Genomic DNA, 144,179 nt, shown 5'->3' on the forward strand with positions numbered 1-144,179 from the left:
CTTTTTTGTAAATGGCAAAATAGGAGTCAAAGTGGTTTGGGAAATAATATAGGCAGGATCACCAATATTTAAACCTTTTATTACAGACTTTTGATTTAACTGTCTTGAAGATCCCAGTGATGGAAATCCATGGTTTTCCTGGACAGTCTTTTTCCAGTGCTTTGTGGTCCTTACAGTACACAGGCACTCTAATGCCTTTATTTTTGCCTCCATATTAGGGTGTAAAAACTAAATTGTTTGGTAGGAGCCATTGTGCAGTCTCAGATACTTATTTGGGTTCTAGGCCTTCAGAGAAAACATGCTTATTGAAGATTTCTTATAACTTAGCAGTCTCAGCCTTTGAAGAACTCATCTGTAGTGAGCCTAAATGATTTTCTCATAGCCCATGGCTGTGACCTGTGTATGCACACAGTGTTGTAATATAGTATGGGATATACTGCCACTGGGGACCAGAGTGATGAGTGTAGCCTGGTGGAGGAGGAAGGAGAGATCCAATGTATGAAGAGACCAGGAATGAACAGGGTCTCAGCAAACTGATAGGGGACTTAGGGACTGGGAAATCAGAAAAGGGAGAAGAGACAGGCATTGGAGAAATGGGATTCTTAACAGGTGATGGAAATAGTGTCTGCAAAGGTGATGGGGAACAGGAAACAGGTAAACTCTTGAGAAGGAGAGTTGAAAAGGTAGGAAGTAAGAGCTAACATCCTAACAAGTGCTATATAAAAACATGAATAAATTAGTAACTTTAGCTCAGGATTTGAATAATGTCTGGTAAATACCATGTGTGCCACTCTAGATGAAAACAAAGACAAAATACTGAATACTCTCATTAGGAGAACACTGTGCTTTTCATTCAGTTAATGAGGAAGAGGAGCTATAGGAATAACAGTACATAGTCACGTGTTTAAATTCTGTATCATACCACATACTTTTCTGACTTTAGCCTTCCCTAGCTTTTGATATCTGACTTTACAACATGAACATTACTTCTTTATTTGCATGTTATAAATATGGTCCCCTACTTTGTTTAATACTAATCAAATAAATAGAAATAATTACCATATGGTAATGTTTTGGTCCCATCAATTTCACATCTTTAATAACATTTTGAAAATAAGTTAGTCTATTAAAATTGCAATAATGCACATACATGAATTATAAAATGCTACAGAAAGGATATAGAAAGATGTTTGAATTGATATTGTTGCTGAACGATGAATGTGGTCTTATATGAGTTTCTTGTACTTCACCACTTATCTACTGTATCTGTCTTCACTCAGCTTCACTTTTACATTGCTATTGTGCTGTGTCTGTAACTTCTCATCTGACTTGCAGTCTTCAGCTTTCTGCTTGCCTCTTTCTTCCTTTCATTTTATGGGCAGACCTGAAGAGCATATGCTCTAGATAGTGTTTCTGTTCTGTGTTTTACAGTACCCAGTGTAAATAGGAACGCAAAGTTGTAAGATGGCAATAATGTTCGGGTATCACTTTGATTGACAGGCAGACCAGATCTTGCCCATTGGGCCATTTTCACACAAGAACAGTGAATTTGACAAACTAAATTATGAAACTCCTTTATATCCATTTTGTTTCATGGTAAAAACAGTCATACATACGTTCCTTGTTATCTGAAAAAGATTTTGCTCAGTTTATTTGGAAGAAGTTCCTATGGTAGGCTTTATTTTACTGTGAAGTTTATAAGGTGCTTTGAATCAGGACAGTATGGCATTATACTACTTCAGTATGATTTTGTTGCTGCTTATTTAGTGACTTACAAACTTTAGGTTATTGACATTTTTACTGAAGCAGTAACTTCTTTCTTTAATAGGAAATGGACCTTCGGGAATTTGTCTTTCTTATCTGCTCTCTGGATACAGGCCATATTTATCTCCTGAAGCTATACACCCAAACCCTGTTCTACATACAAAATTAGAAGAAGCTCGACATCTTTCCATTGTTGATCAAGTAAGCTTTGTTTGCCATCTTGTCTAGCTCTTTTCCTACTGCAAGCTGGATTATGAAACAGTAGGCTTTCTTTAATGATCCTGTTTAAATGCTTTTGCAACTTACATAAGTAGTGCCACAGACAAGAAAAGGCTTAATATTCTCACCCCACAAAGAATTAGACCCCAGTAAAGCTCAGTAACTGTGTGGCCTCAAACAACTAGTTTTATCTCTTGGGCTCTCTTTTTTCTATCTGTAAAATAAAGAAGTATATACCTTCTTCAGTGGCTTGTTACAAATTATATGTAGGGCACTTCAGATGAAGAGCAATGCATTTTAAGAACTGCTTATCCAAAAAAATTCTGCAGATTGCATTGTGAAGAACCAGCCTACTTACCTAATCTTATTTCTAAGGCATTAATAAATTATTTTGTTATTCTGTTAATTTAAATAGAATCAGCTCGTGACCATTAGATCCAATCCTGGGGCATGTGGTGGTTTTTGTGGTTCTTGAGGGCTCTTTGTGGTGGTTTTGGTTTTACAATCTGCTCTTTGTTGTGTTCTTACTACTTGCCTAAAGTGTCTAAAGCACCACTTGGTCAGTGAGTAGCTGATGCAGGAATTCCAGCTTTCATGTCTTAGGATGTTTGTGTGCTATCATCAAAGAACACATGCTGCTAACATACTTCAAGTACACATACTTCAAGTTAAAATCTTACTAAATAGTACAATTCTCATTAAGGCTTCATTTTTAGTAACATTAGGGACATACATCCTCTGTAAACACAACCCATTTTTCTTTCCTGAAGAGTATGCATCCTTCAGTGTTTGCATTGCACTCACAATTGCTCTTGTGCTGTATCTGTTATCCTCGTATACATACAATTTTTCTGATTTAATTAGTTAAATTTTCTCCATTATTTTTCTCCACATTTGGCCATTTGTTTGCCATGTTATCATTGATTTCTACTCTACTCACTATACTCCCAATGGATTACTTACAATGCTATCACTAACTGTATTGCCTGGGTGACTAATTTATTTGAAATACAAACATGCATATGTGTTTGTAGTGGGGAGGTAGGGGTGGTTTGGCTTTGGGTTTTGTTTTGGGGTTTGGGTTTTTTTGTTTGTTTTTGTTTTAGTGCTGTGCTGTTTGCATGTCATGCTTATCTTAGGTCTCAAGGTTTATTTTTTTGGCAGGAGAGTAAGTTGCCCAAGCTTTTGGCTACAGATGTTTGTTTCATGTATTTCATCCTGGCCTGACCTGCTGATATTTTCCCAATTTAGGAAGCTAAACTGTCCTGTCTTTGTTAGCAAAAATTGGCCTTACAGCCAATTCTTTCTTCAAATCTTTATTCTCTCTTCAAATATTTTTAGAACACGGCTGATTAATAGCTGCTGAAATGTGAACATTTTACAAAGTTCTAGAAATTGTTCTCAACATTAACTGCTTTGTAAAATAAGCCTAGTTTTAATTAATTTTAAAAAATAATACTACAATACCTCCATTATTTCAAAATATAATAAAGTTGGTGTCAGAAATACCTAAGAGCTGTCAAAGGGGCTTTTTCTACTTGATCTTTAAAACTTAATGTTTTTAGATTCCAAGTTTGCTTTATCAAAATGGGGCTTCTAGAAATACTAGCAATTCTTTGTTAAAAGCAGTCCCCTAGCTATAAATGTAAATGTTACTAAGTTGCTCTGATCTCTGAATATTTGTCCCTATATTTCTTTTTCTACAATGAATTTGAAATACTGACCTGCCTCGGTATTACTGTGTTATTAACATGTAATTTTTAAATGAGTGAAATGTATTATTCAGAGCTATAGAAGAACTGAATCATGGCAGTTATTTCTGAAAAGTGTTTTGACTGAATCTCTACATGAAACTTACCTCTACTTAAAATGCAGCTTGAATTAATTGTGGTTTCTGTTGAAATTCAACTTCATGGTATGTCAGAATACCATGATGAACAGTAAAAGTTGCATGAACATACCACTTTTTTCATACTTTAGGATCTGGAGTACCTGTCAGAAGGCCTCGAAGGACGCTCTTCAAACCCAGTTGCAGTGCTTTTTGATACGTTGCTTCATCCTGATGCTGACTTTGGGTATGACTACCCGCCAGTTTTGCACTGGAAGCTAGAACAACATAATTATATTCCCCATATAGTGCTTGGTAAAGGACCACCTGGTGGGGCTTGGCATGTGAGTAAAAATTTCATACCACTTCTAGGGTAACTTGATAATTTTGTGGTTTGGGGGTTTTTCTTACTGCCTGAGGCTGTTTTAGATAGTAATGGCAATTGCAGTTTCAATTGCTCAATTACCAAAGCCCAGATATGTTGTGGAGATGAGAAAGGAAAGAAAAAGTTGTCCTTCATCTGGGGATTTGTGAGCATGACTGTTGTCTTATGTGGTTTTTTATTGGTTTTAATTTAATGAATTATAATGAAGAGTATTTTCTATGACTTTTTTCTCTTGTCTGCCTTGTTTCCAGGTGCTTTTATACAAAATCTTAAATCTTAATGTGTTCATGTGCTGTTGGTTTCACTTTTTTTTCTTCTTGTTTTGTATTTTAAATAACTTTCAGTTATTATTTATTTAGTTCCCCTTTCACTTGTTTGCTCTTCACCTCTGCTTTATTAGATCATGTAGTTGCTCATTAAAATAGTATCTAACTGTAACACGAAAATAGTTCATCAACACTTCATGTAATGTCCTGGTATTACGTTATGTTCTGGTATTTTATTGCTCTAAATAAGTACAAGGACAACTTCACTGTGTTTTACATAAATGTATCCGTTTGAAATTTATCTGGTCATGCATCTTGGGTTTTTCTCCATAGTCCATGGAAGGCTCTATGCTAACAATCAGTTTTGGAGACTGGATGGAATTGCCTGGCCTCACCTTTAAGGATTGGGCAGCTAGCAAACGCAGGTAAAGATATTGCATAATGTATTTGGGAAACCTAGTTGCTGTAAGAATCCAGATAACATTAGTTTATGAACTGGAAAACATTCAAACATCATTGTTAACAGGAGGGCTTCTTTTTTTGTTTATGAAATTGCCTGATGGCACTGGAAATTATTCTGCTGTGTGTACTCTGATGGAAAAAAATGAACAGTGGTTGGCCAGAGTAATTGCTTTGAGTGCACTGAAAGCATACATACTAGCAGTGGTGTGTTTTAGCAATGTTTCACAAAGAAGCACTGTTACTGTAAGCAGTTTCAATCAGAGTTGAAGGAAGATTGAGGGAGGAATTTAAAATCTACGCAAGTATTGGAAGTTCCTCTTTCAACATGGATGCAGCTTAAATTGCTGTGCATACTAGATTTCTTGTAATTCAGGAAGTTGTATATTTCAGTATTTGCTTTTCAGGCAAAGCTGCAGCATCTGAAATGTTGCTACCTATGAACTTTAATTTTAAGAGCATAATTCAGTATTTCCCAATGTTATTTTCTAGTATTAAGTTTCTTGGAAAAAATTCAGAGACAAAAAATTACTGTCTTGTACAAGCTCACTGTTTTTATTTCAGTTATACAATTAGTTCACAAAGGTCTGTGTCAGCAGATGAACCTAGGAACACTCTACATAAGCTTTTTCTAAAATTTTAATTTTCCTGACTTTCTTCTAGCAAAATCAAAGGAAGTTGTTCTTGTACCACGTATGGCAAAAGAAGTAGAATTACTTGGGCATATGTCTTTAAGGGCAGACTTATTTCAGGACAACACTTGTAGTGAAGAAACCGTACCTTTGTTCTTTAATCGCTTTCTTAGATAACCACAGTAATCTTGCCTCCTTATTAACTGGAATCCCATAAGCTGCTTATTATCTGAAGCTAACTTGTTTATATTACAGTTTTCAACAATACTAAAACCAGAAATGCTGACCTGTTATACTCCAATTAAACATACTTAAAATTATTGCTGATAATGAAAACTTCTAGTCATGTAAAACAGTTTCCTAAGTTTCATTCTAACAGGTGTCACACTGTCGCATTATCCTCTTCAATAAATATCTCATCAGGCTTTTCATAGTAACCTGAACATTTAAAGGTACATATGGTATTTCTTGTTAATCTATAAGAATGAGTAGCCCGATTTCTTGTAAATATGCTTTTAAGCGTAATTCAGTGGCAATCCTGATGTTCACTACTGTTTCTTTTGCCTTCTTCCTAGAGCTTACTTCTAAAGAAGCAGCAAAATTCATGCACCTGTTCAAAATAATTACATTTTCAGCTTATTTTTTATAAATGAGAATGCAATAAACATGGCAAAAGCATAAATGTAATACCAGGATTGCAATGCAAAAATGTTTTTTATTGGACACTTGGACATCATCATCCTGTTTATGTAGTTGCATTACAGTTCTGTCATACTTGCTTTGTTCATTCCTGTGATATGGAACTACTTAATTTGGTACTTACTGAACTTATCTTTACCCAAGGGAGAGGTCTTTTGCAAGGTATAATGAAGAATACTTGATTCAAGTAATGTATCGAACCTAGAGTTTCAAAATTAGCACTTAACAATTACTACGATACTTAATTACTTACATCCTAAGTAAGTGTATTCTCACTGAGTACAAGGTTAGCCAGTATTGTATTGCTGACAGTTGTGATGCTAAACTGGCTCTGTAAAACACTTCCATACAGACCTACCGTGATACTGTAGAGTTTTGTTACGCTTAGCTTGTTAATCACCATAGCACTTTACATTGTAAAGATTTGTAACTATTAAAAAAAAGTTGGCTTGTCTGGTATATCAGGAATCAAGAGAACAAATAAAACAAATTGAATGTGTTTAAAGATATGGAACTCGGTGTCAGTTACACTGAGCAGATTGAATCCTCTTAAATTTGACTGTCATGTGGTATGTCATGTATGATATTCAAATTACCGATAAGGTCTAAATATTAACTGGAACCATTCAATTTTGTTTCAGAAATATAAAGAGTGATCGAGTAATACCAGAGGAAATAGCTTGTTATTATAAACACTATGTTAAAGTCATGGGCCTCCAAAAGAATTTCAGAGACAACGTTTACATAACATCAGTATCCAGGCTTTACCGAGGAAAGGATGATGAAGACAGAAATCAACTAAATGAAAATATTTCAACACGGCATTTGGAAATGGAAGATGGACAGAAATCACTGATTAAGAGAAACTGGGAAGTGAGGGGTTATCAGCGAGCAACAGATGGTTCTCATGTGCCCTTCTGCCTCTTTGCTGAGAATGTGGCTCTTGCCACAGGAACCTTTGATTCTCCTGGCCGACTACAAGTTGAAGGAGAAGACTTTCCTTTTGTGCTTCATTCCATGTCTGACTTCGGAGCTGCTATCAGCAAAGGAAAGTTACGTGGGAAGACAGACCCTGTGTTAATTGTGGGTGCTGGACTTACAGCAGCCGATGCAGTACTGTGTGCCTACAACAACAACATCCCAGTAATCCATGTGTTTCGTAGAAGAGTTACTGATACAAGTCTAATTTTCAAACAGTTACCTAAAAAGCTTTACCCTGAATACCATAAGGTCTATCATATGATGTGTACTCAGTCCCATACTGTGGACTCTAATCTACATTCTGCTTACACTAGTTTCCCTGAACACAATGTACTTTCCTTCAAGCCTGAAATGAAATGTGTTCTTCAGAGTGCCTCTGGACTGAAGAAAATTTTGAAGTTTTCTGTAGCCTTAGTTCTGATAGGTTCTCACCCAAATCTTTTCTTTCTAAAGGACCAAGGGCATGGCATAGGGCATCACTCTAATCAGCCCATCACATGCAAGGGGAATCCTATAGAGATTGATCCATACACTTACGAATGCACTAAAGAAGCTAACCTCTTTGCTTTAGGTCCTCTGGTGGGAGACAACTTTGTAAGGTTTTTAAAAGGAGGTGCACTGGGCATTGCACGATGCTTGGCAATAAGACAAAAGAAGAAACATGAATTGATTGAAAGTGGGGATGGAGGAGGTGATGGCGTACCATAAATGAGATATTAGAAACTTTCACATACAGAATTACAGACGTAGTCTAACAGAATACTCACTGACAGCGAAAGTTGATAGCAGTCACATTTCTGTTGTATACAAGTAACCTGCGCTTGTATTGCTTGGTAAAGGTTGCTGATACTACAATACTTCACCTTTTCAAAATACAAAAAATTGATCTGCTATTACAGCTGATGTCTACTCAACTGGAATTACTTCCAGATAAACAGAAAATGAGACTAACTTACATTGACCTGCCTGTCATCTCTTGCTCAGCTAAAGGAGCAGACTTCTCTGGGAAAAGCAATGCCTACCAGAGTGGCTTTATATTTTAGTGTCAAATGTGACAAAATATTCTTACCATGAAATTAAAAATAACTTCTAAAAGCAGAAATCACTTTACTTAGTATGAAATGATTCTTGGTCCCAAAGCAAATTTGGAGCCTTCTGCTTGAAACAAGGATTTTATTTATTTGCCATAGTAATACAAATACTTGGAATGAGCACTTAATAAAATGGTTTTCACTATAAGAACGATTTCTGTAAGGAAGGAATATTCCTCAACATTTATAAATTATCCTATTTGATAATTGGAATAAAAGAATAAGCATTCACATTTAATCTTTAACGCATGTTTTGACACAATCCATTAATGTTTTTTCACACTCTGCCTAGAGTCGGGTGAGTGCAGAAAGACTAACATGAGATGTTCCCCTACAGTGATATGTACATTTCTGAGAATACTCATTAACGTAAACAATAAAGTACTGATGTAAGTGCTCTTATTACAGTGTCAATATAATGAATATCTAGTATACTACTGAAAAATTAAGTACATGAGAAAACGTAAGGTTTTTTTGCTTCCTAGCTCAGGAAGACTGAGTGGGATCACTTGACTGATGAAGGTGGGTGATAGATATTCTCATCTCCCATTTGACCAAGTATTGGGTTATTTCTCTTTTTTTGCTAGAGCAGCACGTAACACTAAAACTATTTTAGCCTGCATTTTTGAAACTTGAAAAAGGGTTATATCTCACAGCCAGCTAAAAAATAAACAAGCCAAACCCAAAACAAACATGCGTAGTTTTATAAATCTTAAAGCTTGTTACGAAAGACAAAGACTTAACTTGTACCTACCTCTGAATTGAAGTTTCACCTTTCTGCTCCATAATGTAAGAAAGACCTAGATTTCATTTGCTGTGTTTTAGAGTAGTTTACCTAAACACGCTCATGGGTTATTAACCATAGTGAGGTAAGCAACAGCTAGTTAGAAAACTTAAGTTATCTTCCAGAACTCTCAATAGACAAAAGTGCTTGGGTTTAACTGATTTATTACCAAACATTTTAATTCAGGTCCAATGTGATGGAATCGATGTTATTTAATTTTTTCTTTGGGGCTTTTTTGTGTTGAAGAACGTCATGTTAGTTTAAGGTACTGTATTTGCATTTGCATGATTAAGATCTCCGTATTAGAACTTAAATAGATTTTAAAAAGGAAATTAGGCTTAGACTTTGTGAAACTGCTAGTGCTTGCTGGTTTCCCACCTGTCTAACTTTCCTAAGTTGTAGATACCTATATGCAATAAATGCCTGTTTTCTGTGCCTACTGAATTATGGGGTTCTGTGGCTACTGCAGGCCTTTATGGATCTGAGTAAGTTACTCAGACTTTGGACATAAAAGTTGAAAAGGTAAAGTGTGCAAGGATTAAAATGACTGTATTTTCAATGGAATTCCAAAGTAATTTATGAAATGATGCTACTACTAATAATAAATTTTTGTTTAGAGCCAACTTAATAGCATAAACAAATGAAGCAACATTTATATTAACTTCTGCATTGCCTACATGGTTGGATTTAACCATGCATTGTCAATACTAGTTAAGATACTTTTTTATACTGATATTTGAGCTGGTTTTAATTATGCTAAATTCTAGTCTTATTTTCTTCATAATTGATTTGAGATTCTATAATTTGCCACCTTTGGCAGAAACTGTGTATATATAAATCTATCCTAAACCTGTGATACCTAATAATTTTAATTATTAGAGAATTAGAGAATCAGTGTTATAAGTGCTAAATACTTGATTATAGAATTTTATTGCAGTTAATATATTGGAAATATATCTGTGCTGTGATTAAGTCACTTCAGTTTTGTGTCAATATAAATGTCCGAATACAACATACCGTGGCATGTTACTGATTTTTCATTTGTTATGTGAAACGTTTAAAATGCCAACAAAACAAAGGAAGCAATTTACTTAAACAGTTATTTTGCAAAAAAGGGGAAAAAGCTTCAAACAGCCTAATCTCTAGCCTCAGCTGCTGCAGCTACTTACAAGCTGTGTGTGTTGTAGTTGACAAATTTGTAGCAGAGATTTTTGTCCTGTTACTACACAGGTATCTTTACTGCAGTATTACAGCACCTTGAGGTTCAACTGTTTTTGTTTTGGGTTTTTTTTGTGTTTTGATTTTGTTTTTAATCAATCTTGCCAGTATTTTTGAGATTAAAAAATCACATGTGAGACCCCTTAGTTGGGTAGAGAAATTTTCCTAGTGGTCATGTTTATTAAGCCAGTATAAAACCACTTTTTTTCAACCAAGTCTTTAATAAAAAATCATCCTGTTTCTTCTAGGAATTGCTAGGTTTAAAGTTGTAGCTGGACTTCCTCACTTTTGAGTTTCTGGGTTTGAGAGAAATTTCTGTTTCTCTCTTCTTTGGTATTTTGAGAGAATAAGAGATGTAAAAATTCAAGCTTTGCCTTAGGGATAGTTTTACCTAAAGCATTGTATCATACTTACTGCATTTATTGTGGATTAGATGTTGGCACTGAATAGTTGTCTTTTAGGGAAATACTTTGTTTCTCAGATTTAAAAAAACCCCAAACATTTGAACTGCCTGTATGTTATAATAGTTCCCAGAAGGGAGACTGTTTGCTTCTTTCAGTGAGAAAGATAAGGTTTTAAACATTACAGATTTAAAAAGGATGCTTACTACTTAAGCTTTATTACTAAAATACAGACAGGAAGAATGTAATTTTTAGCTAAAGGAATTTAATTTGGATTTACAGAATTTGTAAAGGTATGTTAATGCATACTGTGTATTTTCTCATAGGCTAGTGGGAAAATGTCTCTTATATTTGGGTTTCATTCTTAATGCTGAATGTGTCTCCTAGCTAAATTATTGTGAAGATTATTTTAAGTAGTATCTAGCATTGAACTGGGACTAAGAATTGTCTTAGTAGCTTTCCCTAACAATCTGACTCCTATGTGATTATTTAACAATAGGTGCTTGTTAATGAAGGTACCTGATGGGGCAGTAGGAAGCAGCACAGCGTTTCTTTTGGTTTCCAGTAGATGATTGATTTCTGCTTAAAACATTTTCCACAAAAGAGTAAGGCTAAGTTTTACCCTAGTGAGTAAACACAGAAATCCTTTCTGCAGGTAATCCAGAGAGAGTGGTGACAATAACATCGGATCTCCTCCCCCCCCCCCCCCCCCCCCCCCCGCCATTGCATTGCCTTGGGCTAGCAGCCTGGGCTTGCCAGTCAATCCATAGGAAGAGTATAGCTACACATTGAGTAAGGGACACTGAAGTGCGTCCCACAGCTGTAGGTCCCTAGTCTGCAGCATGTAGGGAATTGTTGGGGTATACTGTATTTTCCTTTTGAGTGTAGGCACCTTTTTTTTTAATGATTAATTTCATAGAGTGATGGTTACATAATGAAAAATACTAATTTTGTAGAAGGAGGTGGCTGTAGTTTCTTTCTCTCAGAGCTCAAGAACTGTGAAAAGAAGGCGAGAGCCAGAAAGCCCGAGTGCTTATTCAAAGCTGGAGGAAACAATAAATTAAGACTCAAACTTTGAGGCAGGCCTGACCTGCATATCCAGTTGAAAGGAAGAAAAGGCCATTTTTAGGCCAACTACACGAGAGAGAAAGAAAGGGTGTAAAATTTGCAAACTTCTCATGAGTCCTCACTAATAACAAGCAATGACCAGTGAGGAACGATGGAAGGAAAGCAGCAAAGAATCTGAGCAATATGAACTGCAAACCTATGGGTGCTGAAGTGAATCCATGCAATGCTGATAGGCTGGTGGTCTCCCATCCTCCTGTGTCAGATCTGCACACTGCAACTTTAGAGCTCTGTCCTGGAGCTGTTAGTCTAACAAGTTGCCATATATTTTTAATTGGTTATTAACTGAAGTTACACTGAAGTGCAACACATATCTATGAACTAGAAGCAACTAGGGCTGGATCAGTAAGGTGGTGGCCAAAAGATGAGACTTGGTTCCTCTGGTACCATGTTTTCTACTTCTGAGAAAGCAAGCAGCTATTTTCATGTAATAGTGGAATCTATGCTTAACAGTGCTATCTCCCAAACATTTCTAAACAGCAAGAGGTAGCAGACATATGCCTTAAAGGCAGCGGATTATTCAATTTCATTATCATCCATATAGTAATGACTTAATTTTGAAAAAGTTATGGAACAAAAAAATGCTAAAAGGTTTATACTGTTACATTTTAATTTAGATAATATTTTGGAACCTTACAATAACAATATTCTGTCATCATTCTGGATTATTTTCTAAGGTGAGAGCAGGACGGGAGCACAGTAACTCAATTGCATGTAAAAGCTTTTTGGACATTTACTTTCCCCTTTTCCCCTTGCCCAACCTGAAAGAAAAGTCATGCTTTGTTTGAAATAATCATAATACCTGATTCTATTTAGCAGAAACAATGGAAACTAAAACATTCTTTCATAGAGAAAGGAAAGCTTGTGACATAAAGGACACAAATCTGAAGCAAGGATATTGCATTATAAACAGCTCTTTTTCTGAAAAAGACCATATTTGGGGGAATATGGTACACTTAAGGTGTTTCAGTTTAGCTAATTTTTGAAGCTTGAATTACACAAGGAATTGTGAGGTCAAGGATGAATTTGGTGTAAGGAACAAGGATTATAGGGAAAGAAAGCATTTATAGTATAATTTATTAATTATAGTGAAGCTAAGCACTAGTTTAAAGATGGCTTTGCAGAGACTAGAACATTTCAGCTCAAGCAAATGCTGAACTTGAGATCACATTACACCTGTCTGCATGCTAGGTGATTTTCTAACAACAAAAATTTTCTACTTACAGGGTATATTAAGCCAACTCTTAAAACTGAGTACTCATCAAAACCAGGAAAAAAGCTATACTTCATATTTGTAGCTCTCCTATCCTTTTGAAATGACTTCTTCTGGAGACTAAGTTAATCTAATTTGCACTTTCCTCCTCCATCTCTTCATCCTGAGATCACTGACAGTGTGTGTCAGCCTACACTGGATGTTTCAGTAAACTAAAATTCAGGTTCCTGTTCCTGGACACCCTCTGTAGACTTACATACCAGCATAAAGAAAATGAACAACTAGGTTTGTTATGTGTATTCACAAAATATTATGGAATCCTAGCATTTTTAGGTTCTTTTTTAACTAGGTTTATGAAGAAAAAATAGTTGTCCACCAATACAAAGCTAGAGACAAGGCCATCAAAGAGATTTGATACAGTACCAGGCAACACTCTGAGGAGAAAGAAATGGTTCATTTTTCAACCGTTTGGATTCGAGGACCAGCTTCTATGTGAACACAGTTATTGCTGTTCAAGAACTGATCCTGCTACCTTATATCTACCTGGCACAATTTGTAAAGTCAGTACTGTGATCTTGCTCATTTCTCTGTTAGGCCTAGTATGCTCATTGCGGAATTCCAGTTCTAAATGAGATAAAGGCTTATAGTCATCTACCTAGATGTTTGTTCGTGCATGATCCAACCAGACTTGGAGATATATGTAAATGTCATTTCTGTGTCATGCCTCAGCTTTCTGCTTTTGCTGGAGTATGCCTGGGTCATACCCTTTTTTTAGATGAGCAATGTAAACATGTACAGAACATCTGCAGTTAGCTGAAATTTATTCTCCTTTGGAGCTGCAAGCAACTTGTGAGCAAAGCCTCAGCTTTGATGAGATGATAAACTACCTGAGGTTTGCATGCTAAGCTTGTTTTATCTTCATGTGTGAAAACTGATGACGGGCTGAAGGTTAAAGGAGTAATATTAAAACAGTTTCAAGTAGTAGCCAATTATTCTGGTTTGGAGAAGTGGGGAACTCTTCAAGCCAATGGAAAAAAACTGGGGAGGAAGAGGCATTCAGAGAGCTGTAGTGTTCAGAAAGAGGGAAAAGGTTTTGGTTTGCATGGATCTGGTGCTGTAGCCAGTGCTTGAGAGAGATTCTGATAGTCAAAGCTGGGGCAGAAGACTAAAGCAAGTGGCAGGGAAAGTCGCTAGTTAGGGAGATCTGTCTACAATTTTTATAAATATGTCACTGGAATGTGGTGATAGTGGTTACCAAAACACTGTAAGAGGAAGAGTGAGGAATAATGGTAAGGAAGACGGTTCAGGTTTTGCCACGCTTGGCTTAAGTTTTAAGGAGGTACCAGAACACAATTAGAATTTGGAATCAAACACCAGCTGTGGCCAAATGTGACTGAAGCTAGATTCAAGAAATGGAACACAGCAAGAGAAGGGCTAGTTTTATGGGAAGGGAGAAAAGACAGGGTAAGAATAAGAACTGAGAAATCACCTGTACAAAATGGACTGGCAATAGGAGAGCTGGGAGGGGGTTAGAGGTAGGTCTATAGCAGAGACTTCAGCTACTGTCTCAGTTACAAACTGAAGTTTGCTGGTAAACGTGTGGAATAGAGCGTCTCAGACGCATTAGGACTGGAGGTAATGAAGGGGGCTTAGCACTCTGCAGGAAGTCGATGGGGAGGTCAGTGGGCAGAGGAAACTGAAGCTGACTGCAAACACACTTTCAGCATAAAGGAACTGGTGCAATGACACAGGAGAGGCCAGCCCTACTGCACCAGCTCCCCCATTCTAGGAGAAGACAGAGAGTGAGGGTAGGAGAAAAACAGGTAGACTCACAGATGTGAATGGACAGAAATAGAAAACAAACTTCAACAGTGGGAACATTTTGGTAGTCTTGCCAAAAAAGGCAGTGGCTTCCCCAGCTGATGAAGGAAAGATGGGAAGTCAGCCAAAACTGGTATAAGTTAAACTGAAAATTAAGCATGTTGTTCCTGCAGGGATACAGCACCCATCTGCTAGTTTATTGGTGCATGGATTAATTCAATCTGCTTTAAACTATGTTCGGCTAAACTGCTGAATGCAAGACTGTATTTTAAAAGCCTTGCTAATAAAAAGTATATTTATTTTATGTATTGTGTGCATCTTCTTCCTGTAAGCACTGTGAACAAATACATGCTATAAAAAAAAAAACAATCCAAACAAACCCTTAGACAAACTTTGTGTTACACAGAAAAATGCAAGAAACAAGATCTGAAGTTTCTATTTAGATGTATTTTTAGGTGAAGAGCATAATTTTGTCAAAAAGGTAGGTATGCTTGCAGATTGTGGTTTGAGGCAGATGAAAGAAACCTTAGATGTCACATCTGAGTTACTGAACTTTTTTTAACCTTCTGATGAATATCAATAGCACACAAGTTCTCTCAGAAAACTGGTGAACTGTATGTTGAAACCACAGGGCACAAACCCCACAGAATGAAAATGGAGCATGCAGCAGAAGTTCTGCAGAACGCAAACTTACTGCCCTTGATTGTGCTCACAGCTTTTGCTTTACCTATAAAACTGCCTTTATCACAACCCACGGAGTTTTCCTATTTCTACCCTTGATTCTCTAACCCCATCCTGCTCAGCAGGGGGGAGCACAGGAGCAGCTGTGTGGGGCTTAGCTGCCTACTGGGGTTAGCCCACAACAGTATGTTTTACAAAATAGACATCAGATCATTAATGTAATAGTTCCAGGGGTAAGGCAATACTGATAGAGTTTACTGGATATTCAGGCTCCCAAGACTTGGATCATGTAATCATGTCCTTTGTTAGTGAAGTTTCTGAGGTAGATGATAAAAGGCCCAAACCAGTAAGCCAATAAGCATGCTTCCTCTAATGTCTGGAGCTGAAAATCATGACAAAAGTATGCTAAAATGGAAGGAAAGCTTCAGTATTATGAATGGGATTTATTACAGGAACTTGGAGTTAGAATTCAAGCCATGGGTAAGGGGTAGAGGTTTAGATGTCTAAGCTTCTTTCTTAATGCAAGCATAACTTCATGTTGAAACAGCAAAAGGCTCAGGTTCACTAATCTACAGGCTTCTCATCAACCAGACAGCAGATGCAACTGAATTAGAAACAAAACTATCATCTATTGGACACCCTCAATTTGGACCCAAAACAGGAACACACTGGGTGTATCTAGCCAAGTGCTGATCCTGACTTTTTTTTTTCCTTGGCACCACTGTGGAAATCCCCACAATGCCCTTCCCTCTCAAGAGCAGAGCTACCTGTGAAAGACTGCAAAGAAATCCGATGATGATGTTGGAAGTGTTGATACAGAGAAGACATCTCAAGATCTATAAATCTATCTCCAAGTGTTTGTGGGTGCTCTCCCAGTCACAGGGTGGGTGAGTCCTTAAGTCCTAGGTCACTAAGTAACTAAAAGTATCAAAGCTGCTAAATTCAACTGTCTGGGGAACTGGATTTGAAGAGCCCCCCAAGTCATATAATGTGAATAGAAGAGTGGTCTCAGATGTGCCACCTGGGTTACTTGAACCCTAGCAGACTGCAGTCTGAGCAGCGAAGGACTCAGCATTTACTTTCTCGTAGAAGGCCCCTGTACATTGTATCTTTTGAGAATTTCTAAGGTGAAATGACAAGTTCTATTTTTTACAACTGTAAACACAACCTTTCTGAAGGATCTTGTCCATTGATATTCTGCTATCCAAGCTATTTGCTTGAATTTAGTAACAGCAATCGAAAAGGTCATCCTCAGCAGCCTACAAGAAAGAGCTACCCTGTTGGACCACTGGGTCTTCAACAGGAAAACCTGGAGATTCTCATTGTGACAGTAGAAAAACTCACCTGAGGGTGCAACAAACAGGAGTCAGTACATCTCCTCCAGCAAGTATGTAAAACTGTTCTTCAGTGGTTGAAAAGTATTTGGTAGACAAGATTTGATGTGCCCTGATGCAAGTTAACAATACCAAAACACTCTCACAGCTATTGCTGAACTCGGAGGTATTAGTCTTGCACTTTGTGTATCACTCTGGACATCCCTGACCAAGGGATCAAGAGGATGACACAGATCTCACAATGCTGTTCTTCAAATCTGATACACAAGAGTGGCTTGAAACAGGTCAGTTCATCTTCCTTGCATGTTCTGAGCTCTTGCCAGAGGAAGTAGTTTTATTAAGGAGTACTTAAATTCAATTACATCAACCACATTACTTCCTCACACACCATCCTGCCTCTTGAAACAGCATGCAACGGAGCTACTGTCCATCTTCCTCTGTATGTGATGGCTTCGTACAGCTGAGCAGAAAGTCTGGAAGGCTTTTTTCACTGTAGTTCCATGGGAATCCCTCAAATCCAAATTCTCAGATCACTAACATGAGCTCTCCTAACCCCAAAATGGGTAGCTATTTCATAGCTTTCACTGTTGATACAGATGATGGAATTATTTTGAAGAGCAGATTTTTACATAGTGATTACAAGAGAGAAAGAAGTGGGTCAAATAATTTAAAATCCCAAATTGGAGTGCAGTAACTGTTTAAGACTTTCTCTGGCTTGGAAATAGCTTTTAACAAATGGACATTCAAACTTACTTAAAGCTGCAAATGAAAATATGTTTAGGCAAGAGAAAAAAAGCTGGGTTCCCCCTGCCCCACCATCCTTGAATCCCGGAAACTATCAAACTCAGTCTTCTCCCCCTCTAACTTGAATCTCGTTGCAAATAAAAATAGAGTACAAGACATCATTATATCAGAATTTACACTTCTGAGGAATGTACAAGGATAATTTCTCATTTAATACTATAGGAAAGTACACAGACTCTCATAATCTGATGGTTCTCATCGTGCAGCTTTTGGGCTTTCTGTATACATCTTTTGTTCTTAAACAGCAAAATACAGCTCTCTTCTGTTTGCAAAGGAAAGGAAACATGCAGAAAAAGAAACTGCACTTGATTCTCTCTCCCTTCCCAAGAAACCAAAATTAAAATGCTTGTTGCTCCTGCAAAATTTTTTGGTATCTTTTTCTGAGTTTGTGAGAGTGTTTCTGGTCTAACTGTTGGCTGTTGAAACAAATTTTGAAGACATAATAGGGCAAAAATCACTGCATTTTAGAATGTAAACATTCGTTTCAAATCTGCCATCACACAAAATTGGTGGCTGACTAAAAATAATTTGATGTCACCAACTTCAAAAACAGCAAGAAGCTTGACCATGTTGATATTAAATACTTCTTGTTTACTCAGATACAAATTTAAAGTTTGCTCTAACTTGTTTATGAAGTCTTCAAAAACCTCCACGTCAAGACAAAATTAACAATATACAAAAATCTAATTAACAAAGCCTTTCTGAAAAGAAAAAAGCCTGATGCTAGCTTCCTTTTTTTCCCAAAATAGTACTGATAAGCAAAGACTAGAAATAAACAGCCTAAAATTAAATCCTAAGTATCTATGGTATTTTACCGATCATTACTCTGAAGCAAACTATGTTAAAGTCTTGAAAATGTGCAATCTGTAAGCACCAAGCAGTGAAAGAAACTTTTCTTTAATAAAAGCAAGACTTAAAAACAAGTCTTACAGTAATAGGCAGCTCAAATGTTCATATGTAGGTATATATTACACACTGTAACCAACAAACCTAAGGAACAGAAAGCAGTTTTTGCTAGAGAATCACTGTAAATTCAGGTCACATTTTATCTTCTCCTTTTCACGTTAGGATCATACCTGCAACAAAAAAGAAAATTTGTCACAAATAATGAAAACTTTATGATATTCAAAGTTAATGTTATGTAAATAGCTTTATTATATATTCATAACAAGAGATTGGTCAGTGTTCAGTCCTTTCCGACTGCACTTCTATAATTAACTACAGTTGCTACAATTTGACCGAAGCCAGAACCTGTGCATGAACTAGGGATAACCCTTACTAAAATTTTCACTGACTTCCTAGCTACTTAAAATCTTTAAATCTGATGCATGAACAAGTTTTTCCAAGCCTTTAATGTTGCATCATTAAGGTCCTTACTAAAAAACCACCACAACAAAAGGGGAGGGAGGGGAAAGGGGTACTGTGTATTCACAGCAATGACAATATTTGGCCACAACTCATTCAGACAAAACCCTTCTGCTGCTTCCCATTCCCACATAAAGCAGTTCCTTGCCTTACATTCCCCTTTATACAGCTTCTGATTGATTTTTAGTAATTTAGATGTACTTTCTGGATATACTAAATAGTTACCTGATCTACTGCAATATGCTTATATTTTGTCTCTGCTTGACACTGCTATCCCTTGGCCTTCTCTTTCTTTCCATTTGTGTTTCATCTCCCAAAATCCTGTGTCACTTCTTTGAAATTCTGATGTGTTTTGTATTCATGTATGAATAACTTATGGACACAACTGAATGATCAGGCAGTTTTACTCCCACTAATTCTGCTCTCGTTCATCAAGATTTTTTTGCTTAGACAGGAAAATGTGACAACCTGTGAGCCAAGTTACATCATCTCATAACTAGAAAGGTATTAGAAGTCACTGTTGTTGCTATACAAGTCAGATTTCTGGCAAAAATGAAATGCGTAACCTTTGAAAGAAATGCTCTATTATTAACTGTTAATTAACAGAGCAAGCTGTTAATGCAGTAAGACTTTCTGAATGCTCTTACGCATGCTGATATGTGGTATCATGTTTCTTTGATAGTGATTTGGACAAAACCATCCTTCTTTACCATACACATTTTTCTACCAAAATGCACAATTTTTAGTGTTTGTCAAACACATGGCAGGTGAGAAGTCAAACATTGGTTGCTTGTTCCTTCACATAAAAATTAAGAAAATAATGAAATCTTTGCTAAACAAAATGAGATCCTTATATAAAATCTCAAAGCATTTCTTTGAATTCATTGCTATAGCATTGTAACGCATTAGTTCTAACATTTAAGTATGTCCTGGACACCAAATCCTATTTGGGGGGTGGGGGGAGGAGGAAGACAGGGGGGAAAGACAGCAAATAGGAGAAGGGAATGATACATGATGGAAACCTGCTATCAGGACACCAACAGCTTCAACACTGTCTGTGACTTTCTGTGGAGATGCTGACACTGACAGTCATAAACACCTTTTTCAGTAGTCTCCCCCACCTCACCTCCAGCCATTTTCCATGTTAAATGAAGCCTGGATGACGTTTTCCAGACAGAAAGAAATCAAACAACATTATCAGAGAAAGGAAACCGTACAGTGCCTGTGGCCTGAAATGGAAGAAGGACTACAGAGATTCCACAACTGTGAGTGAATGCACAAAGAAACAAAAGACCTTGCTGGGAACAGGGAGTGAAGGATACAAAGGGCTATTACTGAACATAATCCATTTATCTGCAGTCTTAGCAGATAGTATGATATGCCTTCCCTTCCCCCTCTATCTCAGTATGTACTCAGCTGTAGTTGAGGGCACAGCTTTTCCTTCTAGCTCACCTTTACCTTGGGAGTAGTGCATGATTCTTTCTAAGGGCATCTTCAAATGCAGTTTCTCTTAAGATTAGCATTATGCCAAGTAGTTTTACTCAGGATTAAGGACAAAATTAAAAGTAGGTTACAAACTGCTGAACATTAAATTGTGTGTTTTAATATTTTTGACTGTGGAAATTTCTTTAAGTACAACTATCCTAAATAAATTGGAGTTGAGGTAAGAACTTTTCTAAGCATGAATGCATGTGAATTATCTAAGTTTCCACTGCTGTGTTTTGAAAGGCTGAAAATTAATCAAGATATTTTGAACCAGTTAATATTCCAGCACAGCAATCAAGCTGCAACATGTTTTTATACATGTCTTCATAACTGACATATATTTAAAGGCTGTATTGCAGGTGTAAAAACTGGATGAGACTTGGCTAAGAACTTTTTTTAATTAGAAAGTGGTTATTGTTAAATTAGGATTGCAGCTGAAAGTAACTGGACAGGATATTAATTGAATAGGACGATTCTCTCTTTAAAAGAGAGATTAGGGAAAGTGGTAGACAACTGAAATTGTTGAAGTTATTGAAAGAAAACTGCTGAAACGGGCTGTGTTTTAGTGGCAAATGTAACGAGTTATGGCAAAAAGCAATGGCAAACAGCCAAGGTGAACCTGGACCTACCAAAGAAATCTCTCAAACTCCTGTGACATAAGCACTGATTAAGACAGAATTAATGACTTCACTACACTGTCAAGAGCATAGAATGATCAGTGTGAAAATGCCTCCTCTCCTCAGTTTGAAAACTGGAAAGACAGTTAAGGCAATGAGGAAGTTTCTAACAAGTAAAAAAAAAAAAAAAAAAGGTAGGAGCTCTTTCACTGTGAATGGGTTTGAAAGCAGCTTAAGGTCTCAAAGATAAGGGACACTTGAAGGGCCATACTGAAGGATTTACTTAGGTTTGTGGTTTGTTTGTTTGGTTGTTTTTTTTTTTTAATTTTTGTTTTAAATTCTGGGCATCACTACTTCAAAGATCAAAAAAAAAGAAAGAAGTCCTGCCAATCACTTTTTCACAGAACTAGTATTCTGTTGCTTTAGCTCCCTCAAGCGACTCGGCACAGGGACAGAGAAGTGCCATGGCCAGAATGAAAAAGTGGCAAACCCCATCACTTCTTCTTCGCAGTTCAGATGACTGACTTAATTGTAAGATCAAAAAATGTCATTAGGCTCTAGCAAACACTAATGTTGAAAAGCCTGACCCCAGAATCTCTTCTGGAGCTTGTGAACAATCAAGCTTGTGCATATGAGCCAGGAAATAGCAAAACTTTTGTTTGAGAATGTTCTTATTAAAAAATTGTAGCAAGTCTGAATGAAATTGAAAGTTTAAGGCATAAAAAATTTGAGACAAGTTGAGTCATTTTGGGTATATTCCATACATGGGAATACATGGAATTTTGAAAAGAATCGTCAAAGTAGTCTTTTCCAAAAATTAGAATTTGTCCAAAAAAAAAAAGATGTGATGCAAAAAAATACACATTTTCTAAGTACAAACATAAAACTTACCTAAAGAGATCATCAGCAAGCGATTCTTCTCTTGCATGTCGGTTCTGTTCCTGAGAAAGTAAGTTTATTCAATATTTGACGTTAAGGATGAAGCTAATGAACAATACAGAAGAACAATATATTCCTGCACTAACACAGCTTTTCATGAAGAAATAAGTTTTCTTTAAGTACTCCATTCAGTGCTTATTCACATTAGATAATATATTTCACTACTCAAGTTTGGCTACTGCTACCAACTAATGGAATGGATTAGTTTGTGCAAGATATCAATTTTGGTCAGAAATATGCTTTTTTGGTTTTTAAGCATCATTATAGGAATAGGGAGATTTTTATCTGATTATTGGTGTGTAAAGGGAATTTTAATTAGCGTTATCTATACCCAGGAATTAAAAAACAAAGAATATAATAAAAAAAGTGTTCAAGTAATGGGGTCTTGATCAGGCTGTGGAAACACAGTATGACCCATCAGCAAGTATTTTTAAAGAAACTATTGGCAAATGAAAGTGCTAGAGAACTGCTGTGATAAAATATAATATTGTTTAAAACTTTTACATACAAAGGTGAAGATTTTTACAAAACAAAAAAAATATTTAATTTATTCTTACTGTATCTCTTCAGTATACTCCAACAGAATTTTACTCAGGTATTTTCTGTTCTGTTCAAGAGTAGAATATCAATTGTACTGTGTAACAATTTGAACACAGCTTACCATATCGAAGTTCTCCTAGCTCCCTGTCACATTTTTAGAAGTCACAAGTTTCCATAATGGTTATTTTGCTTATTAAAAAAAATAAAATAATTCTCTTCTAGGTTATCGATTTTGTTTTAAATCAATATTTCTGATTATATAAATGTTGCATGTAAAATGAATTCAATTACTCAGCAAAAAGATAAGCCTTACCACTGACCTCTGACTTTAAGTAACTTTTCTAATGTGTACGTTCCTATGAGCATATGTGGACAGCTAATTGGCTGAGCTTTTATTTTAAAAATAAAATTCTGAAGTATTTCAGTAATGACCACAGGTTGGTATGACCACTTACGTAAGTCAAGCTTTTGTTTGATCATCTTTAAGAAACAACTCCTTACCTCCATTTCTTGCCTTAACCAGTCTTCTAGCTCTGAATTCTTTTTAGCATGGTGAGCAACCAAATCTGATCCTCCAATAATGTATGGAAGTTGTCCTGCCCCTGGATAAGCTACCTGTCAGACAATAAATTCTTACAATTACAATACAAGGTAAGCACACTGCAAGTAACAGGTCTGTTTTAACAAATTCAGAAAGTCTATTCAGATAGCACAGAAGAAAGTCAGTCGGTCTTCCTTTGAATAACATTTGTCAAAGATCATATTTAATACACTGAAGTGAAAAAAAAAAATTAAAGAATGCTATTAAAGCCCTCCTTTTACCAAAACAAAACAAAAAAAATCTGACAAGTTACACATGCTAAATAAATCTAACAGTACATTAAAAGGAGTTTGAAAACATTATGAACTGATTTTTACTGATAATTCTTTTATCATCAGAATGCATAAGCATCTATCACAAAATGGTGGAAAAGATACTATCAGAAATTTAAAATGTTATCTGAGAGTATACTCCCAGAAAGCTGGAAGTCGCATTATGTGATTCACGCTCTCTACATAATATTTTACTGAAATGCATTTCTAGTAATCTTATACCATATATATATATTTTATTTTTAATATGAAGTGGCATTTTTACATTGAACACAGAATCTTCTTGAAATTATCTTCAGGACCCAAGCAAGCAATAACCTTATTTTTATAAGATACTAGATTTAATTCTATTTAGAAATCTAAGATTTAGTAGATAAAATGCAAAATTCTGAATCAGCATATGCTTTATACGTAGGTCTTTGGAGAAGTCAAATTGCTAGCTTTTGGAGGTACAACCGGAAGTTATGGTAGGCATCACTTAACAACTTATTCCAAGTAACAGCTTGGAATAGAGAGTACAAGTATATTTAAATAATCTAACACAAGGTAAGCCTTTGTCAGCCTAGTACTTCTTCAGTCAATTTAGCAAAATATTTGTTAACAGTATAATATGGTATTTAAATTGTTTCTTTCTGTAGTTACTATCAGTTTAAAAAAGAAAATCTTTCATAACATTTTCACAATCTTAAGGCAATACTTTTTAGTATTTTTAAATAGTGCCATCTTGTGAGCATTTCAAATACACACTAACCTTTTTGAACATTTTGAAATTTTTCTTTCCCCCATAGCTGGTATTTCCAGTAAGCTGACTATTCTGTCTCGGATGGCTGACAACCAACGATCTAAACTCAGTCAACAGAAGTCTGCTAGGAAGATTGCTGGAGTCATCTTGCAGTTCGTTGTGGTTCTTATGTGGGAAGAAAAAGGAAGGAGTACTTCAAGTGTATAAACAGACATACAGCGTATTTAACAGTATAAACTTCAGCGAAAAAAATTATGAACACAGTTGAAGCTAAAGTTAGGATTACAAAAGGGCAAGGGGAAGCAGCAGCAGTGCTAGAAGCCAAGAAGATGGATGTACTTCTCAGCCTCCTATTATAGTACCAATAGAGCTGGGAGCTCAGTAAATTTGTTTCTCTCATATTTACATCTGTTGAAAAGATAGGATCATTAAGAACTGCAGTATTAATAATGAAGTCAGTGTACCTCATTTCACTAGGATTTTACTTCAAGATAAAACTTCAAGTAAGAATTATTATTTTTTTTAAATTTAGCTAATATCTAAGAATTACTTCTTCTCTTCTCCACCTCGCCTCTTACCTGGACTAATTTAATCAAGTATGCTTACTCTAATGGAAACTCCAACTAACTCGACGGAAGACAAAGCTAAATGTCTTCAGCTCAGTTCTAGCCTACAAATTTACCATTTAGGCCAACTTTAGGGCTGTAAGCTGGATCTGATCAATGAAGCAACTTTTTCTTGTACATGAGAATGTTCATATGCCATCAAGTCTGCATGCACACTTTGCTGCTTGGGGCTAGATCTATGTGGATTAAAAATGAAGTCTGGGTGCAGGACAAGTTCACAAGTAACATTAAACTATCTTCATGAACAGCTCCAGCCCAGATGCAGTACAGTTGTTTTATAGCAAAGTATAAACTGAAAGTCCCTTAATCGGAGCTGACCCTGCACTTTGGTATGCTTCCCTCTTCTTGGACTGTTTTCTGTACCTATGTGAAAAGGTTTTACAAAAGCTTTTATCCTGCCCCCCTTCTTGACTGGCTACACTCTCCTTTGTCTCTTCAGAATCTTTCCATTTCAGTTTCATTTAGCTTTGTCTCCTTTTCCTCTGCCTCCCCTCCTTCCTTCATTCATCTCACCTATAACAAAGTTAGGACACTATTTATTTACTGTTAATCAGTGTATGTTAATCTATTTTCTCAATGGTCCATCTCTTCCATTCTAGTTGTGATCTCCTTAGAGCAGAGAAGGAGATGACGTTCTTGTCTGGTCTTTAAGCAGTAACCTAACAAAAACACCAGTACAAGTATTAACTGGATTGAAGGGTTAATACAATTACAATAGGTTTCTGTAGTTTCAGTCATCTTAAGTATTCATCGAAATGCCATTACAAAAGCATGCAGATGAACTACAGTTCACTCCATCTTTCCACAATCAGTAATTTGGACTGTACTATTCAAATTTACAGGGGATTATTTTAAGGGGTACAATCTTCAGAACCTGCTTTACTCTGAAAAAGGATCCAGGAATACTGTGTTCTTAAAAAGCAAAATTTTGATGCATTTTCTTAATGCTTCTCAAAGTTTGCTGTTCAAACTTATAATTAACTGGCTTCTTACCAAGACTGGTGACTCCTGCCTGATCTCACTTTTCATTTCTCAAGTTAGAACAGATCCAAGTACCTCTTTTTTCTATTTGACTGAAGATTATTTAAAATGTAACACAGAAATTAAATTCAATGCAAATTTAATTATCTAAAATGTTTTCTGCTCTTTACAATTGGAATAAGCATTTTCAAATCAATTTAAATATTTAGACAGAAAAGAAACTGCACTGTACTTTTAAGTTTTTATGAGTTTATGTACACTGTAACAATTGTTGGGGTTTTTTTCCTATTTAAAAAAAAAATCACTATTATTTTCTCATACCATTAGCAAGTTTTGTCCATGTGTACAATCTTGGAAGTCCTGCCAAGTTCTGGAAAGTAACCATAAAAGCTTTCGAATATAAAAAGTATCATTTTCAATTTCATATGTTAAGTGCACATGTGTGCAGAAAGGACATTTCATTACTAGGATAGGAAAGTATTCTGCAGGTTGCTTTCCTCCTATAGTTTAAAACCAGATTTGCCTTTCAGAAATTATTTTCAGTGGTTGAAAAATATCATATCAGCTTTATGCACCCTGTAGTTTTTGAGTCAATTACATTCTCTGTCTTGCCAGATACACGAGATGCATCTACACTTAAAGAAAACAGGTAACATAAATATGCCTGTGAAGCTCCATCATGAAATCTCCTTCCTATTCCACTGGAATTACAATTTACATGAATAAAATAGGTCACTTAATTAAACTATTAGAAGACTGTTTGTCAGCAAAAATCTTTAAGTGGCCATCTGATAAAGTAACAGTTTAGTTACGCATAAGAATTTGTTTTCCTTCATGATCCTGACAAGAAGTTAGACTAGAAAAACTTGCCAGGCCATAATAAAATTCAAGACTATTCCAAGGAGCCATTTTAGTCTCTCAGTACAGTCAGACCTGGTAGAAAGCACCTCCTCTAGAGCAAGAAACAAAGATTCTCTATAATTGTAAGACTTGCTTGTCTTTTAAAATTTGCTTGTCAGTAACACAAAAAAAAAAAAAGCATTATAACAAAGTTCAAAATTCACACTTTGCCAGAAGCAAGTTCCAGTAAAGTATCATGAGAAGACTGTTAAGCTGGTCTGAGCTAAGGATGCACTGACAATTACGAATTCTCATCTGGTAAAAGGTAACCTGCAAATTCCAGTTACTCAATCATACATTCAAACTTTATTATTACAGCATTTAAACACTTCCTACATTGTAGAACAACTGACTGGACAGTAAGCTTTAATATACATGTATTTTTTAAATAGACCATAATTAAACCTGTGTCTTCCCTCTTATTCCCCTCTGCTTTGTTCATAGTTACTTTGCTAGAGATCTCAACATTGTTTTCCTCTACAAACCTGCTTTTGTTTTTTTTTCAACAAAGTGCTACTGTTAGCTCAAAATGCATTGTTTTCTTCATTTCTCTTAGAAAATTGCCTTATTCTCAAAAACAAAACCAGAGAAATAATCAAGAAAACTAATCACAAGCTGTTGTTTTGGGGTTTTGTTGGTTTTAGTTTGGGTTCTGTTTTTTTTAAGAAGACATTAGTGACTTGAATTGCCTCATACAGGAATTTTAATAATCTTTCACATGACATCTAGAGATTCTTACTTTAAAGATGTTGAACACTACTGTGGTATTCAACAGAAGAGGGCAACTAAACATTTCTTCAGAAAATTCATTACATAAAGATAATATAATTGAGTATTATTTTAGTATAAATATCAACATTATAATTAACACAACAATATACAATATGACAAGTTTTTCTTGGGCCAGGGATATATTCTGCTGTTCCACCTACAGTACTTCAAGCAAAAAGAGAGGAAAACTTTCAGAATACAAGCAGCTTTCAATTCAATGAAAAAACATTTATATAGGTTAACACTGCAATGTTCAGATGTAACAGACACATCATGTCAATTTTAGTTCAGAGTGATTTGAGAGGTTTAAGCAAACAAACTTTAAGAAGCCAGTTTCTGCACGCAGGCAGCCTCATCCTTAAAGGACCCATCTGCAACCTTCTAACACAGCTCTAAATTTCAAGATTAGGCACATGAGAAGAATATAACTTACCAATATTTTATCCTCCTCTCTCTGCTTTACATTTGCTTCTTGAATCCTGCTTTCTTTGGCTTCCAAACATCTTTTTTTTTGTGTATTTCCTTGAGCGTCCTGGTCATGATCTGCCATTTGTTCTTCCCAGTCTAGGTCTCTGCTTCCAAACACAATTTCTAGTGTCGCTGTATCTTCAGGTAAATCATTCAACTCCTTTCTCTTCTTTGGTACATGCTTTTCACTAGAAGTAGCTTTAGTGTCTGTTTTATCACTTGCTAGTATGCCACTTTCCCTCATAAGCTTTATACCTGTGTCTGCTAATGCAAAATTTGGGTTTGTGTCCAGGATGTTATTTTCCTTTTGATGCTGTTGTGCTTCACTCTTCCACACTGATGAAGCTGTGGTTTCAATGCACTTGGAAACAGGCGATGACCTCTCCTCCAGTTTTGCTAGTTTGGGTAGAGATGTTTCTTCTTCTTCAGTTCTTTCCCTTAGCCAGAAAGTAATTACAAAAGAAAGAAATTACAGAAACATATCTGAATATGACTAGCTGCATCCACAACATAATAGCTTCGTGGGGTTTTTGTGACTGCATTATGAAATTTGAATATAAGTACCCTTGAGGAAAAGCTTGCCATTCTAGGAAGCTGACCTAAAACTACCTTTTTAAGTATGTTTTGAATTACATGTACATCCCTTAAGTTAAAATTATTTTCCAGAAACAGCATCAACATAACAATAAGGCAAGTAATGTCAAGAACATTTCAACATACCTTTTTCTAGCTACCTGGAAGTAATTTGTAATTGAGTTAGACTGGTGACGTGAAGCACACTCACTAGGTTTACCAGCTTCTGAAATTTCAGATGGCGAGACAGGATGACTTTTTTGACTAAACCCAGATGTTCTGTTCACTCTAGATATTGATGTTCCTGCATTTATGGTGCCACTTGTGCTAAGGTTTTTCTTCACAGCAGTTATATCTTGGAAAGCTATTTTCCCTCGTCCATCCATCTGGGGAGTATCCTCTATCTCCATACTACATTAGAGAGGAAAAAATATGAAGTGAACACACAAGAAGTTACCACAGAGATACACTGTAGAATATCACTTTTTAAAAAAGCTGTACTTGTACTTTGAACATACTTATAAACAATGTACGTGTGCTAAAAACAAATTGTAAAATCTGCTATGATAAATAATATTTTTATAATTATGAAATGGCTTGAAAATCTGTAATAGTTAAGACAGTCTAATCAGATATACAGTATCTACATTTGTATTTGAGTCACACAAGTCCTATGTGATGTTTTCAGTTATCTACCACTCAAAAGCAGAAATAGCACTGCAGACAAGTGGCAACAATTTAGTAAGTGCCATATCTAACTAACACTGTATATCTTTGTTCACAGCAATGATACAGTTCCTCTGCCACAAAAGATTGCTTTACTTGCAAGTATTAGCTTAGAAACTATTTCCATGAATACTTTACCATGTCTGCTCTTCTATTTCTGTATCAGCTACATGTACTGTGCTGTGATCTGCAGCAGTCAGCATTATGGTTTCATCCACAGCCAGACTCTGAGAAATGGCTCGCCCTGCAGCAGCTGATGCAGGAGTACTTCTAGTTAGAGCTGCAAGATTAACACAAGAGAAGAATTAAAAGGTTATTATCAAATCTGTGTTTCTTTGTATGTGTTATCACACATCGGTAACTGATCAGGTGAGATTTTTGTAAAATTGTCTTAAAGCAATTTTAATCAAAAAATTAAGCAGATTTATTAATTTAAAAAACCTGAAACAGTTCTAAAGGACCATATTCTGGGATTCAGTTTTAGTTAAACATTCCACTTAATTAAGTCATGGAATTTTACTTAAACAAAAATGAAGCATAATGGGAAATCATATATTAATATGGACATAATGTAATCAATAAATCATGCAACACCTATTTTATGCAAAACCGTCAACAGCACAAAATTCCTTACATTTACTGCTTTATTATGAGCTCTAACATGTGCTTATTCTATTTGGGATTATGTCTACTAATACAGAACCAATATTTGCTATCAAAAAACCTTAGAATAAATGTCTTCTACAGCCAATTTCTCATAATCCCCATAGTCAGGGGATTGCCTTAAAACATCATTTGCTGCTATTTACTCACATTATTTTTCTGTAAAACAGAAAGAAGAGCATATACAACATCTTTTATATTGTCTGCCTTTTCACTTGTCCTTGTCTTCATACACTTATGCCTCCTCCAAGTCAAAGGATACTAACATTTACTATTTTAACATACATCTCATCGTGCTTCTAGGTACTTTTTTTTTTAAATTACTACTCATCTCTCAGACCTTTACTTTCTTCCTGCATCTCATTCTGATTGAGACTATGATGACAGTATTATCCTTTCAGATAACCCATTCTTTATACATTCATTTATTAATTTTCTTCTACCACTGTAACCTGTAGAGGAATAACCCATAGACACACCTAGGGTCTCCTACTCGAGCAACGATGTATTATATACATTGCTATTTGTTGTTCTGAGACAAGATCAGAGGAAGAAGTCTTGTTTACAATCCCTTTGATTTTCAACACACAGAGAAGTTTTTATAACTCCCAAACAATAGCATTTGTTCCTTCTTAGCAAATAAACTGTAAGCATAGCTACCTTTAAAAGCCTGATAACACAGTCCATTTACCCAATTGAATAATTCAGACTGGAAACAAGAATCAGCATGTCTGATTTGTTCAGATGTCTGCAGGGTCAATATCTTTAAATTTAATCTGAGAATTAATTTATTTTGTATTGTTTTCTAAACTAACTGGATAGATAACAGATCATACACAAGTTATTCATACAAGAATACCAGTCAACCAAAATATTTTTCAGAGCTCTGCCAGTACTGCATGTGTATCTTTCTCTCTTCAGAATACATTTTTGAGTAAGTAATGTTCCTGTAAAGACAAATCTATGGGGTTTTTGTTTGATTTTTTAAGAATTTGTAGGATTTTCTACCCAATACAGCACTTTGTAGAACTGAATAGAACCTAGAATTATACACATAACTCTGACAATTTCATAGAAACAAAATATAGACTAACAATTTTGGAAGAAGCATGAAAAGAGAATTAGACAAACGAAACCTCTTTCTGTCTCTCAAATTTTTATTACTCCTGTATTAGCAAATACAAGTCAAGTTTCAAGTCGAGATTTGGAATGTCCACCCCCAAACTATTACTTTAGCAAATGTGGCAATCACGTCTCATTGTTTTTACTTCTTACGTCAAGATTATGTTTGGTTTTGAACTAAGTGGGCTGTGGTTGAATTTTCCTAAAGCAAATTCCTTTTTGTGAAACAAACAAACAAAATGCTAGTCTTTACAAATTAATTCTGTCCTTATTCTCTCAATTTCTAACATTCATCTTTTACCTCCCTATTACCCTAGTCTTTTCATAAAACTTAGAATAGCATGGAATTCAAACTACCACATCCATACTAATTCAGTGGCCACTAAAATGTGAAGCTTGTTTTCAAGTACCTTTCCTTTAAAGATCAATGTACTATGTGTCTGCTTTTTATGCTAATTTTAGATCTGCTACTTTTTTATTTACATCTAAGAGTCATATAATTTTCATTGCAGTTTATTGCAAGACCATTAAAAACCCATTATCTCTGCAGACTTGTATATGTTTTTCATACAGTGTCATTCTGTTTAGTGGTCTTGAAAAACAAAACAAAAGAACTTGAACATTAGCAGTTGATGCCCCTGTACAAAAAGAAATACTGCCTCTTTAATGCTGTTAACTTATTACTACCCTTGTTCCAATTACCTTTATTACTTGTCTGATTTTGAGGGTTGCAGTATTTTTCTGTAGACATGAAGATAACTGCCAATCCAATTTCTGCCTCAGGAATAGCCCTGAGATCCTTGCTGTTAATATACAAATAAAATAAAGACAAAAAAATAAAAAATGTTTCTCAATACAGATTCAAATATGAATAGGCAAATAGGCACAGATATGACAAAGTACAAAATGTTCCATTCCTCCTTTCAAGAAACATCAGTCTACACTACAATTTTTCACAATACAGTAAGTCAACATAATTATCCATCATTATATCCACGTCTTATACATATGAACTTCCACACTTCCTGCTACTGTAGTGTCGTGGTTTAACCCCAGCCAGCAACTAAGCACCACGCAGCCGCTCACTCACTCCCCCCCCACCCAGTGGGATGGGGGAGAAAATCGGGAAAAGAAGTAAAACTCCTGGGTTGAGATAAGAACAGTTTAATAGAACAGAAAAGAAGAAACTAATAATGATAATGATAACACTAATAAAATGACAGCAGTAGTAATAAAAGGATTGAAATGTACAAATGATGCGCAGGGCAATTGCTCACCACCCGCCGACCGACACCCAGCCAGTCCTTGAGCGGCAAAAAAAAAACCTCCTTCCCCCCCTTCCCAGTTCCTAAACTAGATGGGACGTCACATGGTATGGAATACACCGTTGGCCAATTTGGGTCAGGTGCCCTGGCTGGGCATGAGAAGCTGAAAAATCCTTGACTATAGTCTAAACACTACTGAGCAACTGAAAACATCGGTGTTATCAGCATTCTTCACACACTGAACTCAAAACATAGCACTGCACCAGCTACTAGGAAGACAGTTAAGTCTATCCCAGCTGAAACCAGGACATGTAGCTGTTGCCCTAAAAGCTGATTTGTTACCCTGTGTGCAATATACCAATCTCACACAGGAGAGATATTACTTTTTATTCAGGTCTAGGTGCTCGGTGGACTTTCCACAAATCAAGCACACCAGATTTATCAGGTGTGTCTTTTATACAGTAACAATTGCATATAATTTATTAAACTACTCCTACCTAGTACATATTCAAACTATCTAATGCATATGCACAGGCTTAAATAACCACAACACATCAAATGCCTTCTCCGCATGCGTGGGCATCTCGGGTGGTCTTCGGTGGTCATCTGGGGAGGTATTCCCTCCTCACTTTGACCGCTAAGTAGCTCTGTGCCAGGTCAATGGTTCGTTTTCCTGCCAAGAGGAACGTATCATCAATCAGGAAGAATAGAAAGGGTCAGAATGACCTTGGCTACTTCTCTAGGTGTTATTAAAATTGTTTGAAGTTGAAAATTATTAACTAACTTAAAACAGGATTTTCAAATCTGCAACAGGATTTTCTATATTTGACATCATAGCCACTGCCTAGTCCCAGTAATCTGGCCAATGCATCTCTCCCTACCCGATTTCTGGGCATTTAACCAACTGTGCTCTACCTCTGATTCAAAAATGTGTGTGAATGGAAAAGTGGCTTGAAAGATTTGAGCACTTCTTACAAGTCTGTTAGGCACACACACATCCCTCTCCTCTACTACAGCCATGAGAAGAACTTGAATACAGTTTTCTCTATTTAGGAGAACTAGGTTTATATATCAGGTTAAAGACTAGGATTTTGCTTTCTTTCACTGTTTTAATCAAATGGCATCACGAAAATCCTAACATCTATAAAATACACAGTCTGCCCTCTCAAACAAAACCTACCACCACAGCAAAAACTGATTTTCATTAAACAGAAGCTGCTCTTCAGAAACATTGTATGCAAATAATCAGACAGCAATGAACCACATGACCTCAAGGTGCCATCTCATCTGTTTTCCGTGAAATAAGTACATATATTTATTGAAAAATCATAGATGATCTATTTTCCATTCTTAGAATATATTAATTTTTAACTTATTTTAAACAGTGGAAGAAAAATCACTTGCTGTCTGTAATTTCAGAGCAGCTTCATTATAATAAATTTTTGTAGAATTGGATCCTCCAAAAAAGAAAAAGAAAAAAAAAAAAAGAAAAATAAAAAGAAAAATGTCATGCTTTAAGCCCAGCCAGCAACAAAGCACCACAAAGCCACCTGCTCACTCCTCACTGCCCCCGGTGGGATGAGGAGAAAATATGAAGAAAAGCTTGCGGGTCTAGACAAGGACAGGGAGGGATCACTTGCCACTTATTGTCATGGCCAAAAAACAGACTCAACTTGGGAAAAAACCAAAATCAATTTAATTTACTACTAATTAAATCAAAACAAGGATAATGAGAAGTAAAACCAAATCTTAAAACACCTTCCTCCCACCCCTCCCTTCTTCCCAGGCTTAACTTTACTCCCAAATTCTCTCCCTCCTCCCCTCTGGTGGCGCAGGGGGACAGGGAATGGGGGTTGGGGTCAGTTCATCAGACGCTGTCTCTGCCGCTCCTTCTTCCTCAGGAGGAGGACTCACACTCTTGCCCGGCTCCAGCGTGGGGTCCCTCCCATGGGAGACAGTCCTTCACGAACTTCTCTGGCATGGGTCATTTCTGTGGGCCACAGCCCTTCGGGCACAGGCTGCTCCAGTGTGGGCTTTCCGATGGAGTCCCGGCCATCTTTGGGGGCATCCCCCTGCTCCGGCGTGGGCTCCTCTCTTCCTGGGGCTGCAGGTGGGCCTCTGCTCCCCCGCTCCCCTCCACGGGCTGGGGGACACAGCCTGCCGTCTCACCAGGGCTGCAGGGGCATCCCCTCCTCCCCCGCTCCTCCTCCCCTCCTTCCTCACCGACCTCGGTGTCTGCAGAGGGGTTCCTCTCACACTCCAATCCCCTACTCACTGCCGGTTCCTCTTCTGAAATCTGTTCTCCCAGAGGCGCTACCACCGTCGCTGATGGGCTCGGCCTTGGCCAGAGGTGGGTCCAACTTGGAGCTGGGGAAGCTTCTAGCAGCTTCTCACAGGAGCCAGCCCTGCGGCCCCTTCCCCACTACCAAAACCCCACCAAACCCGAAACAAACAATAAAACAAAAACCTCATCAAATCGTCACAGAACTGCCAAGTCCTTTCTTTCCTGCTTCAAGAAATTCTAGTTACTATGCTAAATACTTAAAACAATGAAGAAAATGCACTCTTTATAAGCATCCCACTGCTTAAATATGTACGCAAACACCGTGACTAAATCTCTGCAGAAATTCTGAAATTAGCCTGCCACTGTACAAGAGAACAATGCTGTACCTTTGCAAGACGGTCAGAATGGAATCAGTCCAGTTTCTCATGGAGTCAGATCCTGCGATCTGAGAGTTCGTCAACCCCACGTCAACAACACAGACTTCGGGAGAAACTAGTAAAGATGTTTCCTTTCTTCCTTCTGTCATCAACTTTGCTTCCCCTCCTCCAAGAGTAACTGCTGGACCCAGTTTCTTATGCTAAAAAGAGAATGCAAATAAAAAAAAAAAATCTTAAAATACAGTCAGTTGAGAAGTATCAGCATAATGAACTATCAGCATAATGCTTATCACTGATGCACTAATGCAGATGCGATGTGTTCTGTTTCTCCCCCTCTATTTCACCTTGCTTAGGCCATAGTACTGTAAGACAATAAATACACAGAAATACTTCTTTCCTGATGAACCCAGAATGAGTGTGTATTCACAGAGAACAGAATCTGTGCTTAGCTACCCCTGCAACATTTTTGCAATGTAAAGCTTGATTACCTGCTTGGCAGTTAGAAATACAAAAGTCTTTCCACTGAATATTTTTTTCCTTTCATGATGCCCAGATAAATCCAGTTTTTCAGTGCCAATGGAAGGCTCATCAACTGGAGGATAAAAGCTGCAAGAACAGAAAATTAAAGTTAAAAAAATTCAGATTTACCTACCAGTACTGACTCATAGTCCTTTCCATTTCAGAGTAAAGCTCTGAAGTTAAAATACTGCATTGCTTTTAAAACTATTTATATAAATAGTTTTTCGAGGTTGTTAAGAAGAAAGAGAGCCTCTAATTTCTTGACATCTAAGGTAAGACCAACACTTTCTACTTCAGTAACTAAGAGGACAACACTATTAGGAATGCATTCAACCTATCCACTTTAAGCATCTGCTGTACACATATCCACATTCTCCACTAACAATACTGAGAAATGAGACTGCAATCTCATTCTGCACTTACTCTAGCAAATAGTAAACCCCCCCACAAAACTACTCATCTTCCTTCCTCTAGCCTTCAGGTGGGGACAGCCAACCCTCCTTCTCTTCTATTGAATCAAGAAATTGTGTACCACCACACTAGATGAGAACTCACTAATATGACAGAAAATAAGTACACTTTTCTTGCTGGTGGGATAGAGAACTGAACTGAACTGATTCTCCCTGCAGATGCTCAATTGTTTTGTCCAATACAAGAAAAGTGACCAGTTCAGCTGCGGAACAGATGAGGCAGAAGTGAAATTCTACCCTGAAGCTCTCATTTTTGTCACAGCCTGTGATCTCAGCTCCAGTTAATGATGGCATGCCCACATCATAAAAAGCCTCTAGAGTTAAGACAAGTATCTAACTGATAATTTCAGGATAGTAATTACAAGATCTTTGAGCCACATATTCACTACTACAGCAGTTCTGACAGAACAAGGTGAAGGCACATGCTAGAGAGAAGAGAAACTATAGGTCAATTTTAACCATACTATACTACATCTGTACCCAAACAGCAGTTTACATAGGTACGCTGGCTGATCATAGAACTACTTATCTTTATTCTGACTGGTGATTATACGTTTTTCTCATACTACTATGCAGGAAAAAAAAAAAGTGCTGAAACACACTCCCAAAGTCTGGTTTAATAGCACAATAAATTACATATATCCATGTATATCTACATATACATGGATATGTTTTAATTTTTTTTTCTAATTTATGCAAAGATGAGCTGATTCTAAGCAAGAAACATACTCCATGAAATGCTGAAATATTTAGGTTTCTGAAAAAAGCACTATCTGTAAACATATAAACATTCTTCAGACACTGTGACTATTCACATACTTATAGCTGAACACAAGAATAAGCATGTGAATTTTCTACTGCATCCAAATATGTAATTCAATTATGATAGGCTAAAATGTACTATATAATTACAGATAATTTTAAATAATCTTTGTTCTCTTGTGTTCTTCGGGATCAATTCCTGAAGCTTTATGTACACAATGGAAATTAACCAGCCTAAAACTAAACCATGTTTGGAAAAATGAGTATTTGATAAGTTTCAGCAACCTATACAAGTCTGTTTACAAAAATACTGTTGCATTGAATTTGAAATAGATATGATAAAGTCTACTAAGTTGTAAGAAATAGGGTAACTCAGATATTAGTTATCAGGCCAGAAGACTTCTGATACTGAATCCCATAGTGACAGTTATTAACCTAATACAGGGGACAAAGTCATCTTTAAAGACCAAGGGATAAGTAAAAAGGAAGAAACAGAAGTTTCTTTTACTTTGGAACTGGACTATAGTTTCTCTAGAAATACATTTCAAACCTCTGTTTTTTAATTTCAGCAGGAAACTTCAACTGATCATCTCCTCCTCAAAGAAACCTTTGATTTTCCTTTGAAACTCTTATCCAATGCTGATCTAAGCTTAAAAGGCAAGTCTTTTTCAGTCTTAGGATTCTGAAGTGCTCCTTGTACACTCTCCCCATAAGATCTGCAGTAACACCATTATCCAGAAAAGACCCTCTACAGTCTTGAATCTTTCAATAAATAGATTTTGATTCTTGATGAGTTTCTGTTAAAGGCCCAGTTACTTTCCTGCTTTTTTAAAGCCCTGCACTATTTACACTGGACTGCTGTAATAAAACATGTTATTTCGTACTTCATGCTGCATTTATGCAGCAATTAGTGAAATTTTCAGTTATTGTTCTTCCTTGCATAGGTTATCAGAGAGTACCAGAGGTAATATACTTCACCATAAAAAGCCTCAACTGCAGGTTTGCAATTCTGTGAAGTCTTAGTATAAACACAAAGAAGTTTTAATTTTTTTTTTAATTTTAAGCTTTTATTTCCCTAAGATTTTGGGGGGCTCAGATCTACAGTAGTAATCAAGATTTAATTAAGTGTCACCCTGTATTACCACATCCATATACGTTCCTTATTTCATATCCAAACTAGTATTGCCCCAGGTTGTTTAGTGTCTTGCGGATGTACCAGCCCAGGTCAGCTCTAGCTACAGTGCACAATGTAGAGATTCCCTGTGAAAGTTAAAAGTATTTTGGGAAATGGAATGCAAACAGCTGCTAAGCAAATTTTCAATATCTTCCCACAAGCTACAGCTTAAAAATATCACCTATTTAAAATACTGTAACTATTTTAAATATAGATCTGTGTATTACACCAGCTGTCTCAGTTTGATGCAGAACTCTCTCTTTGAAAACTACATAATGGATGTATTACTACTGTCACTAACATTTAGTCAGCTCAATTCCTCTGAGGGTCTTAACAGATAGCAAAAATATTTAAGAAAGGGAAACATATCCATCTGGTTCTATTCTAGGGAGCACTTAACAGCTCAATTATACTGTCACTTCTATATTAAAGGACAGGACAACATGCACCCCAGTTTCAAGAGCCCAAGCCACTGTTTGCTTGTTACTGTAACAGACAGTAACAGCAGACTTACAGCTAGATAACATTAGACCAAGCAAATTTCAAATTGCACAACCAATTGCTAGCTTTTGACGGTTTCTACTACTTGTACTTAAAAAATAAAAATAATCCAGAAAACCTTACATCCAATATTTCAGAGAGGACTCTAAATAGTTTATTTAGTTCCCTCACATTCTTATAAAACAATGTAGAAGTAGAAGGAAAAGTTACAGTTCATGAAGATTCCCCCTTTCTTCTAGAAATGAAGACCAGATGAGCTTTAAACCACTCATAGATGACTGATTTGACATATTACATAAACCCCAACAAATGTAAAATCCAGTATCTAGAAACTAAAGAATATTTGCTACCAATTGCTCCAGATTGGCACCTGTATTGTTCTAACAAGATACTGTCACATTCTGTGAAATATATTTTACCACGTAGCAAGCACAGTTTACTGCGAATCCTCTGCAGCTTTGCTTCCATTACCATGTGTGCACCACTGAGATTTGCTTAGCTGTCCTTTCCCCCCCACCTCCATTCTTCAAACTATGCTACCAATAGTTAACAGCAGACCCATTAAAGAAAATAAATCAAATTGCTATGCCCTAACACGTATGTATGTATGTATGTATATCCATACATATGTAAAACCAACAGTGACTTCTATTCTTCTTCACCACTGCTTTCCCCCAACTCTTATGTCTGGTGTCCAGCACCCACCTAGTTAAAACAATACATCCAGAAATATCATAATGTCTTGAATGCATTTAAAGTAATTGCACAAATTTTTCTCCCTGTTAACTGACATTAAAAGTTCAACATGTTATTTTTCAAATGCCAAGTACTCTTACAATTTTCATTCATTACGTATTTCATTTCACAGTATCTTCCAAAGCATGCAAAGAATAGAAGTGATAAAAAAGAAGTACCCATGCAGTTTACCTTTCAAAAATACATGATGGAAATTTCTCACCTACATAAATCATGTGTTCATACAAAAAAAAACCAACAACCAACCCAAAAACCAAAACCACAAAAAACCAAAACCCAAACAAAACACAATCTCCCTTTTCAAGGTAGAAATAGTAGCAATACAAGCTCAGATGAAATTCTCACATGCAATAATGGGATTATTTTACTCTTTTCTACACAGAGAAAATAACCAAAAGGGCCATTCTGCAGTATGTGTTTATTCCAAACTAAGAATTCCCTTTTCAAGTTAATTTAACCATGAAAACAGTGAGCATTTTATTATCATATAGTGACGACCAATGCATATTAGTCTCACTTCATCTCCTAACAGATAATTAAAACCCCCTGCTATTTCAGGGAATTCAATGGTCAGGCTAACTCTGTTTTGACCAAAGTTTACAGTAAACTCAATAACAAACTGCGTACTGGGAAAACATGTCTACATAATGAAATAAGCTTGGTATAATTTCTTTTATAAAAATATAATTTTCTTTATTTAAACATATTAAGAACCAAAACAGTGTAAATGTTGCTTCAAACATATCAACAAAACAAGTTCCTATTTAGAGCCAATAACATCTCTAAGCATATAGACAATTCAAAGGACTCATTTTATAACTCTAGGGATGAGAGCAAGAAAATTGCCTGAATATTAAAACGTGTGTCATATTAAGCATTCTTCCACAAATAAGGTTACGTAAATCACATATTCTGTCAAGTATGATCAGATAAGGGTGTAGTTATTTGATAATCTAACTGCCATAAATTTAATTGTGACATTGAAAACGTTACTCACCTTTCATGATTTGGCAACTCTTGCCTGGACTGAATAGCTTTGATTAATTCTACAAAAAACTCTGGTTTTATAATTGGTCGACCACAAATCAAAGCACATATAGTCTGAAAAGACAGAAAATATGTATTTACTGTATGGAAGAAGTTCAGCTAGAATATGGTTCAACTGACATAAGCTTTTTAAGATCTTACAGGTGGAAAACGTCACACAAACAAATAGAACAATACTGAATTTTGCTACTGAAAACCAGGATAGTTTTGCTTTTAATTGCTGTCTTGACCAAAGTTATGAAAATGTACAAGGCAACTGCTGAAAATCAGTAACAGTCTTCAAAACTGGCTTTTTCATTTTCTTTCCCTCCAACTTCCCATCAAATACACCTCTTTCTAAACTTGGAAGAGTTGACTTCATAGCTTTGTACAGGAAAATCTTGAGCAGGTCTAGAATTTAATTCGCATTTGTGGGAAAACTGCAAAGCAATGCCATCAATATGCAAAAGCTCAACATACCTTAACAGTAACTTTTACTGATACCATTACAAGATGAGTACACTCTTTTGTCCATTCATTGACTACAAGACCTCCAAGCTGCTGGATGGCTTGATTTAAAGCAGTTTTCTGAGCAACATCTAAACATGAGGAACAGACAACCAAAGGTTCATACTCTACTCTGAAAAGAATAAGTAGAAGAGAACTGCTTTAGTTATTTCAGCCAATCATTATGATGAACAGAGCTGACTAACTATCATGTTTGTATCTCAGGGAAATTGGGGCGGGGGGGGGGGGGGGGGGGGGAGATGACGAAAAAAACCCAAAACCAAACCACCCCATAACTCTTATCTAGATCAAAGACTGTGCTTTAAAATTTCCTGAAGAAATTAAATACTGATTTTTACTCAGAAACATTGACAACATTTTGACCTGATGTCTGAAATATTTCTAACAACTTTTGGGTCTTTCACAGACATCACATAGAATTAGTGCTTCAAGAATACTGTAAGGTGAGGGAATATCAGAAGAAATTGAACATGTGCTTCCAAAGGCAAAAGTATGCTCAACAGAAAAGTCCACAAAAAGAGATTAGTATTTAAAAAAATATAAGTGTTGTAGAAGCAAGTTCAAGTAACTTTTTTTCCTAACATTGCCATTACCCTTGACCATAAGCCTATTTATATTTGTAGGTCTTCTATATGGAATTACAGCATGTAAAATTCCATGATTTGATTTGGTTTAGTCTACAAAGCAGGAAGAAATTTAAATAATCTTTCTGGTACAACAGTCAAAATGTATCTGGTCTCACAGCATGATTTCTTTACCACATTTCAGGTATGTTGATACAAAATACCAAAAATTATTACAATAAGCGGAGGAGAATGCCCTTTTTTTTTAATCATATAATACCAGCAGCAGTGACAAAACAGTCAAATTTTAAGGAACAAAGCCAACTTCTGGTTGCTTTAATATTGATTTTAATGGTCATTAGTATTTGTTCTATCTACCTGCCACTTTACTTGAAGCAGTGCTTCACATATTCAAACAGATAGCACTGACTACCATGTTAAATTTCAAAAATTAGCAAATTGGGTTCACTAAAGACAATGCAGGCATACGTCACAGCAACAAGCATTCAATAGCTAGTGCTGCACAAGGCATCCTCCAGCTATCTCAGTTCTTTTCTCATTGCATTATCAACAGCTAACAAGGGCTCAGACAAGCTCTCTCCGTACCCTAAACTTTCCTCCCTTCTTTAGAGCCATTTATGTTTTAGGATTTTGTTCTTTGCCTAAGATAGCCTGAAAACACTCACTGTACATGATACATCTTCCAAAATGCCAATGCTTTACTATGAACAATTTTAATTTCTTAAGTGTCAAAATAAATTACATTATAAAAATATGTAATGGAAAACTATTGCAGAAGCAGGTATGGAACACAGGCAAAATATTACTCATCTCCTTTGCTTTCTAAAAACTCATCATTGCTGTATCGCTTGTCAAGTTGTATGATGTGCAAAACCACTCTTTTCAAAACCTGCAATTTTCTACCTGATATTTTATAAACAAAGCACTTACCTAAACTTGCTCTCAAAGACTCCAAAGTTGATTCTGTCACCAGACTGCAAAGACACTGAAGAGCCATTGAGTTTCGACCCATTGACAAAGGTACCATACTTAGATGTATCTGTTACTGTTAATGTAGGGACTGAGAGAGATTGGCTCTGAAAATAAACATAAAAAAGCCATTATAGTTTATCATAATGAGATAGTTTTATCAGAAATGGGTTACTACCATTATGGATCAAAGCAGTAGATAAGTAAGAAAAAGCCCACAAAATACCATAGTAAATAAAGACCTTGGACAATGAGGCTGGCTATGTGCAATTATCCATCTTCTGGTTTTCACTGTGAAGGAATGAGAGTAAACATACATATTTTTAGCTTCAGAACTTTTGTGCTGCTTACACTCACTCTTTTTGGAGGCTGTGTAGGCAATCATTCACTGGCCCAAAGCCTCTGCTAGTGTGATTTACCAAGGCTCTGAGAGTTATTATTGCTGCTTTCACCTACTATTCAGCCCTTGCATACGTGCCCAAGTCACTTTCCCTCACTTCCTTCCACAGGCACTGCTAATCTTCCACAAGCTGCAGGGCATAGTGACAGCAGTTATGTCTTGAGAAGGGATTAGATACTGTCATACTTCCCAAATGGATCACCAGCCAATAAGAACACTGTCAGCCTGTTTTTATGAAACTTTTGCTACATAGTTATACATTATTTGCAGGATTAAAAGGACAAATAAATTTTATGTATTTAATTTCAAATTCCATATATGGTTACATTAATGAAATTCCTGCTGACTGGCTTCAAAATGTCCATAAACATTGCTACACGTAAGTGATCATAGAATGGTTTGGGTTGCAAGGGCCCTTAAAGATCATCTAGTTCCAATCCCCCTGCCATGGGCAGGGACACCTTCCACGAGACCAGGTTGCTCAAAGCCCCATCCAACCTGGCCTTGAACACTTCCAGGGATGGGCCAGCCACAACCTCTCTGGGCAATCTGTTCCAGTGCCTCACCACCCTCACAGTGAAGAACTGCTTCCTAACTTCTAATCTAAATCTACGCTCTTTCAGTTTAAAGCCATTACCCCTTGTCCTATCACTACACTCCCTTGTAAAAAGTCCCTCTCTGGCTTTCTTGTAGGCCCCCTTTAGGTACTGAAAGGCTGCTGTAAGGTCTCCCCAGAGCCTTCTCCATGCTGAACAACCCCAGCTCTCTCAGCCTGTCTTCATAGGAGAGATGCTCCAGCCCCCTGATCATCTTCGTGGCCCTCCTCTGGACCCGCACCTACAGGTCCATGTCCTTCTTACGTTGGGGGCCCCACAGCTGAATACAGTACTCCAGGCGAGGTCTCATGAGAGCAGAGCAGAGGGGCAGAATCACCTCCCTCTTGCTGCAGCCCAGGACATGGTCAGCTTTCTGGGCCGCAGGCGCACATTTTGCCAGCTCATGTCCAGCTTTTCATCCACCAGTACCCCCAAATTCCTTCTCCGCAGGGCTGCTCTCAATCAACTCATCACCCAGCCTGTATTTGTGCTTGGGATTGCCCTGACCCATGTGCAGGACCTTGCACTTGGCCTTGATGAACTTCATGATGTTTCCACGGGCCCACCTCCCAAGGTCCCTCTGGATGGCATCCCTTCCCTCCAGCATGCCGACTGCACCACACAGCTTGGTGTCGTTGGCAAACTTGCTGAGGATGCACTCAATCCCACTGCCCATGTTGCTGACAAAGATGTTAAACAGCGCCAGTCCCAACACCAACCCCTGAGGAACGCCGCTCATCACTGCTCTCCACTTGGACATTGAGCCATTGACCACAAGTCTTTGAGTGCGACCATCCAGCCAATTCCTTATCCACCAAGTGGTCCATCTGTCAAGCCCATGTCTCTCCAATTTAGAGACAAGGATGTCATGCAGTACACCATCATATGCTTTGCACAAGTCCAGATAGATGATGTCCGTTGCTCTTCCCTTATCCACCAACGCTGTAACTGTGCCATAGAAGGCCACCAAATTTGTCAGGCATGACTTGCCCTTATTGAAGCCATGTTGGCTGTCACCAATCACCTCCTTATTTTCCATGTGCCTCACCATAGTTTCCAGGAGGATCCACTCCATGATCTTGCCAGAAACAGAGGTGAGACTGACTGGCCTGTAGTTCCCCAGGTCTTCTTTTTTTCCCTTTTTAAAAATGGGGGTTATGTTTCCCTTTTCCAGTCAGTGGGAACTTCCCTGGACTGCCACGACTTCTCAAACATGACGGATAGTGGCTTAGCCACTTCACCCACCAGTTCCCTTAGGACCCACAGATGCATCTCATCAGGTCCCATGGACCTGTGCACCTTCAGGTTCCTCTCAGACCTCATCTTCTCCTACAGCGTGCAGTTCTTCATTCTCCCATTCCCTGCCTTTGCCTTCTGTGTCTCAGGTGGTGTGGCTGGAGCACTTGTTGGTGAAGACTGAGGCAAAAGATGTGGTCAAGTACCTCAGCCTTCTCCATGTCCTGGGTAACCAGGCCTCCCATTTCCTTCCAGAGAGGGCCCACATGATAGTAAATTGCTGCTTGCTAATTCTCCTTGGGACATTTTTATTTTCAGTCCCCTAAGCAAATACAGAATGAACGATGTGAAGTGAAACACAAACTAAGCCTGCAGTAAGATAACAAGCACTTTGCAGAAACAAGACCTAAAACTTGTCTATGTAATGAAATTTAACTGCATAATTTTCCTGCTATGATTATTTTAATACAAATTCCTAGCAAATCTTCACTCTGGGATAAAAGTGAGCTTAGACCAGTAGAATTATGCCACTAAATTTCTCAACACAGGCAAGCAACCCTGAGAAAGGAAAAAAAAAAAAAAGTCAGGATTAAGAAAAGACAGGTGATCAGTGGTTCTACTCCAAGCAAAAAACACCAGTGGGAGCAAAATGAGAGTATGTATGGTCATGGCAGACTGAATTATCCACATAGCATATTGATAATGCAGTAAAATGCTGGCTACTTACAGGGGTTGTTTCAGGACGATTTACTGTCAGAACTGCATGACTTCGACTGATGGACTGATCATCTTGAATTAAAATTGCACAGTTTTTGCGTCCAACAACATATTCTGTACCACTTAAAAGCCGATATGGCTCTCCTGAAAACAAAGAAGAGACAGAAAAATATCAGTTTACAAAAACCTCCAAAATACCCAAAGCACTTAGGAAACATTAAGAAGTTTGTAGTATATCTGAAACTCAGCTTTGTCACACATCATTTATTAGGCTGACTAGAATCATGCATTTAGTTTATAGACAAAATCTCTTTCTTACCCTCTCCCTCGCTTTGTCCATTATAAAAGGATACATTTTATGATAAACAAAGCAGTTACAAAAGTGTCAGCACACTTTTTTCAATGACAATATATTTTTACTAATACTCTGCTACTTCACTTATCTCTTGTGTTACTTGTTGAAGACTGTTACACAGAGAAGGGAAGGAAAAAAAAAAAAAAAAAAAAAAGACCATGATGTAAGATAGCTTTTCCAAAACACAAGTTTTAAGGGTACATAATTTTTTGAGGGTACATAATTTATTTACATAATTTATTAAGAGGTTCAGGGGAAAATGTCCTCCTAATGAATGTAAGGAGATGTGCAATGTAAATCAAACTGATAATAAGTTCAGTCTCTGACCTATGCTTTAGCTCATTCTTGGTATCTGTCATCTAGACCACATGTTGGCTTTTCAGTGAATGGCTTGACTACAACCAAAAGGTGTCTGTTACCTACTGGTCAACAGAACCAGAAATGTTTATTGATGAAAATGAATTAATAACTACAGATCAAATTCTAGTTATCAACCCTGGGCAAATAACTTTCCAAATATGAACTGCACAGAAACAATCATCCTGAATACAACAACAATACCTGTGTTTTGGCTCTTGCTCAAGAGTTTTCCAGGCAGTAAGAGATAACTCACTTCATTTCAATAGGATTAGGTACCATTAGGAGACAAACCAAACATCCAAAATTCACTCCCAATGAATTAGGAAATAAAGAGCAGATGCAGTTGTGATAGGACTGCTTGTTACACAGAAGAGAAAACATTTAAGTCAAGAAGAAATTTGTATGTTATATGACACCTATTATGAGAGTTATCAATGTATCAAAGCTCCTATGGATAAGGAAACTGGTGAAGAAAGGTACAGCGGTAACTCAGTTTCAAAACTCTGCATCCAAGAAACAACGTGATGCCTTAAGTTCAACACTTGGTCCCTGAAACACCAACACAGCATTTAGACATCTTTTCTGAAAGGAGAGACTCCCGAGGTTGACTTCTGCCTCGGGTATTTTAAGGCAGCACTCCGTGACCTGCCTCGCTGGCTGCAGCAGCACCCGAAGACATCCCACGTGGGCTGGCAAAGCGAAAAGCCCTATTGAACTTAACAGGGGCTGCGGTCTGCAGTGCTCAAGGGAGGAAACGGAGGCTCAGCCGCGGACGATGCCCAGAGCGACGAGGACTTGTGTCACCCACCGCTGGCCCACACCGGACCAACGCAGCTTTGCCCGAGAAGCGCGGACAAGCAAGCCCGACTGACGACCCCAGTGGAAGCCGAAACGCCGGCTCCCGCCGCCGGTACACCTCGGCAACCGAAGGGAACGGCCGGGCCGGCAGGTTCCGGCCTCCCGGGCCGCCGCGGGACGCGAGCCCAAGGTCGGGCGCCGGCCCCGGCCCCCCCCCCCGGGGACCTGCGGCGCAGACGCGGGCTGAGGCGGGGAAGGGCGGGCGGGCCGCGGTGCCCGGGCGCTCCCTCACCTCTTCCTGCGGCGGGCACCAGCTTCCACATCCTGCAGAGCGGCGAGGGGCGCCTGGGCGGGGGGGCGGAGGGAGGGAGGGGCCGGCTCTGCCCGGGCGAGCCGGGGCAAGGCCGGGAAGGGAAGGCAAGGGAAGAGAAGAGAGGAAAAAAAAACCCGCTCGCTGCTGCTGCTGCGGCCGCCGGGACCGCCACGTCCCTGCGAGACCCGTACCACGGCTGCGGCGGCGCGGTGGGAGGGGCGGGGAAGAGAAGGGACGGGACGGGAAGGGAAGGGAAGGGAAAGCCGAGCGCCGGCTACCGGGGGCGGGAGCAGGAGCCGGAGCCAGGGCAGCCGAGAGCTGGCACGCATGCGCAGCTGGAGGGGCGGCGTCCGCAGGCCCGGCTGTGTGTGTGTGTGTCTGTGTGTGTGTGTCTGTGTGTGTGTGTGTCTGTGTGTCTGTGTCTGTGTGTCTGTCTGTCTGTGTGTCTGTGTCTGTGTGTCTGTCTGTGTCTGTGTGTCTCGTCTCTCCCCAGCCCCATTTGGGGCTTCCCCCATTCCCCAGTTGGCGGCCCAGGGCGCCGTTTCAGTCCCCGGGAGCTGCCGGTTCCCCCCTGCCCCGTGACAGCTTAGGCCGGAACTGACAGCCCCGGGCTGAGCTGAGGGCCCCGGGGCAGGGTGCAGGCGGCGGCCCCAGGCGAGGCTGGGCAAGGCCGGCAAGGCCTGAGGAGCACCCCCAGCCCGGCAGTTGTGTCCCTCTGTCCTACCCTTAATAGTGCGCTAATATCCCTAACAAAATGCATTGTGTGCGGAACAGGAAATACTACACAGATTCATCTCTTAACAGACAGCAACTTTGGGATGAAAAGAAGAAATAAACTTACTAGAATTAGTAAAAGAAAAAATGCCTGGGAGTTTAAAGGCCGGTTACCAAAGCCTTGCTACTCTGTTACACTGAACTTTCTGGAAAGGAACAGCAGAGGACAGGTATGGAGAAGCCATACCTGCGTGACTCCAGTCGCACGCATTAGAGGTACGGCTCAAAATACCCATTTCTCCTTGTGCTATGCAGCTCACAAGGAGCGGGGTGTCAAATTCCTGATGTCCATAATCATATCGGCCAGCAGTTGGAGAGCATATCTCTTCCTATTGGGTAATCGGCTTGCTTCTCAGGTAATGAATATCGATAATTGTTTGCCCTTTATCTTTGCAAAACAGCAAAAGCTTTTGGAGGTATGTCCACAGGTAGTCAAGAAGTTGTAGCATCAGAAAACCCGTAGAGTTGAAATGGAGTGGGGGAACTCGGGATAACTTTTTTCTAACAGGAAAAGATTAATTTAAAACATAGAGAAATGTGAATATGAGCTGTCAATCAGAAATGTTGTTTCCGTAGAATCATAATCTGTTTAATCTCCATGTGTTAAGACTTTAAGCATCCTTTGTCCTTAAATGTTCACTTCGATACTTTTTTATAGTTTCCCTCCTACGCTTCTCCTAAGATAAATGATCCCAGTCTCCTTAATCTCTTTTCTTGCTAGTTTTCTTCATCTTCTTTCCTTGTTTTTTTAGGCCCTCATAATTTTGCAATTTCAGTCAGTTTTTAGCTAGGGTGACCAGAAATATAGAGCGTATCCCAAATGAGACTATTTCTCAGTTTTATATAACTGTAGTTAAATATTCTCTGTATTGTTGTCATTATTCTATGTCTTATTTATGCTGTTGGCTTGACTTTCGTGATCACAACCTCATATGACAAATCATCATTGTAAGAAACTGTATGTGTCCTGTAAACCCCATTTTTAATGTTTATACTTTCAATTTCCCTGCATTTATCCATTTTTATTTTATTTTCTGGTATCATGCTTTTCCATTCATTTACCTTCTAGACTTGAGTTCTTGCTGTCTCTCTGATCCTGATTGACTCAACTGTCCTCTAATATTTGTTGATTTTCTACTTGTTCCTTTTTTCAGTTCATAAATAAATGATTCAGCACAGTCTGAAACTCAGAGACTATCAGGGCAGAAAGAGGCATTTCAGATCCTCATATGGACTGCAGGCTTAACTTGCATATAACTGGTGATACAGTACCAGAGTTGACTAACCCCTGCAAAACAGTATCTAAACAGAATATTGAGGTGATCTATCATTAAACTTTTGCCCTTAGCAGAAATGCACATCTGCGATGTGTCCACGTTGATATTTTATCCCTGACCCAGGATTATTATTTTTTTTTTAGTAGCCTTTTGTGTCAAAAGTCTCTTGGACTACTTTTAAACTTTATCATCAGATGCTATGCATTTTTTTCAACAAGGTAGTTTGAGTAGCAAAACCGGCATTGGCATGCAGGTTTTCAATGAGGACTCAGGTTTCTGCTGAGCTCTATGTTATGCCACTTGGCCAAACCCTTGAAAGTCTAAATTAAGCCTGCCAGCTCTTATATATATTCATTACCTCTCAGGCGTTTCTGTAAGAGATTATTGAGACATAGGTATCTTTGCAGAAGACTAGTGCTAGTCAGACACTTTCAGATCATGCTTTTCTAGGTGTTACAGTGTTTAATTACTTTTTCTTCTACAGATGTTAGATTTACAGTCTTATAATTTCTCATGTTACCCTAGAAGATTTTTTAAAAACCACCTATTTTCTGCACTTTACACCTCCTGAGATTGCATCTTAAACCAGAGATTGCATGCTTTAATGTTTCAGTTAATCTATTCTTAAACTCTTGCTAAACTTGTAAATAAGTATCACCCAAAATGAAGCAGGATTTTATAAAGTGGAGTAGTAGCCTATTAAGTCGATTTAGTTTCCTTGCAAAATGCAGGTAGTCTGCCTTCAATTATATTTTTAGATCATGAGACATGAAAGTGTTACTGCAGTTTTTAAAATTTGTCTGCTTCCTAGTCTCAGAAACCACTTCTTATTACCAAAAAGTAACAGGTCTGGTATAGAAATTGCACCTCATCAATGAAAGTTGCTGAAAAACATTTTCTGAAATTTAGTTTGGTTGTATCTTCTTGTTCACTTTTACCATGACAATATGATGATTCTTTCAGAGGCAGCTGTTCGGCACATTTGTATCTTCCAGTGCATAAAAGGTTTGCTTTTGTGGTTTGTTTCCTCTCACCTATTAGCTTCATTCCAGTGAAGCTTTCTAAATTCTGTAGCATTGGTCAATTTTGAAACATTTCTTGATCTATATTCACTCCCTTTCTTCAACTTAGATTTTTTTGTTCAGTGATTACATATCTCTTGAGACTCAGTGCGTTTGGAATTAACTGATTTTAATGTTACTATCTAAACCTTACAGTGACTCTTTAACACCTACCAGATGTTTGACATACAACTTTAATGGTATTGTGGCAACTACTGCTTAGTGGTGTGGCACTATTGCTTCAGTGGCTGCCAGGCAGTATGCAGGACTAATAATGATATTACGTACTGTAGAACTTACTGTACCAACAGAACATCAATATTTAGAACTTACCATACCAACAGAACATCAATATTTTTTTTTCTCTGAATGTTGAACATTGAGCTGTTTGACCATTTTTATACAGGGTGCTGATGACTAAGCTGTAGGATTTTAATTCTGATGCTTCTGAACTCCCATAGCAGTGTGTATTCAGTTTGCCCTGAATTCTTAATTCAAAAGTTGATAGTGACAAGTTTTTTGTCTTTCATGCCAAGTTTTGTAACTGTGTAGATTCATTGTCGTGGTCTCTTCTCCTCAAAACCTGCAGCTTTATCGAATCCGTAGGTTCTTACAGCTACCATGCTAGTCCCCCACCTCCTTTCCCTGCCATTCCCTATGGCCAGATATGACTCTGCAGGCTTCTCTGCCTTATTACCCAGGCTGTGCAAAAGGGCGGGTATCAGTCAGTCATTACCTTTCCGATCGGCCAGTCTTTGTGCTCAGCACAGGTAAATCAAATTTCTTGTTATCTCAACATAATCCCCTGTAGATTAACATGGTTTAATGTTCACAGGCTGCTCAGGCCTTTTCTGAACTCCATTGACAGTGCTGAATTTGAAATGAGGAATCTTGGTCTTTCTAGTAAACCTCACAGCAGTCAACAAGATGAAAGGTGTTGGTGTGTGCGGTGGACCCAGCATGGAGCCCCTCAGCTGCTGCCCTCAGGGAGTGACCTGTGGATGTGCTCAGCACAATCTCACCCAAATCAGGCCGTGTGTTACCCACCCCATTTGAAATCCCAATGAGCAGACTGTTGTGCCATTGCTTTTCACGCATTTCTTAAACAACCCCTTTCCCCAAAAAACATGTGCCAAGAACTGGCAAAACTGCTGGAGAGAAGCCATGCTAAAGGCAAAAAAAAAAAGTTATTTAGTGTCCTTCAAATAGCATTGAGTAAATAAATAATTTGCAAAAAAACCCCACCCCACCCCAGTGAAGCATATAAACCGAACGGAGCGCAATGTGTCCCTCGCCGCTGGGCCGCGAGGCCGCGGGGCGGTGGTAGTGGCCGGGCGAGGAGCCCCTGGGGCAGCCGGCGGGGCCACAACTTCGCGCTGCTGCCACCCCTTCGCCACCGGCAGCGGCCCCCTGCCCGCCTGGGGCCGGCGGGCAGGCCCGGCGGCCGGACCGCCTCCCGCCGGGGGCGGGCGCCGGCCCCGGCCCCGGAGCAGGCGCACAGCCGGCGGCAGGGAACCATGGCGGCCGTGGCGCGGGGGGGGCGGTGCGGCGTCCGTGGCGGTGTCGCGGTCTGCTTCTCTGGCAGCGGGCGGGTAAGGCGCTCCTGCTCTGGTGGGGCCGAGGGTAGTCGGCCGGCGCTTACGGGTGTGCTCCGCGGCCCGCTCCCCCGGGGCTGTCCGGGCGCGCTTGTCCCCTCAGAGGGCACGGCGGCCACCTGCGAGCGGTGCTGCCCGGCGGGCCGACGCCGCCCGGCCGCCTCACGGGCTACCGCCCCCCCCGCCCCGCGATCGAAGCGGTGTCGAGGGGCGGCCCGGGCTTGAGTGGGGCTCCGGCTGCTGCGGTTTGGGGAAACGGCCAAAACATCTGCCGAGGGTGGGGACGGCCCCCGGTTCTCCTCGGTTCCCGGCGCAACCCGCGCTGTCCCTGTCCGCCACGGAGCCCTGGCAGAGGTGCGGCCTGTGCTCCCCGGGACAGAGCCCCCTGCCCCGCCGCGGGGCGGTTGCCGTTTCTCTCCCGTTTCGGTAGGGGCTGTGGAGGCCTCGTTACCGCCCTTTGATCCTGACAGCAAAGTTAGGCAGTGCCGTTTGGGCGAAGTGGTTTGAATGTTGCCGTCTGTCCAAGCAGTGCCACGGCTGATTTGTGTGGGTGTTGCAGGAGGCCGTTTCTAGTGAGTTCTGCCCAGGCACAGTGCTTCTTACTGGCGAGTGCTTGTGTACTTCCGAGAGGACCTTCGGCAGTAATTTCAGGATTCACTTCCACCCCCTGGGTGAGGGTGGTTTTGGGGGTTGTTCGTGCTTGGGGGGAGGGGGGGTTAAAGCTGTTTCCTGGCTTCTTTGTATGTCTGTTTACACCTGAGGTTTAACTTAAAACCTTGACCTTAAATAGTGGAATGATTAAATTGAGTGGATCCTGTCACAGGAGCTGTGTGTGCAAGCTAGTAATGAGATGATAGCAGTCTCATGAAAAGATTGCTGAGTTATACCAACTTTACTGGCTGCTTGATACCGCTACGGTACTTCATTACTCTTGGTGCAGCCTTACTGCCTGCCCCTGCTGTGGCCTCATCTTCCTCCCCCAAGCAGGGGGAAAGCTGCTTGCACGGTTTCTGTAGTGGTGAGCAAGAGGAGTGGGCTGTGTCTGTCACTAACAGAGCACCTGATCAGGGAGACTCAGTACTGCGTAGGGATTATCCCCGGTTGCCTTCTTGTACTGGACGAAGAGGGAGCCCAAATGCCGTCTTGGTTTGCATGAGCTGAAGTTCTCCAGGGGGAGGAGCCCTTCTCTCTCCCTGCATACCTGAAGAGAGAGGAGATGAGTAGAGGACTACTAAGAAAGACCCAAAAGAGAATCTTCACACTCCCCTTTCCTGGAGGTTTAATAGTATTCTGGTACTCCGTGAAAATACGCAAAATTTATTTTTGCTGGGAGAATTTAAAAAAAAAATAAATCAGTATTTTACAGACATTCGGTGGCAAATCTGATCTGTAGGATTTTGTTATTTTAGAAAAATGTTGTGACGTTCTTTGGATTTTCCATTTGGTCTGCTTGTGTTCCTTAGAACCACCACCTTTTGTTTATTTTTTTCTTTGTGAGAAGCTGTGGTGTCCAAGTTCCAGAAAGAATCCCTAAAGTACACATTTAATATAAACGCTGTGGGACTTGCTGCACTGCTTTACTTTTGTGATAATTTTAGCTTTAGTTTGAGCTTTACTTTCTTAATTTTGTTCTACATAATGCTCACAACTCTTCTTCACTCTTAGCTTTTGTTTCATCATTTCTTTGGAACATCAGCTCCATTAAATGGGCAGTGTAATTCCATGATTATTCTCTGTTTTCACTTGTTACTCATATGCAAATGTATTATCACACAGAAGGATTCATGTGCACACTTTCTCAGGCCAGCTTTAAGCTCTGCGAAACCCCCATCCCTGTGCATTGTAGCTGCGGCATGTACAGATTATGCATAAAGTACAGTACATATATGAATCTGAAACCCAAATCCTGCTGGGAATCTGTAATTAGTTGGTAATGGTTTTCTACACACTTTAGTAAAAGTGACAGACGTAAGAATAACTAACTTTCAAAATAACAAAAATCATGATTAAAATATTCTTTCAATAGTTCTTTAGTTGCAGTAGAAGGTCTAAAAATAGCTCAGGTGCTTTTCTAGTCTATTATTAGCATTTATATGAAGGTCCATGTGTTTTAGTATAATACAATGTAATTGTTCTTACATTCAGTTTATAATAAGGTAGTTATGGTTGTTACCTCCGCTGTCATCAGAAAATCTAATCTTGTGTAACAGTCCTGTATACAGAAATGAGAAAAAACTAACTTTCCTTTTTTTTTTTCCCCCCCAGTTTTTCAGCCGTGGGCCAAATGTGCTGCATCAAGACAGCAGTGCACCCCAAGCTGCATTCTTTTCACCTCTTCAGAAAGTGATGTTGCCACCAAATACCTTTCAAGGGAAAGTGGCCTTTATAACTGGTGGAGGTACTGGGATTGGCAAAGGGATGACAACAGCTTTGTCCAGTTTAGGAGCCCAGTGTGTTATAGCAAGCCGGTAAATATTAATGGATGTTTTAGGGCTTTCATTTAGTACTGAGTGCTGAACAGATCTGCTTTCTTCTTCATAATGGATCTTGTTTTCTTCTTCATAAAATGGGTAAATTTATTCTATTTACTCTGTTTCAGTACACTTTTAAATTATGTCATATTGCAAATACCAGAAACTTGCAGAGCCATCTACAAGTGTCTAATGGTGTAACCAGCAGTAGGAAGAAATAAACTAAACGCATTTCCGTGAAATGTGGCAGGAAAATAAACCTAGACTATTAGACATAAATTCAAACAAAGCCTAATAGAGAACACAAAATTGAAGTGGCCATTGTTGAACATTTTGAATGTATTATTGCAGGTGTTCTTGATACAGATTTGAATTGAAGTAAAGAATTAAAAGCCATTCTTTCTAATTCTTGTGACTTTAAAAACAGCCCTGATTTTCTCTTAATGAAGATGATCTTTATACATTTCTCTTAAGTAGCACTACAGTAAAGACTAGAAAAACAAACTCATTTTTAATCAAAATAAACAACAAAAGTGTTGTGACAGTTGTCCAAATGGTGGTTTATATATTCAGTTTTAAATCTGAATATGCGTGTTCCTTCTAAAATACTAGTAGAGTAGTAGCTGAAACTAAGTTTGTTATTATCATGTACTCAGAATGAAAATATTTTTTCTAGCTTACCATGTTTAGCTTAAGATAGTCTTTTATTGTAGTCACCTCGAGTTGCTTTCAAGTAGCAGTAACCGGAAATTACTTAGATTTAAATAGTTTTCTTTCAGAAAGTTAGTGACTAAATATAGTTTCTATCTTAAAGCTCAATTTTCATGAAAATCGGCAACACGCATGCGCGCGCACACATATTAAATGGTATTTTAAGGTTTAGCTCATATTTGCTAAGAAAAAAATCACCAGATTTTATTAATCTGAATTGTAATTGCATTTAATTGAAATTTAGTGACATTGTATACTTATTTCTAGGAAGCTTGATGTTTTGAAAGGAACAGCAGAAGAAATTTCTTCTAAAACAGGGAATAAGGTAAATTTTTACAGAATTGTGAATATGTTAGTTATTATGCTTTAAATGATTATAGGATTTTTATGCATTTATGTGCTTCTGTGGTCTTGTTTAATTTATAAGTGATATGGGTTTGAAGTCTTACAGCTGCCTTTCTGTTATTATATAGGTTCATGCCATCCAGTGTGATGTGAGAGATCCAGTTTCAGTTAAGAATGCTGTTGCTGAAATAATCAAAGTGGCAGGACATCCTGATGTAAGTGTTCTAGTGAAAGGAAAGAACTTTAGTCTTCATTACTGAAAATACTCTGTATAGTAGGCATGAAGAAAATGACTGATAGAAAGTTAATGGAATCTAAAGAGACACTAGACAAAACGTGGCTGTACTTCAAGATAAAGCTAACATTCACAGTTAGACTGGTTACTGTCTTCCTGTGGTTCTTAAAATGCTTAGTGGCCAAGTAGACAAAACGTTGTTGTCCTTACTCTAAGGACTAACAGTTTCTTTGTAAACAGTAGGACAATTATGATGGGATTCTTTGAATTAAGTGAATGGAATATTGCTGTTAAATCCTCCTGAAAAGGTGACTTACTTGTGTTGGTACTGAATTACACCTGTTGCTTATTAACAGAATGTTTCACAAATTAGAAATGGAAGTAATCATAAACATCTTCTTTGGTTCTTGCTTAGCTTATTAAAATACACAAAGAAGGTTACAACTTGAAAACTAAATTCTCATAAAATCAAGAAAAAAATCTTCAGTCAAGCTAAGCATCTGTTTTTTAATAGTTTGGCACAAAATACAGAGCTCTCTACATCAGACTGTTGCTTTGAGAAGGGTGGTCTGGAGGAGTCTGAACAATGATAGGCACCAAACTCTGATTTGATCGTGAGAAACAATTCAGATTCTGTTAGCTGATAGAAAGTGTGATGAGAGTGTTAACATCTATGTAAAGGATAGTCAATGAGATTTAAACTGTTTACTGTAGATTTATAACTGTCATCTGTGTGATGTAGACACTTTGCATTCACCAATAGCTTCCTGTGGACATGGAAGAGTACCTGCTGAATTCTAAATGTGCTAAGAAGTGGAGAAACTATTTCTCATAGCTGTATGCTGTAACAGTGCTGTAAAATAAGACAGTTTACTGTCCTGATTTTGTAGACAAGATAATCTGGAAGTTATTTTGACTGCTAGTTACTGCAGTTTTTGGTCAAAGCACATCTGTCACCATGATCTCCAGGTTTTAAGTGCGTATAGAGAGGGAGGAGACTTCTTCCTATATATTATGTTTTTAGTACACCAGTAATTTTCTGAATAAATACTTCCCATGACTTGTTCTTTACAAGCATTTCCTTTCTCTTTAATTTCACATATTCTGTGTGTTTAAGAGAGACTGCAGAGTAAATTGAATATTCAGTTCTTTTTGTCTGGTTTTTGTCTAAGTGACAGACATGGCATGTAAGTTTATGAATACTGCAAGCCTGAGTGTCACTGCCACTGTGCATTTAAGGTGAGGTCTCAAAGATAGAAGTTAATGGCAGTATCATATTCTTTCTATCTTTGTTTTGTTCATTCTGTCCCCAAGACTGTTACACCCAATTAGAAAGCAGTCATTCTTTTGTCATATGGATTGTTTGGGCAGTCATATGTATCTACATACCTCAAAGACTGTATCATGCAGTCTTTACTTCACTAGTTTTATTATTGTGTCTTTGCTGTGTTTATTCAGTGATGCAGTTAACCTCGTCAGTATCTTGAGGTGTTTGGATTTTATTTTATTTTTTCTACAGACTGTAGGGAGGCCTTTAAATTGTATTTGCCATCTATATGTATAATTTATGGCTGTTGTATTGTATTTGGTTTATATTCATGCAATATGTACTGTGCTGTGTTTTGTTACTGAAAATTCTAATGTCTTAATTTAGCCCAGAACTTCTTCAGGACAAAGACTTGGGTTTATGTGCAAACCGCCATGAATCTAGGTACTATTCCATAAGTAATACACTGTTTTATTGCTTCAGTACATTATATTATTATTAAATACACAAGATCTGGCCACATAAGTTTTGGTTTAAAAACTGCTTATGTGATGCTTATTCCCCTTAAAAATATATATCTAACTGCTACCTTGAAGGGCTAAGCACAAGATATATCGAAAGTATCCTCTACCTAATTATTTTTAGTACAAAGGCAACAAGTGACAGATATACATCTATTTGAAAAACGTTTTGTACTAGTTGCTTGCAGTTCACTAAATCATAATATTCTGTTTGTCTTGACTGATTAGACTTCCTGTTATGCAACAGTCAGCTAATCCAGACTTTAGTCATCAGGTTACCTGAACTTCTTTTGCTTTTATTCCCATGCATCCATTACATTAAATATGATATGTTATCTTGACACTCGGTGGGGACAAATTTTTCTGTTACGATGCACCTCAGACACTATGGAAAATAGCAACTTAAGTCACCCTCTACGTTTAAAGTTCCTCGGTACTAAACTAATAACTACGGCAGTTTGGAAATACAGCTCATTTTCTGTTACTGATACATATCTATGCTGCAGATGTTAAAATTTCTGATGGATTATTTTCTCTCTCTCTCTCATCCCTCCTCCGGTACCTCGTTTGATGAGGATATTTTTACTTTTCTACCTGGAAACACTAAGAAGTTCCTTCTGAATTCTTTGCTTTTCTCTCAGGAAGAGTTGGTTTTAGTTAACTCTTAGGTTTTCCTTCATGTGTTTCAGGTTGTGATAAACAACGCAGCTGGAAACTTTATTTCCCCTTCTGAACGACTTTCTGCTAATGCATGGAAAACAATAACTGATATTGTGCTTAACGGTACAGCTTTTGTAACTCTGGAAATCGGAAAGGAGCTCATTAAAGTACAAAAAGGTATTTAAGATAAATGGTAACTAAGCATTGTGACATAGTGTTATAACTTCCTTGCCTTGCTATTATTATAGCCAGTTTTGAGAGTTTGAAAAGAAACACAATCTTTAACATTCTACATATTATCTAGAAAGAAACTTCATTTTCAGTAAAGCCATACTTAAATATCACACAGTAGAACTGGCTAGCAATTACTTCATTGTAGAATCTGCTCGTAAAATTGGACCCAGAGGCCAGGAGGTTGAATATAAAAATCTGATTGCAGAGTTTGTACTAGTAAATGGTTTTTAAAAATTAAAAAATAAGGCTTTGTTTAAAACATATGCTGTTATTTCTTTTGAGTCTTCTATATCTAAGTTGGTTTCATTGAGCAACTAAACATGTGGCATTTACTTAAATGAACAGCAAGTCAGGATATCGCTTTGAATTTTCCTCCTACACTTCAATAAATAAAATTCACAGCTGTGTTATATTACTAATTGCACTAGAGAATATTACCTTTGAGATAATTTGAAAAAGAATTTCAAAATTGAAATCAGTGTTAGGTTTTATTTTCTCCTGTATAATTCTTAGTTCTAGACTACCTAGAAGTTTAATCCAATATTTTAGCTTTACCTTAAAAATACAGTAGTTCTTTGATGTACTATTTAGCTAAAGATTTATTTAACCAGATTATTGCCTTTAAGGGAAAGATACTGTATGCCCTTCTGTGTTATATTATAGATATATACAAAGAACTGCTTTCATTTTACATTATCTTCTAGTTATGAATTGAAAAACATTGAGCTTATTTTTTTTATCAAAATTATATAATCTCAAATAGCGTTTAAAAGCAGTGAGGTATATTATGGTTTTCCATGTGCCCTCACTTCTGAATCATGTTTTCTAGGTACAGCCACTGTGTTGAAATAATCCTTTTGTGCACTGTATTTCTCTAACTCCTGAATTAGTTGAATTTCTTCAAAACTCCTCTCCAAAAAGTACTCAGTGGGTTTATACTATTTAGTGATAACAATATAAAGTTGTTTCACTAAGTCTGTAACAGTTTTGGTCAGTTGACAAGGTATTTCCCCCATCTATTTTAGCAGCACATGCAAAAATCCTTTCTGCCATTTTAGTGCTAATATTACCACATTAAAAACCCATCCCCAACTTTGACTTACTGTATTGGTATGACTTTATGGCCTGCCAAATGCATGCAGTGTCTCCCTATAGTAATGTGAAATACAGCTTTAAAAATGCCTTTGTCTCTGCTGCTGTTGAATGAAAAACTACTTTCCTTGTTCCACCCTCAAATTTGGCAAAATCCAGAAGTCATTCACCTTCATGTTGTCTCTCTTCCTCTCACTTCTAAGCTTACAAAACGTGAATTTCTTTTGCTATTACTTGCATGCCTTCTTTCTAGGGGATTGCATCTGTGAGTAAGACTTTTTATTTAAGGCTTTCTTTAAGACATATTTTTGCAAGTAAATCAAGTGTACCTGTTTGTCCTGTCATTCTCCACCTTCATTTTCTTTTTACTTGCTTGGTTTTTTTAAGTTTGAGCAGAGACCTTAGTTTCTTAAGTGATGGAGATGCTACCCAATGCAAATATTTTAGAACAGTCTGTGAGGATGCTATACATCTGACAGTTCCTAGAACACTGGCACATCCTTTAGGTCTGCGGTATGATCTGCGTTAAACCTAATTTAGTAAACAATAAAAGTGCTCTGCTTTCAGACTCTTAGGTTTGTACTGGTATTTAAAAGGGATTTGTAATCTGCTAGTGCGTTATTTATGCACTGAAGTTTTACAAAATGAGAGGATTTAATTGGTTAGGTATTGTTCATTTTATGATTATAGGCTTTAAAAATAAAAATTGTGCATGAACTGAAGTGTACTTTAAACTTCAGAGCTGTAAAGTTATCAGTCATTCTTGCTTCTGTGTTAGGTTCACCCAACTCACCTCTATTTAACCTGTATTTTAAAAATTCTGTGGTTTAATTCTGCAAAATGTATAATTAACAATCAACTCTAGATAACTTCAAAGTTGTTCTGTGGATTTTTTGCCTGTGTTGTGATTTCTTTTAAAAAGTCTCTCGCTGTAGACTATTTTTGTAAACAGGGTCCCTGGTTTCTGGATATCTGCTGGCATTTCTGTCAGTGCTTGTTTATGGTTCCCTTTAGTTTCTCTTATGTAACATTACTGTAATTTTTTAATTGAGTCTCTACTTCATCGTCACATACGTTCTATAAGTAACATATTGTTTTAGAAATATCCCTTGGGTAGCTATTCTAATTAAATTATTTTTAAAATGCAGTAAGTAGAACAGTTATTTTAGATACTGTGGCGTAAGTAGTGAGCTGTTGTCCCTTGTCCTCCATTTCCAAGTTAGAGTAAGTTCATGCTAGTTATTGATCAGACAATTAGAATTTGCAGGCTTCTATAAAAAAAAAATAATTAAATAAACAGTTGCCGTTTCCATTATTTTCCATAACATTTTTGCTAAATCTGTCATAAAATTTAACATATAAAAGAAAGCACTCTTTTTATAATACAGTTTGTTGTGATACTAATGGGAGAAAGTTATGCAGGTTAACTTTGTCGTAAGCTCTACTGTAGAAAAAGCTTCTGAAAACTTCTTAAAAAAACCTCCTCTTTTTTTCTGCATAAACTTTAACTCAAGGCCTAAACTGTGTCATTTTAAGATTATGCCAAACCTAATTGTTCATGCTGATTTTTCTATTTTATGGGTTTTTTTTTCAGCCAGGAATTGAGGAAATTAGGGCAAATTACCTGGTTAGTGACCACTAGGCTAGTGCACCTTCTAAAAAGACACTGTAAGATCTTAGGCCTTCATTCCACTTAGACTGATTTGCACACGTAATTCATTATCAGTAGAAGTCTGAGAGTTTAGACCTTTGGGGCCTAATCAATAGCTATTTACACTTACATGGAATAACTCTTAACATTCATGGAAAAGAGGGAACTGAAATAAAAGGCTCGAAAGCAAGGTTTCCAAGACTAGATTTTTAAAGTATCTTTTTACAACCCAGGGTGAAATGGCATCCCTAACACTTGAGCTGCAAACTTCTGTACCACTGAGGTTGCTTTTACCTTAAGTTCAGAGTTTGATCTTCATGCATTTTTTGTTTGTTTGGTGTGTGTGGGGGTTTTAATGTTTTTGCAACTTCCAGGAGCAGCATTCCTGGCTATTACGACAATTTATGCAGAGAGTGGTTCAGGATTTGTGTTGCCAAGCGCCTCTGCCAAAGCTGGTGTAGAAGCAATGAGCAAGTGAGTAATGTAGCAAAATGTGTGTTCAGCTTTTCACATCTTTGAGGTAGGTTAATTGGTCTATAAAAATGGAGCTAGTTGGAATAGTCTTCCTGTTTCACTGTATCATAAAAGAACCTCCCAGCCTCCAGTATCCTAGCAAGAAAATAGTATTCTGTCACCTTCTTACAGAAGGAAGTATTGACTGCTATTATTATGATGATTTTTATCACGAGGATGAGTAGATGATTTTTATCACAAGAATGAGATAAGGGTAAGTAGAACTACTTTTGGCAATAGCAAGTTCTAAAATTTCAGTTAGAGAGTTTCGATAATCAGATTCTCTTGCATTCTTATAGGCAAGCCAGCACTTAAAGACAGTTATTAGGGCAACTGTTGGAGGTCTATAGTGCCTTCCACTTTCTTTTGTTTCAGGAAAAGATGTGCTTGTATTTGGATGGAGTATACTGTTGCTTCACCTATCTAGTTTCATAAAGAAATGTTTCCTGTCACTATTTTAAATTAAGGTCTGGAGTTGTACTTAATTCAGAACAGTATCACGTGACATATCCATGTTACTCGGCAAACAAAAGGATTTCTATCATTATTAACTATAGGGCAATCCTTCATTGCAAATAGATCCTCCTCTGCACTTCAGCAGAAGGAATTTAGGCAGCGTTTTAGTAACTAGAATTCTTTATCCAGCAAAAAATGAGGGAATGAGTGATGGTCTTGTTTTCTTTTCTGTAAAGCTGTAACTGAAGTGTGTACTTTTCAGAGACTTTGACCCAGCTAATTCATTCACTGTAGTAGATGATCTACCTAAAGTACTGCTTATGCAGAGAAAATGTTGCCATAAAGGAAAATTATTCTACTGGTCTGATTTTAGAATGTAACCTCTGCTTAGTGTTATTTCAACACATCTAATGTGACAGCTACGTTGAAAATGTTAGGAATGTATACTTGTGGGATAATCTAAATTACCAGAGAAAGGTGGTAGCCTAACAGTTGTTTGTCAAGGAGTTTAGGTGCCAAAATCATCTGTATGATCTGTGAGGGAGAAAGAATTGCTTCTTAATGTTGCTTTATCTATGATGCATCTATTAAATCAGTATTCCTCTGTTTATGAGTGTGATTTTTTTTCTTCTCTGAAATGTTTTTATTAAGAACAAAAAAAAACCCCTTAAGTAGAAATGTCTGTTTCAGGAAAATCCTGGTATTTATATGTTTGATTCAGTTTTGAATACTTTTTTTTGCTGAATAACATTGTGTTTAAAATACTGATGCGTTCTGTTAATGAATTTTAGGTCTCTTGCGGCTGAATGGGGTAAATATGGCATGAGATTCAATGTGATTCAACCAGGTCCAATAAAAACAAAGGTACATAGCATGAAGTGAAACACAGCCTTGAATATGCTTTATAGTACAGACCTAACTTTAAGATAGTCTAACCTCTTCTATGACTGTTGAATTCAAGTATGATTTCCTTGGTAGTCAAGACTGTGCTGGAATATTGAACACACTACCTCTCAATTCTTTTGTAAAATAGAATTTCTTGAACTTCTGAAACATGCTACTGTTCCTTCTACTACACTAATATAAATGAAGCCTTTTTTTTAGTGTTTTAAAGAAATGATACATCAAAATATTTAATGTTGCTTCTTACCAACTGTACATACCTAGTTTGTCAAGTGAAGTGAATTCTTAGACTTGTTGGAGTGTCTATTTCTGCCTGAACTCCTAATTCTTAAACAAAACAACTCATCAATTCCAAAATTTCAGAATCTCTTTTAGGTGTATGAGAAGAGAATTTCACTAGTTTTGTTGAAAATCACAAAACTAGAAAGAGAAAAATAAGTCAGCAAGGAAATATGATGCTTTGATATGAGTAAAAAGGACTGGAGGGTTTGAAGGAAGTAATCCAGACCAGCTGGAACAGGAAAAAAAAAAAAAGAAAGTAGTCCTGCAAGAGGGGAGAGGAGGATCCATTTCACATTGAATCCAAATATTACAATTATGAGCAGTAACAGCTAATAATGGTTTTACTACTGCCTGTAAAATGTTTCACAGTTGGTTTTGCTGTTTTTTTGGGGGTAGGTGTACAGGGTTGCTGGTTCTTTTTTTTCTTTTTTTTTCTTTTTTTCCTCTTGTCAGTATTAGATGCTACATTGGACAACTCAGTTTTCCCTTCTTTGACTGTAAAGAAGGGTAAGTGCAGTATCAGCAGGGTTGTAAGAATGTTGAAACAACATGACAGATCAGACCACAAGTCCTCCAGGCCTTGTATCTGGTGAATTTTTAGGCAAGAGTAGAAGAAAAATATTTCATGACACTTCTTCTTTGTCTCCAGCCTTTGGCAGTCTATGGCGCAGGGAGTTTGATACAGTTGGTATCTCTTCATATTGTAGTCATCTTGATGGATTTTCTTCTTCCATTAGTTTGTCATGCTCCTTCTGAATCTGTATAAACTTTTGGCATCCACTATATCATGTGGCAAGATCACTTTGATTTATAGATTCTTATAATTTTTGGCAAGTTAACTGCTTTAAATGTCAATACTGCTACCTCCCCTTAATGTTTCTGATTTAACCTAATAGTGTATATCCCACTTGAGATACTGTGTGTTCTTAAGAAAGTACTACATTTGTCATACTGGTTCCAAGTTAAAATTTCCCTGAAAGCATAAAAAGGCAGATAGGCTTTACTTAAAACAGCATATTGCAGAATCGAGGCTTTCTGTCTTATGGGCTACATCCACGTCTTTAAGAAACACTGTTGTAAGTCATGATAGGAAAAGAAAAAAGTGTACAAGTGCAATACCGTTAAGCTTATAAACTGGCATTTAAAAACATGGCAATAGAAGACTAAAATGGCATGAGTACAGCCGTGATTACATAAATTACAGTGTGCTTTAACTCTTGTAACTGAAGTAACTTAACATAAATGTTACTAACACATTTCTGATTTTGCCTGAGGAGGTTGTTTCCTTGTGGAGGAGCCAGGAAGAGCAAAAAACCTCTTCTATTTCCCATGCCATTCTAAGCTATTCAAATACTAGAACTTCCAGTGACTTAGTTTAGTTCTAGCCATTGATGCAATTTAACTGAACTTGATATTTTTTTTTCTTTCCAGTTTTACTTACTCTGTATCACGTATAATTTATTTCTGTCACTTTCCTGCTCCTCTTCTCCCCTCCTTCCTCTCCCCTGTCCATGCAGCAATTTTGAGTCTTGCTTATTTCCTCAAATGTTTATCAAGGGTGTTTGGGAAACAAAGATTTTGTAGATAGATGGTGGGTGACTGTCCCAAACATGTTAAATTCCAGCTTATATTCCTCAGTGGATGCCTATCAGTGCAACAGGGATAAATTGGTTTTTTGTTTCCCACTTTCTTCTTTTTCATCCTACTGACAAACAGGGTGTAGACTGTTTATTCACAAATGTTAACTTCCATATTGTTTATGTGGAGTCAAATCTGTTGGATTTCAATTTCTGATGTAGTTATAACATTTTATTTTTTTTTTTAAATGTTTCTCTTAATTCTCAGGGTGCTTTTAGCCGTCTTGACCCAACAGGCTCATTTGAGAAGAACATGATTGAGAGGATTCCCTGTGGTCGTCTGGGAACTGTAGAAGAAATTGCAAATCTTGCTGCCTATTTCTGCAGTGACTATGCAAGCTGGGTTAATGGAGCAGTGAGTTTTGGTTGATCTTGCTTATACAATTAAACTGATGATGTTCTGAGTTTTGCTGATACTTTTTAAAGCCTGGGTTTCGGAAATGAAACAAAACCAGTTACTTTGAAATTCTGTACCAGGATTATTAACCTGCTAATTGTAATGCATAGTAGTTAGTACCTTTAAAAAGAACTTCTAAAAGTGATTGAATTACATTATTTTAAGCATGGGTTTTTCTGATCCAAATCAATAAAAATTACTTTCACAATTCATAAGAAAGGAATGCTATAGAAAACTTACTGTTATTAAATACACTGTTTATGCTTTTTCTAGGTTATTAGAATGGATGGTGGAGAATATGTTTCTATGGCAGGAGAATTCAATGATTTGAAGAAGGTATTCAATTCCTTGCTTGCTATTTTACATTCAGACAAATACTTAGATGTGTAACTATTATGTGGAATTCCAATAAAATGCTCTTTTCTTTTATTAGGTTACCAAAGAGGAGTGGGATGTGATGGAAGCAATGATAAGAAAAACAAAAGGCTCTTGAAGTACCTAACTGTATGGTGGAGTTCTTTGGAAATGAACCATGACTTTTTCATTAATATTTAGAAATAACCAATTGAGAAATAGCCTTCAAAGTATTTTGTATACTAGTTTCAATAAGACATTTTGAAATTGTCATGTTTTGAATATAGCACGTATATTTTTCCCAGTCTACAATCTAATCTGTTGACACTAGTGAACAATGGTTGTTCACTGAAATTTTAATTGTTTTTTAGATTATGTCTTATATAGCCATGCTGTGGTCTACAATTAGCTGCTTTTTTTTTTTTATACTATTTTGGAGGGGTGGTTTGTTCCTCAGATATATGCAAGTGTCTCTTAATATTGTAATTCAAATAGCATTTCAGGACTACCATAACTGAATATGATTGCTAATCTGAGGAAAAACTAAGAAATTAAGTCCTAATCTTCACACTTCAGTAATAAGTCCTAAACTTGCAAATAACAGAGTTTCAGGTTATCAGCAGGACTACATACATGGAGATAGGATGTAACTCCTGTGGTTACGTACAAAATCTTGCAATGCATAACCATATTAGTCTCATCTTCTGCTGACATTTCCAGTCTGTTAATTATCTTATCCTGAACTTCAAAAATGGCATTTAAGGACTAGCAGTGCCTTTCTAAGGAGCTTACTCTCTGTCATAATTAAGTTAATGTTCTTGAAAATGAGAAAACAAAAAATCATTTGCTATTAACATGTGTGTGACTAGGGAAGTCTCTCCATAAAGAATGGTTTACTTAAGACTAGTAAAGGACATCAGTAAATTGGGACTGAAAACATTGAAACCTCATTGTTTCATTTGCATTCACAGACTGGTACTAAAGAAGCTTTAAGATGTCATTACTTCTGAATCTAGTCAGTTTATCCATCCCAAGTAAGCAGGTGTTTAAAAAAGTACCCAAACCAACCAAACAAAACCAAGCAAGCAATGTTTATTGCTGTCCCTCTTTTAGTATTAATACATTTTCCAGATTAGGGAGTTGCCAGTTGTTTGTCCATGATGGAATGGAATGGAATGGAATGATGGATGGAATTCTTCAAAGAAATTAACAGGCTCTGGCCTTTACAACCTGAAATCCATGCCTTTTTTTTTTTTTTTTTTTTTAAATTTAAACCAAGCTCCAGACTGTCCACACATACAAGCATGGACATAGCTGTATGTGCTTTGAAATTGATGCAGTGATTTGAGAGTCAGGAATACAGAAGCAATTCAAGGATGTCTTCCTTCAAGTGCTGGCATTGCTTTACCTACACTTCAGGCCATGCTTACATATGCCAGCATCTGACTGTTGAAATCATTTGATTGCCTTAATACGAAGCTGAAGCAAGCTAGTATATGTTCTGCTGAAAGGGTGGATTATATTAGTGCAGGCTTCCATGTGCCACCTTTCCCTTGAGAGTGGTGGTCCTGTGGGGGATTGAACAGCATCTGTGCCACTGACAATAAAACAAAGCAAATGTGTTTATCATAGCAGCCTTCAAGGTGTCTCTTGAACATAATGTAAAGTTTTTTTATAACATCTTGGGTTTTGGTAGGTCTACTGTCAAGATCAAGTTCTGACGTGATATCCATGTCTTTTCCCCCAAAAGTGATTTAATTGGGAAGTTAGGCTCATATATACTGTTCTTTGCTCACTGTTCTTTGCTTGTTGTCTTTTGCATATGCTTACATTTTCTCTTTGTGTGGGACACTGTTGCATATATGGCTTTGACACTTGAAAAAAAAGTTTCAGAAAAAAATTCAAAGGTATGTTTGTGAGCTGTGGTATGATCAAGTATTTCTCTGTGGTATTTAGTAGGGTATCCTCTGGAGGTGGGCTATCAATAAAAAATAAGTTCCCACTGCTCTTGCATCCATGGGTATGTACAACTTCTGCTATAGGAAAGTTTGTCATGCGGTTGAAGTATAGGACGGAAATAGAAGATAACCATGTTCAGTGTCCAACATTGTCACAGACTTTGTGACCTTAAGTTATTTCTTTTGCATCTGAACAGCAGTGCAGGTGTACTTTGCAGCATTCCCTCAGGAACTGGTCCTCTGAAGCAGGGAGACTGGCACATTCCTTTCAGCTCACAAAACATAGGTCCTGGGTGGGGCACAGGTGGCAAAGATCAAGAAAAGAGGCACAGTTCCAGTCTCAACATTAAGTTAGGATCAAGTCTATACTTGGCTTTGGGGGCTGGGAAGCACTGCTGGCTGCCACATACTCTTAATCCATCTCCCCTGCATGTAAAATAATAGTAACAATACTAAATTTTTTTTAATCTTGCATACTCTTTTTTTATATTCCTACGTATTATTTAATGTATTTTTTAGATAGTGGAAGCAGAGGCTTTTTTTTAGTGGAGGAAGGGTGAGATGGAAAAGGAAGGGCAGAGGAGAAAAGGGGGATAAGCCTAGCCCAGCTACAATTATTTTTTTCCAAATATTTCAGCAATCAGTACCGCGGTGCTTGGATGTAGTGCCTACTGATACAGTAAATGCCAGAAATCCATTTTGTGGCTTTAAACACACAGACCCACTATTCTTTGGCTTAACCACCATGATAATACTGCTTTGCCTGCATATGTCCTTTGTTTAGAAAGTAAACTTTTTGGAGCTCAGTTCAAAAACATTTCTCTTCCACAGCAAAAAGCAGTGAGCTCCTATGCAAAAGTGCTTAAAGAATTTCAAGTGCTTTTGTAGTTTAAAATGAATACTGCTTCTTGACATGAAATTAAAAAATGAAAAGATCTTTGTCTTTCCTTCATTGCTTTACTCATCAGAGAGATTCAGGCCAACTTTGCATCTAGGAGAAACTCAATTTAATTCATAGTGAACCTTTCAGGGACTGAAGTTCTTTTCTGAACCACCAGAGTTACTGGAACATGTCCTTTAAGGGTGGGGGTTTTTGCTTTGTTTGATAAGGTCAGAGTATTGAAGGGAGGCCTCTTAAAGCCTGTCTTGTAAATAGATAGTGGATATTTATTCAATAACAGAACATTTATCACTTACAGAAACAGGTATTGCTTCCGAAGTATCTTCTTCTACCTGATCACTGTCCATAGCTAAATTAATTATTAATTGTAAAGTGACAACAAAACATTTTTAAAACATACGTTATTCAGTGATAGAACCAGAAAGCACATTTGAAATTTTAATGAGCAACTATAATAAGAATAGTGTCTGTTTTATCTTACCTATACCAATGACATCCATTTCAAACTATGCCAAGATAGTTGCTTTTAGATTCTGAACATTCTGTCTTGACAAGATGTATACAGTGTATTGATAGAGGTTTTAGAAATGGCATATAATGTTTTAAAGAGCTATGTGTTACGGCATAGTTTATAAAATATTTCCTAGTATATAGACTTAGTTAAGTGAAAAAACTTAACTCTGATCTAGCCATCCACTTCTGCAGGAGAATGGAATAGTCTGACTTGGATTCATTTCCTTCATTAAAAAAGTTGTTAGACTTGTTAGGGACAGGAGAGGAACATTACTTTGAAGAGGTGAACCTTGAACATCTCAAGTTTATGTTTTACCTAAATACAATTTAATTGTTTGTTACTAAAGTAGCAACACGTGACATCTGAACTCAGGGAAAGAACAAGAGAAAGTAGCTTTGTAGTGACTACCTAACTCAGGCAATGTCTGGCTGGACTTGGAATTTCCAAAAGAACGTGTTCCTAAAGGCTATGAGGATCAGACTGTCCTGAAAGAGGCATAAAATATCCCTAAATCCCAAGGGGTGCCCAATCCATAAGCATGCTCTGCAGCTGTACATTGTGCACACTTATCACAGACCACCATAAAGCATAGTCATCATGGCTACTTTTTTCCAAACATAGCAAAAATGGTAGGAGATTGTATCCACATTAAGCACACTGTCTTACACTGACATATTTACCCTGAGATCCTTACATTCCTGACCCTACCTCAAATTGCCAGTGAGCCACGAGGTAAAGGGGAGTATGTAAAAAGTACTGCTTTGCAGCATAATAATTTTATGGAGATGAAGTTGGATGGACAAGAAAGTGGAGGAAGGAGTCAGAAAAGGTGCTGGTATACATTGGAGATCACTAAAGGAATCAATACGGTTGCAGAGGCAGTCTAGTTTTCCTGGATCATAATGAAAACTTCCCTGGAATCCAAATACCTTTTTTAAAATTACTTCTGCATGACCTGTCAGTCAAAAGTGTTAACGCTTCCATGAACTCAGATGAGAGACACTTGGAAAGGAGGATCCATTGTCTATTTTCAACTGGAAAGTACATCTTGTCTGCTTGATTAAATCTTGAAATTACCCTTTTTATTTCAGCTGAAGATTTACTGTCTTTGAACCTGTTACAATTTCTTAGATTAATTCTGTGCTGTAAAAGTGGTATTGTATTGTAGTAGAGGCTTATAAACAAGTTATGAAAATCATTTGAGGTTGCAAATGAAAGAGATTAGTTATATTGCCTCTGTGCGATGATACCAGAACTGCTGTCAGTCTTTGGTTCTCCTATATCTGGGAATTCCCTCCTCTTGAATATTTCAACTGTTGTTGAGAATATTGCTATTATTTACCAATTCGAGAATCTGCTTTATAAGCAGATGACACTATCTGAGGGAACTATGGGTTCCTACCTGTCATACTAACTTTCAAGTTCATTGGTACATGAACTGCTCATTTATCTTTCCTTTTTTTCACGTGCTGATAACACCTAAGTAAAGATGCTGTATTGCAAGGAAATTTGTACCTTTATCTAACTCCATGGAGCATCTTTTGTAGCTGCTCAACACATAACCCCACTTTAACTGAAGTAACCCCCCCAGTCTTTTATGTGATAATTTAATTGCAGTAAATTAAAATGATCTTTGGGATTTTGGTGCATTGGCCTGCTTTTAATTGGTGCAGAACAACTTCAGTTGATTTCAGAGGGATTTGGAGGTGCTCAGCACTTCAGAAAATGAGGCCACATAATTTGGGTGCCTAAATATGGATTCTGAGCCTCCTCATAGACACAGCAAGTAGGTGTGGATTTCGGTATGCCGCCACAACCAGTGATAATAACCATGATTATGATGAGGGCTTAGTATAAATGCACAAAATGTCAAATGGAAATTATTCAGAAAAAGCTAATGCCTAGTGAAACAAACACTTAATCCTAGTTTAACTGCAGTTTAGCAGCAGCATGTGCGTATTTTGTGGGACGAGGTTCATTTTATGTAGAAGCAGTGCCAGGTCTCGGCACCCTGATCTGTATTTGACATTTGCACATGGAATACGCCGTTTAGAAATTTTGTGAGCTTGTGTGGGGTAATCTTTTCACAGATGCGTAATGAAGTTGCAAATGGGGGATTAGACCAGTGCTACGATACCGTGCATGAACTGTTCAGGATAAAACGGTGCAGCAGTGAACAAAAACCAGATTGCTCACTTCAAGGCCCATGTTCAATCCAGATTAAATAGTCGGTGAAAATTGCCGTGATACTCTCCATAATGGGCAGTGGTTTGTGCGTATCACAGCCGCTCCTGGGTGGTGGTAGTGACTTCAGGTCAGGTGGGGCCCCTGCGGTGCACTGAAGGACTGGGTTACGGGCACAGCTGGAAGCAGGCGCTCACTATTCCTGACCTGCTACTGCTAAGGCTTGCCTCTGTCAGCGAATATTGCATTTATAATGCAAAAGGTTTCTCAAGGGCCTAATAGTTCCTGGATTTTTTTTTTTTCCAGCATTAGTAATGCTGCTTTGTGCTTTAATAGAAAATCGCCGTACTTGATTTGAATAGAAAGCATTGCGTTGTTTTCATCTGTACACCTTTCCACTAGCGTGGGCTAAAATTTTGCACAGCATGCTTCTTTGCAATTTGTAGGACTGTGTTTGAGTATTTATTAGCTTGAGTGTGTATTAGTTTGAGTATTTATTGAAATAAAATACATATTTTTTAGACAGTAAAATGGTTAACTTCAGTAAAGTAGATCCCACGTAGCTACCTGTCAGCCAGTTTCTCTGTTTAGCAGGAATATGGCATACCCACACTACCTCATGTAATTTTTGTGCATGCTACTATTTTACTTTCAACCCTTTTTTTGGTCACGAAATGTCTACCAGAAGAAAGAAGCTTGCAGTCTTCCCTATCGTTACCTCTCTTACTATTTCAAGCCTCCTTCTGCCCTGACCCTAACCCAGGAGTGTTTTAGAGGGGAACAAGCAGGTGAGAAGTTAAATCACTGTGCATGGAGTGGGTGTAAAGCAGTGAGAATGAGCTAGCTTAATCTTAATTTAATTTTTTTGCGGTTTTTTTTCAGCAAGACCCCATCCAGCACTACCTACTCCTTAACTTTCCAAGGCTCAGACTGGAGAGAACCCAAGGCAATTAGGGCTGTCCTGAAATGGTATTTAGTTGCCTGAGTTAACCTGAGGAGTTCAAGGATTCATTTCAGTGGGAGTTAGGGACTATAATCTTGAAGGATCTGAGCCTCATTGTTTGAGACACATTTCAGATAAAAGGCATTTGCTTCTGCATGTTAAATAAGACACAGAGATGCATCTGAGAAGTTGTATGTAGCTAATCTGCTAACCTGGAATTGCTTCTGAAACAGCTGTACATGGAGACAACATAGGTTTATTGGCTTTAAGACACAGCCCAATTTCCGTCCTGCACCTGTACATACTGGGACCAATGGCCTGGACATTCATGGAGTTGTGTGGTGTAAAACCGGTATAAAGTAAAAAGGGAGCCAGTCCAATAAAGTAAAGATGCAAGAAGACAGGGCTGTTTCCACAGTGTAGTTCCCCATTTTAAAAATACCTGTCTAGCATAATAGAAAGCAGAGCCCACCATGTAAACTAAATTATTAAATTGGTATAAAATCTGTACTAGATCTTTTTCTTCCTTTAGTGTTAAATTTTAATACTATTATTATAGATTAGTGATTCAGTGTAAGATCCAGGGAGGCACATTTTTTTTCGAATAGTTATTTTGTCCTTTACATGGTACAGAAAAAGAATCCAGGAGATAGACAAACTAGACACCGACAATCTTAGGATATTAAATTTAATTATAGATTACACAGAATATGATGTAAAAACAGCAATTTACTAGAATAATTATAACCTGCAAAATGTGAAAATAGTTTAGAAAATGGATTGTCATATTCTCTGACACAGCAATAGTCATGAAAGGTACACTTATAATATCATACGTTAATCTGTGTATTAACTATACTACCTGTCATTTAGCCAGGATTCCAAGACAGATTACAGGCATTTATTTCTGAAGTGCCTATGTTTAAATTCAGTAAAGTTAAACAGCTAGATTGAAAACACTATATTTTTGTCAACTACTGCGTGGAGATCTATCCCGGATAAATGCTTTGTCTATATGCTATGAGTTCGTAATGAGAAGAGTAATTGAAAAACTGCAGAAAGCACAGACCTGTAAGTGGGTGGTTTGACAAGTGAAAATAGTTCTTAGTGCCTTGTTAAATTTTGGAAATCAGACATGCCAGCATCTCCTTCCTATTTCAGACCTAGAACGTATTTAATCTCAATTCATGTTTTGCGTTTAAAAAAACCCACTTAGTTGTAATGGGGAAAGATATTGTAGACCTTTGTGTTATGTAGTTCAACAAGAAATGTTGCAAGTGTCAAAGGATATGATGACCACAGCAATGTCAGCAGGTTTAATTTTTTGCCAGCCATGTTTATGAAAGCAAAAAAAAAAAAACCAAAACCAACCCCGACATATTTTAGTTTCTTTTTGAATATACAGACTGGCCCAAACATAGACATTCTCTTTATCAATCTTATTGTTACAAAAACTGTACATTACAAACGGTATAGAAACAAACTGAAAGGAATGTGCCACACGTCCTGGCTAATTTTCTATATGCAGTTTAAAAATACAGCCTACTCCCTTATAGTGCACAGTTATTGTGTAGATAGAGTACATCACTAGTTAAGTGGACATGATAGAAGAGTTCTAGTTTTCCTCAGCACAGAGAATAAGAGCCAGTTCCGCTCGGTAAAGCTTTCCTCCATCAGACAAGGCCATGATGCTTTTCTTGTATGTCGCAAGGTTGTTGATGTCTAATTCCTATTTAAAGAACAGATAATGCTTTATAATCCTGTTTAGTTACCAGCATCAACAAGTTTGCTTCCCATGGCAGAAAATGAGAAAAAAAAAAAAAGGGCATTCTCAGCCTGGCCAACAGTAACACATTGCAAATGTTGTTCATGTATTTGTATGTTATCGATATTATAGCCATATGTTAGATTGCTGATAGCTGATGTCTCAGAAGCAAGCTTTTGACAGTGTCACTATGTAATCACAAGTCCCCTAGTTCAGGATTTACACTGGTATGACTTCTGCCAAGATTTTTAGTTGTACTTTGACTTCAGGAATTATGACTTAGAAGCTCTTTATTTATCTTAATTGGGTGGATTATAGTGTCCTTAAAATCAAAATTAAATCTAAACTCTAATGGGAAAAAAAACCCTCTAGGATTACCTTTTTGTTCTTTTCACAGAGATCCTTCAGTAGTGCATCAAGTTCATTTTCATCTATATAGCCATTGCCATCCTGAAAAATAACATGAAAGATAATTTTAAAAATGTATTTTTCATTTCAGAGGTTATGGCTAATTTTTCACAAATTCAGAAAATAAGTGCCATCAAACTACACAATTAATAAAAAGGTTTTTTGAGGACTTACTTGATCATACATCTCAAAGGCTTTATTGAATTCTTTTGCACACATTTTGACACCCTAAATGCCAAAAGGAAAACAAATCCATTAATGACACCAGTTATGTGTGATGGTAACAGGTTACTTTAAGAATGTGAATATTCATACCTGAAATTTAATAAGAAAATTTTCCTGTACAGGGAGTAGTCTTTGGAGAGAGAAAACAAAGGTCAAAATATTTCACTGTTTCCATAACAGCGTTTGGTACATGATACTCGTTGTGAAAAGAGACAGAAGACATACCTGGCCAGTTCAGTAAGCTCCAACTTTCCATCATTGTTTGCATCAAACATCCTGAGCTGAAAGAATATATTATTTTACATTACTAATCAAAATTAATCAACTTAATGAAGAAAACACTTTTTGGAAAACTTAAATTCAATGAAATTTAGCCTGTATTTCATGCTGAAATGATGGCCCCAGATTTTGATCTGTCACATTTGCTGTGTAATACATTTATTTAAAGTACCGAGGAAGTAATTTATAGTAATTAATTCTGCTGCAAAAGCCTGGCAAGAAACCAGATGAACAACACTGATTAACCTACTGTAAGGTAGGTCTTAACCTGCCTACAGTGATGAATGTCCCATATGAGGAATGCACATGTAATTATTTATAAATGAGAGGAGTGTTGACATGGTAACATTTTACTTTTGACTTCATGTCATGATCTGATGATAGCATCATTATTCTCTATTCATAAAGGTGAAACAACAGTCGGGTGAAGTTTTATAGAATCCAAGGCATTCAATTTCTTAGACGGAAAATAATAGACATTCAATTGACTGCTAGGTCTAAATATTTAAGTAAAGATCTGTTTCTGTGATATATTTCATTAAAAGAGTGAACAGACGCTGCAGATGATCACATTTTGTTGATAGTATGAAAACTGGGAAATTAAATCTCTCCAAATAATTATAATTAAATTACAGGAATAAATATATTGATGTAATTTGACAAAATAAGTGAATACTATTTCTAATAATTTTTAATCACCCTATTGTATTGAAGTGTTTTCCTTTGAGGTTTTGAAAGGATGAGCTCCTGCTGCTTGAGAGGCACAAACAGCTTATATTCACTGTTAGAAGTAGATGGAGATATTGCACCTGCGTGGGACTTCCAGTTTTTATGTCTGTATAGTCCCATTTGTCTACTTTCAAGTATTATTTTGCCTTTGCTGCATAAAAGAGTCACAAAAGCAGCAAACTGTACAAACACTGTTAGACATTGTACTGAAAACACCACCACCCACACTCCATCCCATCACTTTCAATCACAATAATTTTAGATGTAATTTTTAGATGAGAGGAAAAGCGACATCCTGTACTGAGATAAGTGTATATCCTTTTAAAGACAGAATTAATGCCTTGAAAAAAAGACAGAGTTTCAATTGGTTAATACACAATAAATGGCAAAGGAGACCAGAAAAGAGACCAATTCTATAAACATTTATTTCTACGTAAGACCCTGGTTCCTTTTAACAGTTCCTTTCCTTGTATAAAAGCATCTGCCTTGCGTGCATTTCCCATGAAAGGAGATTTGCACTTGGGGGAGGTAAGCAGTGGCAGCTGTGAAGTCAACGTATTTTGTATTTTGATGGGTTGTTAGTGGCTGGCTGTGCCTGCCTGCAGCTGCTCAGGACCGTATATTTTCTATTAGTCTTCTTTTCTACTTTCTGAGGAGATTATGGGAGAACTGGCCTTATGGTTTTTTTCTTATTGCTGTTAATTCTTTGTCATTGTGTCTCTCTGCAGAGGCCAGAACTTAGAGCATGCTTTAAGATGAAGGTCAAAAATCTCCCTGAATGAAAAGGATACATGTTACCTTCACCAGTGAATAAACGGTGACAATTCTAGGTAAATGCTTTGTGCTGGTACAACGAACCAGCAGACTTTTTCCAGGAGAAACACAAGTTTTGATCAGCCATTCTCAGGCCAGTTTGAGGGCTAGTGTGTTTACCTAGCACATTTTTGATTGCTAAAAATATTTTAGGATGAAACCGAACTGGTAAAACAAAACCTGTAGTGTTTTGTATTTCCTGAAGACCAGAATTCTGTCTTTTTTTTCTTGAAATGTCCACTCAGAGGCCAATGCTGGTCCTTACCGTAGAGCACCATAGCAGTGGGATGGAAGGAGTGCCCCAAGGACGGGCTGATTTAAGGCTAGGGAAGCGACAGTTTTGTTCTAGTGTTTATCTAAAATACCAGTTTCTCCTTCTTGAAGGGGAGGAGAAGGAAAGTGAGATGTTTATAAATCTGGTAAGAAGCCATCATGCAGTGATGGCTTTTAAGACAAGAGACAGACATTACAGCACTGTAAGAAGGCAAAACATAGAAAGTAACCCCAAATTAATTTGATCTATACATAGTAATATAATTATGACAGGTACAAATTTTTTTCCTATGAACTGTGAAGACTGCAGTTTTACAACTACTGGCACAGGGAAGCAGAACAGGGGAAAATACTATGGTATGGTCTAATATAAATACTGAAAAGATTCAGAATTCCTGAGCTTTTTTTTTTAAGCAGCACTGAAAACTGCCCATCAAAGCTCTGTAGCTGCAGAAGTACTTGCAGTGCTAGATGCCACAGTTGTCTCTCTGTTGCAATAACATAGTTAGCGTGATTAGTACCTGGTGAGGCTCCAAGTCATTTGGAGCCTTCCAGTGGCTAAAGATAAAGAGTTTGGATTAATCCAGTCTTGGTGAAGCATGCCTGTAAATAAACTTACCATTATTTCTGTGTATTCTGTTAGCTTTGAGTCTTCAATCTGCTTATTTGCTTTCTGTAATAAATCTTTCAAGAAGCTCTGTTAAAATAAATAGAAGAGTAATAGGTAAATTTTTATCTACAGTATAAAATGCTTGACTTGCTAACTTCAGATTAAAGTAATGGGAAATACTATTTTACTCCCACTTTAGTATTTACTGCTGAAGTTCCAAATAAGTATGAAAAGAAGTAGTAATTAACAGCTAAGAATATAACAGTTTCTTTTGATCAATTCAAGTATATTGCACAGTTTTATTTGGAAAAAGTGACTCATAAAACTTTCTGCGTTGTATGCCATTTGTTGTATTGTGACTTTGGAAAAAATAGTTTGGCTTTCAAGTATACTGCTTCCTAATCAGCTCTATCAGTAAACTAAACTAATTAACGTTGAGTCTCCTTGAAAACTTGGATGCCTAATCACTCCTTGCAACATAGGAACAATTTTACAGAAAAGATCAATGATTAATCAAGTTTTCTCCTTGCCTATGGCGGTACCCAATGCTAGAAGTGAACTTTAACCTATGTTGCTTCTTCCTACCTTGTATTTTAAATGTGTGCAGCCAGTTTTCTTGCTTTTTTTTTTTTAATGAGAATTTGATATAGGATCACATGACTAGAAACACCAGCCATTTTTACTTTAAAAAATAAGATTCTTTCCACCCATTTAGTGGTTTAAATTTCTGTACTAGGTCTGTAACATTAAAAAAGAAAGATATCAAGGCATTAACAAGGTTATTACAAGACCTGAGATGTCTGTAAGCATGTCAGTGCTCAATGAAGTACCTCATTACTGTCATCAGTTGGAGTGTCATTATCTTTGTGGAATTTTGGGCAACACTTCAAGATAGGAAATGGGGTAGCTCATAAGAAAATCTATTTGTACATAGATGACATTCTTGAACTTGAATGCAACCATGTCAATAGTCATATGACTAATACCCACTATAGTTCTTCTAGTTTGACCCCCTCCGTGCTGGAGGTCCTTCCTAGTAGCCTGGATACAAAGACCATGACTGAAATGTCGTAAATGGATGTTACAGAGACATGTTTATCTTTTGTGCTTTGATGGAAAATAGTACTGGAAAGGACATCGAATGGCTATCCAGTCCATCTGCATGTCTCAAGAAAGGGTCATCTATATCTAAACTTCCTGAGTTACTGTCTGATCTGAGCTATTGCCAAACCTTTCCTAAATAAGGTAGTGATGGAGAACCTGCCTCCCCCTTAGACAACGTATTCCACTGCTGTTACTATTGTTAGAAAGTTTTCCTGATTTCCAGCTTGAATTTCTCTTACAAAGTTGTAAGTGGGTGTACTCCTCGCATAGCAAATACTTAAAATGTTTGGGCTTGTCAAGAAATACTGATCTAAAAATAAAACTGGACATGTATGTCTTATTTTCAACATGTTAAAATGGCCTGTTTCTCTAAGGCAGACAAAATCTCCCAGCACAAGAGAGATGGGACCATTTTGGATCCGGTTAAAATCTCTCCATTATTCAGCTGGTCCTCAATCAGCCCTGCCTTTTAAAGTCTATTTTATATTATAGTAGCTGGCAACAGTCCTTAAGGCATCGTCTCACGGCTGGAGAGTTCTCAAGTGCTGCATGTGTGGCCTCGTCCTGATCCTACCAACTTTAGATACACAGACCTGCTGCGACCAGCCAGCAGAAGAATGGGCTCGTATGCCTGAGGTTTACCTTGAGGTAGGATCCTTGGCAAACGTCACACAGATACCAAACTCAAAGAGGAAGTGAAAAGGAAAAAAGTTGTGAATTGTCTGATGTGGATACCTCTTCTGAACAGAAGAGCTGTAAGGATTTCAAGTGGTTTGATGACCTGTGCTTTAGTTAATAAAGCTTATGTAGTTCTTCTTTAGAATACCACACATGGGCAAAATAGTCCAAATTAGATGGATAAACACTGCTAGGTCTTTCTCTTGCTATGAATTGTTTTGATTCCTCTGAATTTAAAGCTGCAGCAATCTATCAAGTGCAATTGAACTGTGGAAAACAGCACCTTTCTACCTGGAGGCTCTATATGAGCATCTTTTCTATGAGGAAAGGCTGAGAGCTGGGACTGTTCAGCATGGAGAAGGAGAGGCTCAGGGGGACCTCATCAACCTATACAAATACTTCAAGGGGGGTGCAAAGAGGATGGAGCCAGGCTGGTGCCCGTTGACAGGATCAGAGGCAATGGGCACAAACTGAAACACAGGAGGTTCCCTCTGAACATCAGGAAACACTTTTTCACTGTGAGGGTGACCGAGCACTGGCACAGGTTGCCCAGGGAGGTTGTGGAGTCTTCATCCTTGGAGATACTTGAAAGCCATCTGGACATTGTTCTGGGCAACCAGCTCTATCTAGGTGGCCCTGCTTGAGCAAGGGGGTTGGACAAGATGACCTCCACAGGTCCCTTCCAACCACTCTGTGATTCTGTGACTCCATGATTCAGCATCTACAAATCGCTGTTAGTTTTATGACTAGGAAGGTAAATCACCCTAGTTTTAAGGTTTGCTAACTCTGCGAGGCTGAGATGGCTAACGCAATAATCTCAATTCTGCTCTCATTTGTGCATATTAAAGCTGATACCAAAATCCCACCCAGCCCCTTGCTGTGTTAACCAAGCAGGGGCAACACAATTCCATGAGTGTTAGCCTAACAGTATTACAGTGGAAACTGTAGAGTTACATGGTACTTGAGAGAGCATGAGCTACCCAGCAGCATAGTGATTAATGGTAGTGGTGCCCTTAGGGAAAAGAACCCAACAAAACAGCCCTCATATCTAATGTACCAAAAAAAGAACAACATAGCTTTCAAAGGCCTATCTTGCTTTCTTAATCTTTCTTACTTCTAAGCTGAAGTACCTGCTACCCTGAGTCACTTGAGACAAACATTGATCTGAATTAAAACATGTTTTAAAAAACATTGATCAGATTAGAGTTTCACTTTAAATAATTTACTGGTGATAAAAACATCAGCTAATCATATTGCTTTTCGGTCATGTTTGAAATGCAAAAACATGCATGGGAGGGTATCTGAAGTAAGAGATAGCACAGGCTGTAATCCAATGCCTGTTCTCCTGTCAAGCATACTCATAGATATTGGTTTACCTTAAGCTCCTCAGAATCAATGAAGCCACTGTGGTCGCTGTCATATTTTCTCCATGTCTGCAATCAGAATGTGAATGTTTTAATGATGTATTTATGGCAAGCGGGTCTTGGGTGGTTTTCAAAAGGCAACATTTCATACTGTACCTGCATGAAATCTTCACTTGACTTTAGCTGCTGGCATCTGAAGAACAACAGGAAATTCTCTTCCGTTGGTAATATCTGAGCAAGCTGTAACAGAATTTAAGAAAGATTAAGTTTTGATTCTTCATTAGGCCAGCTGAGCCTGTAAAAGAGCATGAAACTTTTTAAGAGTATGAAATTCTTTGTGCTCATACTGCCCTATTGTGGCCCCATAGGAAGCTTCTTGCTGTTAGCTGAAATGTTTGGAAGATGCCTCTGAAAGCCTTCTGGCTTGCAGCTTTGGCATATTTATCAAGGTCAAACAGAGCTGAGGTCTGAGAGAAGGGAATGAGACAGCACTTTCCTGAAGGGGTAGCTGGGGAAAGACAGGAAGAAATTCACCCATGCAGAGTTAGGGTCTGTGGTGAAAACCTTGGAATCAGCACAAAGGGAAAGCACAACGCAAGGATGTTTAGAGGATAAGAGTGGAGGACCATGAATTAAGAGAGTGAGGAAAATAGACTACTCACAGATAACGAGGAAGAGGAGGAAGAGAGAGGAACACTGACATGAAGAAAACGTGTAAGGTAAACAGAAAAATATATGGAAAAGCCAGGAGAAAAAAAGAAAGTGGGGAGGGCAAGGGGATGGCAACCGGTGATCATTTGTCAGGCGCAGAGATGTCTTCAAGAGGAGCTATAAATACAAGAAAGAAATCAAAAGGGCTTTTAGCCCTGCAAAATCAGGGGTGGTTCTTCCAATGCCTCTGCTCTACAAAAGGCTTCTTTAAAATCAGACATTATTGTACTGGTTATTGAAAATGTTCATTTACTGTAACTCAATTTTGGCGAGTGACAAATGTAGAAGATGGAGAGTATGCTGTATAATTTAATGTAAAATCATGATTTGTTTTTAACAAAAGCCCAATATTTTTTCTGTCCTCAAAATGTATGAAATGTGTTTTGATTAAAGAAAACTTTTTACTTGAAGAATAGACCAGCTGTGCTTACTAGAAAGAGAAAATGGAGAAAGACAGATTTCTTAGCTGCATTCTTTCATGAAAAATGACATCTGCAGACTTCCTGGAGCCCCATCTTAAAATTTTGATCCAAATTTTTGTTTTTCTGCATTCATTTCACACCCTCAAATCCCTCATTCTTTCCATTTCAGTGCTATAGACTAATTAATTGCTCAGGTTTTTTTATTGGGTTCCAGCCACACCGTAGGTGAGTTCAGCTCTCCCTCTCACCCTACAGGTGAGATCATCAAGGGTATGGAGACAGATCTCTCATTTCTCTAAAAGTATCTGTGCAAGGAATCAGTTATAGTCTTTAAGTGTTGGTACAATTGAAAAGACACAGCAGAGCACTCACTCTCCTTACAGCAATGGCGCAGCTGATGACAGGCTGTCAGGCCCATCAGAGCGTTCAGAGTGCTTTTGCTAAATGGCTGAACACCAAACCCAATCAACTTAAACAGTGTGTTTTCACCAGCAGCTTTCAAAACCAACTCCATTATACGTACCATACACACATGTGGGTAAGTACATGTTCACATGTACGCAGTATCTAAATGTGTGTAACTTAGTACTGATTTATGGAAAAAATTCTTTATTTCTCCCATGACAGGTGTCCTGGTTTGGGCTGAGATACAATTAATTTTCTTCCTAGGAGCTTTGATTTTTAGAGTAAGTCAACATTCCTACTCAACAACAAATGTTGAATGGAATAACTGATTATAATAATAAGCAGAGTTTGGGGGAAGGGACTGATTATGACAAAGGGAAAGAGTTTAAGTGTGGAAATCATAAACAAGATGCCATTTGTGTGATGAATATAGCTAACTGGTGAATTTTGCAAGGGCACTGTAAAATAGTACAAGGTAAAATAGTACAAAGGTAAAATAGTACATTTTACACAATGTAAAATAGTAATTTTCCAAAGAAACATGAACAGCTTACTAGCAGTACCAAACTGTATTTGAGGTACAGAATATATTACCTCTGGAAGAAAATTACCTTATTTTATGTTATACCTCTCACCCTTTGTAAGTATCAGGGGAAAGCACAGTCTTTTACATTACAAAGGTGTAGTAGCTCAATATCCAACATTAGCTCAGGCTTCCGCCAAAAAATGTCTTTTGTGTTTTCTTTCTTTTGTACCCTTTAGCATAATATAAACAATATAGCTAAAGGGAAGTCCCGTACTCCAAGCTTATGCATCAAGTAGCATTAAATTGCTTTTTGTGGAAAACTCTGCATTATTAAGGGAAGAGAAGATTGTGTGGAAACTGGCTCAACTTCCCAGTCCCAGTTATACCACTACAGAGAAGAAAGATGGAAACCTGATGCTATTTCTAGTGATGACTTCTTTGTGAGGGTAAGCGGAGGGGGATGCCGTGAGCACGTTTGAATGAGTGCAGACCGCTACAACTTCATGTATGGCAGCAATAGCGGTTTAGTGAGCATTTCTGTGAGCTCTGCTGCTTTTATGGAGAACGTCAGCTATTTCTGCATCGTAAGTAACAGAGGACAACCACAAAGCCTGAGGCTAGCTTGACTCCTTTCTGCTTAGTTGCAGGCTGAGGTACATCTTTATAGGTTACCTAGCAGAAAAAATACTCCTACTACTTAAAACAATATCAGAACTATTTTCTAGAAATCATTCTCTAAGTAAATTCTGTTGATATTTAATGCTATTTAAAATTCCTTTCACCTAATAGAGTGAATCTGCTTTTTAAAATCCTATAGTAAAGAATGGGAGTACAAAGAACATTTTAGGCTAATAAGTAGTTATTTTTACGGCAGCAGTAAGCTTCAAATAATTTGAACGTGGAATTACGAAGTCCTGAGTTTTGAAACCTTGGGTTTCACATCCACATTTTAGTGAAAATGTTGGTCTGAATGAGTACAAAAGGTGCATTAAAGGTCCCTTACACAATGACAAGCAAGTAGACAGGTCAGACTCTGCCTTTAGCTGGAAGGCACTGGATAAAAGCTAGTGAACTAACTGCAGTGTGCTTGCAAAGACAGAATCGACACTTAATCTGAGCTGAAAATCCGCTCCTTCCTCTGTGAGCGGCCTCCTCTTTATCTCAGTCACCAGACCTTTCTTGAAAACTTATTAAGCACTAGGACATTTTCCGTCAGATGCTGGGGTATTCATTATGATGGCTGGGAGTCTGAATGGCTTTACATAATTTTTTTTTAAACAACATGCATACACTTTTTCAGTGTATTTGATGTACTATGTAAATGGGAGCAATCTGGAATTACTGGACATTTTTATTTATAAGGAATGAGAATCAAGTCCAAACACCAACTTTAATATCATACTGCTCTGCACGTACAACGCATTTCATCTGAGTCCCATCAGCACTTTCCAAATCAAGCTTCATGCTGATGTAAGTGAAATAAAATATAGCTATTGGCTTAGGAAACTGCTATATTAAGGGAGAAGGTCCCTTCAGTCACTGAACTGAGTGCTGTCACTACTCAGTGGCTTCAGTGGATGTTGAGCATGCTTGGCACTTCACTGGGGGTGGTGAGCATCGTACTGTATCAGGCCCTATCTGATCTGCTCACCTTTACCCATTAAGTTAATAGCAGAATCAGAGAGAGAATTTGAAAGGTGAAACTTTCAGTTATCTTTCCTAAGTGAAGAAACACAGCCTTTTTCAGTCACTGCCTATACATCCTTCTTGCATCCAATGCTTGCTATTACACATATTCAAAAATACTAAATCAAATAAGATTCTTCAATACCAAATGAATAAGCATTTGTTAGTCCAAACCCAAACAGTTTGTTAGTCCAAATAAACACTAGTTCTTTTTAGGTGCAGAACGATTTGATCAATGCTGAATATCATCAAAAGATGCATTTTTAAAAAATCAATGATACCTGCAAGGGAAAAAAACTGTTCATATTTCCATGGTATTTTAGTCATAATTACATATGCATTTAAACAACTATATGCAATTCAAACACCTGACAGAGGAGAAAAGATACCCTGAAATGATCTATTATATCAGCAGCGTTACTTCCTATTGACTTTTACAGATTCTGTTCAGTCCTGCATTTTAAAATTAGCTACTGACCCAAAGTTGGTCGCTGTAGAAATTTTGCAGACCTGGCTTGTTTCCAGCTGTTTCTTAATTAGCTCTCTAGGTCAGATTTCTTATTATCAGGAAAAAATATATAATAGCATTTAATGATAAAACCGCAGTCTCACCACACTCAGAGTGACATAAATGAGTTGTAGGCTTAGGCTTGAAAAAGTGATTTCTCAAGCTGCAACCCAGCAAACTCTCTTTTTTGACTTGCAGCACCAAAGAGTGAAAGCAAGAGAAAACATAACGGTTCCCCCTTTCCTAGCAAGTTGTCTAAATTACACAATTGTTGAGCAGCTGTACGTGTGGTAGGGGTTGGTTATCTTTGCCCTCTTTAGAAAGTGGGAGTAAGGAATAGGGCAATTTTCTGTGCGAAGTTCTATTAAAGTTTGAGAAAGGAATTCGTAAGAAATCCTGATCTTTCATGAGCTGGATCACAACTACTATTAAAAGTTTGTTTAAATTCAACATGATTAACGTGCTGTCTAATCATATATCTATTTTTTTAGAATAGACTACATACAGTGATTGCCCAGTTGTGTTCACTTGTGTGTTATCCTCACTACAGGAGTGGTGACAGGGCATTAGTTCAAAATCATAGGTAGAAATAAATCACATTACCTTTCACAATTTAAATTTCTAAAATAGAGCTTTTACCTGCTTTGCAGGAAAACTAAATTGCTGATGATGCTTATTTGTGCTGAATAAAGCATGCAAAGTTAAATGAAGTGTAGTGAAATGTCTGGAGAGGGGTAAGGAATACCTTACTTTTTGTTGATGAAAGAATTTCATTATTGAAAAAAATACAAAAGATCTTAAGACAGAGGAAGACATTTTCTGTGTAACTAAAAATCAAAAATATTTACAAATTATACTCACATTGTTCTGCGCTAAATGTATTTTCTGCAAGTCAACATGTCAGTCTTTCGTTATAAAGTAACTGTCTTACCTCAACTATTCCTATTTTTCCATCAGTAGTCTTCCCATATTGGTCCACAAAAGCTTTCATTTCGGGTGTTAAATCCTACAAAGTTACAATGAGAGAATCATTACTTTAAGATACAGAAAAACATATGTAAACTTACTTGAATATTCTATTAGTTTCCAAATAAGGTACTACATTTAATGAAGTACTCGTACTTATTGCAGCTAGATTCCTCAAGTTTAAATGGAGTATTTTTTTATCAGGAACAACGTCACTGTGATAAATTTACTTCCTAAGTAATTATATTATAGTCAGTGTGAATGATTGGCATCTAAATACTTAGAACTCCTATTTTAGTTTACAGAATGAAAAAAATTATACAGACAGATATGTTGGAAGATATGTATAACAGCTCCTTTGTTTAAGAGGATGACAGTGAAGTTCACAGGCAATTATTAGTCAATTTTCTCAGTTTTCATTTTTATACCAGTAACCTAAAGGCAGTGCAATATCTTGCAAAATAAGGAACATTTCAGTATAATGCATCTGAACACCAAAATAGCCTTTACACATCTTTGAGTGGATTTTTCCTGAACAATGGATGCTATTTTAGTCCTAGAAGAATGCATCACGATATTGTATTTTTCACTGTTTAGTGTTTGGTTATCATAGAAACAGTCAAAATGTCACTGCTGAAATGTAGAGAGGCAGATTTAGGAGGGAGAAAATTTTGAGCAGTACCTTAAATCCAATGGAGTGAAGTCAGCATAATTGTTCTTCATATAAATTATGGTCCCTGCTATACTTCTGTTCTCTAAAGGCTATTCTCACTCTAGGCTATGGCAAAGGTGCCAGCCTTGGGGTGAATGTCTAAATATTTGATTTCAAACTTCAACTTGACTTGCCTTGTTTTGATATGAGCTGCCATCAACCTTCAATACTGATTAAACTTTTAACTTTCTTTGTATTTCTTATAGATGTGAGCTAGTAAAACCATGCAGCAAGAATCAGGACTAGTTAAATTAAAACAATGGACAATTCTATGGTTATAGATGAAAATGCAGCAGCCTCTGGAAATTAAAGGTTTAGTTGCTATAATAGATCTGATTATATAGGATCTAAGTGATTCTCTCAGTGAAGACCCAGGGAATCTCAGCTGTACAAAGTCTGTTGTAGTTTGTCCCAAATTTCAACCACCAAAGCTAACTAAAATGTCAGTTCCTTGTAGTGATACAATCATGGCCTAGTATCCTATTTCTGTCAAAGTCATCCATGGCAGGTTAGTAATTTGCCATGGCTTTAATTAGAGATGTGGTTATTAATACAATGCACTTCAATGTCACCTTTCATCTAATGATCCCAAAGTGGGGACAAGTTTGCTTAGCAGATAGAATGGAGAATTTAGACACCTGGATTTTAATTAGTCCTGGTTAAATATTTTACTAATCTTTCTAACAGCAGCTCTGCAGTGCCAGACAGTGTCCAGCCACTGAAGGAGGCACAGCTGCTTACAGGCTAAACAAAACAGGATGCTCATTCTCTAGTACGTTATTCAGAAATGGGGGTTTTTTTGGTGTTCACTTCACCTGCTCTTGAGCTGCTTGATGAGTTATTGGAGTTATGCTATTCAAATAAATGTTTTCAGTCAAAAAATCTTGCCTAAATTTAACCAAGTCTAGTTCTAAACTTGATACAGATGCAGTGCTCAAAGTTTGAAATTAAGAAACTAGCCCTTTGCAGTGCTCAATATTTGAAATTAAGAAACTAGCCCTTCGTACCTCAGTCTCCCCTCTTAAAACTTAAGAGATACTTATCCAACCAAGTAGAGCTGTAGAAAAAAATAGCTCTTTTTGAGATGATTTGAAAAGGTAAGGATAGATGGCACTACAGAAACACTTACGTGACTATTCATAAACATCTATTAAATCACATATTTCTGTGGAGAAATATTGTCATTGTCTATACATGCAGAGAAAGTGAGAAACAGATATGGAATAGCTCAGCCAAGATCCGCCTATTGACCCTTTATCAACCTCTGTGTTAGTCACTTATATCCCACAGTTTCTTTTGGCAACTGGCATACCTAAATAGAGAACATACTGCATAAATGTGGGGCACAATAAATGGAAGCTATGCTTATATACTTATATAGCTTTTATCTTTAAAAAAGAGGCAGTTCTTTCAACATGTCTGGAAGTATATCAGATCAATTCACTATCTACCATAAAGCATGAAGCAAAAAGACGTAGTGTTACCAAAGAAAAGCCCAAGCCCTAAAACCTCCACGTACACATCAGCCCTTTGGGGCCAGCATGAATCAGGCTGCATGCTACTGCTCTGTCTGAGAAAAAGCAACTGTGAAAGCATGGGCTTACTGAGTGGATTAATAAAAGAATTAGAATTAGAACATAATTAGAACAGTTCTGTAGTTGGGAAGAATACTGGGAAATGTTAAACTATCCTATTCGATGACAGAATCAATGTGATTCTTTAATGCATATGGCATGACTGATGTAAAATCCAGCTATGAAGAATGCATAATTTAATATTTCAAAAATAGTGAGCAGGAGAGTGACCTGAAATACAGAAGTTAATGATGACAAAGAAGCTTTGGGGTGTTAAAAGAAGGACAGCCGAGGAAATGACATATAACCTACACTAGTTTCTCAATGTGTCCCTTCTGGCAAAAGAATAGAAATTCAAAGCTACTGAATTAGTATCCCGTGAGACAAGACACGAACTAATGAGATGCTTGTTTGGCAAATGAGCCTTCAAATCCAAGAATCAGCTTAGATTTGAAACCTAAGATGACATATATCCATACTCCAGCACCAACAGACCAAGTACTGAATTTGATGTTGCTACTGTAGGTTGCTCTTTTCAGCAGAACACTCCAAAGATAGGTTTGAATTAGAGAAATGGGAAAGGAAAACTAATTAAACACCTGAGCATTTTTAAACTATAGTGTGAGATACAGGCAGAGGTTATTTTAAAAAAAAAGCATAAATTATGAAATTTGTAGCAGATAAGAGTAATCCTGCAAAGCTTTTCTGTGTTACTTTGAGCAGGCTCTGTTTTTAAGAAGAGATGCACACTTGCTTTGAGAGAGAAAAGAATCCAATCTTAAAATGATAAATATTTTTTCCTTGAGCTTCTAATTAATTTATTAACTACTGAATAATAAATCAGCATTTCTACTAAGAATGCCATTCTTAGTAAATATACACAGGCTTTAATATCTTCATTCTAATGGACATGCTTAAGTTTCCTGCACTTCAATACAGAAGAGAGATTTGTTTTCTTGCAATACTTGAAAGGTATTGAGGTATTGTTTAATCTTTTCTGTCAAAAAAAAAAAAAAAAAAAAGACTTTTTCCCTCTGAAAAACACATTCCTTTCCCAATTTTCTGGGGTTTTTTTTGAGTTTTTTTTTTAAACTTTAGTTTAAAGTTACTTACAGTCATGCAAATGAGTGCCTACACCAACAACTGTAAGAAGAATTAACTGGTACCAAGACTGCAGTAACATCAGAGGCATTGCCGGGAGGCAGATTTTCAGATGTGTGAAGTTTACACTCATACAATTAATAAGAAGATACAATTGTCCACAGAAGAAATTATGATTCATATTGATTATTTTTGCATTTACTTTCAAAATATACAACAGCTTTTAAAGCAAAGTTAATTATTGAAAAACTATTGCTCAGTTTGGAGGTATTCTTATATGAAGTATTAATCTATTTCCCCCATGCACACATGCCATTCAGTTAAATCATAATTTCATTTTCTGTTACTTCAGAATTCTTTTAGTATAGATTAATTGAAATTGATTCCATTAGGTTATATATTGGAGCTTGATGCTAAGTGGCCTGTTTTAGAAATTGATTATTTCAAAGGCAATTTATTTGTTAGAAAGGTTCGCTTCTGTTTTAATTCAAATCTTTACACGGAATCTTTCATTTCTTTCTTTCTTTTCTCCTTTCTTTCTTTCTTTCTTGCTCTGTTATTTTTTCCCCACGTGGGTATAGTTTGGAGGAAATTAATAATTAATAACTCATCCCCAGAATTGTTTTGACAGCATTGTCAAAAACTTTGCTGTCTCCCTGAACAATTTAAACTACCAGGATTTGGTACCCATACTCCTGGTGTGCAACACTGGTGAAGGGCAAAAAGTGGTTAGCAGTCATCTGCAGATCTATTGACTGGCCACCAAGGGGCAGAAATGCATTTCAGCCCGTACTGCCCATTAGGTACGAAATTAAAACTGTGTCCAGCTAACTTGGTGCTGTTTGGTTTTTTTTTTCTTTATGTTTTGTTGGGTTTTGGTTTGGTTTTTTTTCTTTTTTTTTCTTTTTAGTATCAGTGCATATCGGGATCAGGTAAGATTAATTGCAATGGGATGAGGTCCCATCCAAGACAAAAAGTCCACGCATTCCTCGACTTTTCTTTTTAAGCGCTGCCAGAAGTACCGGCTCGCAGCCCGACAAGGTGCGAGCGGGACCCGCTCTCCGGGGGGGTGGACCCGGCCTCCCCTTTCCCAAGCAGACGGTCTATTTCATTTGCGACCGGCTGACTTCTAACCGAGCTACTTCCCTTCGCCTGCTGGGGCAGGGGCACGGAACCCTCTGATGCCAACAGAGAACAGAAGGAAGCGGGGCAACTGGAGCTGCCTCCAGAAAACTCTTCCTTCCCGGAGAAGACAGGAAAGCGGGGCGAAACGTCAACCTACCAAGCCTGCCTTCTTCCGCGCCTGCTGCAGCTCCTGGATGAAGTTTTGTAGCTCCTTCCCATCCATGTACCCATTGCCTACAACAGAAAGAGTTACGGTGGCCGTCGCCGCTCCCTCCGAACTCTCCCCGCTCTCCCGCCCCCGGCCCCGCGGCTCCCCCCCACCCACCCCTGGCCCTGACGGCTCCGGGGGGCCGCTTTCGGGTGGGCAGCGGTGCAGGGGCATCCCCCCCGGCCCCCCCCCCCCCTCCTCCCCGGGGTGGGTGGGTGGGTGAAGGCATCACCGTCGGAGTCGTAGTGGTGCCAGATCTCGAAGAACTGGGCGGCCGAGATCTCCACGCCCTGCAGGTGGGTCTCCGCCGTCATGGTGGGGGGCGCGGGGCCGGGGAAGGGGGGTGGGGGAAACGGGACGCGGCGGGGCGCTGTCCGCGGTCCTGACTCGGCCGGCGGCGGCGGCGGAGGCGACTGCGGCGACGGCTCCTCCCGCCGCCGCCCCGCCGAGGGCTATTTATGGGGCCGGCCCGGCCGGGCCACTCCCCCCCCGGCGCTGCCCTCCCTCTCCGCGGGCACCGGCGAGGCCTCCCCGCCCTGCGATACAGCGGGGGGGGGGGCCGGGGAGGGGGCTGCCGGACCGGCCCCGGCGGGAGACGGAGTCTCCCGCCGGGGCCGGTCCGGCAGCCCCCTCCCCGGCCCACCCCCCCCGGGGACAGTCCCCCCGAAACGGAGTGGGTGTGCGAGCGCCGTCTCCCATTCCTTCTTTCCCAGTGCGGAGGTGTGAGGGGCACCGCTACAGTCACTTCTGGCTTGGCGAGAATGGTTTTTGGTAGACCAGCTTTGCAGGCTTGGCCTCCCATAGCAGTGGGTCGGTGGTGGGAGGCGACGGAGAAGCTTACCAAAGAGCTTGCTTTTGTCGTGGGGTAACATGGTATCGTACTAGCAATAATGATTAAGTCCCGTTTGGGATGACTCAATTTAGTCATTAGGGTTGCCTGGGTACTCTGAAGCACTGAAACTGACTTTGTCCTGCCGGCAATATCCCTCAGAGGCTACATTCTGTTAGCGTGGTTGGATGGTCAAGATGATCGGCTGACAGGACATTGCCAAATACAGTAGGTAGTAGAGTAAGGATGGGGGATAGGAACAGCTGGAAAACCCAGGGATCTCCACGTGTTAAGTGACTGACGTGAGCAACAGTAGGACAATAGTAGGTTAAGACTCACGTATAGCGTGAGAATAAAAAAACAATGGGAGAATGTAGAACAGAAGACAGCAAAATGCCAAGGGGGATGGTTAGCCCAGCAGGATGAGAGGTGGATGCTTAGTTAAGGACTGACATGTCCTGAGAGGGATTTCAGTAGATTGGGTGGCTGAAATCTTGTATGCATTATGGAACAAGATGTGGGCATAGTGATTAAGTAATCATGAGACCTTATACTTGATTCCCTCCATCTTTCCATTCTCCTGTTTCTCCACCTGTTATGTGCAGCTTTCTCTCATTCTGTTGCTGCCGTTTGGCTGTGAGTTCTTCAAGAGATACATCGTGTTGATCTGTGTTTTGTGAGATGCTGAACAAAGCAACAGCTAAGACGAAAGACACAAGAATCTGATAATTAATCCCTTCAGTTCAAAATATTTGTAAGTATTAGTGAAAAATGCTCAGAATAGCTTTACAGCCACAAGTACCATTACAAACTTGCAAAAGGACTGAAAAAATTTAAAATATTTCTTTACAATCAGGCTTTGTGTTTCACCATGTAAAATAAAAAAAAGAAATAAAAAAACTCATGGCTGGGTCAATTTCCCATCTAGGAACTGTTTTTTGGGCATGGCTTTCTCAGAGTGGTAGACTTCAGTGGTAGCCAGATCCTGAAACTTCTGTAATCTGCCTGTATCTTCTCTCAAAAATAAAAATCTGAAACTAATGCATTTCTATAAAGTAGCAATGATGACAAGAGAAGAGAGGATTCGTGAGGGTTTTTTTAGCAGGAGCAGGGACATGGCAGAGCTCTGGTCTCGACAAGTGGAAGCAGAGTGACTCGGGCCTGGGATTATCCTTTGTGCTTGGAAAAGACAACAGGGTGCCAGTGACGCAAGGGCACTGGAAGGAGACAAAGGTGGAACTGGCATTTCTATCATTTTTAGATAGAAGACGTCTGTGCCAGTGAGGCAACTTCTTACATTTGCCAAGTGTATTGAATTACTCCATTCAGTGCAGAATTTCAGCTTCCAGCAATCCTGCACGAATGGAAACCGAGCACTGAACGTGTTTCAACAGTCTTCTGACTTGCATCTTACGTTGATTTGCGCCCTGCTACATACCATTTTTCAATGGCACATCAAATCTTGTGCTTGTTACTTTTCCCTGACCCAGAAGTCTGTAGCTGAATGTGAGAGAAGAATTCAGCATTGTTGGGGGCCAGCCCAACCTTGCTCATCTGGCTGCTCAGACTTGTAAATGAACAGGAGCTGTAATGTTTACATTTTCAAAAGTCCTCAGAATAAAGTATTTTACATAGGTCATAAGTGGCCAGGAGGGTTTGAAGAAAGTCTCACATGAACTTTCAAAATATGCTGCTTCTCCCCACCAGGAACATGTATAATCGTGTGCAGGTAGGACATTTGGACACGCTGACCTCTCATTATGCTAACATCTACAAAATCAGTACTGTCTACAGAACATTTATGTAACTTTGTGCATTCTTTGTAAAACAGTACATTGAGGTGAATGCGTTTGTATGTTCTTGCTGCTGCACTTGAAGTGATCCTGCATGGGCATAAAAGTAGCAGACATTTCCATGCAAAAATAATCACTTATATAACTAACTGCATACCATATTTTCATGATTAATGAATTACCAAGACACCATTCATATTTAATCCCACTGGACTCTGCTCCTTATGCAAAACTAAGTTGGAAACTGGTCCTTTCGATTCCAAGAAGCTATTAATTTCCATTGAAAGAGGAAGCACTGGAAAAGGTTTAAAAATGGATGTATATACAGGCTATGATCCATAACCCAACGAAGTTCATGCAAATTATTCTAGTGACTCTAGAGGGCCTTATACAAGGACAAAGTTCTTCATATTTTCAGAAATTATATGTATGGTGATACGCGTATATACACATTGATTAATGAATTACTTCACTGAGAAGCCTAAGCCTTGTCATTCATTTTAGCTAGAGCTACTTGAAGTTGTCCTTACAAAAAATGAGCCAGATCCATATCCGGCAGAAGTCAGAAATGCTACACTGAAGCCAGCTGGGAACTTGACCCAGAATCTAAGTGACTATGATTTTCTTGGAAAACAGTTGTTGTTCATAGCTGTTCTTCAAATGCTTTTCATTAATAATTTTTTGTATATGGGTTCTCTGAGACTTCCTCGTTCTGACTACCAGACTTTTGTCTTCACTCTCTGAAGAGCATCTAGCTGTAATATCCCAAGGGTTTCTCAAGATGTGTGGAAATCAAATATGCCAATTATAATAGCAATACAACCTAAAATATCCCCCAAGTAAAAGCAAGAAATAACAAGAAAAGTAATTCTTATCCAGAAAGCACCAATATTTCAGCATCACAAGCTTGGATTTTGATTAGCAGACACCAAAAGAAACCCAAATGTAAGAACTTTCAAATGAGAAACATGAACAACACAAATGGTCTGCAGGAACAACAGAAGTTATTTACTCAGTTATTCTCAGTCCACCATCAGACAATACATCAAAGGCAGGGACTGTTTTCTCACCTCTCTTCTGAAAGGACAAATTCATGTGTGATCTTGAGGTCTGGCTGGACTTCCTTATCAACTTCTTTCCCATTTAACGCTTAGTGATGATTAGCAGCAGAGTCTTGAAAGATGTAGAAGGAAATTCTGATCCTTAGCTGTTATTCCTCACCACAGTCCTGCCTTCCTGTAGAGAACCATTTTGAAAGAAGTGATTCTGTAGATTTTAATTATAACCTTTTCATGATTATATGATATGGAAAAAGTCTCACACTTTTATACACTCCCACATTAAAACATGTATCTGAGAAACATCATAACTGGAAGGGGGATAAGGTTTTAAAAACTGTAACAGTGTTGGTATCTGGTTTGGGCTGTAGCAGAATTTGCAGAGATAGCCCTGGGCTCTAGAAGGCAGCTTCAATTTGTGTGCAACTGCCAGCAAGCGTGGCTGGCGGTAGTGGAGGAACGTGTCTTTTCAAAATACTTGGATAACACTACAGAATAATTCATTGCTTATTTTCCCCTTATCTATATTTCATTCAGTATTTGTGTTCTTTAAAAATGAAAAAGAAAATGCAGCATTGAAGTGCACACTCTATCTTAAGCCATCCTAGGTTTATATAGTCATTATGGTAAACCACTATTTGCACAGAAAATACATTATATAAATAGTGATTTACATGAGCCTCCACTGTTTTTCAAAGGCAGCATTATACAGAAATATATTTTTCATGCACAAGACAAAATTGTCCGAAGTAATTTTAAGGGCATGAAATGTATTTTAATATAAACCGCAAATTGGTGAGCCACTTGTAAATTCAGATTACAGCACATCCCAAGCCTTAACCTTCTACCAGGTGAAGCCAGGGCCTAATTCATCCCTTTTTTACCTATATTATACTCTTACAGTCTCATCCGTAGCTTTCCAAGGAGCAGCGTGCTGATGACAAGGCAATGCTCAACAACAGAATCCTTGGTATTAGAAGGCCCAAAGTCGATGCAACCATGCTTTGCCATGTCTTCCTATCTGTAAGATCCTTGGAGCCATCAGAGCATTTAATTCTTCACATTGCATCTCCCTTCCTTCAGGGACCACATGGATGCTCAGCACAGGCCTTGCGGGCGGCGCTGGACTCGCACCTCCCTCCGGCCCAGCAGTTCCCAAGCGCAGGGAGCATGAGAGCTTGTGGCTCCCGGCATTGAGGAACAGCTTTTTTGTTTGTAGGAATCCAACAACACGTTAGTGCTATGGATGCACGAAAGGCTGTACTGGAGTGTTGATGTATCAGTGCCACCAGGAAGAGCGCCTGAGTTCGACGGGTTCTGTTTGATGCTCTACAATACTATAGACCAACTAGGAAACCGAGAAGAAAGAAAGTGAAACCATGGCAGGATTTCTGTACTGAGCTCCGTCTTTTCCAAAATAATGCATAACAGTGTTTTTTCTTGTATTTTGCAGGCAAATACCTGCCTCACTGTGAGATTTAGGAGACCCTCAGGGATGACCTAACTCATACCAGGAGAAAGCAGCTTGGGGATGACCTAACTCAGGCCAGCAAAAGCAGCTCCTCTCACCCACCAGCGTGATCCCGTAATACCTTTACACTGGCGGGGTGTGAGGTACTGTGAAGTTACCATTAATGCCAAAGTTACCCCTGGCATGAGGAAATCTTCAGCTGTTGCCTTGAGCTCTCTGCATGGCACGGACTGAGTGGGGATGGGCTGCAAGTCACTGGACCCACTGCTTTCTCTGAGAGTCTGATCCAATGTTTATTAACATCAGTGTTTGTCCTTTTCTAGATTTTCAGTGAGTTTCAGTGGGATTTTTAGTGGCTTATGTTGCTGTATGCCAGACTGGGTTTTTATTATCTTTCTACAGTTTGAATAATGTGTATTTGCATGCAATTCCAAGCAAATTCAGCACAGTTTAGTAGTCTAGCAAGTAGTTAACTGGAATGTTAGTGCTACTGGTGGTGTTGGTAATTGGTTGCTGAAGCTTTCCAAGACCCATCTTGTGAGACATCTTACTGGGAGACTGCTGGGAATTTAGGATCCTGATTTAGGAGGATTGTCTGTCTCTTGGGAGGATTTTAGAGCTCCTTTTGCTCATTTAAGACACTTACACTTTACCCATGCTAGAGGAGTCAGGCTGTCTAGCTTACGGGGCAGTATGCACGCTTTGGCTGAGCATTAGCTCCCCAACGGGAGGAGAGCTCTGTGTGTGTCAGTGGTCCCTGTTCCCAGAGTCCTCACTTCCTGAGCACTGACTTTTTTTTGGAAAGAAACCCGAGCTGACAGCTGAAAGGAAACTCCAGAGTACACCCACAGGTACCGCAGTTTGGGTGAGTGGGGGGACCGGGGCGGCGGGGTGCACCCTGGGGCACACCTGCTCTGCAGCCCAGGCACATCCATAGGGCATTACTCTACCTGGAGGAAAAGCTGACTGTGTGACCAAAACTTGGGGGTGCAGTTTAGGGGTATGTTAGATGTGATGGGATCCGAGTGAAATGGTGTTGTGGATCAATCCCCTGTGGACAGAATGGGAGCAAAACGCTCCCCTCTGTTCTCTGTACATCCTCTTAACTGAACTTAATGCTCTTTGAGAAGAGCATGAATCACGAGAAACGCAGCCTGTGTCCCGGAGTAGTTATGCAGGATGAAAACATACTGTTAATTTGTAACTAAGAAATGCAGTGTTCTTCAGAAAGGTTGAATTAAAAATTTAAACTGAAGGTTTTTCTTGTTTGAGCTCAGAGCACAGCCCTACCCTGTCCAGTCTGTGTGCTGCAAGGGTCTACCACACCACAACAGTTGCTTGAAAAAATATTCATTTTAGCAAAGTTATGGAATACGAAGGTGTTTAATAAGTAGCTTCAACCTTTTGTAAATAATGGAAAAACTTGTGTTATCTCATTCCAAATTCTTTTATTACAGTTATAGGTCAACCCACACAACTTAAAAGCCATAAAATTACATGGCGAGAGTCTCAAAGTGTAATATGGAAAAAACAATAAATAAAGCAAACAATATTATAAGGTGAACAGGTTTATCTTTCGACTCTGCTGAACTCAAAACTAGCTCAGCAAAAATGACATAAGTGCTGCTGTAATAAAGATCTCAGTCACTGCATGCTGCTGCACAACAAAGGTATGGACAGAAATCTGTGTGATAAATGATCACTGCAACTGGAAGTCTACAGAAGCAGGCACGTAACTCTACTTACTTTTTCCGTGCAAAATACGAACAACTGTAGTTCAGCTGTACAGTCCATTCTTATGCACGGCTCTCACTGAAGATCAATGGCTGGTAATCTTGCATATCAAAGGGAGAATAACTCTTCCATATGCTATTTATCTTCCAAATGATATGCGGTCTTTTTACATAGACTGCTGCATTCTTCTATTTATTTTTTTACTTTTCATATTTCCACCAGCTTATCTCCTTTCTTACCCACAGATTAAAAAATATGTGTGAAAATAGAACATTACATTGGGAAGGCAGACTTGCTAACAGTATTTTCCATCCCTCTGATCTATTTAAAAAAAAAGTTTAATGTTCTTTAAAAATTTAAATAATTTACTTTGTAGATGAGTTCAAGATCAGAAAAGAGAGATTTAGCAAGGAATCTCTTCATTAATTCTCCAAGGCATATCACTTCTGAAGAGAATTGACAGCTACTTCTAAGTAGCTCCTGGAAATGATTTCAGCATCTGATAAGCAAAGTGGCTTCTTGGAAGCTTGTAAAGGATACATTAAAAAGCATTTATTTTGTTTTATTTTAAAATTCGATCCATTCCACCTGCCTGCACTAATGTTCAAGATCAGAAGCTTTCCTTCCAACAATTCATAACATAACTACTTCTCAAAATTGTCCAAGGTTTGCAGTAAAGTTATGATGAACAAGTTTGATATAAGAGCTGGACCCTTTTCTGAGCAAAGATCAGGGCCTGGCCTCGTGATCATGGAAAGAAGTGACATTTACAACATCCAGAGAATGGAAAATGTTAGCAAGTTAAAGCAAACAGAAGCTAAACATCAGGCTTTCACAACACAACAGTGCAGTGTGTCCAACCTGTTATCAGTTTACAACTTTAGCCTCGCAGCCCTCTTTCCTAACTCACAAAGTTCTTTGTTGCTTCTTGATCGAGATCAACCTGGATTGCAAGGCTATTCCCACCGTGCCTCACGTGATACCGGTGGGGTGGGAGCAAGCAGAAATTTAAGGGCTGTGCAGTCCAACCTGCTGCATTATTTCTCACTTAGTGAGTGAGAGTATTTAGTACCTGCCATGAAAAGGTTTTGGGAAGCTTGCTTTCTCTCCTCAGCTAAGGACTAGAAGTGGCCACCAGTGGGCCTGCCAGTCTGACCAGATGGAAGCAACGTAAATCAGGAAAAGTTCATCCTATATTTAAATAGCTACAAACTAAGCAAAGCAATGACATGAAAAAGTATATGTTGCGGACATACCAACCGATCAGGTTTTGCACTCAACCGTACAGGAAAAATGGGTCATGAATACTTCAAATGACCTCTGTCCTGTCAGGGCACAAACTTACTTGCCCAGATATTTTTCTCTCAGTCTCACCTAATTGCAACACAAGACTGACCTCAGCTGCAGGTTTCTAGTTCCCCGTCTGTTTGTGAGAGAAGCATAGGGACGGTCCCAGAAAGCCTCTTCTCTTCCACCATCCCACCAGCAGGATTTTGCACAGGTTTTCCTTGTGATCCACCATTAGCTGCAGTAGGGCTCTTCACCTGAAGCATGGAAATCCCACATATTCAGGTGCCTGGGCTGGCTCCTGGGTGCCAGTTTTTCTGTGGTCAACCTATCCCAGGTTCACCAGGAATGACAATAATAGCCAGAGGTTTCCCACAACTTTTCAGCAGTGCCTCGCTGGCTATATTCAGTCACTTAGTTTCAGAATGACTATTTTGAAATGTCTGTCCCTCTGCTTCTCATCATGTCCCTACTCTTCCCACAACCTGGAGGAGGGTAGGGAAGAACTTGGCTCTATGCCATGGAAAAGCATGGAAGGCAAAAGTGGTAGATAAAAGCTCTCCCCTCAAAATGAGATCCTCTGCAGCCTGAAACCATATGTAAATCTGTGGCCAGAATGTGCAGAGAAAAATCTCCCAGAAAGTCACAGAAAACTGAATAAACCGACTGAGAAATAGTACAGCACGTGAGCTTAACACCAGCAACACTGCATTCTGACAGAGCCTGTGTTAGAACTGAAGGAGGCCCCAGGAAGAGATCAACCTTCTCCCTCCACCAGTATGGGGGTCACTTTCTCCAGCCATATGTATGAAGACAAACTACTCCCATTTTGGTGCAGACAGAGCTCCAGTAACTGCTCTTGAAGTCATTCTGCAAACTGAAGGACAGACGTGCCAGAAAGTAAGGGTCTGTGCTGGCACTGAGCTCCATGAAAGTCCTGCATTTGCCCTATAGATCTTAAGCTTGACTAACCAACAGCTTGCTCTGTGGGTACCCCACATACTTTAAAGCACTCTCATTCTGATTTTCCATTCAAAATTGCACTGTTTATTTCAGGAATAGCCTACATGCCTTTTGGGCTGACTCTTCCCCACTTCTCTGTGATATTATCTAGGGTACAGATAAGTGGAGGAATTAGGAGTGTTTTGCATGGCTGCTCTTAAGATTTTGAAACACTTAGAGCCTTTAGCTTTGAGAAAAGTTTGCTAACTTCAGCGAGCCTTTCCAGCACTTTTCTAGAGACTTACAACAATCTTTTTCACCATATATTTTTCCATTGACAAGCCAAGTTCATAGACCAGGATTAATCTTTAATGTTTATAATTAACGTTTCAAGTAACCTGAAGATGTATTATTAAATTTTGCAAGCCACATTTCTTCCCTGGATGCCAGGGCGTGGCTTCTTTTAACTCGGAGCGACAATGAACATATGTATTTCTGGCTTGTTGATGCTTTACATGTTGGTATAAAAGCCGTACTACAAAGGACTTCTCTAGTTTCTTACACAGGACTCATATTCTTCCCTTTTGCTACCCATAAATCTTCAAGGTCACCTGTTCCTAAAACTAATGTATAAAGCAGATACAATGCAAGAAAGTGGGAGGAGGCTTTGATTTCACAGGATGGCGTAGTGGGCAGGCTGGATTCTTTAGGTGACAAAGTCAGCAGAACCTTTCTTCATGGTGACTCCTTCAAGGGGAGATCACTGGTAACAATGATTCATGATCTCCTCTCTCCACATATTTAAAAGACAGGCACAAGCAAGCAACAACAGCGTGCTCCTAAAATGTTGGCAACCAGAAGGTATCTGAGACTTGGGTGTGGAAGAAATGGCCCAGGAAATCCCACCAGAGGTCATCCCCGTGGGGGAGCCTAGGTTCAAGCAGGATTTTTGTACTTATCCTTAGTGCAGACCATAGGAAAGAGCTACTTCAATCTGGGAGGGGTCTGTAGACAGTCCTGAATGTTGTATGAAGGTCTTTAAACCTTGAGAAAAGGTCTTTTTCATCAACTAATATGTACCAAATAACTAATGTACCCGGACCCATAGCTCTTGGGGCCTCATTCATCCTTCCCCTGCCACAATGGTCACAATGTATGTGAAAAAGGAAAAACATGCTTTTGGGAGGCAGAATGATGGATTCATTTAATCAAACTGGTCTGCTTGCTGGTTTTACACACAGGCAACCCATACCACTGGTGTGTGCAGCAACCTGTACACATGGCCATTTGTGTCCTGTGCCAGGGAGGAGCTAGCTGGGCCACTGGTGGCAGGAGCTGAAAGGACCATGTAATGTTCAATTCCTCCCATCCCAGTGAGAAGGGCTGCTGCTGAGAGCGTATCTTACATCATGAGAAAAACTAAAGAGCGTGGAACTTAATTTTTAAAAGTTTATTTAAAGAAGAAAGGGGCCAAAGCTTGTTTATATAATAAAGACATATCTTAAGGCTGCTTCTGGACCAGCTACATTTTCTACCTGAATTCCAGCAAACTAAAAACCTCATTTCTTCAGTGTTTGAAACTTCTTAGAGAGGAAAAGTTTGGGGCTTCTGAGTCCTGATGTTGTGATACAGAAATCTTTGAAGGTCTCTTGAGGTTGAGTAAGTTTATTAATAATGTAAGCTAAACAGATGCCGAATGTGGTTTTCTGTGCTTTGAACCAAAGTTGTTAACAAATGCTAGAAAACAAGTAAAAATGTAACACTTTGCAGATCAGTTTTTCAAATGCGTCTTTCTTTTACCTAAGAGTAGGAAAGTCTGGCAGAAGAATAATATATATTGTTTTGTCAGATTGCCTTATACACTCCAATTTAGAGATTTCTATCAGGCTCCAAAGTCTGTATCTAAGCACCTATGAACATACTGTTTGACTTTCCAAAACTCAAGTGCACACAAATCCTATTAAAGCAATGGAAGCTGTAGATATTCACTATCACTTCATGAAGGCTTTTTCCTGCAGGCAGAAAAGATTATCAATCATCATCAGTTCTAGGACTTTTTATGGTGTGTGCTGTAGCTCAAGCTGGGAGAAGGTGAACTTCTTCCTAAACCTCCTAAGTGGAATAAAACAATTTTTTGATTGGGACCATAGCTAATTTATGATTTCAGCTGCAAGGGCCACCAAAACATGCACATAACTGGGCCTGAAGGGTCTTCAAATTTAGGTATCTAATGATTTGTTTAACCCCACTGAGCTCAAGCTATTAGTTTGGCAAGTCTAAAAATTCTCTGTCTCTACAATTCAATGCAGGCTACATAATGATCGAGACATTATATCAAATTAGGGTCAAATCATCCCAGCACCAAAAAAGAGGAGATTAAATGAAGCAAATAGTCTAAGACAAAACTAGTCGGATCAGACACAGTTAACTTGAATTACTGGTGAAGATCTATTTTAAAATTAAGATTAACAAGTTCGTATTGCTGCGGGCATCACACTATCAGACTGGTTAACACCAGTTGCTCTCCCGGACATGCTCTCCAGATTAACCAGGCATGAAGTAACAGAACCTAAATATAGGTTTCTATTTTTGTTAGCAGGTGTTATCCTTACCAGGTAAAATTGCTTTAAAGCAGAGATAAAGCAGTTAGGGTGGTCACTTGTAAGTATTTTGCATGGGCAAATAAAAGTATTTGGAACTGTCAAAGGAAATTTAGTGCAATTGTTCTAGTAGCTCTCCTTGACAATGCTGAAATCTTTCTAATGCCTTTAAGTACATGGCATTTATAAAAATGTGAGTTAAATCACTGCTCATGCAATGCTGTTAGCTGTCAGGGAGTGCTAGTCGGGGAGATGTACCTCTGCTTCAATCTCCATTATCAACTTTTCTGGTTTTTTTCACCTCTCTTTGGACCTGGGTCCTTTTCTAAGCAAAAAAATTGTGTATAATTCAGAATATTCTGGGTTTGGAAGGAGACACACCCCCCCCCTTTTTTTTTTTAGTTTATGAAAACATATGAAAACAAAAAAGCCAACAAAAACCTTAAAATGTGTCAGTTTCTGTGGTTGTTAGAAAAGAAGAAAAATTAATTACTCCCTAGGTTTTTGCTCAGGTTTTTAATTAGGAGGAGGGCAAGGAGAGAGGTCCTTAAGCTTTTAGCAGGAAATACCCTTGTTTTATCAGCTCCTGCAGCCTTGCCTCAGTAAGACACCTTGTTGCCAGTACCAGGTCACCATGCTCAAGAAATCTCATACCACTGGAAGGAGTCCCAAATACTGTTGCCCTAACACTCCCCCAGCTTGGCTCTGTATCATCCACACAAAGCAGCCCTAATGCCAGCTTAGCTGGCAGCCAGATGATCCAGAGCTTGGGGAGATCCACGGGCTGAGCAAAATCATTTTGACAACTGCCATGGCACCTCTGTGGACCAAGGTGGCTGGGTTAGGTGAGCAAACGACTCTCAGTAATTAGAGAAATCCTTCAGGAGCAATAATAACTGCTAGGACAAGCAGGGGAGGCTAGGAAAACGGTGAACCCCTAGGTCAGGGTGGCACAAAAGCCACCTAAGTGCCCCCTCATTAAAGTGACGAGCAGTGCCAGGAGGTCTCTGACTTGAAGCTATATATTTGTGTTAATAGCTTGAAACCTAGATTTATTTATTGCATAGCAGTCCGCATTTGGATTAGTGACTAACCCGCTTGTAAATGGTTTGGCTAGTTTCTTGTTCCCACTTGTGCTAAAAAAGTGTGGATCTGGGAGGGAAGAACTGCTCCTGCAGAGCAAAGATAATAATCTAATAAAGGAAGGGAATTCAGAAATATCCATAAGTGGGAATCACTTCTAGGTTAGTTGCTATTATTTGTAATTTCCTGCCATTTACAGGTTCGAGACCTGTAGGGTCAATATTCAAGATTTTGACACCTGTGGTAAATACGCCTCCAAAATTGGTGCATGTACCCCATTTCCCACAAACTCCACGTTTCCTCATTTGTATGCAGACAAAGCTTAGAAAGGCTTTGTTTTAAATATGTCAGTACAAATACTGCCTGCAAAGCAACAGTCTGATGTGGAAGGAAAGAATCCTGTTTTCTCCAGAGGGTTTTGAGTAAAGCCTGAAGTGCATTTATATGGAGGATAGTGGTGTGCAGTTTTGTCCCAGTGTTTCCAAAGGTATCTCTTAAAACCATCCAAGACACTATTTCATACTTAGTACACTTGGATAATATGAAATGCAAGAAAGGATTAATCAGTCTTCTATGATACATGACATAAAGTTAATTATTTACATAGTAGGTAGAAATAGTTCCAGTATATTTGCTTAATACAGGGTTGAATTAAATTGTTATTTTATAAGTGAGCTTCTTTCTGGTGATCTGCATCTGATGAAGGACACTAGAGCTCTTGCCATGCTGGTTCTGCCTGCTCATAACCCTGTTACCAGGGCTTGCTGGGTGATGGCCAGGTGTGCTATAGATGTGACAAATTCTCATTTTCCACAGGAATCTCTTGTCTTTCATTTCTTCTGCGTAACCAAAGAATCTAGAAGTCACTTGGGTCTATGACTCACATTTGAAAATAAGATTATAAAGAGCACAGGTAAATTTTTCAAGGAATATTCTCCCATTTTCATGGGTGATTCAGAGCTAAATAGCCAAGGAAGAAAAGCAATGTTTTTATTGATGTCTAGAGTGGACCATAAGGCAACCATCAAGCTGGGGCACATGGGTCCTCTGCTCTGACCCCCCTTCTCCAGAGGTCAGGCCTTCTGCTGAGTGACAGATCTCAGACCCTAGTGCTGCTTGTCCTGGGCTCAGGAAACCTGCTAGTGCAGCCCTAGATGCCACTGTTCCTTATTTCTGTCCCTCAAATACCTCTTTCTTTAGTGAGGGGTACGTTGATCTGGGGAGAGGGGAACAATTCCCAGCAGAGCTCCAGTTGCCCTGGATTCCAGTGAACTCCGATTGCTGTGGACCCTGCTGAAGCATCTATTTTACTTCAGGATTTGTACCTCTCCCTGTGCTCTTCCTGCACCTCCAAAAGTGGGAAGAGCAGGGTCGCCTTCTCCTTTCTGCCCATGTACTCAGTTGCAGGGGTAAGTGCTCCCGCAGCAGGCGATGGGGTACCGCAGGCTGGGGCTCTCCTCCGTCCTCCCCTTGCAGCTGTCTGACACTGTATTGTGTAGCTGCATGTTCCTTCAGCCGAAGAGAAGGAGCATCGTCCCAGCAGCTGGGCACTCACCTGAGCGAGAGAGAGCAGGAGAAGAGCGACCTGCTTTCCTGTCCCCGCTCCACTGCTGTTCACATAGTAACAGGAGGCAGGACTGAAACACAGGTGTCTCCTTGCCCAAAGAGGCGTCTAGAGAGTAATGCTTATCTTCGGGCCAATTAATATTTAATAATCCTACATAAAATGAGTGGCTCCAAAAGGAAAAATTGGAAGTGGGCTTTCTTCGTTCCCCCCACCCCAAGAATATGTAATAACCTGAAAGTGAGAGCTTTCCTCCCCTGAAAAGTGTGAGGCACCATGGATTCAAATCCTCATGGGCAGAGCAGGAAGGTCTAATCCCACCTCCTACAGTCCAGTGAACACTTCACACAAGCTGCTGGGTAAGACCGTGGTGTTGGAGCTTCCCTTTTTCTGGAATCAGGTGCCTGGCTTGCCTTGTGTTACAACAATCCTTGACAAATTTTGCAGGCTAATTTGAAAAACTCAGTTCTGTGGCTGCCCCATTCTTAAGTCTTTTTTGTTTTGTAAAAGGAGCCATACATATTCCAAGGAGAATTGCTTTAAAGTGCCCCACCATCATACTGTACAGCCAGCCTTTATGGGCTGTGTTGTAAGGCCCTTGGGGCCGGGGTGGTCCCCACTAGACCGAGCACTTTGAAAATTTCCACTTAGGTTGTTAGAACCTCACGTCCCTGCCTTTTGGCCAGCTCCCAATTCTGGAAGCAAAGGTCAGAATACATGGTCAGAATATTTACTGATGCAACGGCTGCATCTTGCAAGGACTGCGCTGAGGACTGTTTTTAAGTAAAGTACTAGCCCATTAAAAATTGTGTACTTATAGACTGGAAAACTTAGGAATTTACCATCTCAAAGAATTTTGCTGCCTAAGTAGTAGAATGATAAGACACATTGTGTACTTTTATGGTCAATAAAGTAAAGCCTGTTCTCAGGTGCAGGGCTCTTAAGTGGCTGCCAATCACTAACATGAGACTTCAGACTGATTTTATCCTTCTGATGTTCAATGGAACAAATATCCCGTAGTTTGCAGATAAGGATCGCTCCAGGATCAGTTTCAGTTTGACACAGTTGTTTCAAAATTCACCTTGGGTATATTTTTTCGCTTCCACTTTATCTAAAAAACAAATCTGCCTGGCTAATGAATTAAAGGGGTCAAAGGAATCAATGGTCCTTATTTGCATTCATTCAAATGAATACATACCTGTTTTATTGAATAAGGAGTTATAGCTCTGGTATTCATAAATACCTGATACAGAATGAACATAATTCAGTAAAAATAGTCTGGTTTTCTTGTTATGAATTAACATACACTGCATATAAGTCTTTTTACAATTAAAAAGATTGTTCATGTGAAAGTGATCTCCGGACGGGTAAAATGGTGCTATTGAAAGGAAGGATGATTGAATAGCTGAGGTCCTGCTGTTAGACTTAGGAGGTCTGGGCTCAGTGCTCCCTGAACTGACTCCCTGAATGGCTCTGGGAGCTCTTTGGAGCTGTGGTGCTTCAGTTCCCACTCATGAATTTTCTTTCTTAGAGTAGTGTGGTGAAAATGAATACCTTAGAAGCTAAGGATGTCAGATCTTTTAGTTGTGCAATACAGTAAGAATAGAAGACCAATATGAAAGAAAAAAAGGTCAATTTCTTTTAAATGGAATAAAGAAATGTAGTGGGAAAACTGGAAGGGCTGACAAGGCTTGTTTTGTTAAAGTTGTTCTTGTTTTTCCATGACGTGCTAAGCTAGGCCTGGCTGTAATATGGAAGGCAACAAGAAACCTGATTTGAAAGCGCATTGGGCTGTTTTCAAAACTGTGCAGTCCCTAATCATTCTTGAGACTGCTGGAAAACTGCACTACATTCTTCTGGAAATTATTTTACATATTTAAGTTAATGGAGGTACTTGTCCGACTGCAGGCTGCAAAGTCAAAAGACTTCTGACTATTCCTGTCATATTGGCTCAGAAGAAAAATAATCTGAATTTAGGGCCCACTCCTGCTGAAGCACACCTGCTTTCACTTGTAAGGGCACGGGATGTCAGCTGGCAGGACTTTATTAGTGTCAATGAGATGGCTCAGGTGGGAAACAAAACTCTTCAGAGCAGGTCCCTTTTATGCAGAAGTAATGGAAGTGTCAGTGCCACACAGTTCAGTGCCATATGGAGAAACCTGAACTGTTTCTGCTGCTCTGGCTGGGACTACAGAAGCCAGGCAAGCTACGTCAGCCACTGTGGAGTGCTGCACTGGCATGGGCCTGCTGAGACAAAATGGTTTCATCTGCAGTAGCTACTAAATGTGAAACCCTTTCGGCAACCCATTTTAATTCCTAAACAGTTATAAAAATGTACTCCTCAGATTACCTGTGGTAGTCTTTTATTGAAAATTACTTGATAAAACCCACATAGACAGTAGTGCTCAGGTGTCTTCTCTCTCAGATGAGCATCCTCAACCACTAGCCAGAGAAAGTGTTTGTCCCCCTCTTCCATGCAGAAATGAATGGCTTTTACGGCAGGGAGTAGATGCCTTTTTTTGCAGCCGCAGCGCACAAAGGAGCCTATAGATACATAGAGAGGGCCCTCTCATGCTCAGAGTTCAACTCCGTTAGGAGAAAAGCAGGAGCTAAATGCAGATCTCTACATCTCAGACAGCTGCAGACACCAACAGGGGAAGCAGATCCCCATCAGAGCTTTGAATGAAAGGGCTGTTTTGTGATCAGTTCAGGAAAGAAACAAACTCGGAGCAAAATTCAGGAATATTGTGGCACCAGCTGAGCATTAATCGGCGCCCGGTGTAACACCTAGAGTCAGAAGAAGATTGCCTGGTACAACACTGATGCCTGTCAGGCCACCTCCATTTCCCTGTGGACCTCAGTGTTTACCTCTCTGCGAAAAGATTTTGAGCTGAGTCGCAAATAGGGAGAATCATAAGACACCTTTTTCAGGGCTTTTCCTCTTTGCTGATTTAGGTGGCTTGCCCCTGGAGTACCAGTTTTTGCATATCTCTTTCAGAAATGCTGCACTATTTCCAGCCTATGTAAGCCAGGCAGGCTCCCTTTCCCAGGGCTGCAGATGAGAGGGCTGGAGGGCAGCTGTCTAAGATCCCTTGTGTATTTAACCCCCTGTTAGTATTAATAGCCATCGTTCAAAACTGAAGGCATTCAAATCTTGTCTGTCTATAGAGAAAGAACTGAAACAAATATTTAATTTGATTTAACAGCAAGGCAGGAAGAAATGTTTTACAGAGTTCCAAGAGTTTCCTATTGGCTTTCTCCATCATCATGTCTTTAAATTTCTTCCTTCTTAATTGGTGGAGATTTAAGGACAAGACTCATCATGCTCTTTTTATCTCTGTAACAAGCTGTGGTTTTAACACGAGTCATTTTGGGGGGTAGTGGAGAAGGAAGAGGGAACATTGGACTCTGGGGACACATTTCCATAGGGTAATGCTGTTGAGCTGCTTGATTTGTGCACATCACTGTGCCTCGGGGTGAAAGCAAGGGAGGTGTTTGGAAAGCTACCTACTCGCTCAAGTTATTTGACTGAAGTTTGCCATTACCTGCATGTACACACAAAGTACTCATTTGTGTTTATAACTGCTCTGTGCAGATTTTTGGCAGATGTTGTGCTGTTACCCTGAAATATGGCTCTTTGTTCTCCTTAATGAGCAAGAGCTCTTAATACCATGCTGTCTTTCTGATGTCTTTTTGCTGGTCAGTACTCACTGCCCTCTTTGCTGCAGCAGAAGCAGGAATAGAAGTGGTGGTAGCAGACCACTGCACCTCCCACTTATCTGATGTTACAGACTGGCAAAGTGAGGAGAGCTCTGGGAGGAAGAGCCATTTTCTTTTAGTCAATTATTAACTGGTACGTCAGCCTGGTCAATCTTTGCTCAGCAGTTGAGTGAAACTTGTGAGCAGGTTTTTGAGCAGACCAGGCTTAGCTGAAACCAAGTGAAAGGAAAATCATATTCTGTGCAGACCGGCTGAAAAAAGAAGCAGGTGGCAAACTGTGGAGACAATGAGAAAGTACCCACTTACATTTATAGAAGTGTTCTTGTCCTAAGTGTCATAAAGCAGTTTAGAAACTTAGAAATACACACTGTGCACAGGGACTCTTTCGTTTTCCCCTTAGTAACAATAAGTGAATGAAAGAAGCCTTCTTATGACAATACATGACAGCACTGCAGTGAAGAATACTCTACCTGGTAGCAGGTTATGTTAGCCAAATAAACTACCTAGTACCAGCTTGGCACAGTATTGTTACTAGTGCAGCTATTTTTACTGTGATACAGCACCTGTAGCTAGTAAATGTAGTCAAAACACTGATGATGTCTTCATCACCACAATACCCCTTAAAATGGAGGAGTGCACAAATGCAGGACAGAAAGAAATCCCTCGTTTAAACTCTTTTTTCCCTGGGAAAAAAAGCAAAGCTACTCAATTGCTGCTGCTTTCCTTGGAATAAACCCTACCTGTTAATGTGATAAAAAGAAAGATGTTGCCAGTTTAGTAGTCAAACTAGCTAGGTATTCTGACAAAGGTCACCAAAAGATGTGTGTCATTAAAGGAAGTAGAGTCAAAGCTTTGGGTTTGCAATGACATTGGATGCTAAGCAAGCATGGTCCAGATTAAGGTTCATCATAGTAAGCGTCCCAGTTGACATGCTGGAAAAAGTAATTCCCATAAGTTCTCTGTGGAAAAGCTGATATATGGTCTCTACCTCTGATTCATGGGTGACACGGCATACAACCCTGGCCACTTTATAGCAGCGGGAGGACTTTTTATGGCTCCACAATGATAGCTTTCTTGGAAGAAGCCCTCTGGGACCTCAGATTGCCAGTCCTCCTGCAAGTGTGTGCTACACAGTTTAAATGGGGACCTGATGTAAACAAATACCGAACATTTGTTAGAAGTAATTAAATGTTCTCAGAACACTAGATTCTCGAAAAAATACAGCTGTGTATCATTTTTATGGTTGTCTTCAAAAAAGAATTTACTATACAGTCACCGAGGTGTACAGTTAATGAACAGCAAATTAATCAAAACATTCTCCTGATAATGTGCTTGTCTTCAATTTACATAAGCATTACTTTCAGCAAAGAATTTGCTAATGAGTTTCCTGCCACACTAGGACTTATTCAACAGAGAAAAATGAGAGATGCACAGAGACAACTGTGTGAGGGTGTGATGCTTCTAATTCATCAGGGCTATTCAAATGCAGTCCTTCTCTGAGCAGCTCCAGTGTGAAGCTGCATCTTCTGTACATAACAAATCTGCTTTATCTAGTTTTATCTACTTTAGTGCTTTATTTTGGATCAGAAGTGTGTTTTGAAACAAATGTCCCTACTCATGCTTACTGTGCTTTTGTTCCCATCATGGAACAGTTTTTGAAGACATGAACTGGATTCCTTTTGCATGAAACTAAAGTGGAAAATGCTCTCTAGTACTATAGCTAATGCACTGCAGCCACAAACAGGTCTTCAGTCTGTGGGACTGGACTAGAGCTGTTCTGAAGAAAAAGGGAAAACAAAACCCTGGGATAGGTGCTGTGTGGATGTTGGTTCTCAGACTCTTTCACTTTATAGATCTGCTCCTACTGATCCACACTGTTAGATAATACAGATGTAGGCTGCATCGTCAGGGCCATATCTACTAAAGGGAATGACACTGTGTTGCTTCTACCCTTGCTGAACCAAGCTAGCAAAGCTGCTCTTTGTTCTTGTCTGTCACTTTACATGTTTTCTTCTAATGCAGTCATGTTCTTATCCTTTCCTGTGTTCAATCAGCAGTCTTGCTTAATGAAATGCAAAGGATAACATCTGACAATCCCACTGAAGTCAAAAAGGTTTGCAAAGGTGTCACTGCAGACTACTTGAAATGCCATGGGGTTCTTACACAGCAACCTTGTTTGGCCTTGGCTACCTTATTAATGCTGGTGACATGCAAGTAGGAATAACATTTTTAGTCCGGATCCCATGCTGAGTTCTCCAGACTGTGAAGCATGTACCTTATTTGTGTAGATGAGAGGGTACAGGTGGATCCTAGCAGTACTATTTTTAGAGAGGAGAAATGGACTTGACATGAGGAAGAGGCCCAAGCTAAGAGACTGGAGATGGATATTAATGTGCAGTTAATGGACTAAGAGACTGCATTCATAATAATAAAAGAATAAGGTAGTTCGGTTACTAGCATTCTGTAATTATTTTCTGTGTTAGTCCCTAATGTGTGGGTCAAACCTTTTGTCTACTGAAGTTCATAAAAATATTCCATCTGGCATCAGAAGGACACAGCCAGGGCCCATTAGAAATGAACAGCTCCTCTGATGTGCATATAATGTCACGTGCATAAACTCTAATGCACTCACTACTGCCTTTGTGGAAATAATAGACATCTTTATACTAGATTTGTATATCTCTGCATATCTGTATATAATTGAAAGTGAAACCAATATAGATTTCAGTGGTAGTAGTACCATGATCATTTAGCAGAAAAATCCTAAGATTGTGTGTGTCTTTGCAAAGAAAATTCTTCAGACTTTCTGTAGGGTAGGCTCTGGCTAATACTGCTCTGCATTGCACTTATATGGCTTAGAAAACAGATTGGGTTTTCAAACTGCAGATGGAGCTGAAACAAGTGTCTCTGTTCAAGTTAATTTCACTTCCAAGCCATCTCAGTAACGCTACTAATGAATTTCTGTCTCTATGTATATGATATTTCTGAATGTCTATCACCAGGGTATCTAAATGTCATTATAAATTTAATGAACAGCTGCTGCCCATTAAAAGTAAGTGTAACTTCTATTGCTTAAATTAAACTAGTTTAAAGTAAAATGAGCATTTAGGTTAGGCAGGTGTTGCTACTATTTATATCCAAAAGTCAAATTTCTCCTAGACCAAGGGCTAGTTTCAAAATTGCACTTTTTCTGCCACTGCTATTTTGCCAGAAAAAGCTCCATAAATTGGCATCTAAACTTTTACCATAGAGATGGTAAAAGAGGTGCCTACATCACAGTTCTGATCATCTCTCAAATGTGGGTATTCATACCAGAGGATTGAATGATCTTACATGAGGAACTTCTAGCATTTGCCTTCTATATTGCCAGTTGATGACACTATACTGAGGTTAATTGGGCCATTCAATCGTGTTCTGCCACTCTGTCTTTCCTTAAAGGATTCAGTAAGATTGCCTGCTAAAATTCTTATTACCTCTGTAACAAATCTTAGTTTTACTGCTGCTGGTCTAAGAGCAGAGGAAAAGGCTTGGGGCAGCTCCACAGCAGAATCAATTAGTGTCTTCGATGCTTTTTTGAATAATTACCAGAGCTCACAGGGGTGTCCAGAAACAAACTTGGTCAGGGTAAAGGACAATTGTAACCTCTCTGCCAGGTAATTAATAGCAGCAAAAAGGGCCAGGTTCAGTATATCTAGGACTGCTCTTCACAAGTGACTGAGCAAGGCCCAGCCCCAACTCACAGAGTGGTGCCCTACGTGGGCAGGTCATCCCCCTGCTAGCTCTCTAATTGTAGGAAATCTGTTTATAGAGGCATAGAAAAGGGACATAATTGGAGGGAACTAGAGAAGCGTATTACACATGCACAAATATTGATAGCATCTGCGAGTCAAGAGGAAATGATGTTGTAAATAAGCCATTTAGCATCCTTCCTCTTCACCGCTGAGTATCTCGCATCGCTCCACTTTAGACATCCACTCCACCCACTCCCCAGCTTAGCTCTGCAAAGAGCAGCTCTGTGAAGGTCTCTTTACCTGTCGCGGGTCCTCAGGGAGCTTTTCCGATCCGGCTGTGCTTTGCTGCTCCTTAGTGATTCAGCTGCATGAAGATGCTGAGAAAGCAGGACTTGATAGTAGAGTCCACTGAGCGACGCTTCCCGCCCCGTCTCCTTTCATCCGAAGGATTTCCTGCAGCGTGTCCTAACACACAGTGTTTCCTAGCCTGCGGAATCGCAGTCAAGGCCAGGGAGGTGCCCGATGCCTGGGGCTGGGGCTGCCCCAGCTGCCCTGCTCCCTGGCTGGGGCGGTGGGACAGGTCCAGGCTGCCTAGCCCTGCCCTGCCACCCCCATGGGGACACCCCAAGGCCGCCAGCCCCAAGCAGCCCCTGGCCCACTGGAAGGTGTGAAAGGCCCCACTTTGTGTGCCTGCAAACATTTCCAGGTTGTTTTCAGTGCATAACTTTACTTACCAGAAACCTTGGAAGACTTTGGACACATCTGGCTGAGCAGAGATCTGCAACCAAATTTCCTGCGAAATTTTAATGGAGAGTCGAAATTTTCCATCGTCTACCTGCAATGGTTGGAGCCTACATGCAATTTGACTGCACACCTGGTGTAGGACGCTTGGCAGAAGTCGGGTGGAAGAGCTCTGTTAGGTCCAGACTGGCTGGGGCTATCCCAAGTGACAACAGATCCAGCACAGCTGTCCAACGAGCACAGCTGGACACAGCACCACCACTGTGGAGCACCACAGTTTCTCCAACGAGCAGATGTCCATCAAATTCACCATCTTATTCAGACAGGGAAATGGAATCCTCCTCTTCAACAGTGCCACCGCCTCCCCTCATTTTCTCCTGCTCCAGGTATCAGGCTATTGCTGGCCTCGTTAATACACTTACTCCTTCCTGCAGATCCTCTTTACATTTGACCTAATATTTGGTACTTTTATTTTGAGGAGAAATAAATGCACTGGGTTTCTTTATCAGCCTGGCAAATTTGCTCTTGAGTAGCTTATACATGATGCTCTGTAATATCTTAGTCTACTGGGAAATTGTCTTTCCATCCTTATGAACTTTAAACTTGGCATTTACTGTATTGCAAGGGAGAGATGGTGGCTCTGCGAGACAGTGCCTGATGTCTGACCGTGGTATCACAAAGCAGGTGCAGACCTCAGCAGGGCAGTAAAGACTTCATGTGGCACAGTGCCTGAAATGGAAGAAAGAAGGACTCAGTGGCCAGGAGATCTTTTCCAGCCCTGTGTTATTTTTGCGTTATTCTTTGCTGGATTAGGAGGATGATCTCAAAGGATGAGATACAAAAGGCAGGTAAGAAGGCTTCAGTACACCCCAGGCTTTATGTCAGCTGTTGTGTCAATCACTCTCTCACAGATTTTATTTTTAATTGCAAGTAATTCAGTAACAGCTGGGTTTGGTTCATCCTTTAAAAGTAACTTCACGTGAACAAGAGAAATGATTCAATGATCAGTGACAGCAGTCAAGCACCAGCAGTGTATATCATATATTTTAACCCCAGGCCTTATCAGGCAACAGAGGACTAGAAACAGAAGTTAATTTACCATATCCAAATATCCTTCTGTGACATGAGAAAAAACCCAAATCTTTTACACATCCTGAAGACATGAAAGTACATGACTGTCCCAGAGCAAAAATTTTGAGGCATATTGCTGATGAATGAGACACTTTGATACAAGACAAAGCAGCCATGCTGAGGGAAGCCCTTGAGGTGCTGTTGTATGACTTGGCATGTGGGAGTTGGAGGTTTTGCCCAAGTTGTTTGGGGAAACTGAGGGAGTTAGTCCAGAGTCTCTAACACTCTTAAAAAGGTTCTGAGAAATGCAAAAATCCTTTATTCAGATTTCCTCATGTGATGGCTAACATGGTGTAAATGGGTCTTTTCAGGAAGTGTTTCATGTGTGTCACCTCTCTGCTCTGGATAAAGAGCTATTTCTTCAGCTGGCTGAGTTCTGAATATGAAGACCCTGAGCTCTATTCCAGATGCCATGTGCAGCAGGAGTGACTATTTAAATCATTATATATACACAATGCATACATGTACAATACACTACAGTTCATTAGTCACAGTGCAAACAGTTTTCCTTCAGTGGAAGTAGTCATGCAGATACATATCCTCTCCAGCCACTGAACTCGTTGTCAACATGACCTTGGCAACATTAATGCAACATCAAAGTGGAAGATCTCAGTGCCAACTGCAAAACTACTCTATATATATATATATAAAAAAAAAAAAATAATGAAAATTATAAGCAGCTCTGTTCACTCCCTCCCCAACAGATGTACTCTCATGCTCCTAGCTACCATCTGGTTTATTAATGGACTAAAGAAGGGCAAACTGCTGTACAGAGTCACCTGTTCCATGAGGAACAGTTTGAAGGACTACTTAGTGGAGACAATTAACATGATGGACAGAACAACTGGTTTTTTACCTTCCTCATAGCAATAGGATGTTTTCTTAATTACAAGGAACTGATTATGAGCAAAATGCTAGTCAAAGCATGGCTTCACCAAGGGCAAGTCCTGCCTGACCAACCTAGTGGTCTTCTATGATGGAGTGACTACATCAGTGGACAAGGGAAGAGCTACAGATCTTGTCTATCTGGAATTCTGTAAGGCCTTTGACATGTGCCCCACAACATCCTTCTCTCTAAACTGGAGAGAGATGCATTTGGTGGATGGACTGTTCAGTGGATGAGGAATTGGTTGGATGGCTGCATCCAGAGGACAGTGGTCAACAGCTCAATGTCCAGGTGGAGATCAGTGATGAGTGGTGTCCCTCAGGGGTCTGTATTGGGACCAGTACTGTTTAATGTCTTCATCAGTGACATAGACAGTGGGATTGCGTGCACCCTCAGCAAGTTTTCAGGTGACACCAAGCTGAGTGGTGTGGTTGACACACCTGAGGGATGAGATGCCATCCAGAGGGACCTGTACATGCTCAAGAGCTGGGCCCATGTGAACCTCATAAGGTTCAACAAGACCAAGCGCCAGGTCCTGCACCTGAGTCGGGGCTAACTCTGTTATCAATACTGGCTGGGGGATGAAGGCATTGAGAGCAGCCCTGCGGACAAGGGCTTGGGACTACCGGTGGATGAAAAGCTGGACATGACCCAGCAATGTGCACTCACAGCCCAGAAAGCCAACTGTATCCTGGGCTGCATCAAAAGAAGCGTGGCCAGCAGGTCAGGAGAGGTGATTCTGCCCCTCTGCTCTGCTCTGGTGAGACCCCACCTGGAGTCCTGCATCCAGCTCTGGAGCCCTCAGCCCAGGAAAGACATGGACCTGTTGGAGCAGGTCCAGAGGAGGGCCACAAAAATGATCAGGGGGCTGGAACACCTCTCCTATGAGGAAAGGCTGAGAGAGTTGGGGTTGTTTAGCCTGGAGAAGAGCAGGCTCTGGGAAGACCTTATTGCAGCCTTTCAATACTTAAAGAGGGCCTGTAAGAAAGATAGGGACAAACTTTCTAATAGGGCCTGTTGCGATAGGACAAGTGGTAATGGTTTTAAACTGAAGGAGGGTAGATTCAGACTAGATATAAGGAGGAAATTTTTTTACAGTGAGGGTGGTGAGACACTGGAACAGGTTGCCCAGAGAGGTGGTAGATGCCCCATCCCTGGAAATATTCAAGGTCAGGCTGGACAGGGCTCTGAGCAACCTGATCTAGTTGAAGATGCCCCTGCTCATTGCAGGGGGGTTGGACTAGATGACCTTTAAAGGTCCTTTCCAAGCCAAACTATTCTATGATTCTATGATTCTGATTCAAAGACTTCTGGGCAGCCTACTGAATCCTGTTTAGTGCCAGTCTTGGGATGTTACAAATAAGTGTCAGGCACTTCAGAACATTAAATATATTTTGTTGCCTCAGAATGTAATTGATTTTGTTTAGCTCCAGAAAGGTTTGAAAAATATGGTGATTTTTTCACATTGCAGCAGCTGCACTGGTGTGAAACATTAATCAATTCTGCATGATTTTTAGTTAATGGTCTCCAGCCTCTAGAATTGTACAATAGGAGTAGTTTTCATTTGCACTCTACTACTGTATTTGTCTTCCTTCAAGAAACATAGACAGTCTAAGTCAGGAACATTACTCAATATAAGAATTGGGCTTCTGAATTTTAAAAGCAAAATGACCACTATGGTTATCTCAGTAGATCTGCAAAACCCTCAGTCAGGGAAGCAGCATTCAGAAATTCATGTCTCAAGCTTGATCCATTGTGCACCCCATTTCAGAAAAGTTACAAACTATACGGAATTTAACAAGCATGGGATCCCCCCACAGCCCCCCAAAAAGAAGAATTGGCACAGTGAAGGTGACATCATCAGACAGAATGAAAGCTGTTAAAACAGCAGCAATCCGCTTAAAAAAATCAATACAGTAAAATTATGAATGCATGTAAATTGCTTCTTGCCAAGTACACAAGGCAGTGGAAAATCATCTGTAAGGGATATTACGCTTTATCTTGGATGTGTATTGCTGCAATTAGGTGGTTTGCTCTTTAACTGGGAAGCATGAAGTGTCTGGACAGTAGTATTAGAGCTAGTTGTATTCTCAATTCCCTGCTGCGCAGTCAGCAGGAATAATTTTACCGTTCTTCTTTATGATCCCTTGGAGCCATAAACACCTCCCCAGCTTTCTGTGCAGAGCTCTGTAACTGGTTAAGCAGTGAGTCCATTAGCAATCTGGTTGCAGAGGAGCTGGAGCAAGTCTACTCCGGTAAACTGCGTGTCTGCCTTGTACTATCTGGTGCAGCCCTCTAACAAGGACCGACAGCAATTTTCTGCTTCAACACCACGTGAGAAATTCAAGGGAGCCAGGAGAGTCTTGGAGATCAGACAAGCAGAATCAACCTACATTTTTCTTCCCCTTGAAACATATAGATATGTATATAATAAACCTTTTGTCCCTCAATAAGTGGTTCAAACCCCAGTTCTTGTTAGAAATACTTAAAACTGGCACAAGATGATGCTTGGATTTTGACTTCTGTGAGGTGTTCATTTCCATGTGGATGGAGACTGACATTACAAACTCCATCACCATAGCTGGCCCCAAATCTGACAGCGTCAGCTGGACCCCAGAGCTGTAATCAAACCTCTTAGCTCAGAGGTGGCTCTTTCCACATCAGGGCTGATGGGAACGGGTGGGTCTGCCTATACAGGGAGCTCACCCTGCTGTTAACCTTTAGAGGTTAAGTGCAAGATGCTGATCATCCCCACCATTTTTTTTATGAGTGTTAAATTCGCCTGAAAATATGAACAGTGTCTTGGAGGATTTAGTGTCTTGCATCTTCAGCTCTGCAGAATTTTCTGCTACCTGAATGTGGGATGGTGTGATGAACTGTCATCTATGTGACAGGTTAATTGAAACAGATTTTTACATGCATGAGACCCCCACAAGTGTGTGGTGGGAGGGAGCAGTTTTATCAAACTTCTGGCAAGGCAGTAAGCTCGTCATCTTAAATATGCACCTTTTCATGTTCATTGGGTAAATCTGACATGGCCCATTTCTATGGGAACATTAGCAGGAAAACACACACCTTCACTGTGTGAACGGGCAGCTGGTTTCCTTGCAAGTACCACCTTTCTTTCTTCATTCATACATTCATGAACACCTCCTGGGACTATGGAGAAGAATTGCTCAGCAACAGGCATGAATGGACAAGACAATTATTCCTCTTGTTCTGATGAACAAATATGGATGAACAACTTTCAAATCTCGCTGTTTAAATCCAGATTGCCTCTCCACACAGACAGTCTCTTGGAGGAGAGAGACAGGAAAGCAGGAAGAATTTCACCATGAAAGGAAGAAGTCCCAGTTCTACAGCTGGAAAAGAGATGCACTCCAGCCACACATCGTCTCCGTGGACCTCTAAAGAATGGTTCCTCCATTGGCCAGCAGCTAACAGAGGTCCCTGGGGTCTCTGCACTGTCAGTGTCAGGAATTGTCACTGGACAGTAAAATTTTATTATCTACTATGCTAGACTGTTAAAACTGTCCCCAGCACAGCCCAGGCTACAAATTCCATACAATTCCCAAGCAATTTGGGGTTGGTGCAAGCTAGGGACTATTGCCAATACACAATTTGTCTTGGAGGCTAAAGAATTTTAGCAACATGGCTACAGGCTGTTTGGTGATGGATAAAATGTATAACACTACTGTAAATGTAGCTGGCTGGAGGGTGAGGCTTTCCTCAGTCTCTATTAGAGGATGGGTGGTAAAGCTTTAAATAACACGTGCTCTGCTCCTGGTGTAAAACTGTGTTCCTTTTGCTGAAGAAATAGTAGTTTGGTTTTGGGAAGAGTGGTTGAAGCACACTGTTTATCACTGGGAACAGTTTTATAGAGGACTTTATGGGTGTTAAACTCAGCTGGCCAGAGGGTACGGGCAGGTGAGACATGGGCACTGTGATCCCGAATGTCAGGGGAAGGTGGAAGAATTCCTTCAGGGCAGGAAAAAGGCAAAGGCTGATACCAGAGAGGGTGAGTAGGCGGTCGGAAAGGGGATGAAGGTGCAGGGACATCTGGCTTTGGTGAAGTAGCAAGCACGTCATGACTTGTTTGTTTTACATTACCTCATTTTCCACCAGGTCTGCCTGATTAGCCCATCTGTTGGGTCATCCGCACGACCCACAGAGACTGAAGAGTGCATGGGAGGCTACCCTCCTCTTCAGGAGTTTTCCACACTGTTGTTAGCACAGGCAGACCTTGATCCTGGGCAGGACACCAAGTGCAAGGTGTAAAAGAACATAGCCAGGCCCTTGCTTTGACCCTTCTTCCCCTCTCATGGGAAGACCAGTTCCTTGTGTTCATTTTCTCAACAAACCCTGCTAAAGAAGCAGCCATGCGTTTCCTGGAAGAGGGGTATGGTATAGTGGAGCGAGACAGAAGCAAAATCTCTGTAGCATGAAGTTCTTCCGGAAAGGGGGTGGACATCAATTTCAGCAGGATGCAAACTCCAGCCCCAACTCACTGGGAGCATTGCCTGGATGAGGCTTCATAAAACTCTTGTATCGTAAAACATATTTAAAGAAATTGAGTGGCATCTCATCTAAGCCTCTTGCACCAGAGTTTGCTGAGTACTGAAGCTCTTTCTGATGGTTTAGAAAGTTAGTGTGGTATTGCAAAGGTGTCCTCCTCCCAGGTGTTCAGAATACAGACACTGACATAGCTAAACCAAGACATAGCATGGGCAGGAGGTACCAAAGAAAGAAAGGGATGGGATGCTGGTGACTGGAAATTACACTTGCACTGGGAGTTATGTTTAGGATCTTATGTACAATCACAGAGTGTAAATGATACATGACTTTCTAAATTCTTCTTATTAAGAAATAAATCATAAGGTGATTGAGACCACTTTGGAATAATAGAATAAGAGTTGATTCAAATGAGACGTGCCTAGAAGCATGTAGGGGTCGGCGTTTGGAAGATCTCGCGATGTCACGGAAAGTTAGAGGGTCAGTCGCAGCCTTGTGATGTACCTGTAACCCCACCTCCCCTTGTTAGTATAAAAGGAATTAACTGCACAATAAAAGGGGGAAGTTGGCGCTCACACTGTGTGTGTTATCTGTCTCTTTCCCTGGTCCGGGCTGACCAGTGATCTAAGTGTGGCACCTTGATATGTAGCGAATGCTACAGAAGAACAGAGAATGAATTTATGCATCTGACCAGTGTAACTAGATTTCTACTCCTTACCCATTCATTACTCTCTTTTCAGCAGGAGTCTCACAGTAAAAGAGATGACTGGTTTAAATGCAGTATCAACTGGAAAAAATACAAACTTAACCCCCCCTTTTTTGGCTCCAGCTTTGTTCTCAAGCCAAAGCACGTGCAATCAGGATGGAATGCAGGGTGAGGCAATATGCTGGGGAATACAATGTTTTATTAAGGGATTTGTGAGTGAAATACTATAACCTTCCACAAGCTGCATTCATTCACCCAGTGTAAAATAATTGTTACATCCTGAAAGTAAATCAGCACAATGAGATAGGGAAGCTGAGTACCAAGTTATTTATGCCCCCTTCCTGATGTAAGATTTTGGGAGTCCAACAGCTGTTGGAAAAGATAACTCCCTGATTGCTTTTAATCTTCACAGGTAAGGCTGACTTCCATCTCACCTTCTAAAACAAAGTTTCATGCTGCACTACTAAAAAAGTTTTCAAGGTTTATGTACAGGAAACCAATGTGTTTGCATTTTGTCTCCCCACCCTGAAGTCTCTTTTCAGGGGAAAAACCAGTTGCAGTATTTACAGAGCAGTTACAGATACTGCATGCATAGCGTAATATCCAAAGTTTAGGTAAGCACCAACACCAGAATCATGGAATGTGGGAAGGGTAGGGGAGAGGCATTATATATGCAAGGTAGTGCAATAGAAGAAGCCATTCTGGCCAGTGGTCAAAGCTATATTGTTTCTCTTCCCAGTAAATTAGTGCCTGTTCTTTTTTTTTTTTTTTTCCTCAGGAAGATCTTTGATTCTGGTCTCCAAGTGCTATGTGCAATGTTGGGGTTTTTTTCCAAAGCAGGAATGCAAAGGACGGAATTATTTTGAGATCCTGTTCTTTACTAACATAAAGCATCTTCTTCAAGGAGCTCTTTGGATACCAAACCTGTGGGTCTTACCTTCTAACCTGCTTACTTACCAAAAAGGATGAAGAAATTTGCTTAGAGTATGGTGAATGCTTTTGGGTGAGGGCTAAAGCAAAGAATTTCCTCTGTCTTTCAAGTTTAGATCGTTCTAAGACTTCCAGCCTGAAATCCTGAGATTACAAGTAGATTTTTCCAGGTCTGTAATGGGATGATTTTCTGTCTCACAAAACTGCTGAACTGGTAAGATTTAGGGGAAGCTGAAACTTATAGAAGGCAAGGACTGTGCTCTTGGACCTGGAGAGCAAAGCCTGCTTGGTTTAAGTCCTAGCCTAGCAGGAGGACAGTTTGCAAATCAAATTGCCTTACGCTCTTGTTGACCCTGATATTATGATGATATGCACAGTGTGAAACCTCATTTAGGAACAAGAACAGATATCATACAGTATAGTAAATCTGATATTTTCCTGGAAGATAAGGAAAGAGGAGATACTCATGACTGCCTCTATTCTTATATTTATCTCCTCATATAGGAAGAATAGCTCTTCAATGTCTTTTCAGTTTTAATCAATCAATAAGAGTTATTGAAAATATAAAAAATTAAAGAGAATTCTGGTTTGGGGGTTTTGGTTGTTTGGGGTTTTTTTGTTTGTTTTTGTTTTTAAATTATATCCTATGTCCTTCCTGTATTTCTTTGTACATATGGCCTCCTTGATCTTCAAACCTTTCTCCCTTCTTTGCACTTTTGTAAGGCTACAAACAACCCTGCTGGTGTAAAATGGACCTGGTTTTCGTGTAGTCTGAGTCTTGTAATTAGGACTTTGAATGCTTTCCTTTTAGATTAAGTGAATCAAATCTGACCTAGATTGGCCACAATCAGACATTTCTGTCTTCTGGAAGTTGTCCGGAGAGCAGTGTTAAATGCTCCCCATTTCTTTCCCAATGGAGAGTGTCTCAGCACAGAAATGTCTGACATTATAATTGATTCTTTTGTCGGCAGTTTCAACAGAAAGACCCAGTCCAGAAAGAACTAGAGACCAGACTACCTTAGCAGCAGTGATCACTTATCTGTTGGATCCATGGTTAGCCCAGGGCTTTCCAGAAGAGGTAAATTAGGGGCTTTACTCAGATGTACTGAAGACTTAGGTGTCCACGTGGTATCTTGAATTCAAGGGCAGAGCAGCTGATATTCAATACTGTTGGACCTGGTTTCTTTATGTAATGAAGACAAATAGAGCTGGATTCAGGCTGCCCTCTACAGCTATTTAATATAAATGTTTAGCATGAATTGGAGAGCTTACCATGGCCATGCAGCAGTGGGGCTCCCTACGCAGTCATGGGACTCCCTAGGCAGTCAGGACAGACAGTGATCAGGAAGGTCAAATTAAAGCAACCACGTTGTTCCTGGCAGTCCAGGTTGTCACCGAGCTGGATGTCACATAGTCTGCATCGCCCTGAAATGGGGTCTGCCTCTTGCCAGTGACTGAGGGTGCAGGTACTCACTTTCATTCAGGTCCTGCTGCACCCTTGCTGCTGCTGTGCTTGGCATCAGGGGCCTCTTGCTGGAAGAAAAACTAGTGCCATGTGACCCCCTCAGTGTAGAGGGTGTTTACTGAAGGTCACCCTTGTCCTTCAGTGCAGGCTTAGCTTAAGTTAATAACTTTGGCCATTTGGCCATCTCCACAAAGTATCTCAACTGTGTGCTCTGAATAACCCTACCAGGCCAGGAAACTACATCTAAGTGATACAACACTGAACATTGGGCAACTCTAAATCATTGCATAGAGAAAAAGTGTCACTTTTCCCAGAAAGTTATTACTACAATTCACTGTTAATCTCATGTTCACAGAGTCGAAGTCCCTTCCTCAATGTCTTTGCAATCCCAATGTTAGTGACATTAGCAGAAGTCAGCAATGGAAACATTCCCCTTAAAGCAGCCTAAAATCATATACAAACACTGTTATCCCCTCCATCTGTGTACGACTGAAGAGTATCACAGAGCAGGGAGGTACGGGTGACATTCTTTGCTTGGTGTCACTGGAGAGCTTGAATTTATCTCTTTTCATGCTTCCTGATTTATCCAGATAAAGGTGACATCAACTGTTGAAAATGGCTCAAATCTGCTGTTCTTTGACAAAAAGTGAGTCATCCACAGCTAAGAGGAATATGATTATCTTTTCAAATTCTTTCTCCAAACAATAAACAAGCACAGTAGCAATACTGATTTTTCTATTCTGTGTTTTTGCCCTCTGTTCTTTGCTTTATTTCAACCTGCACAGCTCAGGGTGTATATTGAGCATTCAGAACTCTTACAGAAGTCTGTGCAATTTGTGGAAATTCAGTGTGTCTTCAACTTTGATCCTGTTAAAGAACTTCAATAGGATGTGCAGAAAATCTCTTTTCTTTGCCTAAGCCCCAGCTGAAGCTTTTCACTCACCACTTGAGATGAGTCTTTAACAACTATGCTTCATCTCGTGGATGCTTGTCTTCATGCAGTAAGTTTGGGTTTGGGTTCTGTTTTTACCACAGACGTGCTATAAGCACCCACACCTCAGTACTATGGTGAAGTCTGGCTCCCCAGGTCCAGTTAAAGCTTCAGTAAGAAAGACCGTGGGTCTGGTTACATCCCAGCCTTGCAAGGTTATAAATACTTCTCTGCACATTTTGGGGGGGGCTCTTACTACTCAGTCTTTTCAGTGGTGTTCACAGTACTCCCTGCCTAAGTTCACAACATGATAAAACATGCAGTGGAAGGGCCAAACACAAGGCAGAGCAGATTTAAAAGGTCTCTTTTGAGATGTATGGGGAGCTAAGACCTAGGCATTTTACAGCATACTCCAGCAGCTACGTTAAATAAGATTATATCTGCCCTGGTGAAGCCATTTTCCCACCAAATTCAGCAGGCATTTTGCTTAGACTATGTTTCCCTAGACTATGCTTAGAAAGTTGATTTCAGTTTTATAAATAGCAATGATTTCAGACGAAATATTTATGCCTACAACAAAGAATCTAACTTCATTAATGACACACAAAAGACTTTTTGCTTCCATGGCAAAACAGTAGAATAACTTAAATGAAGTATTTGCAGGCTGGTTTATATTTTCTGACACACTGAAATAAAGTTTAACATTCCTTAATTTTGAGTCTGCTGAACTTTAAGTTGGCTTCAGAATGATTTGCTGAGTCTGTGTGTTGGGAGGGTTCATTAACTAAAAGGCTTTAAATGCCTTTTTTAAGTTTACCTTTTTTTGTGTAGCTGAATTTTTATTTTTTTTTTTAATTCTTTAGGAATTTAAGCCACCTTCAGAAACTGTATTTTTGAGTAAATAAATTGTTCACCTAAAAAGTTCAACTACCTCTGTTAGCTGGTCTAATGCATTCACCACAATGAGTTTTTGGATCACATCCAGTATTTTTTAATGAGTGGTAGACCAAGCCCTAAGGTTTGAATACAAACCTACACCTTTTGTGTAAGGCTCTTATCTGGATGAGATTTGGTGTTACTACCATCAAACTCCACTGTGAAATGAAGCTATTACTGAACACGGAGATCAACTGAGCATCTCAACAGATTTTCAATGTTACATTAGTATAAAAAGAATTAAGCCAAAATTGGCTTTGCTGGGATCTGCCAGTTCTAAATAAAACTTGTAGCAGGAAAATCCTATTGCATACTGCATCGATAAGTCAATAAACTGAATTTGCAAGAGACTCAATGTATAAAAAGATCAATGTCTCCTTGAGTTCTTACCAGCTTCTCTTGTCAAGATGCTCTTAGTACTTAAAAGCCTTTAACCTTCACTATAACCCCTACATTTTCTCTGATATGATGTATATGGGATGAAGATATTTAAAATAGATAAAGTAGGATATCAAGATTTGCTCTTTTCATTGCCTTCTATGATGGGTAAGTAGGGGAGGAGAAGGACCAAATTTGACTACAAAGATAGATAAAATATCTATGGGTAAAATTCTAGCTAGAAAACTGACAGGGCTTTATTCAGCTTAGTCATTTAAAGGGATCCAAATTCCAGAGAGTACTGAACAACTAATCTTCAGTTTTCAAGCTGACAGACTTTGACTCTTAGGAAGTCTGTGAAGAGGGGCAGGTGGGACATCCAGGTTACACCAGTGTGTTGTGGCAACTAGGTCTCTTCATGGATGGTGCAGGAGGTCCAGGGATGACAGCCATGGACAGCAAGGAGCTTGGATCACTGAGCATCGGTCTTAGATAACTTCTAATTGCTTCACTCCACCTCTGTATTTTGTATTTACTGAACATCTCATATGCACCTACTATAGGCACTACCCTTGCCTTTCCTACCTATCTGTAAAAGACACACAGATTGTATTATTATAGACTCCTCTCCAAATACCATCTGGGGTAAAGCTGCCAAAACCCAGGTCTGATTGCCACCAGACTCTGGGTTCCTCCACCTTGTGTTTGGACAAGAAATCTGCAGACAATACCAAAATTTGAGTCACATTGCAGATCTACGTATCCCAGCATCCTTCTCTGATGATAACCAATGCTGGGAAAAGTATACAGAAGGGACAGACATGTGTCGTATGTCCTCCAAGATCTCTCCAGCTTTCTGAAATTTGACTCAAGTATTTCCTGAACAAAGGTGTTTAAGTACTTCCAGTGGGTTCCTCTTTTATTATTATCCATAAACCTATATTGTGTGAAAATAGAGTCTGCAGTCTGGAAACTGCATCTGTCTCTTCACTAGGCATCAAGAGCAGCCTGCAGGTCATTCACATAGGCAATTCATTTAAAAGCACCTACCCACACAACTCCCACTGAAACCAAAGGCTACGTCCACAGTCCCTGGAGCAGTGATCTGCCTCGCCCCCACCTCCTGTGCATGGAGCTGCCTTGAAGACAGCCTGCCTGAGAGCACAGCATACGTTTGGGGTTATGGGACCTGTTGGGATGTTTGAGTTCATTGGTGTGTTCTGGCTACACAGGAAGCCAACTTTGCAAACTTTCAGCTTTGGTTTTCTGTGTTTTCTCAGGGCAGCCATTAACACACAAATCTAGAAATATCACTGAAAAATAGGTTCCTAAGTGTCTTATCCTAAATCTATCCTCTGCAAAGGATAGAAGATGATTTTGCCTTTTCTACCTGCAGTACTATGGAGAGATGTAATACTATTGGTAAGGCACATGGCTATTATAGTGACAGTAGAAGACAGAATGGAAATCCTAGATCTGAAACCAAATTAAAAAGATACCAGCTTGAATCCCAGCAGCATTACAGATGCATTTGTGGCACTAACTGATTTACCTTCTGAAGGAAGTAAACTCTTTTACTATCTCATTTAGAGCTAATTTGAGAGTTTCTGCACAATTCTTTGTACAATGCAAAGAAACCTCATGATTCTCTGCAGCTTTCAAAAAAAAAAAAAAAAGAATCCCTCTGGCATTTTCGTTTTCTCACAGATTGATCTTGACAAGTGGTTCATCAATGCTAGCGCTCCTGGGGTTAAAAAGTTGACAGTTTGCATTGCATTTTCCTGTTACCAAATAACATTTTATAAAGGTGAACACAATTCACTTAAGTCTGTCCCCCCAGTGTCTGGTTCCTTGCCTCGGCATCATAAAATATTACAGTTTGGTCATTACGGCTGTCTCTTACTAGTCTATTTTTGTGCAGGTTATTTGGGGACATCCCCAAGTCTTTGCTTTCTGTTACCCGATTTAGCCCCAACTTCACCAGTGAAAATCCTAAGGAACAGGGAAAGATTTTTTACATTTAGCAGCTTGTGACATAACTTACAATTTTCATCAGGCCTAATTCAGAAGGAAATGCAAAATAAGCCAGTTACCAAACTTCTTCCATCTCTGAAGATCTCCTGTTTCACAAGAAGAGAGGGGTCAAATATGCGTAAGACTGGATTAGGAGTCTTTGAAAGACTATCCAGAGTAGCAGTGATTCCCAGCAGACAGATTATCTCACTAAAGGACAGTCAAAACCACACAGTTTTGTAAGTAATTTACAGATTACTCTGCTTTGGGAAGCTCCAAAATCCTTTATGACTGAGACTTTTAAATATTCAACACTGAATATATTCAGTCACTTTTGTAGGAGCACACTCAGAGTTGTCAAACTGTAAAGGCCTTTCTCAGATCTATGGAAACAAACTAGATTGTGGGAAACAATAATTACATATTGGCTCAAACAAACATTTAATGTGAAATAACAAAACACTGGCTGTTAATATTTAATGCAAGGATGTGTAGTTTTGGCTAGAGTCAGCAAAACCATGAGAAGGCACTGAACTACTGAGGATAAAATTCATTTTGCTAAATTTAGAACCTCCTCGAAATGACAGAAACTCCCATTAACTTCAGTAGAGCCAAGATTTCATTCAGAGCTCCTAAATTTAGTACAGAACTTGAAACATTCATAATTAGCAAAATGGGAGTTCTGAAATGGTGGGAATGGCTTTATTTATTTGCCCGCTAACTCTTATTCCACTGTAATTTGAACAATGATTCATTAGAGGAATGGTTCATCTGTTTCCCAGGCTATTTTTGTAAATCTTTAGAAGATTTTTGAGGGAAGATTCCCCAAGTCTTGTATCGCTGATGGGATTTTAGTGTGCTTCTTGAATCAATAAATGGTAAGCTTCCTTCAAAAATCTGTTTTGATCTTCAAACAGCTGATGATAGCCTGTTTCTTGCACCGAAGTAGAGAAAAAGACATACATCCTTTGTCAGTGTGAGAAAAATGTAGATCTACATTTTCATTCATTCATGTCTTGCTTCCACCCAAACACCAGAAGGGATTTCTTGTTTTCTCCATCAGTTGTAAACTGGAATGAACTTGTATCTTCTTCCTCTTGAAAAGGCAGCTGTTGGGCAAATGGTTTCACAAAAAATAATGCCTGTGCATACTCTGCAGTGAGCTTAATCTGTACATCCGCAAAGTGTGAATTGTGCAGAACTGGATCTCTATCAGCTGACCTCTTGCAGGCAGAACTGTTAGCTTCAATTAAGAAAGCACAAACACAAACACTAATCTTGCTGACTGGCCTGCATGCAATTTCACCTTCTTTGGGGCTTTTTGTGGGGGAATGAATTCAATATGTAGGCTGTAAATGGGTCAGTGAGTCTTTGTGGTTTTGGGGTCAAGCCAAGTCTTATCAAAGGCTGACTAGGTAACTGTGGTAACTTTGATAAGCTTTTCCTGGACCTTATTTCATTAACAACATTTTGTTAGGAAATTTTGTGACTCTAATAGCAAGTACATGAAATGCCCTCCCACCTACTCTAAACCTTATGCAGCCATGTAAACCTTAAAAGACTGCTCAAATGAAGAGTAAAATTGCTTACTTTGTAGACAGTGGTCTTTAATATTAGGTAGGTGGTCTTCACATATGGCTATCAACATTAATAAGTAGTGATTTCTATGAACTGTGTGCATACTTGCTGCTCTTAACACTGGCTGGATGTGAGCTGAGCCATTGGTGGCTGAACACATATGAAACGCTCAAGATAGCTTGCATCTCATATTCTCAGAAGTATCTAATCTTAATATTTGTCACACATGAGAATATACAAAGTGAAGAACAAACTCAGTGGCTTGAACCAAAAGACTGCCCAGAGAGCCGTGTCTCCAGCATCACCCAGTAATGCAAAGCTTGAAGAATATGTGTAAGAAACAGGCATGATTAGCTGATGCCTCTCTTTGTATATCTTCCTGGCTATCGCTTCTTAGTCTATTCTCCTTCCTTATCATAATTTCTCCATTTCAGAAAAAAAGGTGTTTAGAGATCTCTGGAGTAGAATGTTTTATCTGGACTACAGTATATTAATTCTCCAGCAATCTGTTGAGTTTCTTTGGCCTCCCCAACACCCTGTGGCAGAGTTCCACTGTTCAGCTATGTCCCACATGAAAGAGAACTTCTTTGTGTCTTCAGCATGCTGCTTGGTAACACCACCATTTTTTGAAAAACTGAAGCAATTGAAAAAAATACATCTCATACTAATTCTCTGTAACAAAGAAGGCATTTTTCCAGGGAGCTACTGATTGTCTACTGGCATACAATTTGAACAAGGTGTATTGTACCAAAAACATCCTCTTTCTAATTTAATGCCTGGCTTCCTCTAGGATACATCTAATTCGGGGATATTTTTGCTATCAAAATAGAGATTCATACAGAACTGCCTCATAAATAACTCACAGTTCCCTCTATCTCTGGTCACTACACCTGCCTACTTTGCCAGGCTGTTCGGAAACTGCTGAATGATTGTTTCCTTTGCTATGGTAAGCTGAGAAGAAGAGGAGCCTCTAGCAAGGTCTGCCACATGCTGACTGGGAAAATGAGGCTTTCAGAAGTTCCTTTTGTCCTTCGCTTGCCACCCACCTACCCCGCTTTCCAGAGCACAGCGAGTGTTTCTTTTTTTTTTTGGTAAAGTGATAAAGCAGGTTTTTGTCATCCTATCCTTCTCCATATGCTCTTTTAGCAGAAAAATAATCCAGCAGCAGCAAGAAAGCTCTGTGTGAGTGAGCTCCTTTCAGCAACCTGGCTGAAAGGACCTTTTCCCTTCTTCCCCAAATCTGTTTATCCAACTGCTTAAGAAAATTTTTGTTCTTAAGTAGAAGTTGGATAAGTTTGTTTGTTCTTTGTTTGTCTTCAGGGAGAGTCAAAAAATTTCAGTCTTTAGCAATCTTAAAGCTTGCTAATGAGTGGTTTAGTTTTCTAATTACAGTTTCTCTGCATTAAATACAAAAAAATGCATACTTTTGTTGTTGTTCCTCTTTTTCTAAAGAAACAAAGTTCCTTTAGTCAGCTTAGGATAGTTGCTCAGAACCAGATGCACAGTGTCACTAGTCTCTTTTAACAATCTTGGTTTTGCATTTGACAGTACATGCCATATGTGGGTGTTGAATACTTTTGAAAGCAGGTGAGAAATGCCATTACAATACATTGCTATTCAAGGCCAGAGACATAGTAAGACAGCAAGCACCCCAGGCAGCGTCTCAGTTTAATTTCCCAGCTAGGATGGGTATGTGGCCCTGCACAGACTGGGCCTTATGCAGGATGGTTCAGCAGTGCCTTCCATTTCGAGTGACTAGAAAGAGCCAGATTTGATGGTAGCTCCTCTGCCCTATCTATCCTTAGAAGCCTCCAACAATCCTAGGATGCCTGGGGAGGGGCCAAGCTGGGCATGATTTTAAGTCCAGCTTTTCCTCTTCTGCAAACTTTGAGTGGATGCCAACGGAACTGTGCCTTATCCTTGTGGTTTGTGGCTTCCTGCCATGACAGGTCCAAGCACTCAGCTGGCTTCTGAATGAACAGCAAGACAGGGGAAGGGCAGAGCCTATGTTTACGATGCAGACTGTCATGTCCTGGCTGTGCAGCTCTCTTTGCCCGTGGGCGCGCCAAGGAGTTCAGGGACTGTATAAGCCCGATATGCAACTGTCTTCTTTGCTGAAAAAGTAGAGGAAGCAGTTACCCATGGATCACTTTTCATGAGTGGAAGACATCACCACTTGACCTGTAAAAGAAAGGGGAACCCGTTTTTGCAAGCCTTATATAGCTTCTGTTGCAAGTGGGGTTTCCCTGAGACACTGTAATGTGGTGAACCCAGGACATATGGAAAGCCAGAGGAATTTCATTTTCTTTTTTTTAAGGAGCACCTGCCCACCTGACCCAAGCCCAAGGACAAGGGTTACCAGTGAGCCTCAGAAGTGCCTTCTTGGGAAGTAACATGCATGTTGGCAAAATTCCCCACCAAGCTTAAAGCATTATTAATTGCGAATGGTCCCTAGCACATCCTGAACCCTGAATCATCCACTAGTATTATCTTCAGAAGTGCTGTTCCTGCAGACCAAACCTGTGTTGGGCAGTTGCTGGATGGACAGGCCACAGGCTTGTTCTTTTTCCCTGATTCTTTTTTAATCAGATTCCCCCAAAGTGGGTGATACCATTCTGAAAGGAGCAGATAGAGGCACTGTTTATCTACTAGACCAGCAGCAAACTTGATTTAGCCCGTAACAGGGATGTACAGGTCTAAATTCCAAAAGCTGGTCTGCTTCAACTCAAAACCAGCAACATGTTTCAGACCTTGCACTTCTATCTGATGAAGAATCTGATACCTCTGCAAGTGCTGGTGCTCCTATTCTTGCAGATAGGGGGTAGAGGCATCACATGTCATGGCGTCTTGTTGCCTCTCCACAGTTACCATATACTTTGTCACCATGTCAGCGCCCTGCTGCAGAGCAGGGTATTTCATCAGGGGATGCACATGGAATTCCCACCCCTACAAATGCAGAGGTCTGGGAATGAGCCTGGTGGACTAGGATACTCCTAAAATGAGTCACGTTTCCCCACATAAGGATTTACATATTACAAGGGATTACATTGCAGTGATGGGTGCCTTAGATATGTTTATAAGGGTTAAAGGTGCAATTGCACCAGCAGGGAGGGAGGCACACAGTCTCTAAAGCTAGCCCTGCTTGCTAGCTTTAAGGAAAGATAGGCACAAAGTTGCCCGCTACAGATCTGTGAACCTGGGTTACTTGGAGATCCCTCAGTCTCCTGGTACATTTTTGAGCAACTCGCAATCTTTCAGGACAAAGCCTGTAATGAGGATAAGCATTCAGAAACACAGATGTGTACCCTACCTTCCTAAGACTCCAGCTGGCAAACTCAGCAGCTGCTGTCTTTCTCCCTGTTCCTTATGCCCCTTGGAATCCAGCCTGTGATTTCGGCCTGTTTCCTGGTGCCCCCAGAGGACTAGCTCCACAGCTAGCCTCCACTACAAAGACCTTTCTAGCACATGCACTCCTTTGCAGACCAGGGACCATCAACTTCCTTGATTTACAGAGTAATTCCTCTTGCACTGCCGAACAGTGCCTTCAGTACAATGGGATATTTCATGTGCTTCCACTTGGAAAAAACCCCACCCCTCCAGCTGTCTTTTTTTCTAGAAGATTTCTGTCAAAATATCCTCTGAACTCCTTAGTACTCTCCAGGCCTGAAGAAAACACATAAATGTAGTTGCCTTGTTCCTTTCCTGAGGAGTGGAAAATGTTCTGCTGCTGCCCATACATCACCCAGGAACTCATTGCACTGTGAGGTATGCTTAGACCTTGCCAAGGATGGAGAGTAGATGAACAGATTAACTGCTTTGTTCGGTCCTTGCTGAGACTTTCAGAGAATTACTCTTCTCTCAAATGCAATTTTTCATGCATAGTTTCTTTTTCTTGCTCATTATGACTGAAAGGTTATAACAGAAATGTTTTGAAGGTATTTGGACAGCCATGCTCTTCATGCAGACCTGACAGTTTTACCAAGCCTGAAGAGCGGAATTTAATTTGTTCCCAGCCCTTAGTAAGAACTGCATTTTGGATAAAACCTTAATTGGCTAAAGATTTCTTGGACATACGGTTTCTTTTCTGAGGATCCAGAAGATCTGTTTCCAGTCTTTGCATAGCTAGACAGTTTCTCTTAAACTCCACTTTCTCCACACAACTTGTAACTTTCCAATTTTGAGGCTCTGCTGCTGACCTATAATTATACTTTGGCTGAAGTTACACTTGAAGGTCACTGGGAAACAGTTCCTCATGTGCATTGCAAATGCATACCTATTAGGTAGTGTTAACTAGTAATCATTACATTAGCTCTTTTCTAGTTGTTCTGATGGCTGCATCTCACAGAATCACAGAACGGTTGAGGTTGGCAGGGACCTCTGGAGGTCATCTGGTCCAACCCCCCTGCTCAAGCTGGGCCACCTAGAGCCAGTTGCCCAGGACCATATCCAGACAGCTTTTGAATATCTCCAAGGGTGAGACTCCACAACCTTTCCAGGGAACCTGTGCCAGTGCTTCATCACCCTTGCAGTAAAAAAGTGTTTCCTGATGTTCAGATGGATCCTCCTGTGTTTCACTTTGTGCCCATTGCCTCTTGACTTCTTAGTGTTCTGGCTGCAATTCAGACTGTCAAGATCCTTATGTGAAGCCCCAGAGTGTTTTTGTCCTTCCTTTCTGAGGGACTTCCTGTAATCTTCCACAGCTGTCCTTAAACCACTCTCCTTGTGGTTGAAGCTTTTCCAAAGTTAATTCTGAAGAAGAAGAGTTTGTGGATTCACAACTTCCATCACATTTAAGGGCTCCTGTTACTGTCACCTTTCAACCAGGAGATTGTTCTTCTAATACATATTTACAACCAAAATGGAGCTCAAAGCATATGTTAGAACATGAGATTTCTTGACTAACAGTAACTTTAAAAGTTGGAGTGGAAATAACAGCTGTGACTGTTCCTATTTAATTTGATGCTCCAAGCAACAGATGTGCTTCTGTGCCTTGCTGAGCCCTACTGTGCCCTGTTGAACCCCCTGCAGCTACTGTGCACTCCTCTGGGTTTGAAGACACTATGAGAAACAGTGAGATCAGAAGACACCTAACATAGGGTCTATGTGTAGGACAGAATTTCCCATTCATTTTCAATATTCAGACCTGAACCACGATTTGGTGTACTTGTTTGTAAGGCACCTGTCTATGCAAATTTCAAGTCACCGCAAGTAACCATTTGGGGGATGTAACAGGTTAATTTATTCCTGTACATGTTTTATTTTGTTCCCATTTAAAACCTAACATTATCCTTTTGCATTAAAACCATTATCAGATTTCTGGAGTTAATGAGCCAGAGAGACTAGAACACAGCATATTTTCTTCCACTGAGTTGGAAAAATGTAGTCATTGAAAGAAAAGACATCCCTTGTTATTGCATAGATCTAAAAGATTATTTATTTATTTATTTATGGAGAAAAGTGAGGAGAATGACAATGGCAGATAATTAGACCTGGAATGACATATCTCAGAAGGAGCTGCACAGACTTGAGAGGTATGTGTTACTTGAAACATTGGCTGATGTGGTAAATATCTCTGCTTTTAACATTTCCTCCAGCTCCTAAACGGGGTGAACGCTGAGTAAAGCATCAGGCCCTATCAGCAAGGTACAGGCTGCAATGCCAGATGCGGTTTGGGACCATTCTTCACCCCCACCAGCCTTCCTGCCCCGTAGGTCCTGCAGGCAAGTGTGGGCATCTGCTGTGCAGGTGGTCATCTTCACCATGGAAGTGACTCCAGTTGTCCGTTCTCGAAAGCAAATTTGAATGAGGGAGTATAACTCCCTCACTTGTTTAGTCATGGAGAAATAAGTAGTTAAACTACTTAAATGCCACTTGATTTTTATCTTCTTTAGATTTCTGAAGACGTAGTTTCTACATGATAAAATGTAACCAAAACCCACAAAGTTTTGTTTAAAAAGGGTAAGGTTCACTGTGAATATGTTGCTATTAAACTCCCAAACACCAAAACTTTAACAAGCACCAAAAAATGATATTTTATATGAAAATGGCACGAACTGCTCTGAGTCATTCTGTCTATTGCCAGCATCAGACTATAAAAACACTGACCAAAATGAAAAATTACTAGAAAAATTTCAGTTGTAATTGAAGAGTCAGTTTAATTCAGCAGATGTTGACTAGATCTAATACACTCTTTAGAGAGTAAGATCCTGAAATGAAGAAAGACCCATTAATTTACAGATGAGTTCTATTTTGTTCAACTAAGCACATCCCAGAGAGCAGAAGGATAAAAAGATTTAAAGCCTAACCTCCACCAAGCCTAACATCCAAAAACTTTTTGTTTAACAGTTTATTAAGCAAAACAGAGCTAGTTTCTGCATGTCTCTCCTTAGAAAGTAATACTGCTGAGCTCATTATGCCGTCTCTCACATCAAAGATATGAAGAAATCATCTCTGTTTGGGTCTTTTTCTGCTACAGGGAATCTTAGCTGGGCAACTGGGGTTCAGTAGTGTTTTATTCATTTTAATACCTTACTTTTAAAAATTTAAAGTCATTTTAGTGAATCTACTGTTCCCAGAACATTGTGGGAAACAGACAACAGATATTGTAGCCATTTCTACAAAAGCCCTCTATTCAAATGGCTTTTTGCATCAGGGTGCTTAATTTCCTTTAATTCACTCATAGTTCAAATAACCTCAAAAAAACCAGGACCTCGCTCTCTGATTTACAGAAACAGCATCTGAACTTGTATGTGCATTTGCAAGAATGCAAAGAATTTATTTACTCATGGATTTTCTGTCAGGCATAAACTCCACCTTTCTGAGACCAGATTTCATCTAATTGTATGAATGCATGAACTAAATGGCTCCTTAAAGCATTTAAAAAGCAAATGCCCATACTAAATGTTAAAAAGGTGTCTCAGACTGGACCCAAGAGAGTGGTTTTCATTTAGTACTCATAACACTAATATTAATGAAAGACATGCAATACAAGATTCTTGGTGTGCAGTATAAGTATGCATAAGCTAAAAGGTTTCACTTCTTTCTGTTTATAGAGAAACAAGTGTTCTGCAAATCACTTACTTAAAAAAACCCCACCTGAATTGTCATCAAATAACTAGATATAATCTACTGTGTCATCAATTAATATCCACAGATGATTACAAGGATAAAGTATTTTTACTACAGTGGCTTGCATTTAGTAAATCAAAAATAAGACGTCCACATGTAAGAAGGGGGATATTTTAAGAGACATTGGGAAAATTTAATTAAACCATGCATGCATGCATTCTTGCTTTTGTGTATGCAGACAAACAGATCTACTCCCTGTTCTTCTTTTTCATTATCCCCTAAATTAATCCCAGAAAACTTCACTATCATGAATCTGTTGGCCATAGTTGTCCAGGTAGGAGCAGAGGTTGGTCATATTCTTCACCAATTTCATGATCCCACTTTAACAGCCAGGCCAACATTCAAGGAGAGTAATCAGACCAAAGATGACCAACTAAACCTTAGACCAAATAATAAAATGCAACTTCTTTTAATAGTAGTAAGGTAATATTTACATAATTAGCAGTCCAAGATATCAAGATGATAAATTTTGCATGCCAAGTTCCAAAGAGAAGGGGCACCTGTGGAGCTCAGTGGGGTTTGTGACCCTCCTACACATCCAATCTAGAGGCAGTTTGACCTATGCTATTAGCTGGTCAACTCGGATGATTCCTGTTTTCTTCAATATGGTAACACATCCATTCTTTGGACTAGCCATCAATGTATATTTTTAGGTAAGCTGTCCTTCCTGTAGATTACCCATTGGGGTATATTTTCAGTCTGCACACTGACATTCATTTTAGACATGGTACTTGACTGATTTGTTTCCAAATGTGGTTCAGGATAGCCTTAGTATATTCTTGAACGCTCATAAATTCTTACTTTAGGGTTCCCAGATTTCTCAAGGTCCCTCAAATTTAAATTATATAGCAATAGTAAAAAAGTATGTCTAGATGTTTATGTGTGTATAGGTAATAATATTATATCTATGTATGACACTTTTCTAACTACGTGGTCTTAATGTATTAAAATCTATCTCATTCTGACAATGTTAATGGTAGTTATCAAACTTCTTTACTTATATTTCCTTGATTTTCTTGAGGCTACAACATACCACAGCTCTCTGCCTGAACTTCCTGCTGGATTTGGTGGATCAGAAAAAGGAATGGACTAAAATGGCTGACCGCTGGTAAAGTCATGCCTTTTTTAACTTCAGTGCCAGTATCAGTGCCTAAGAGAGAGGATAAAGAAGAGTGGTAAGGAAAGCCATCATGCTCTAATCCATGAAAACAAGGGCTTGCTTTGCGTGTATCTTGAAAAGAAGACAATTTTGATATCAGCGGTCAGGAAAAGGGAGACAATGGGTTTGGACATTTGAGGGCTACTTTGTAAACAACCACTACGGCTCAGATGGAAACGCACTGCCATGTCACGTGGCTGTCTTGAGTCAAAGTTGGATCTTTGTGATCTGATATGGCAGTTGTGCCACTTTGTTTATTAACTGCCATTGTTAATTACCATATAAACTACTGTTGGGCCACTGTTTATTAACTGGTAATTTTTAAAAACAAATGAACAAGTCTGGCCTGCATTCACAGTTGATGGAAATCTTGTCTATTTAGTTAGTGGATTTGAATGTCAAAGAAGAATTTGAATGTCTGAAAAGACTGGGAGCATTTTCTACCCACTTTTTTTTGTTTTGGTGTACTTGTGTAAGTGAGTACAGAAAGGTGCCAGAGCACTGGTGCTTCAGCCCCTTCATTAAATTCAGTTATGCCTAGGCATGGGTAATTGCTTCCACTTTGGAAAGAAATGGAGGGTTGAGTCCCTGGAAATGGATTTCAGTTTCAAGCCTGAGGAATATGAAGAATTACTGAAGGAGAGGCGTAGTGAGTACAGGGATTCTTTCATTTATTATGCTCAGGCCTGTGGGGAAATAAAACATTTTAATTGTGTCTGAAAATTTGTTTGCAAACTGCTGACCCAGAAGGATAGCCCTGGAAATAATTTGTTACAGACTTCTTGGTGAACTACTGTGTGAGCTGACATGCATCAGAACTGCCCAGACATCTTGTGCTGCTGAAAGGAGAATGCAGTTAGTTGCTGATATCCTCAAAAAAATAAAATCTGATACAAAGCTGTTGCAATATTCAGCACTGGAATCTATGAGAAACATAATCTGATGATATGGCCAGAAGTAAAGAGCACAGGGCGTGCCTCTGATTGAGGCTGCAGGAGTCGGTTCTTTGGGGATCAGCATGCTTTGTTATCCAGAACAATTATGTCAAACTGTGGATTCATGTAAGAGAAATCCCCAGGAGCAGGGTGTTGAAGGCACCTTTACAGCTGCTGTGTGCTGATGGAGCAGGGAAAAGCATCCTGGCCCTGGAATCATAATTTTAGGTAGCTGAAATTCTTGTGTGACTGTTTTGCAAGACTTTGTAAACACAGACTGGAAATAAATAACTGTGCTCCTATGGTCTGACAAGAACTGTATAAGGAGGAACTGGGGAAATGTAAAATCATTATATTTTTCAGAAGATGAAATATATATTTGTTTTCTTCACATGAAAACATGGCAATATTCTGTAACAATAGGAAAGGCAGATGCTTGGTCTTGGTTGTTTGATGGGCAGAAGTATAATGCTTTTTCATGTGCTCTACAGCAAAGTCTCTATGCACACAGAGGAAGACAGAAATCCTGTATGGGTCAGAGCTATCTTGTTTATGTCGCACGTCTAAAAAGCTTTCTGCCAGCCACAGGTGAGAACATGTACAGATACTTTGACAACTGTAGCTCAAGGTAGAGCAAGATCTTACAAGCTCCTGGGGAATATGGCAACATCCTGCCAGTCCTGAGGGGGCCGTGGTCTGCTCCTAGCCCAGTGCCTTCTGTTGGTTGATGATGGAAGGACAGGATTATGATGCTCTTGCTTCCCCACAGCCTTTCCTAAAGCTAAGCCCTGTGTGCATGGTACAGGAGCAGGGCCTGTAGTCTGTAGAGGGTCTGGTCAAGGGGGACACCCTGGGAGGAGCTGCAGCAGAGCATGGGAGGGCTCCTTCTGCATGCCCATCCTGGAGCGTCTGCCCACGTGCAAGCTGTGCCTGTCTAGCCTGAGCAATAATAAGCTGAGTGCCATGTGTTACCAGAATGGACAGGGTTTTTTTTGGCTTGAGCTGAGACGCTGTGTGAACGGCAAACTGAAATTTTAGTTTCTCTTTTGCTACGCTCTCTCCCACCAGCAATGCTCACCCTGTATGCCATGCACCAGCTAACAGGGAGGATGGACTCGGCTCAGGAACCAACATCACTAAAACCCTATGGCTAAAAATTTTGTGATGGAGCTGGGTGGAGCAAGGCATTGTCCAGCAAGGCATTGCAGATGGAGCAGGTACAGGTGATCGCAGCACGGCATGAAAGGCAGCTTCTCTGAGTAGTGGGGTCCTCACATGTGCTCATTTCAGTGAACTTGCTTGCCTGCAGAGGACTCTCAGCCCTGAGATTTTAAGAAAAAAATTTCAAACCTCCACAGGACTCTAAGCTCCATCAGAAAGAAAGTTTATGAGTGTTGCACGTCTCCCTGCAATTTGCACCTTTCAAACTTCCCTCTCTGCTGAAGTCTCAGCAGCAACAAAGCTGTTATGAAGAGAGCCCCTACGTTTCCTGCTAAGCTGTGAAATTCTGTAAAAGAAATCTTTGAATTCAGTTTTAGAAAGAAATATCTGAACATGGAAAAAAGTATTTTATTAAGAAAATAGAATTGAAATGGTGTCCTTCATGTCAGCTGAACATTAATCTGCTTCTGAATTGCTTGTATGTGTGTGCTGTATTACAGCATATGTACTCCAGTGAAGGAGCCCAGCTCACAGAGCACTGTGGGATCACGAGTTGCTTTTAACTACAAATCTCCTGAAATACTGCTGTGGCTTAAAGAGGATGCAGGTCAATATTCAGTAAAGTCAAAATTAAGTACTTCAGAATTTCTGTATTAATCTCATCCAGAAATGGGACATTTTCTTTTGCCCTATTCGGTATAAAATCAAATATTAACAAGTATTTATGCAATAAATTCTCACCTTTAACAGCTCCAATGAGTATTAACACTCTAAACTATGTGATTTCACTGGAAAATTAATCAATCCACTAGCAGATTTTACTGTCACAAAATATACATTACAGCTTCAGGCAGCCTGATTACTTAGCCCAAACTATAACTCTGTGACCAGGAGCATCTTCTCTGTCTATAGCAGAAGAGAGAGTCCAGAGCAGCTGTGCGAGGGTGCAGGGGGAAGCCCCCGCAGAGCGGTGGGTACCAGACTGGGCCATCGTTCTGTGCAGCAGTTCTGGACAAGAATCTCAGCCCCAGTAGCAGGGTCCAGCAGTCCGATTAGCTGTAAGATGGGTTTTATAAACTGATAAACAGAGTGGCATAAATCTGGCTGTCTGCAGGGGCAGGTAAGTGGATCTGATGATGCAAGGGCTCTTGCAGGCCTGTATGTCTATATTCCTGTTTCATCTGTGCATCCTGGAGTCATTCTCAATGCAGGCTCCTATTCTGAGAAGCCTTCAGGCCACCTCTCTAGGGACATAGCTCAAGGAGTGCTCTCGAGGGCCATAGCTCCCCAAGATTCTGTGTAATTATATTGGTTCATACAAGTTACTTTCTCCTAATTCTACTGCTTTTCATGGGCTATCTCCCTCCTCTCCACAAAGTTATCCCGTTTTGATTTTTGTCCTAAAACACCATAAGCCTTTTTTCTAAACAGATAATTTGCTCATTTTTCCCTGAGTTAGGATACAATTTCTTTACCTTCATCTACATCAGGTCCCAGGACAATTACTGGTAAAACACTCCACTGCACCTACCATAGCTGGTTCCCGTGCAAGACACGTGGGTGTTACAGAATTAGACAAAAGAAAGTAAACCGGGGCAGTTTAGCTGATAATGCTATTTCCTTGTAAGGTTATAGAATGTAGCAATGTGTCCTAATGAGACAAATCTCTCCTTTATCAAGGGAAAGCTATTTTTAACCTATTCTTTTAATTGACTTGCAGTAACTCCTTACATGGAGCAGTTAATGTTGAATCATCTCAAAATGTTCTTCTTCTCTGTCTTCCTGCAAAAAAAGATCTGTTAAGAATATCTATCATTTTTGTATGCTAAAATCAAAATTAAAAATGTGGATTTTGGCTTAGTTCTGACATGAGTCACTGTAGCATAGTATGAAGTTAAAAGGAAGTGAGGAAGGAGGAGTCTGTCCTTTTTAATTTACTGTCCCTCTTGCTCTTTCTGTAAAGCTATGTGTGTGGATGTGATGTGGAAGAAACGAAGGTGACTAAGGGTCCCAAAAGGGTCCAAGTGATTGTTTTGTAATTTCTGTCACCCTCACTATACTGAGTTTTATGTATAAGAGGCCATTGGTTTTATTACTCCTTTTTAAGAAGGTTGTGAATACATGAGGATCTCTGTAAGTTGAAGCCTACCTGATCCTTATGTGGGGATGCAGAATGAGAGTATGGAAAGGGAGAGGATACCTTCTCTCCATTTCTGAGGGGCTCTTGCAAAGGCCAACCTTTAACCAAAGAAACTGCTGTCAAAGAAAGATACTTGCCACTTCTTCTCTGTTCCCTAACATCCTCCAAGGGATGTTTCCCAAGATGTTAGTGCCACCTGAGGGGAGACAGGCTCTCTTTAATCACATATGCCAGGTTACAAAGCAAAGATGACAGGTAGTAAGGCATGGGCTGTGTGCCTTTTGTATGTGTGTATAGTCTTCTTGTATAGTAAGAGTTTCAGGCATTGAAATGCTTCCAAACATTTCCAAGAAGCAGAATGCCTCACAGTGCTCCCTCTGGGACATTGTTCTGCATTACCCTCTTTTTGAGCTGAGCCTTGAAGTTATATTTTAGCCCTATACAATCAAGAAAGAGTTTTTCTCTGCATAAATTTAATCCTGTGTTTGATTGATTTGAAGGTAGTGAGAAAGCTATTTTCTTCCCTATGCACAGAGGATTTACCTTGCAACCTACAACAGAGCAATTAGTGTTACAAAGAGTTAGGTGCATAAATTCTATCCCCTAGATAACAAGTACATATTAGCTGCATGGTTATGAATTAGGTGTGTTATATATATAGAAAGCCTGTCCCCTGGACAGTCACCAAATGTAAGAGCAATCTGTTCTCTATGAAATGCTCAGATTAAAAAACCAAAGTGAAAGTAGGATATCTCCATCCATTTACAGTCCAGGAAGTCCTTGCATCTGATCTGACACTGGTTGTTTTCCGATATCTTTTAACAATAAAAATAGATCTCTTTAATTATGATATGAGGTTGCAATGTATGCTAGTAAGCAGAACTAACATCAGAGGATTGCACTGAGCAATCTGTTCTCTGCAGAGTAGGGCAGTAGTACGTAATCAACTTAAGAACTTAAGAACTTAAGTTCATTGCCTTTCAGTAGGGCTCAGTTTCCTAAACCACTAAACCATGAGATAATTTTGGAGAGCCTGAATGGTGCTGTCACACCAAACCCCTCCTCAAAGGGTTCTTGTGCGGTGTTTTTGGTGAAGCTATCCATGCTGCGACACAGTGTCACAGCCTTTCTCAAGTTGCAAGACATAAAGCACCTTCCCCATGACCTGGAGAAATCCCTTCCTACACACCTGGAAAGAATAAATTCCCTTCCTCTATCTTAAGCCGCTCAGCACACCTTAGTGAGGGGTAGGTGCCTGCACGTGGGCCAGCTCCCATGCCTCTTTGGTGGGATGTGGTGCGTAGCTCATATGTGCTCATCATCCAACAGCAGATGGACCAGTGTGCTGCATGTCCTGCCGTGGCTTCCCAAACTGCCTGCAGCCAGCTGTGTATTCTTAATAACTTTAAGGATTCCAAGCAATCCATGAAATGCAGATATTTCATAGGTCTTTAAAATAAGTAGCTGGGATCTGCACCATGCTATGACACCCATTATATGTCTTGTGTGCCCTGGAGTGAGATGGACATGCATCATGGAGCAAAGCGCACCTGCAGGGAGCAGCCCCTGGAGAGCACTGGTGCCGGAACTGCCCCCATACTTAGCTCATTCTGAAAAAGACCCAGGGAGGGAACTAATGTACGGTAAGTGCGAACAATCAGGGACTGTGGCAGCCTCAGCTATGGACTGCCACATTGCGGTAATGTAATGTACATGCTGCATCCCCTGATAGTTTCTTTGCAACAAAACATTATGTGTCCTCATGAACACACCAGATAATGGCAAAGTACTAAAACAAGAAAAAAATTCCCCTCCCCTCCACATGGGCATTGTCCTTTCCTAATTTTATTTCCTCAGCCAAAGTAGTTGTAACATCCAATGTACTCCAACATCTAGGACAAGCTAACTAGTGCCTTCCCAGAAAGGACTACTGCATCCTTACCAACTGCTCATAGAATAAGGGCATAGCCCTTCTGCTGATAAACCATGGACTTCTTTTTTGTTCTTTGTATTTTTTTCACTATGTTGTCCCTAGAATTATCAGTCAGGTGGATGTTTTGTTGTCTGCATTTTAAATTTTTTTTTCTGTGGAATGTACTCAAGAGTACCAACATTTTAATTGTCAAATTTCAATACTTATGATACTTAGCTTATTGTTAAGTGACAGTATCACATTACTGGCTATCAATAAGCCAAGATCAAATTTACTCTTTGCATAATTTTAATCTTTGCTGTCAAAGGGACAGCATTCATACTGCATGTGTATGAAGTGCAACACTTAGTATCAAGACGACCTCTTTCTTTTTTTCTTTTCATGTGGATGTATAACTCTTAAATTTTTTACACCTACAAAACATTGCATTACAGGACTTGCAATGATAACAGAAAATTTTCAGGCAAAATGAAATCTGAACAAAGCCTTTTCTCAGTATTCTAAATCATTCAGATTACAGAAAATATTATATTTTTTCCTAGAAAAGATTTCTGTACAGATAGAGGGGAATGGTGATTAGCTTTGCAATGATAATGAGACCAGTAGTTCAGTTCCTAAGGGTATGAAATGTTCATCTGCTTTTAGAGTACAGTGATTGCAGAAGAGTCATAAAATCTCCTAAATCTGTATATCCCAGTTAAGTCCGCATGTCTCTGTTTCTTGGTAAATGTAGAACAACCTTTTAAAATCCCACTTCTGATATCAGAACTCCTAGGATTCTCCAGCCAATACAAAACTGCATCTCTCCAAATGATTTTTGCCTGAAGGAAAACTACGAACAGCCTTTTCCATCAGTTAAATGTGTTAACTGAAGACCACTGGAAATCCGCTGCTATCTTTTCTGGATCTGACATCTGTTACAGAAATCTTACAGGATGGCTGAGGTTGGCAGGACCAACTCATCTGGTCCAACCCCCTCCTCAAGCTGGGCTACCTAGACCCAGTTGCCCAGGACAGTGTCCAGATGGCTTTTGACTATCTCCAAGGAGCGAGACTCCGTAACCTCTCTGGGGAAACCTGTGCTAGTGCTCAGTCATCCTCACAGTAAAGAAATGTTTCCTGATTCTCAAGAGGGAACTGCCTGTGTTTCAGCTCAGATGCTGTTATCCAGTGTTTCAGTTTCAAACCTAGCCTGAGCATACTCTGACTTGAGAGCTTTATATTGTTGTTACAGCAGGGAAATGACAGATTTCCTGATAGCACTGTTTCTCCTGCTGACAAGGAGGTCAGCTGTTTTATTGTTAGCACAATGATGGTAACTCACAGGGCCGGAAAGGTTCTGTTGCTGTAGCATCTATCTTATGCACTCACATGGCATATTGTGAAGGTATCAGGATATCTCAACTTCTTGTTATTCTAAACTTCAAAACATCTCTGTGAAATATGGAAAGGTTGTTATCTTTATTTTGTAGCTGAGGAAGCCAGAGACA

At 39.4% G+C, this 144,179-nt stretch overlaps 4 protein-coding genes across 5 annotated transcripts in view; 2 read left to right on the forward strand and 2 right to left on the reverse strand.

Moving 5' to 3' along the window:
• OSGIN2 (oxidative stress induced growth inhibitor family member 2) overlaps positions 1 to 8,591 on the forward strand; it is a 15,068-nt gene extending 6,477 nt beyond the window's left edge. Inside the window, exons 3-6 of the mRNA XM_075023567.1 lie at positions 1,829 to 1,965; positions 3,964 to 4,155; positions 4,796 to 4,887; positions 6,894 to 8,591. Coding sequence (XP_074879668.1) covers positions 1,829 to 1,965; positions 3,964 to 4,155; positions 4,796 to 4,887; positions 6,894 to 7,941 — 1,469 coding nt within the window. The 3' untranslated portion in view covers positions 7,942 to 8,591. The remainder of the gene's footprint in view (positions 1 to 1,828; positions 1,966 to 3,963; positions 4,156 to 4,795; positions 4,888 to 6,893) is intronic.
• Positions 8,592 to 17,042: 8,451 nt separating this feature from the next.
• NBN (nibrin) lies at positions 17,043 to 47,346 on the reverse strand. Of its 2 annotated transcripts, XM_075023568.1 has the most exons (15): positions 47,066 to 47,346; positions 45,271 to 45,404; positions 42,273 to 42,418; positions 40,711 to 40,870; positions 40,202 to 40,305; positions 35,511 to 35,628; positions 35,032 to 35,222; positions 31,799 to 31,899; positions 29,450 to 29,591; positions 28,733 to 28,996; positions 27,978 to 28,449; positions 24,276 to 24,431; positions 23,153 to 23,266; positions 22,064 to 22,113; positions 17,043 to 18,781 (listed from the first exon to the last, which is right to left on the reverse strand). In XM_075023568.1, exons 1-15 carry the CDS (start codon positions 47,094 to 47,096, stop codon positions 18,751 to 18,753), a joined length of 2,214 nt encoding a protein of 737 aa, XP_074879669.1. In that variant the 5' UTR covers positions 47,097 to 47,346; the 3' UTR covers positions 17,043 to 18,750. The 2 variants fall into 2 exon arrangements, with proteins under 2 accessions (XP_074879669.1, XP_074879670.1); XM_075023569.1 differs by lacking the exon at positions 47,066 to 47,346 and having other exon boundaries at positions 17,044 to 18,781; positions 40,711 to 40,829.
• Positions 47,347 to 51,662: 4,316 nt separating this feature from the next.
• On the forward strand, positions 51,663 to 67,528 carry DECR1 (2,4-dienoyl-CoA reductase 1). The gene is made up of 10 exons (XM_075023570.1): positions 51,663 to 51,790; positions 54,059 to 54,261; positions 55,243 to 55,300; positions 55,449 to 55,535; positions 58,033 to 58,180; positions 61,355 to 61,454; positions 62,741 to 62,813; positions 64,980 to 65,126; positions 65,442 to 65,504; positions 65,602 to 67,528. The coding sequence occupies exons 1-10, from the start codon at positions 51,716 to 51,718 to the stop codon at positions 65,659 to 65,661; spliced, it is 1,014 nt and encodes a 337-aa protein (XP_074879671.1). The 5' UTR covers positions 51,663 to 51,715; the 3' UTR covers positions 65,662 to 67,528.
• A 4,957-nt stretch (positions 67,529 to 72,485) lies between these two features.
• CALB1 (calbindin 1) lies at positions 72,486 to 90,528 on the reverse strand. The gene is made up of 11 exons (XM_075024269.1): positions 90,447 to 90,528; positions 90,164 to 90,240; positions 85,460 to 85,534; positions 80,427 to 80,510; positions 80,283 to 80,339; positions 77,134 to 77,211; positions 74,646 to 74,701; positions 74,511 to 74,550; positions 74,370 to 74,423; positions 74,166 to 74,237; positions 72,486 to 73,751 (listed from the first exon to the last, which is right to left on the reverse strand). Exons 1-11 carry the CDS (start codon positions 90,526 to 90,528, stop codon positions 73,638 to 73,640), a joined length of 789 nt encoding a protein of 262 aa, XP_074880370.1. The 3' UTR covers positions 72,486 to 73,637.
• Between the last annotated feature and the right edge of the window lie 53,651 nt (positions 90,529 to 144,179).

Source organism: Buteo buteo, chromosome 3 (assembly GCF_964188355.1).
Source record: "Buteo buteo chromosome 3, bButBut1.hap1.1, whole genome shotgun sequence".
NCBI lineage: Eukaryota > Metazoa > Chordata > Aves > Accipitriformes > Accipitridae > Buteo > Buteo buteo.

Excerpts from the sequence above, each read along its gene's own strand:
- DECR1 (XM_075023570.1), top strand. The coding sequence starts at position 51,716 with ATGGCGGCCGTGGCGCGGGGGGGGCGGTGCGGCGTCCGTGGCGGTGTC. Across the intron at positions 65,127-65,441 it reads CAAGCTGGGTTAATGGAGCA|GTTATTAGAATGGATGGTGG; the intron begins GTGAGTTTTGGT and ends TGCTTTTTCTAG. Across the intron at positions 65,505-65,601 it reads AATTCAATGATTTGAAGAAG|GTTACCAAAGAGGAGTGGGA; the intron begins GTATTCAATTCC and ends TTCTTTTATTAG.
- NBN (XM_075023568.1), bottom strand. The coding sequence starts at position 47,096 with ATGTGGAAGCTGGTGCCCGCCGCAGGAAGAG. Across the intron at positions 35,629-40,201 it reads GAGTTGCCAAATCATGAAAG|CTTTTATCCTCCAGTTGATG; the intron begins GTGAGTAACGTT and ends CTGTTCTTGCAG. Across the intron at positions 24,432-27,977 it reads GAGAGGAGGATAAAATATTG|AACCACAACGAACTGCAAGA; the intron begins GTAAGTTATATT and ends TTCCCACATAAG.
- CALB1 (XM_075024269.1), bottom strand. The coding sequence starts at position 90,528 with ATGACGGCGGAGACCCACCTGCAGGGCGTGGAGATCTCGGCCGCCCAG. Across the intron at positions 80,340-80,426 it reads CAAGTGAAGATTTCATGCAG|ACATGGAGAAAATATGACAG; the intron begins GTACAGTATGAA and ends TTCTGATTGCAG. Across the intron at positions 74,551-74,645 it reads GAGCTTACTGAACTGGCCAG|ACTACTCCCTGTACAGGAAA; the intron begins GTATGTCTTCTG and ends CTCTCTCCAAAG.